General features: G+C 48.7%; 1 protein-coding gene across 1 annotated transcript; it reads left to right on the top strand.

The window, feature by feature from the left end:
* The first annotated feature begins 29,008 nt into the window (after positions 1 to 29,008).
* comtd1 (catechol-O-methyltransferase domain containing 1) lies at positions 29,009 to 107,633 on the top strand. Its single transcript, XM_070865373.1, is given in 9 exon segments — positions 29,009 to 29,066; positions 33,191 to 33,326; position 33,852; positions 34,760 to 34,865; positions 43,962 to 44,080; positions 60,735 to 60,789; positions 82,953 to 83,053; positions 83,055 to 83,087; positions 105,427 to 107,633. Coding segments are annotated over 8 exon segments (672 nt in total). The 5' UTR covers positions 29,009 to 29,066; positions 33,191 to 33,219; the 3' UTR covers positions 105,577 to 107,633.
* The last annotated feature ends 36,546 nt before the right edge of the window (positions 107,634 to 144,179 follow it).

Genomic DNA, 144,179 nt, shown 5'->3' with positions numbered 1-144,179 from the left:
AAACGCAGGGCTCATCTCCTGACGGTTTGTGGATCCAGGACGTACTCCCTGATGAAGGACCTTCTAGTGCCAGAGAAGCCGGCGGACAAGACTTTTGAAGAGCTCAGTAAGTTGATCGGGGAACACTTTAAACCGGCGAACAGCATGCACATGGTGAGACACCGGTTTTATACGCACCGGCGGTGAGAAGGGCAAAGCGTTCCAGACTTCGTGGCAATCCTCCGGCGACTGGCAAGCCTATGTAAGTTCCCAGATGCATGCAGAGACTTTTTTATTGAGGGCATCGGGCACGCTGGGGTTTTCAGGAAACTGATCGAGACCAAAGACTTGACCCTGGAAATAGTGGCTTTGATGGCCCAGACATTTATCTAAGAGGAGGAGGAGACCAGAATGATGTTTGACAAAAATCTTGGTTGAAATGCAGCAAATGGACAGGGAGTCAACATTGTTAACGCGGCACACAGTTCCCCAGGCAGACAATGGCAATCGAACATGCCCCAGCATGTAGTCGAATCCAAAGGGGGAATTCAACAGAGACAATGGCTAGCTGAACAGCGATTCACGCCATCGCAAGGGACAATGTGGCCAGTAATGGGGCCATCAACACCTGTTAATGGTGTGCTTAAAAACAGTTACACAGATAGTCAGAGACGATTGACTGGTAATGAGCCTTTTGTTTCCAACAACGGCTCATGTTGAGGTGTGGAGGCAAACACACAGCCAGAGCTTGCAGGTATCAGCAATACACCTGCAGAAATTGCAACGTCAGCGGTCACTTGGCGCATTTGTGCAGGAAGCCTGCAGCCAGGTTGATGTACGAGGAGGACAGGGACGATGTAAGCCCTACGGGGCCAAATGGACACTGGGGGAAATCGCTGGAAGCTGAAGTTCAGCGAGTTCACGTGGAGCATGTATACAGTTCATACACCAGGAGGCCACCGATAATGATGAAAGTGCTCCTCAATGGCATCCCAGTATCAATGGAGCTAGACACAGGGGCCAGCCAGTCCCTGATGAGTATCAAATAGTTCGACAAGTTGTGGGCGTCCAAGGCCAGGAGGCCAAAATTATTGCCAATTGATGCACAGCTACAGACATATACAAAGCAGATCATTCCGGTGCTAGGCAGCGCCACGGTACTCGTGACCCACAAAGATTCGGAGAACAGGTTGCCACTCTGGATTGTTCCGAGGAATGGTCCCACACTGCTGGGGAGGACTTGGCTGGCTGTCATGAACTGGAAATGGGGCGATGTCAATGCAATTTCTTCTGTGGAACGAACATCATGCTCACAGGTCCTGGACAAATTTGACTCACTATTTCAGCCCGGAATTGGAACTTTTATGGGAACCAAGGTAGTGATTCACATAAACCCAGACGCCAGGCCAGTACATCACAAGGCCAGAGCGGTGCCGTACGTGAAGCGGGAAAAGATAGAAGGCGAATTGGACCGCCTGCTGAGGGAAGGCATCATCAAAACGCCAGTCGAATTCAGTGACTGGGCGAGCCCGATTGAGCCGGTGCTCAAGGCGGATGAGTTGGTCAGGATATGTGGTGATTACAAGGCCACCATCAATCGGGTGTCTCTCCAAGACCAGTACCCGCTACCGAGAGCGGAGGACGTCTTCGCGACGCTATCCGGTGGCAAACCTTTTTCAAAATTGGACCTAACCTCAGTTTACATGACCCAGGAACTGACGAGTGAGTCGAAGAAGCTGACCACCATCACGACACACAAAGGGTTGTTTGAGTACAACAGATGTCCGTTCGGGATTCGCTCGGCCACCGCGGATCTTTCAACGCAATATGGAAAGCCTCCTCAAGTCGATTCCAGGGACGGTGGTTTTTCAAGACGACATCCTCGTCATGGGTTGTGATACTGAAGAACACCTCCACAACCTGGAGGAGGCGCTACGCAGACTGGACCGGGTAGGTCTGCGACTGAAAAAGGTGAAGTGCGTCTTCCTAGCTCCAGAGGTAGAATTCCTGGGGATGAGGGTAGCAGCAGACGGGATCAGACCTACTGCGTCCAAAACAGAAGCGATCCAGAGAGCACCCAGACCCCGTAACACAACGGAGCTGCGTCGTTCCCGGGGCTCCTGAACTATTTTGGTAACTTTCTTCCCAAATTGAGCACGCTGTTAGAGCCGCTACATGTGCTCCTACACAAAGGTCACGAATGGATCTGGGGCGACAGCCAGGAAAGGGCTTTTGATAGAGCATGAAATTTGTTATGCTCCAACAATCTGTTAATGCTATATGACCCATTTAAGAAACTTGTTTTAACGTGCGACGCGTCGTCCTATGGGGTCAGGTGTGTGTTGCAGCATGTTAATGCCAAGGGTCAGTTACAGCCGGTAGCTTATGCCTCCAGAAGACTGTCCCAGGCAGAACAGGACTATGGGATGGCAGAAAAGGAAGCGCTTGCATGTATATATGCTGCAAAAAAAATGCACCAGTACCTGTTTGGCAGGAAATTTGAGCTGGAGACAGATCACAAACCCCTAACGTCCCATTTGGCTGACAACAAGGTCATAAATGCAAATGCATCAGCCCGCATACAGAGGTGGGCACTCATGTTAGCCGCCTATGACTATACAATTCGGCACAGACCGGGCACGGAAAACTGCGCCGATGCACTCAGCAGGCTCCCACTAGCCACCACCGAGGGGGCAACCGAGCATGATGCTGAGATGGTCATGGCTGTAGAAGCTTTCGAAAGCGAAGGCTCACCTGTGACAGCCCGTCAGATCAAAGTCTGGACAAATAGAGACCCGCTATTGTCTCTAGTCAAGAAATGTGTCCTTAATGGGGACTGGGCAGCCACATACGGGGCATGCCCTGAGGAATTCAAACCATTTCACAGGCGCAAGGATAAACTTTCGATTCAGGCCGATTGCCTACTATGGGGAAACCGAGTAGTCATACCCCAGATGGGCAGAGAGATGTTCATCAGAGAACTCCACAATGAGCACCCGGGCATTGTCATGATGAAGGCAATTGCCAGGTCACACGTTTGGTGGCCAGGGATAGATGCAGACCTGGAACTTTGTGTTCACAGGTGCAACACGTGCGCCCAGCTGGGCAATGCACCCAGGGAAGCGCCCCTTAGCCCCTGGTCCTGGCCCGCCAAACCATGGTCACGCATCCATGTGGACTACGCAGGTCCTTTCATGGGAAGAATGTTTTTGGTTGTAGTAGACGCCTACTCCAAATGGATCGAGTGTGACATTCTCAATTCAGGCACATCCTATGCCACGGTAGAAAGTCTACGGGCAATGTTCGCCGCTCATGGTCTACCTGACGTCTTTTGTCAGTGACAATGGCCCGTGCTTTACAAGCATTGAATTCCAGGACTTCATGACAGGAAATGGTATCAACCATGTCAGAACGGCACCGTTCAGGCCGCCCTCAAACGGCCAGGCGGAACGAGCAGTGCAGATAATCAAACAGGGAATGCTCAGAATCCAAGGGGGTTCCCTACAAAGCCGCTAATCACGCCTCCTGTTGGCCAATAGATCCCGACCACACTCGCTCACAGGGGTCCCACCCGCAGAGCTGCTAATGAAAAGGACGCTCAAAACCAGGATATCCCTTATACACTCCACCATGAATTTAAAATTCTGACGGGTTTGGACAGGTTGGATGCAGGAAGAATGTTCCCAATGTTGGGGAAGTCCAGAACCAGGGGTCACAGTCTAAGGATAAGGGGTAAGCCATTTAGGACCGAGATAAGGAGAAACTTCTTCACCCAGAGAGTGGTGAACCTGTGGAATTCTCTACCACAGGAAGTAGTTGAGGCCAATTCACTAAATATATTCAAAAGGGAGTTAGATGAAGTCCTTACTACTCGGGGGATCAAGGGGTATGGCGTGAAAGCAGGAAGTGGGTACTGAAGTTTCATGTTCAGCCATGAACTCATTGAATGGCGGTGCAGGCTAGAAGGGCTGAATGGCCTGCTCCTGCACCTATTTTCTATGTTTCTATGTTTCTATGAAAGAAATTGTTGAGAGCAGGCGCCAGTCACAATGTGACTACTACGGCGGGAATGCGAGAGCGCGATGTATTGATGTCAATGACCCTGTCTTTGTTCTCAGCTATGCTGCAGGGCCTAAATGGCTCGCAGGCACTGTGATTGCCAAAGAGAGGAATAGGATTCTGATAGTTAAACTTACCAATGGACAAATCTGCCGCAAACGCGTGGATCAAACGAAAAGGAGGTTCAGCAACCCTATAGAAGAAGCAGAGGAAGAACACGATGTAGTTTACTCCACCACAGGTGACCGAACACCAGAACCAAGTCGAGGAGCGCCCAGTCACTGTGAGCAGTCCGGACAGGCCTGAGGCACTGCAAACAGCAGACACTCAGGCCAGCGCCCAACAACCGGAGCCCCAACTCAGGCTCTCTACAAGGGAGCATAAACCACCAGAGAGACTTAATCTGTGATCCCAATAAGACTTTGTGGGGGGAGGTGATGTCATGTATTTAACTGTCATTGAACCTGTGTATAAACTGACTAGTTGTACACTGTGAGAACATTGACTACTAGGTTGTGAACTTGTGGGAGACACTCCTAACCTGGTCTTTCAGGTATAAAAGGGGAAGCTCCACCCACCTTCATCACTTCAGTGCTGGAATAAAAGTTACTGGTCACAGAGTGACCTTCTCTCAAGCATGGGTCTCGTGTGCATTTATACTGTATAGTAAGGACCTATCATCTTCGGCGCTAGCTCAAAATCCTGGAACTCCCTCCCTAACTGCCCTGTGGGTGTACCTCCACCACGAGGACTGTAGCAGTTCAAGAAGGTGGCTCACCACCACCATCTCATGGACAATTCGGGATGGGCAATAAATGCTGGGCTTGCCAGTGACACCCACATCCCATGAATGAATTTAAAAAAAAATTTGTAAAGCAACAATCTTCGGTAATGAGGTCTTATGAAATGAGTGCATGAAGCAATTGGGACAATATTTGCATTGATACAGTTTTTAATTACTTTATATTTCTTCAAGGTATGGCTTATTTGCTCACTGTATCTCGTACCATGCCGGGTGCTGCTCCCAGTTATTATGGGATGCCCAAAGCACTGCTGCCACTCCATGGAACAGTGTCTTGCAAATTCAAAACTCTGCTACAAAGCAGGGTTCTGTAGGATTTTATTTTTTGGATATCTGACATCTGACAAAAAATAGACACGCACATTTAGTGAAGTCGCTCTCAAACTTTGTCCTCCAGCACATCATAAGATAATGGATTGGTACACGGGCTTATCAACACATCAGGCAGCTCGGGCAGTGTAATGTTTCTACTCCCCGCATCCTTGATCAATATCTGAGTGCCTACGAATGAATGGCTTCAAGAATGCTGTTCCAACTTGGGTCTCCCTGTCATAGAATCGTTGTATTATAGAACCATAGAAATTTACAGCCTTCTGGACTCAACATCGAGTTCAACATCGAGTAAACGCTGCCAATCCTTGGCTCTTCCCCCCTCACCACCCTCCCCCCCCGCCCCAGAGCCTATTTCTTTCTTTCTTTCTTTCTTCTTTTTTTCTCCTTGTCTCGAATGGCAGTTGGTCATTATCCCGCTATTCACACCCTATCCTGACTAATGTTTTTCTAACTCCTGGCATTACCATTTAAATTTGGCCCATCATCCCTTTTGTCTCTCTAATCTCTCCTGTCTTCCACCCTATCACAGATCTTCCTTTTGTTCTTTGTCCCCATCCCTTTCAGTGCTTGTGAGGAATCTGTTCTTTCTGAACACTCTCCAGTTCTGACAAAGAGCCAGCTCCTCTCCATAGATGCTGCCTGACCCGCTGAGATTTCCAACACTTTGTTTTTATTTGTAAAATCACACAGATGGGAACAGATTTTGCTGCCCTGTTAGTTAGACTTTTCCCCTCATTTTTCAGTTTGAATTTTTTTAAAGCCGCAAGTTGCTGGAAGTGCGATCTGAAAACAGGGATAACTGATAGCAAGGACATCGAGCTATCCGGGACCTTGGTGAATGATGCGACCAACAGAGTATCTCCTTAACCAATGAGATTTAAGGGTAGAGAAAGAAACAGAGGAACAACTGAGAAGGAAATAGGGTGAATTGGCGTCATATCAGGTGTTTACGGAGAGCTCCAACGAGTCCAACCTTCCAAGTTACGGGAAAGAGAGATTTGCAATTATATAGCGCCTTTCACAACCTCAGGATGTCCCAAAGCAGTTTATAGCCAATAGAAACATAGAAACATAGAAAATAGGTGCAGGAGTAGGCCATTCGGCCCTTCTAGCCTGCACCGCCATTCAATGAGTTCATGGCTGAACATGCAAATTCAGTACCCCATTCCTGCTTTCTCGCCATACCCCTTGATCCCCCTAGTAGTAAGGACTTCATCTAACTCCCTTTTAAATATATTTAGTGAATTGGCCTCAACTACATTCTGTGGTAGAGAATTCCACAGGTTCACCACTCTCTGGGTGAAGAAGTTTCTCCTCATCTCGGTCCTAAATGGCTTACCCCTTATCCTTAGACTGTGACCCCTGGTTCTGGACTTCCCCAACATTGGGAACATTCTACCTGCATCCAACCTGGCTAAACCCATCAGAATTTTAAACGTTTCTATGAGGTCCCCTCTCATTCTTCTGAACTCCAGTGAATACAAGCCCAGTCGATCCAGTCTTTCTTGATAGGTCAGTCCCACCATCCCGGGAATCAGTCTGGTGAACCTTCGTTGCACTCCCTCAATAGCAAGAATGTCCTTCCTCAAGTTAGGAGACCAAAACTGTACACAATACTCCAGGTGTGGCCTCACCAAGGCCCTGTACAACTGTAGCAACACCTCCCTGCCCCTGTACTCAAATCCCCTCGCTATGAAGGCCAACATGCCATTTGCTTTCTTAACCGCCTGCTGTACCTGCATGCCAACCTTCAATGACTGATGTACCATGACACCCAGGTCTCGTTGCACCTCTCCTTTTCCTAATCTGTCACCATTCAGATAATAGTCTGTCTCTCTGTTTTTACCACCAAAGTGGATAACCTCACATTTATCCACATTATACTTCATCTGCCATGTATTTGCCCACTCACCTAACCTATCCAAGTCACTCTGCAGCCTCATAGCATCCTCCTCGCAGCTCACACTGCCACCCAACTTAGTGTCATCCGCAAATTTGGAGATACTACATTTAATCCCCTCGTCTAAATCATTAATGTACAGTGTAAACAGCTGAGGCCCCAGCACAGAACCTTGCGGTACCCCACTAGTCACTGCCTGCCATTCTGAAAAGTACCCATTTACTCCTACTCTTTGCTTCCTGTCTGACAACCAGTTCTCAATCCATGTCAGCACACTACCCCCAATCCCATGTGCTTTAACTTTGCACATTAATCTCTTGTGTGGGACCTTGTCGAAAGCCTTCTGAAAGTCCAAATATACCACATCAACTGGTTCTCCCTTGTCCACTCTACTGGAAACATCCTCAAAAAATTCCAGAAGATTTGTCAAGCATGATTTCCCTTTCACAAATCCATGCTGACTTGGATCTATCATGTCACCTCTTTCCAAATGCGCTGCTATAACATCCTTAATAATTGATTCCATCATTTTACCCACTACTGAGGTCAGGCTGACCGGTCTATAATTCCCTGTTTTCTCTCTCCCTCCTTTTTTAAAAAGTGGGGTTACATTGGCTACCCTCCACTTGATAGGAACTGATCCAGAGTCAATGGAATGTTGGAAAATGATTGTCAATGCATCCGCTATTTCCAAGACCACCTCCTTAAGTACTCTGGGATGCAGTGCATCAGGCCCTGGGGATTTATCGGCCTTCAATCTCATCAATTTCCCCAACACAATTTCCCGACTAATAAGGATTTCCTTCAGTTCCTCCTCCTTACTAGGCCCTCTGACCCCTTTTATATCCGGAAGGTTGTTTGTGTCCTCCTTAGTGAATACCGAACCAAAGTACTTGTTCAATTGGTCTGCCATTTCTTTGTTCCCCGTTATGACTTCCCCTGATTCTGACTGCAGGGGACCTACGTTTGTCATTCTGACTGCAGGGGACCTACGTTTGTCAATGAAGTACTTTCCTGAAGAGTAGTCACTGTTGTAATATAGGAAACATGGCAACTAATTTGCACACAGTGAGCGCCCACAAACAGCAATGTGATAATGACCAGATAATCTGTTTTTGTTATGTTGATTGAGGGATAAATATCGGCCAGGACACTGGGGATAACTCCCCTGCTCTTCTTCGAAACAGTGCCATGGGATCTTTTACATCCACCTGTCTCATCCAAAGGACAGCACCTCTGACAGTGCAGCACTCCTTCAGTACTGCACTGGAGTGTCAGCCTAGATTTTTGTTCTCAAGTCTCTGGAGTGGGACTTGAACCCACAACCTTTTGACTCAGAGGTGAGGATGCTATCAACTGAGCCACAGCTGACAGAGGGAGTGAAAGACTGGATTAAGAGAGAGAGAGAGACAGAAAGGAAAAGTATGAAATAAATTAAAAATGTTAAAAATCTCTAATTTACCTGCAGGAATAAGTTTCTGGGCTAGAGCGGTCGGGTGGCATTGCAAGAACATAAATCTTATCATTAAAGGCTCCATATGCTGTTCCGTACCAGTCCTAACTTTCTTCAGTGACTTTAATTGGTAATTAATGCGCAAATGCTGTAATTTCCTGAAACTCATGGGGAGGTTGACGCCAACTAATTTTCTCAAAACTGTGAAGGGGAGCTAATTGGCCAGCAATTTGTGATGATTTACAACTCACGGGGTATCTCTTCCTCATCACAAATTGCTGCACGATTTACACCCTAATGCGCATTTAACTCGCCATTATTTTCCAGCAAATTTTGGCCCATTGTCTTTTTATTCCATTCTGCTTTAACTTTTCTTCCACTAACGATGAAGCTGTGATGCCCTTTGTCCTTTACCACGACGGGAGAGGCTAGAAGGGAGAACATGTCCAATCAAGAAGTAGTGATCAAGCTCGGATGTTAAAAGCCTGCAGATTGTCAGAGGAAGCCCAATCATTCTAAATGAACATTTGCACATCTCTGAAAATGAAGATGCAGCAGAATGAAAACAGGACGAGAAAGCTGCCCCTTCCCTTTCAATACCACTCCTCCCTGCTCTCCCCAGCTTCCCGCAGCTCTCCCCCACTCCCCCATTCCCGCACCCCCTTTCCCCAGCTCCCCACCCCACGCCCCCCCTGCTCCCCCACCTCTCTCTCACCGCCAGCTCCCCAATCCCCCACCCCACTCCACCCCTGCTCTCCCCAGCTCTCTCCCCCCAGTCTCTCTCACCGCCAGCTCCTCACTCCCCCACCCCACTCCACCCCTGCTCTCCCCAGCTCTCTCCCCCCAGTCTCTCTCACCGCCAGCTCCTCACTCCCCCACCCCACTCCACCCCTGCTCTCCCCAGCTCTCTCCCCCCAGTCTCTCTCACCGCCAGCTCCTCACTCCCCCACCCCACTCCACCCCTGCTCTCCCCAGCTCTCTCCCCCCAGTCTCTCTCACCGCCAGCTCCCCACTCCCCCACCCCACTCCACCCCTGCTCTCCCCAGCTCTCTCCCCCCAGTCTCTCTCACCGCCAGCTCCTCACTCCCCCACCCCACTCCACCCCTGCTCTCCCCAGCTCTCTCCCCCAGTCTCTCTTACCGCCAGCTCCGCACTCCCCCCCACCTCCAGCGCCCATTACTCTGAGCTCCCTGCCCCCCACATTGCCAGCTGCCATATTCCCAGTTTCTCATTCCCCCCCCCAACAGTCCCATCCCCAGCTCTCCTCTCAGTTTCCCTCCACCAGCCCCCCACCCTCCCCCCAGCTTCGATGGAAAAATCCTCCCCCCAGCATCACTGATTGAGCATTGGTAAAGTTCACCCAGTAAGGACAGGGAGGTTCAAACAGTAATCGTGACTGATCGCCCAACACATTTACAGCCGAGGTAAAAGACTAAACTGGTAACTGTTATCTCAATGAGTAATCAATTAACCAATCCCAATGCAACAGGATGAGGGGAGTTAGTTCCTTATTACCGTCCCATTAGTACATCAGAGCCTGTTGAGTTTTGTAGGCAAGGCACTTCAGATGCATCTGTTGGTGGAATGTGATGACTCAGAACTTGACTCAAGGCCCTCCAGACCAAAGCTGCTTAACCCTTGCTGCTATTTTTCAGCAGTTAATAAGTGCTTGTAAAACAGGAAATGCAAACAACTGGAACCCATCTCTGGTTTATTTTTACATAGCGGAGATCTGCCAGAAATGTCAATGAGCGCATACAGCGGGGCCACAGATTGTGGGAAAGGTGGCCGAGGTCAGCAAAGATGGTAGTTAGATGATAAATTCACACTGGGGAGCAGACGGGGGGAATATTCTCGCCCGCCAGACTGTCGCTTCTCAGTGAGAATTGTAAGGGAAGGGGAGCAGTTTATTTAAACGTTTTATACAGAATAATAGACACATGACAAGGTCGGAAAACTGGAACCTGATCATGTCATCAGTCGTGAGAGAAAAGCTTACATGGAATGTGAATGTCATCTGAATCCCATGGTTGTTGTGATGTATTTGCTTTGTGGGTTCTTTGCTTAAGAATTCATAGCAACACATTGCTATTAAGAACTAGTTGGTTTATTAGCAGAGGTTTAACAATCACACTACACATTAGCAGTTCCTCCATTAGGCTCACCTCTGCATACCTCATCGTGGATCCCCCGAACTCAACTGGCTGGGGTTTTATTGAGTCTTGTGAATATCGCGTGACTGGCTAGGCCACTCCCAATGCAACAGCTCGACAAACCTGTGAGCATATTCACAGGTGCATACATTACAGTTGTCTCATAGGCTTCGATATTAACTCCCTCCTCCCCACCCGGGACAGGCAGGAAAGGGTCATGGGGGGGGAGGGGTTAAGATGTGAAATCCATGTAACCTGACCCCAACATACCGCACACGCACCGACTGTTATTTTTACACCAGCGGAAATCGGAGAGTCCGAGCATCCCACCCTGGAGCGGTAGGACGCTTATTAACATATTTAAATCGGGCTCCTACAGTGCAATTTGAAATTAACGGGCGTAGCGTGGGTTTCCCGGAGTGAGGACTCTCGACAGTGAGACGGAGGCGGGAGCTACCAACTCGCCCAGGTAAGTGGGTCTTTCAGCACTCCTTGTGGGCCAGGAGGAGCAGGAGTGCTCTCCCCCGTTCCCCCCACCCCACCCACAAGCCCCTCGAGGAAGCCTTCAGCCTCCTCCCCAGCCCCGATCTCCAGCCTCCCCTCGCAGCGCCCCCCCCCCGCTCACTCTGTCGACTGGGCCGGTTGTTGGTCGGGGGGACGGATCTACAAGATGCAAATGAGGTCCTGCCATTCAGATCGACAACACCGCCACCTCCCCGGTCTTGGCCATTCTTTGGCCGTTTCTGGCCCCGTCCTCCCGTAAATATTAGGACCATAGCCCTCCATCTTTAAATCACAGAATTACACAGGATATATGGTACAGAAACAGGCCATTCGGCCCAACCAGTCCATGCCATCGTTATGCTCCACTCGAGTCTCCTTCCGTCTTTCCTCATCTAAATCTATCAGCATAACCCTCTATTCCTTTCTCCCTCATATGCTTGTCCAGCCTCCCCTTAAATACATCGAAACTATTCAATTCAACCACTCCATATGGTAGCGAGTTCCACATTCTCACCACTCTCTGGGTAAAAAAGTTCCTTCTGAATTCCTATTGCTTTACCCCACAAGTGGAAACACTCTCTCTGTATCTACTCTGCCAAAACCTTTCATAATTTTAAAGACCTCTATTAAGTCAGCCCTCAGCCTTCTTTTTTCAAGAAAAAAGAGACCCAGCCTGTTCATCTTTTCCTTGCATTTCTGGTATCATCCTTGGTGTCTGTTATTGTGGATTATTTACACTGGTTTTCCTCCATTTTGAAAGAACATGAAATCAAAGAGCTGTCAACGACTGGCTGACTTCAAACTTCCTGGTGTCCGTGGGATCGTGTGATTTACAGAAGCCCATTACAGGCTTGTTGGCAGTGGACTATATAGGGATTCACTCTGTGACAGAACGGACTATATGTAGAACATCAACAATCTTAGAGTGCATTTCAAGGCTGCAGCACAATCAAGACATTCAAATGAAATCACAATTAGCAACCGCGAAGCTTGCGCAGTTTATAAAGCTCCTTGACTATCGCAAAACTACCGAGTGGATCTTTCATCAGCAGGCTCGAGGCATGGCCTACTCCTGCTCCTATTTCTTATGTTCTGATGTTCTGTCATGCTATGCTGCCTCTTGAGATTTGATCTCCAGTAACTCTTAAAATTAAAAATTCAGACTGTCATGTCGGGTCGGCAACTCTGGTTACACATATTCCTGGAAGATTCGTCACATGACCTGCTGCCTCCGACCCCTCACCCCTCCACTCCGCTCCCCCCCTCCCCCCCTGCACTCCCACCATTGGTCGTTGTAATGTATTTGCTTCATGGGTTCTTTGCTTGAGAATTCATAGCAACACATTGCTATTGAGAACTAGTTGGTTTATTAGCAAAGGTTTGACAATCGCACTACACATTATGCAGTTCATCCACTAGGCTCACAACTGCATACCTCATTGTGGATCGCCCGAACCCAATTGACTGGGGTTTTATTGAGTCTTGTGAACATCACATGATTGGCTTAGCCACTCACAATGCAACAGCTCTACAATTATTTTAATTAAACAATAAAGACAAGTGGCCCCTTATTAAAGGGACACTAGAAGCGACAAATTAACAAATAAAACTTAGTGAACCTTAAACTGTCAAATTAAAATTTGGTTGCCGTGAGTGATGATGCACTCCAGTCCCTCCAGCGCCCACCTCTCGCGGAAGGCCGCGAGCGTACCGGTGGACACTGCGTGCTCCATCTCCAGGGAAACCCTGGTGTGAATGTAGCCGTGAAATTGAGGCAGGCAGCAACAGCTCTACAAACCTGCGAGCATCCTCACAGGGGCATACATTGCAGTCAGCGACCTGCCCAGCCTCATGATGCCCCACCTTCTCACGCCAATCAAAAGATCTGGAGACTCTCCATTGCATGAGTACAGCCTTTTCCCCCTCATGTCCGACATTTTTATAACTAATAGGCAAAAGTAGTTGAAGATCATTAAAATAAAAATAATGTTAAACGCCGCTGTGATTTTTCTCCCAGCGTCCTGAAGATCAGTCTTGAATTCCGGGAGGGGCCAGGACAATCCTGGAAGGTTGGCTATAGTTTTATACAGAACCACATGAAAAGGATGGAAAGCTGGAATCTCATCATGTCATCAGTTGTGAGAGAAAGGCTCACATGGAATGTGGATATCACTTGAATTCCACAGTTGACCCATAGGCCTCGATGTTAACCCCCCACGGCAGGCAGGGTGGGGGGGGGGGGAGGAGGGGGTCGGAGGTTAAAATATGAAATCCGTGTAACCCGACCCCAACCCACTGTGAAGAGGCAGGACGCTTATTAACATATTTAAATTGGGCTCCGGAGGTCGGGACACTCGGCAGTGAAACATAATAAATAGGAGCAGGAGTAGACCATTTGGCCCCTCGAGCCTGCTCCGCCATTCAATAAGACCATGGCTGATCTGAATTTGGCCGCAACTACATTTTCCTGTGCTCCCCATAACCCTTGACGAACCTAAACAAACTGCATTTGTGAATGGCCTCCTCCTCTTCCTAATGTCAAAACCCAAGAGGCTGAATGGCCTCCTTTGCAACAGGCTCGATGGGATGAAAGGATTCCTCCTGTTCCTAATGTAGTGTGCTCGAGGGGCTGAACGGCCTCCTCTTGTACCTTTGTAAAGAACGCGAGAGGCTGAATGGATTCCTCCTGTTCCTAATGAAACGGAGAGGCGGGAGCTGGCCACCCCCCCGAGGTAAATGGCTCTTTTTGCACTCCTTTGAGCCAGCGGGAGCAGGAGCACCTCACCTCCCAGGCCCGGCAAGAAAGCCTTCGGCCTGCCCCTCCCCACCCTCCCAATCGCCAGCTTCCCGCCCCCCCCCACCCGCCCCAACCCCCCCAGCTGTCATGTGACGAAAGGTGAGCTCCATTTGGATTGTTTTCCTGGCGTGGTCCTCGGCACCAGGCACCGGCTGTGCAATCATCACATCATCGGCAAGCAGGAAGCGACGCGACTCACCGGGAATCCATTGCTAGTGAATCTGTAGGGATTCAGCTGCGGCTGGTTGATGGCCGCGATCACAATCACTCCGCCACTGCTTTCTGAGCTGGAGACCACCATGATGGGCTACTGTAATACATGCACCTGTGAGTATGCTCACTGGTTTTGTAGAGCTGTTGATCGGTTAAGGTGCCTTTAAAGTTTTATTGTTAATTTGTGGGTGCTAGTGTCCCTTTAATAAGGAGGCACTCGGCTTTATCTGTTAATTAAAATAATTGTAGAGCTGTTGCATTGTGAATGGCTTAGCCAGTCATGTGATGTTCACAAGACTCAATAAAACCCCAGCCAGTTGTGTAATGTCCTTACTCAATGGCATAAAACCCACACGAGGCACATTCTATGGACAAGGTCACTCTATGACCTGAACCTTTATTCACAGGACCAAGAAGTGATGACCCTGCATGGGACCTCCCTTTATATACCTGGATGACCAGGTAAGGAGTGTCTCCCACAAATTCACCCCCTGTGGTCAAGGTGTGCATTGCTTAAGTATATACAGTATTGCAGTGTTGTTACATAAAGGTTACATACATGACATCACCTCCCCTCCTCCCCTAAAGTCTTATTGGGATCATAGGTTAAGTCTTTCAGGTGGTCTACGCTCCCTCGTGGAGCGCAGCAGTTGGGGCTCTGGTTGTTGAGTCTTGGCGTGAGTGTCTGTCACCTGTGGTGATTCCGGCCTGTCCGGGCTGACCGCAGGGAATGTGCATGCTGCTGAATGTTCTTGTTCTCGTTCACTGGCGGTGGTGTGAATACCATCTCATGATCTTCCTCGGGTTCCTCAGTGTCCATGCTGAACCTTTTTTTTTAACTTGGTCCTGATGCTTACGGCATATCTGCCCATTGTTAAGTTTAACCACGATGAACATGTTCCCCTCTTTGTCTATTACAGTACCCTCAAGCAATTTGGGCCCCACAGCGTGATTGAGGACAAATACTGGGTCATTTATTTCTACACATCTCCCCCTTGAATTTCGGTCATGGTACTCGTTTTGGGACTGGCGCTTGCCCTCAACTATGTCGGTCAGGTGAATGAGGGACAACCGAGGTTTGAGTGTTTGTTTCATAAGTAGCTCAGCAGACGGGACCCCTGTGAGCGAGTGCGGTCGGGACCTATAGGCTAGCAGGAGGCGTGATAGGCGGCATTGAAGGGAGGGTCCTTAATCCTGAGTATGCCTTGTTTAATGATTTGGACCGCACGTTCCGCCTGGCCATTGGAGGCTGGCTTGAACAGTGCTGTCCTGACAAGGTTGATGTCATTGCCCGACTTGAACTCCCGGAATTCGTAGCTCGTGAAACATGGGCCATTATCGCTAACAAGGATGTCCGGCAAGCCATGGGTTGCAAAGACCACACGTAGATTCTCCACAGTGGTGGATGTTGTGCATGAATTCAAAATGATGCACTCGATCCATTTCAAGTAAGCATCTACCACAATGAAAAACATTTTTCCCATGAATGGGCCCGCGTAGTCTACATGAATATGTGACCATGGTCTGGTGGGCCAGGGCCAAGGGCTGAGCGGGGCCTCCCTGGGGGCATTACCCAGCTGGGCACATGTTGTGCACCTGCGAACACAGTGTTCCAGGTCTGAATCAATTCCCGGCCACCAAACATGTGACCGGGCAATGGCCTTCATCAGCATGATGCCTGGCTGCTCGCTGTGGAGTTCCCTGATGAATGCCTCCCTGCTCCTCTGGGGCATGACTACCCGGCTGCCCCATAGTAGGCAGTCAGCTTGGATAGAGAGCTCATCCATCCGCCTGTGGAACGGTCTGACCTCCTCAGGGCATGCTCCGTGTGCAGGCGCCCAATCCCCAGTCAGGACACATTTCTTAATCAGAGATAGGAGGGGATCTCTGTTTGTCCAGATTTTGATCTGGCGGGCTGTGATGGGGGAGCCTGCGCTGTCAAAGGCATCAAAGGCCATGACCATCTCAGCGCTTTGTTCCGCTGCCCCCTCAGTGGTGACCAGTGGAAGCCTGCTGAGCGCGTCAGCGCAATTTTCGGTGCCAGGCCGGTGCCGGATGGAGTAGTCATAAGCAACCAGCGTGAGAGCCCATCGCTGTATGCGAGCTGATGCATTGGCATTGACAGCCTTGCTGTCGGACAACAGGGATGTTAACGGCTTGTGGTCCATTTCTAATTCGAACCTCCTGCCAAAAAGGAACTGATGCATTTTTTTTATACCATAGACACATGCGAGTGCCTCCTTCTCAACCATCCCATATCCCCGTTCTGCTTGAGAGAACGACCTGGAAGCATAAGCCACAGGTTGTAGTTGGCCCTCAACATTACTCTGCTGCAACACGCACCCAACCCCATAGGACGATGCATCACATGTTAGAACCAATCTCTTACAGGGGTCGTACAGGGTCAATAACTTATTTGAACAAAGTAGGTTCCGCGCCCGATTGAAAGCCCGTTCTTGACAGTCCCCCCAAAACCAATCATAACCCTTATGCAGGAGCACGTGAAGCGGTTCCAACAACATGCTTAAGTTCGGCAGAAAGTTCCCGAAATAGTTCAAGAGTCCCAGAAATGAACGCAACTCCGATGTGTTGCTGGGCCTGGGCGCTCGTTGAATCGCCTCTGTTTTGGATTCGGTGGGCTGAATCCCATCTGCAGCAACCCTCCTGACCAGGAACTCAACCTCAGGAGCCAAAAACTCACATTTAGACTTCTTGAGTCACAGGCCTACCCAGTCCAGTCGGCGTAGCACCTCCTCCAGGTTGTGGAGATGTTCCTCGGTGTCACGACCTGTGATGAAGATGTCGTCCTGAAATACAATTGTTCCAGGAATGGATTTGAGCAGGCTCTCCATGTTTCTTTGAAAAATCGCGGCCGCTGATCGAATACCAAATGTAAACGAATAGTCCCTTGTGCGTAGATATGGTGGTCAGTAATTTAGATTCGTTGGCCAGTTCTTGGGTCATGTAGGCTGAAGTGAGATCCAACTTGGTAAACAGCTTGCCGCCTGCCAGCATGGCGAAAAGATCCTCCGCTCTCGGGAGCGGGTATTGGTCTTGTAGGGACGCCTGATTGATAGTGGCCTTGTAGTCACCACAGATCCTGACAGAACCATCCACTTTTAGGACAGAAACGATGGGGCTCGCCCAGTTGCTGAATTCAACGGGCGAGATGATGCCCTCTCTCAGCAAATTCGGTCCAATTCGCTCTCAATTTTCTCCCGCATCACATACGATACCGCTCTGGCTTTGTGGTGCACTGGTCTGGCGTCCGGGGTGATATGTATCACTGCTTTGGTACCTTTGAACGTCCCGACGCCAGATTGGAATAGTGACTCAAATTGTTGTAGGACTTGTGAGCACAATGACATTGCGTGCACATCCCCCCATTTCCAGTTCATCTCAGCTAACCAGCTCCTTCCCAACAGTGCGGGACCATTGCCCGGGACAATCCAGAGCGGCAGCCGGTTCACTGATCCATTGTATGTGACAGCTAACATTGCACTGCCTGGTACTGGAATGATTTCTTTGGTATACGTCCATAGTTGTGTCTCAATGCGTTCTAGTTTGGGTCTACTGGCTTTGAGTGGCCATAGCTTTTTGAATTGTTGAATCTCATGAGTGACTGGTTGGCCCCCATGTCCAGCTCCATGTGTACGGCGATGCAGTTTAATAAAATCTTCATCATCATTGGTGGCATTTTGGTATATGAGCTGTGAATGTTTGTCACATGAACCCGCTGAACTTCAGCGTCCATTGATTTGACCCAAGGGTCATCCTGTCTCACAGACTCCTCTTCTGGTCCATCTGCCTCGAAATTAGCCTGGTTACAGGCTTCCTGCACATTCGAGCTAAATGGCCACTCAGGTTGCAATTTCTGCAGACAAACTGTTGAAACCTGCAAGTCCTGGCAGAGTGTTTGCCCCCACACCTCCAGCATGAGCTGAAATTCCCATTGTTGTGAACAAAGGAGCTATGACCCGGCATTCCTCGCTGATTGACCCTTTGACTGCCCTTGAGTACCCTGTTAGTGGGTGTCAATGGCCCCATCCCGGGCCGCATTGTCCACTGTGATGGCGTAAATGTCCTTTCAGCCTGCCATTGTCTCTGTTGAAAACCTACTCTGGGGTCTATTGCTGCCTGGGGTATGTCGAACTGCCCTTGCCTGTCTGCGGGGCCATGAAAGTCTGAGCCATCAACGCCGCCGCTTCCAAAGTCAAGTCCTTGGTCTCAATTAACTTTCGGAAAATCCCTGCATGACCGATGCTCTCAATAAAGAAGTTCCTTAACATCTCCCCCCTGCAGGCGTCTGTGAACTTACAGAGGCTTGTCAAATGCCGGAGCTTCGCCACGAAGTCCGGTATGCTCTGTCCTTCACGACGTCGGTGGGTATAGAATTTGTGCCGGGCCATGTGTATGTTGCTCGCCAGTTTGAGGTGCTCACCGATTAGTTTGCTGAGCTCTTCAAAGGTTTTGTCCGTCGGCTTTTCAGGTGCTAGTCGGTCCTTCATGAGCGCGTAAGTCTTAGGTCCGCAGCTGGTCAGCAGATGAGCCCTTCGCTTGTCGGCCACTGCATCTCCCAGCCATTCTTTCGTGACAAAGCTTTGCTGGAGCCTCCCAATGAAATCGTCCCAGTCCTCACCAACACAGTACCGTTCCTCTGTGCTACCGGTGGCCATTCTCATGGGTCGTTGATTCCCGTTTCTCGTCGCCAATGTAATGTCCTTACTCAATGGCACAAAACCCACATGAGGCACATTCTATAGACAAGGTCACTCTATGACCTGAACCTTTATTCACAGGACCAAGAAGTAATGACTCTGCGTGGGACCTCCCTTTATATACTTGGATGACCAGGTAAGGAGTGTCTCCCACAAGTTCACCCCCTGTGGTCAAGGTGTGCATTGCTTAAGTATATACAATATTGCAGTGGTATTACATAGAGGTTACATACATGACAAGTTGGGTCCAGGTCATCCATGATGAGGCAGGTCGTTGTCAGTCTGGTGGATGAACTGGTAATATTTCATTTCATAGGCAGTCCCTCGAACGAGGATGACTTGCTTCCATGAGAGTTCACAGATGTTTCAATGAAGGACCAGATGTTCCAGTCCTGAACTCCAGTTGAGGGGGTGGAAGATGCCTGTGCGTGGATTTTTTTAACGTGTGGTGACCGTTGCACACCAGCCACCACACTGGCTTGACAGAGCTAGGCCTTTATCCAGTGGCAAGGATTAACCAGAACGAATGGAGACCTGCTCTGCTGCATGGTCCTAGTGCGCACACATATTGCAGTGTGGGCTGGCTCGTGCTGCCTCTGGGCCCTCGGCTCTTCTGGGCCTCATACCCTCATTCACCGCACCTTCACCCACGATGTTCCAGGGCCCGGACCTCCAGCTGAATTTATAGCCCCGACCTACGGTGGTGTTCTCACACAGGTCGGTGTGACCCACGATGTAATGTGTAGTGTCATTGTTAAACCTTTGCTAATAAACCAACTAGTTCTTAATAGCAATGTGTTGCTATGAGTTCTGAAGCAAAGAACCCATGAAGCAAATACATTATAGCTATGAAAAAATAGGAAAAATATATAGCGTTTAGATTTAAAGGAGCATTTATGGAGCTGAAGGGGTCCACATTGTCTCCCCATGTTTTAAAGGTGGGAAATTGTGGCGGGATCGGGGTGACTAAAAAGTCTTTAGCTTTCAATTGGTTTCCTAGTGACACGGCTGTATGAGGGGTAGTAGTTGAGGGATGTAAGATAATTCCAAAGTTCACTGCCACTTGGCAGTTTATCTATGAGTGGGTGAGTCCACAATGGTCCAATTGTATACAATCTATGTTATGTATGCAACACCTTGTAACCAGCATTCTACCACCACCAGAGGGCGCATCTGTTGGAGTTCCAAGGCATCCCAGCATCCCTTGGGAGCACTGCATATAAGCAGACCTCCCATGCTGTGCCAGCACGCTGAAGTCAGAATAAAGAGACTAAATTCACACTTACTCAAGTCTACAGTACTCAGTCACATTGCTTTATTTGAACAATAACAACTGGCGACGAGTAATAGATAATGGACCATCACGCAAAAATGCAAAGAACCGTTGGTATCCTGGACAAATTCTCAGAAGGTGACGATTGGAAAGCCTTCATGGAGCGAATCGACCAATACTTCATGGCCAATGAGCTGGAAGGGAATGAGAACGCTGCCAAACGACGGGCGATCCTCCTCACCGTCTGCGGGACAACAACCTATGGCCTCATGAAGAGTCTTCTTGCTCCAGTGAAACCAACAACCAAATCATATGAAGAACTGTGTACGCTGGTCCGGGAGCACCTAAATCTGAAGGAGAATGTTCTGATGGCAAGGTATCGATTTTATACATGTTAACGGTCTGAAGGCCAGGAAGTGGCGAGCTACATCGCCGAACTAAGGCGCCTTGCAGGACATTGCGAATTCGATGGATTTCTGGAGCAAATGCTAAGAGACTTTTTTGTGCTTGGCATTGGCCATGAGGTTATCCTTCGCAAACTATTGACTGTTGAAACACCGAACCTGAGCAAAGCCATAATGACAGCCCAGGCATTTATGTCCACCAGCGATAACACCAAACAAATTTCACAGCATAAAGATGCATCAGCAAATACTGTACACAAAGTAATGTCATTTTCAGGCAGGAATGGATATGGCAGAACGTACACGCCTGCAACTGCACGCTCTCAGATAACTCAGAGTCTGCCATCAAGTGTGAATGCGAGGCAGTTAACACCTTGTTGCCGCTGCGGAGGTGATCATCGAGCCCAAAAATGCCGCTTCAAACGCTATGTGTGCAAAGGCTATGGAACAATGGGACACATCCAGCAAATGTGCAGATGAACTGCAAACCCTGCAAACCACCACGTTGCAGAGGAAGACTGATCCATGGTGGATCAAATTGAACTAGAGACTCGAACCGAGGGGCAGAAGTATATGGAATACACACCTTCACCACGAAATGTCCACCGATCATGTTAAAAGTTGAACTGAACGGAATTCCAGTATCCATGGAATTGGACACGGGTGCGAGTCAGCCTATCATGAGAAAAATGGCCTTCGAGAGGCTGTGGTGCAACAAGGCACAAAGGCCCAAGCTGAGCCCTATTCATTCCAAGCTGTGAACTTAAACTAAAGAGCTGATCCCTGTAATTGGCAGTGCAGCAGTAAAAGTCTCCTATGATGGAGCGGTGCATGAACTACCACTACGGATTGTACCAGGAGATGGCCCCACACTGTTCAGCAGAAGCTGGCTGGGGATAATCCGCTGGAACTGGAACGACATCCGAGCGCTTTTGTCCGTCGACGACGTCTCATGTACCCAGGTTTTGAGCAAGTTTGCGTCGTTGTTTGAGCCAGGCATCGGAAATTTCTCTGGGGCGAAGGTGCAGATCCTGATACACGACCCATCCACCACAAGGCACGTGCGGTGCCATACATGATGCGAGAGAAAGTGGAAATCGAGCTGGACAGGCTGCAACAAGAGGGCATCATCACACCGGTTGAGTTCAACAACTGGGCCAGTCCGATTGTTCCGGTTCTCAAGGGCGATGGCACGGTCAGAATTTGTGGGCACTATAAAGTAATGTTTAACTTTTTTCTGCAGAACCAGTATCCGCTAACCAAGGCAGATGACCTATTTGCGACGCTGACAGGAGGGAAGACATTCACCAAGTTAGACCTGACCTCGGCCTACATGACGCAGGAGCTGGCGGAATCTTCGAAATGCCTCACCTGCATCAACACACACTGTTCATCTACAATAGATGCCCGTTTGGGATTTGATTGGCTGCGGCTATCTTTCAAAGGAACATGGAGAGTCTGCTAAAGTCGGTTCCGCGCACCGTGGTTTTCCAGGACGACATACTGATCACAGGTCGGGATACCATCGAACACTTGCAGAACCTGGAAAAGGTTCTAAGTCGGCTAGATCGTGTGGGACTCAGGTTGAAACGCTCGAAGTGTGTTTTCCTAGCGCCAGAGGTTGAGTTCTTAGGGAGAAGAATTGCGGCAGACGGCAGCGGACCCACCGACGCCAAGACGGAGGCCATCAAGAACGCGCCGAGACCACAGAATGTGACGGAGCTGCGGTCGTTCCTGGGACTCCTCAATTATTTTGGTAATTTCCTACCCGGGTTAAGCACCTTGCTGGAACCCCTACATGTGTTGCCACGCAAGGGAGATGACTGGGTATGGGGGAAATCAGAAGAGACTGCTTTTGAGAAAGCCAGAAATCTGTTATGTTCCAACAAGCTGCTTGTTCTGTATGACCCATGTAAACGTTTAGTGCTAGCTTATGATGCGTCTTTGTACAGGTCGGGTGTGTGTTACAACAAGCAAATGAATCGGGAACATTGCAACCGGTCGCTTATGCATCCAGGAGTTTGTCCAAGGCTAAAAGGGCCTACAGCATGATTGAAAAAGAAGCCCTGTTTACGGGGTGAAAAAATGTACTAGTATCTGATTGGGCTTAAGTTCGAGTTAGAAACTGACCATAAGCCGCTCCTATTCCTATTCTCAGAGAGCAAAGGTATTAATACCAATGCCTCTGCTCGCATCCAAAGATGGGCACTCACGCTGTCTGCATATAATTATGTAATTCACCACAGGCCAGGCACAGAGGACTGCACTGATGCTCTCAGTCGGCTACCATTGCCCACCACCGGGGTGGAAATGGCACAGCCTGCAGACTTGCTCTTGGTGATGGATGCATTTGAAAACGAAAAGTCACTCGTTAAGGCCCGCCAGATCAGGACCTGGACCAGCCAGGATCCTTTACTGTCCCTTGTAAAAAACTGTGTCCTCCATGGGAGCTGGTCCAGCATCCCAGCGGAGATGCATGAAGAGATCAAGGCGTTCGAGCGGCACAAAGACGAAATGTCCATACAGGCGGACTGTCTTTTGTGGGGTAATCATATGATTTTGCCTAAGAAAGGTAGGGAAACGTTAATACTCGACCTACACAGTACCCACCCCGGCATAGTAATGATGAAAGTTATAGCCAGATCCCATGTGTGGTGTCCCGGCATCGACTCAGATTTGGAGTCTTGCGTGTACCAATGCAACACTTGCTCTCAACTGAGCAATGCACCCAGGGAGGCACCGCTGTTTGTGGTCATGGCCCTCCAAACCGTGGTCTAGGATCCACGTTGACTTCGCTGGCCCATTTCTAGGCAAAATGTTTTTGGTTGTTGTGGATGCTTATTCAAAATGGTTTGAGTACGTAACAATGTCTGTAAGCACGTCCATTGCCACCATGGAAAGTCTACGAGCCATGTTTGCCGTGCACGGCCTGCCTGATGTCCTTGTCAGCGACAATGGGCCGTGCTTCACCAGCGCTGAATTCAAGGAATTCATGACCCGCAATGGGATCAAGCACATCACATCTGCCCCGTTCAAGCCCGCATCTAACGGCCAGGCAGAACGGGCAGTCCAAATCATCAAGCAAAACTTGAAACGCGTGTCGGAAGGCTCCCTGCAGATCCGCCCGTCCCGAGTCCTGCTCAGCTACCGCACAAGACCCCACTCGCTCACCAGGGTTCCCCCTGCCAAACTGCTCATGAAAAAGTCACTCAAAACAAGGCTCTCTCTAGTCCACCCTGATCTCCATGATCATGTCAAGGGCAGGCGGCATCAACAAAGCATGTACCATGATCGTGCAAATTTGTCATGCGATATTGAAGTCAGTAACCCTGTATTTGTACTCAACTATGGACATGATCCAAAATGGCTTGCTGGCATTATCGTAGCCAAAAAGGGAGTAGGGTGTTTGAAGTCAAACTTGCAAATGGACTAATTTGCAGAAAGCATTTGAACCAAACCAAACTGTGATTCACAGACAGCCACAAGCAACCTGAAAGGACACCACCAACTTCGACCCTCCGATATACACACAAGTGGCAACCGACATCACGGTTGACCACAAAGCTGAACTCATCATCCCCAGCAGCCCAGCAAGGCCAGTGGCACAGCAGCCCAGCGAAGGCCCAACTAACTCACCTGCACTTGTGTTTGTTCCAAGACGATCGACTAGGGAGCGGAAAGCCCCAGTTCGTCTCACCTTGTAAATAAGAGTACTATTGACTTTGGGGGCGGGGAGGGGGAGGGGGAGGGGGGGAGTGATGTTATGTATGCAACACCTTGTAACCAGCATTCTACCGCCACCAGAGGGCACATCTGTTGGAGTCCCAAGGGATCCCAGCATCCCTTGGGAGCACTGTATATAAGCAGGTGCCAGCACTCTGGAGTCAGAATAAAGAGAATAAGGTCACAGTTACTCAAGTCTACAGTACTCAGTCACATTGTTTTATTTGCGACATAACAGTCTATAGTCTGGGAAGGGATAGGTTTGATGGGACAAATGGCCTTTTCTTGTTGTGTGGCACTTGAACAGAAAGGCTATGTTTGGTCAAGAACTAAAACCCACTGTGGTTTCAGGAAGAAAAAGTTTAGCACAGAAAGGTTACTGTCGCTTCACAAAACAGAGAGTCAAAGTCTGTAACACTTCAAACAACCTGTATTCGAACAGAACTTCCTACTGCAGTTCACAGCGCTCTCTGAGAACATGGACTGTGGATAGTCCGCCACCCAGTGGATAGATGAAGAATACTTCAAATTAAATGTTGGTTGAAGATCTCTCTCACTCTGTATCACAGTTGTAGATTTGTGAATGAAGAAAATGGTTATAGTTTTGTTACAATAAGACGCATTCTGCCTCATTGTCCGATGTGGATGTTAGCACGAAGTGTGCTCTGTGCACAACTCGGAGGGAACTGTCCTGTGTGTGTCAGACTGGGAATTCCAGCTTCCACAATCTGTTGAATCACATGGTAGTGGCTCAGTGTTGCCGATTTAAAGGTAGGCACTAATGTTGCACTGGGGGTTATAGTACCGGAGGACCAGTGGCGGGTGGGTTCCCTGTGATTATTCGACATGCCCTGGTTGCTTACTCGCCAGCTGTAGCCCCTCTGCTTTGCACTTTAGAGGATTCTGGAAAGCAAATCTCTCCAGCCCAAAATAGGACAGCTGACAACCCCGTCCACAGCTCACAGTACTGGGTTTTATTCCAGCGCTCTGAGGCAGTCTGCGTTCAATTAATACAGAACTTCAAAGTGCTGCGACCCAGCTTAGATGGACGGACAATGAGTCTGAGCAAAGGAATCGCGGGGTTCGGCAGCAGGGATACCAGGAATGTATTTCACTTATCCCTCAGGATCAGACCTATCCTCCAGATCTTTGAAAACTGTCCTGACCCAGTTAATAGCTTGACTCCATATTTATGCAGATAAACCGCACCTGGTTAGAATTGCTCAATAATGTGTATGTAATTCGAAACTCCTTTGATCCTTAAGCACCATGGGAGAGGGAAGCTGCACTGGGAAACCATTTGACTTGTTCCACACACTGGGGTCATCATCATCATAGGCAGTCCCTTGAAATCGAGGAAGACTTGCTTCCACTCTATAAAAGTAAATTCTTAGGTGACTGAACAGTCCAATACGGGAATTACAGTCTCTGTCACAGATGGGACAGACAGTGGTTGAAGGAAAGGGAGGGTGGGACTGGTTTGCCTCACGCTCCTTCCGCTGCCTGCGCTTGTTTTCCGCATGCTCTCGCCGATGAGATTCGAGGTGCTCAGCGCCCTCCCGGATGCTCTTCCTCCATTTAGGGCGATCTTTGGCCAGGGACACCCAGGTGCCGGTGGAGATGTTGCATTTTATCAAGGAGGCTTTGAGGGTGTCCTTGTAACGTTTCCTCTGCCCACCTGGGGCTCACTTACCGTGTAGCAGTTCCAAGTAGAGTGCTTGCTTTGGGAGTCTCGTGTCAGGCATACGAACAATGTGGCCTGCCTAACAGAGCTGGTCAAGTGTGGTCAGTGCTTCGATACTGGGCCAACACTGGGGTCCAAGGCCTGGGGCTGCGGCCTATCGGAGGAAGAATTTTGCCGAGAAGACACTTAACAGAACTGCATGGACCTGCCACAATCTCAGAGTAAAACTAAAAACTGGGCCATGGGTTCCGGTCTTATCCAAAGGTCATGGAGTCTGGAGTGACATTACACGGCAATTATTGATAAGGTGGGCAGGGGGGGAGAATTCTACAGAGAGTCAAATATAAGTCTCTAATTGCTACAAAATGGCTGATCGTTCCAGCCATTTAAAATGGAAGTCACTTATGACACATGGCTTAATAATCCAGATGTGTCCAGTATGGAAAGGGTTAAGCCACAAAGAAGTTCTGGTAACATAACTTGATTTGAATTTGACAGCTGTGCCATGAGCTACCAAGCCCTAAGCTCTGGAATTCTATCCTTAAACCTCCCGCCTCTCTCGCTCCTCCTTTCACGACGCTCCTTAATTCGACCTCATGGTGGCATGGTGTCAAACTTTGTCTGATAATGCTCCTGTGAAGCACCTCGGGGCATTTTACAATGCTAAAGCCGCTATATAAATGCAAGTTATTGTTGTTGAAATCCTCGTCTAAGTTCCTTGCCTCAACAAATCATAGGCATCATAGGCAGTCCCTCGGAATCGAAGAAGACTTGCTTCCACTCTTAATGAGTCCTTAGGTGGCTGAACAGTCCAATACGAGAACCACAGTCCCTGTCACAGGTGGGACAGATATTTGTTGAGGGAAAGGGTGGATGGGACTGGTTTGCCGCACCCTCTCTCCGCTGCCAGAGCTTGTTTTCTGCATGCTCTCGGCGATGAGACTCGAGGTGCTCAGCGCCCTCCCGGATGCACTTTCTCCACTTAGGGCGGTCTTTGGCCAGGGACTCCCAGGTGTCGGTGGGGATGTTGCACTTTATCGGGGGGGCTTTGAGGGTGCCCTTGTAACGTTTCCTCTGCCCACCTTTGGCTCATTTGCCATGAAGGGGTTCTGAGTAGAGCGCTTGCTTTGGGAGTCTCGTGTCTGGCATGCGAACTATGTGGCCTGCCCAGCGGAGCTGATCAAGTGTGGTCAGTGCTTCAATGCTGGAGATGTTGGCCTGGACGAGGACGCTAATGTTTATGTGCCTGTCCTCCCAGGGGATTTGTAGGGTCTTGCCGTGACATCGTTGGTGATATTTCTCCAACGACTTGAGGTGTTTACTGTACATGGTCCATGTCTCTGAGCCATACAGGAGGGCAGGTATTACTACAGCCCTGTAGACCATGAGCTTGGTGGCAGATTTGAGGGCCTGGTCTTCGAACACTCTTTTCCTCAGACGGCTGAAGGCTGCACTGGGGGCAGTGTTGAATTTCGTTGTCAATGTCTGCTCTTGTTGATGAGCAACTAAAGGCTGCCTGTGCTCTGTGTATCTCTTACCCCTTTAATAGGGCATATTCACTTGTTTCATGGAGGCTGCGTAGTCTTGCCTCCTCATCGAACTCCATCAGATTCTCGCATTAGCTTGAATGGCCACGGCCAGAGGGCTCTGCAAAACCACGTAAGCACCTCTTGCATTTAAATCAAAGCTCCTTGCTCGAGCCCAAGTGTCTGCCTTCAGGCAGAGAGTGGGAATGGGGCAAAACTGCAGCAAATGTTGAAGGAGGAACAATAAAAGATGAGTGACTGCAACTGTCTTTAATACTTGATTTTACGTTGCCTCTGCCACTCATCCTTCCACTGAGCAGTAACGTTTTAATCCGCAGTCAGGAAGCCATTGCTTGTAAAGCTCGCCTTGCTTTGTGGGAAGATTTTAGTCGGAAAAGAGAGACTTGCATTTATATAGCACCTTTCACAACCACCAGATGTCCCAAAATGCTTTACAGCCAATGAAGTACTTTTGGAGTGTAGTCACTGTTGCAATGTGGGAAACGCGGCAGCCAATTTGCGCACAGAAAGAATTCCACAAACAGCAATGTGATCATGACTAGATGATCAGTTTTTTTTGTTTTGCTGATTGAGGGACAAATATTGGCCACGACACCAGAACTCCCCTGCTCTTCTTCAGAATAATACCATGGGATCTTTTACATCCACCTGAGTGGGCAGACGGGACCTCAGTTTAACGTTTCAACTGAAAGACGGCACCTCAGACAGTGCAGTACTCCATCAGCTGGAATGTCAGCCTAGATTTTTGTGCTCAAGTCTCTGGAGTGGGTCTTGAACCCACGAACTTCTGGCTCGGAGGCAAGGGTGTTATCCACTGAGCCACGGCTGTTCTCAGGATGTGTGCAATATTGCCACGGTTGCATTAGTTGGCCCTGAGGGCATTAAACGCTATGCAATGGGCTTGTTCACACCATGTCGAGATGCTCCATCTATATCCTGGGCCAATATCCCTCAATCAACATAACAAAAAAACAGATTGTCTGGTCATCATCACATTGCTATTTGTGGGAGCTTGCTGTGCGCAAATTGGCTGCTGCGTTTCCTACATTACAACAGTGACTACACTCCAAAAGTACTCCATTGGCTGTTAAAGCGCTTTGAGACATCCGGTGGTCGTGAAAGGTGCTATATAAATGCAAGTCTTTCTTTATGTATGTGACAGAGAAGGGGTTTCCTGGGTGCTGGTGGGACGGTGGCCCTTTCTCAGTGAGTCAGTGAATCCTGACAATAGATGATGGGGAAGTTTTAAAGCTGGGAGGTCTCCCATTGGAAGAGGTGAGCGAGATTGGAGATGGTGTTTATTCAGTTGGAAATCCCGAGTGGGGTGTCTCCGCCCTGCAGATGTCGCTGGTGAGCAATTGGAGCTTTGAAGTTGCGCCGATCTTTCTTCTAACTTCAACCATCACCTTTTGCAGCGCGCTGTCACTTCTCGCTGGCAGAGGCTCATTATCTCCGAGCACCAACATGTCCTGGGTCAGTCAGGACGGGCTCCTGGGCGTGACATTCACCACGGGCTGTGGCAAGGTAAGTGACTCAGGCAGTCTGGAGACATGTTACACAGCAAAATCTCCACACGTGCCTCTCTGATCCTGCTAATCGAATCTGGGTTAGTGGGGAGAATGTTGCAATTGACTCCCGTGTTACTGGGTTAGGGTGGGGAAAATGCTGTCTAACTGTTCCTGCGGTGTTTGAAAGAAAGGTTTTCATTTATATAGCGCCTTTCACGACCACCGGACGTCTCAAAGCGTTTTACAGCCAATGAAGTCATTGTTGATTGAGGGATAATTCCCATGCTCTTCTTTGAAATAGCGCCATGGGATCTTTTACATCCACTTTTGAGAGCAGACAGGACCTCGGTTTAACATCTCAGCTGAGCGAAGGCACCTCTGACAGTGCAGTACTCCTGCAGCACTGCACTGGAGGGTCAGGCTAGATTTTTTTTGTGCTTCAGTTCCTGGGGTGGGACTTGAACCCACAACCTTCTGGCTCAAAGGCGAGGGTGCTACCCACTGAGCCAGGGTTGACTCTCAGTGTCTGATGGTGCTTGTTGGTGACTGGGTGTGCAATGGTTCCTTCAGAATGTGATTGTGGGGACTGATGGTGGGATCTGGATTAGCTGTGATGCCCCCTGCAGTCCCATAGCTCGGTGACTATCTGCCATGGATAAGTGTTCACTTGGGTGAGGTATCATTGCACGGAGGGGAGGAAACGGGTGTTGGGAGGAGGGAAATAAAGTTAAATGATTTGATGAGCTTTTGCATTCATTCAAGTCCAGGTGTGCGGTTAATTAGAATCGGGGGCTTTTACTCAACCTGACACCACCTGTGACATTATGCTAATATTGTGCAACCACTGCAATAAGTAACTAATTATGCTGCTGAGCCCTGGTGCTGTGCAAGCTGTTTGTTTATCATCATAGGGGGTCCCTCGAATGAGGATGACTTGCTTCCACATGAGTTCACAGATGTTTCAATGAAAGTCCCGATGTTCCAGTCCTGAACTCCAGGGGTGGAAGATGCCTGTGCGTGGATTTTTTTAACGTGTGGTGACCGTTGCACACCAGCCACCACACGGGCTGGACAGAGCTAGGCCTTTATCCAGTGGCAAGGGTTAACCAGGACGACTGGAGACCTGCTCTGCTGCACGGACCCAGTGCGCACACATATCGCAATGTGGGCTTGTCCGTGCTGCCCCTGGGCCCTCGGCTCTTCTGGGCCCCATACCCTCATTTGCCGCACCTCCGCCACGATGTTTGTTTATAGGAGAGGACCAGATACCATGGCTGAGCTTTCACCGTCACTGTAGTTTCCCTTTCCCAGTAGTTGGAAGAGTAAGTGAACACAAAACCCTCTGATTGGTTCATTCTAATTTGGCAGCACCTCCCAAACCCGTGGCCCCTACCACCTAGAAGGACAAGGGCAGCAGGCGCATGGGAGCACCATCACCTGCAAGTTCCGCTCCAAGCCACACACCATCCTGACTTGGAATTATATCGCCGCCGGGTCAAAATCCTGGAACTCCCTCCCTTACAGCACTGTGGGAGCACCTTCACCACATGGACTGCAGCAGTTCAAGGCGGTGGCTCACCACCACCTTCTCCAAGGGCACTTAAGGATGGGCAATAAATGCTGACCTTGCCAGCGATGCCCCCATCCTGTGAATGAATTTAAACAAAATGTGACCTGAGTTGCTGTTTGTATAATGGGCGAGGCCTTGGCAACTTTCACAATCACACGGCCACCCATGTTGTACGGAACCTTGGCGGCTTTCATCTCTCTGCATTCAAATCTTGTGATAAGAGGCAAATCGCAAAGTCTAAAGCACAGTCCGCAGGACCACGATAAAGTTAATGTTCAGGAAAAATCACTGGAGTAATAAACAGTTTTCCTCCTTCTCTCCATGTTGGCTTTCCCTGGTGTACTCCCATCTGGCTGCACCGACACCATGACCATTTATTACTGAGATATTATTTGCACTTCGATGTACTTCCTTATTTCTAGGCGTCGTTTCCAAACCTATTTTTCTTTGTTTCACAATTAAAATGTATCTATATTATCTCTCCTAGTATCCCACATATCTAGGTTGAAATTCAATCGGGAATTCAGAAGGAACTTCTTTACCTAGAGAGTGGTGAGAATGTGGAACTTGATACCACAGGGAGTGGTTGAAGTGAATAGTATCGGTGCATTTAAGGGGAGGCTAGACAAGCATATGAGGGAGAAGGGAATAGAGGGTTAGGCTGATAGATTTAGATGAGGAAAGGCGGGAGAAGGCGAGAGTGGAGCATAAACGGCGCATGGACTGGTTGGGCTGAACGGCCTGTTTCTGTGCTGTATATCCGATGTAATGTAATCCTGTGTAAAATCCTGGTGTGCATGCTCTGTTTTACTTCAAGTTTTCAATTCTTTTTCCTATACATTTTCCAATCTATTCTCACAGGGAATAATAAAAAACTAAACGTGGTTACTGCCCTGATTGAGAGGTTCAGATAACTTGCTGCATGGTTGAAGGAAGACTTGAACGGTTCACGACCATTGCCCCGACCTGAGTTTACATTCACTTCATAAAATAGTACTTAATATTTTTACTTCATCTTTTACTCAATTAAATCTGATGGTTAAAGGTGCAGATGCCTGAGAGCTGGCACAGTAATGCGTGCAAACATTCATACAGCAGAATTAACCCTGTGATTGCAGCATGTGTGTGTGTGTAAATCTATTATATAATATGTATCTAGGTGTGTATAGTTCAAATACTGCAGTGAATTTTTTGAGCGTTTTTGATATCCGTGTTATACAAACTAGGGTTGAATTCCCTAGAATTTAGATGGTTAAGGGATGATCTGATCAAAGTGTTCAAGATATTAAGCGGAACAGATAGGGTGGAGATAGAGAAACTATTTCTGCTGGTTGGGGATTCTAGCACTAGGGGACATAGTCTCAAAATTAGAGCAAGACCTTTCAGGAGTGTAATTGGGCAACACTTCTACACACAAAGGGTGGTAGAAGTTTGGAAATCTCGTCCGCAAACGGCAATTGTTAATTTTAAATCTGAGATTGATAGCTTTTTTGTTAACCAAAGATATTCAGGCAAATGGGCCAAAGGCGGGTATATGGAGTTAGGGCACAGATCAGCCATGATCACATTGAATGGCGGAACAGGCTCGAGGGGTTGAATGGCCTCCTCCTGATTCTATGTTCCTAGGAGTGTCGGTAACCAGAGGGCACAGATTGAAGGTAATTGGTAAAAGAGCCAGACAGGAGATAAGTAGAATTATTTTTACGCAGCGAGGTATGATCTGGAACGCACTGCCTGAAATGGGGGGTAGAAACAGATTCAATATTAATTTTCCAAAAGGAATTAAATAAATACTTGAAAATGGTTGTGGGCCGAGGGGTGGGGAGGGAGGAACTACAGGTCTATGGGGAGTAGCAGGGGAGTGGGACTAATTGGATAGCTCTTTACAAAAGAGCCAGTAAACGCAGGATGGGCTGAATGGTCTATGCTGCAGGATCCGGTAAAGTAGTGAGAATTTCCTGTATCTGTGGCACTGTTTTTCACTCATTGTCCACTACCATTATTATTACAGTCATATTACTGTATAACTCTATATACCTTAAATGCACACAAAGCATATGTGCCTGTGCGAGATAAAGAAAGACTTGCATTTATATAGCGCCTTTCATGACCACCGGACGTCTTAAAGCACTTTAAAGTACTTTTGGAGTGCAGTCACTGTTGTAATGTGGAAAACGCGGCAGCCAACTTGCGCACAGCAAGCTCCCACAAACAGCAATGTGATAATGACCAGATCTTCTGTTTTTGTTACATTGATTGAGGGATAAATATTGGCCAGGACACCGGGGATAACTCCCCTGTTCCTCTTCAAAATAGTGCCATGGGATCTTTTACATCCACCTGAGAGAGCAGACGGGACCTCGGTTTAACGTCTCATCCAAAAGACGGCATCTCCGACAGTGCAGCTCTCCCACTGCACTGGAGTGTCAGCCTGGATTTATGTGTTCATAGAGAGAAAGTATTTCCACTGGTTGGGGATATCATTTAATATTTAGATAGATTTTTGGATAGATTTATTTAAGAACTCTGTGCAATATGATTAGTCACCGTCTGACTTTTTTTCTCTGTAGGGGACAAGTTGTTTTCAATTCGTTGCTCAATGACGCGCACCTTTAAGAGCCATGATGGCGCGAAAGGAGATCCTTTAATGGAGTACGTGTCACAGAATTCTCTGCGAGAGCATGCAGTCCTGAAGAAGCTGGGGAAGTTCAGTGAGTGGCAGTGGCTTTGCTGTTAACTACTCCATGGGACTTATTGCGATGTGCAAAACAAAGATTAGCCGCAATGAAATGAGGATTGCTGGATGAAGATTCCAACAAATCATTTCATGGACGCCATCCCTGGCCACCCTGGGCTTGAGCAATTTGAGGAGTGTGCGCGTGATTGGTTGGAACATAACATAAGAATTAGGAGCAGGAGTAGGCCGCTCATCCTCTCGAGCCTGCTCCGCCATTCAATAAGATCCCCATATCCCTTGATTCCCCTGTAGTCCAAAAATCTATCGACCTCAGCCTTGGATAGACCTAACAACCGAGCATCCACAGCTCTCTGGGACAGAGAATTCCAAAGATTCACAACACTCTGACTGAAAAGGCTGACCCCTTATCCTGAGAATATTCCCCCGAGTTCTAGACTCTCCAGCTAGGGGAAATAATCTCCGTGTCTATTCTGTCAATCCCCCTCAGAATCTCAGATGTTTCAGAGATCACCTCATTCTTCTAAACTGCAGAGAGTATCGGCCAAATCTACACAATCTCTCCTCATAGGACAACCCTCCCATCCCAGGGATCAATCTAGTGAACCTGCGTTGCACCACTTCAAAGGCAAGTGTATTCTTCCTTGGATAAGGAGACCAAAACTGTGCACAGGACTCCAGGTGTGGTCTCACCAATGCCCTGTACAATTGTAGCACAAGTTCCTTACTCTTGTACTTCAACCCCCTTGCCATAAAGGCCAACATGACATTTGCCTTCCTAATTGCTTGCTGTACCTGCATGCTAAGTCTCTGTGTTTCTTGTACTATGGTACCGAAATCTCTCTGAATACCAAACATTTAATCATTTCTCACCATTTAAAAAAAAAAAAATTCTGTTTTTTCTAATAAGAACATAAGAACATGCCATACGGCCCCTCGAGCCTGCTCCATCATTTAATACGATCATGGCTGATACTCTTCCCATCTCACATTTCCCACTTTAACTCCATCTGCCGCCTTATTGCTCACTCACTTAACCTGTCTATATCCCTTTGCAGACTCTGTGTGTTGACGCTCCCAGACGGTGCTGCTCAGCGTCCCCGCAAAACAGGCAACCGATTTGCCGGCGGGGTGCTGGAAGCTGACGGCCCGTCCAGAAACCATTCCCGCCGCTATGCCCGCCCCTCCGGGGCGCAGACAGAGGTGGCACCATACTGAAAATTCAGCGCGATTCAAGCCATGATTTTATCCCCATCCAGTTTTAGAATCAGTAGCGGGTGGCACTGCCATGGCAACAGTCAAAGCATGAGGAAAGAAGAGCCTTGTCCGTTCCCACCGACCATGGTCCCTGGGAGCACGACACAGCAGCAGGTCTTCGAAGAGGAAGGGATGTGTTTGCAAACCTTTTTTTCTCACTTTATTTTCTTTCAAAATTCATTTCCAGCGGACCCTCGAGAATCGACTGAGTGCGATGATGGTGGCTTGTGAACAGGCACAGCTGATGGCCAACTTGGTAAAGCTTATCAAAGCAAAGAATATGATTGAAGTGGGTGAGTAGAGCGAGTAAGCCTGCAACAGAGCCTGCACTCTGCACATCACCAGACATCGTTTGGTAAAGCTGTGCTTGTGTATAAGCCTACGCAGATGGGCAAAGAGCCATGGCAGTACAGAATAATCTACAGCAGAAGGTGACGAATGCTTCACTGCAGGAGGCACATTGTGAGAGGGCACCTTGAACTGCCAATGGACATCCGTCGACTCCTAATGGTCAATAATGTATTTTGTAATACTCAGGAAATGATCAATTGTTGTATTCAATCCAAAATGGCTCATGCGATAATTGGGTTTGGGCCATCGGTTGTCGGGATCATTCTAAAGAGGCCATTGTGATTCTCATAGAAACATAGAAAGTAGGTACAGGAGTAGGCCATTCGGCCCTTCGAGCCTGCACCACCATTCAATATGATCATGGCTGATCATTCCTTCAGTACCCCATTCCTGCTTTCGCTCCATACCCCTTGATCCCTTTAGCCGTAAGGGTCACATCTAACTCCCTTTTGAATATATCTAACGAACTGGCTTCAACAACTTTTTGTGGTAGAGAATTCCACAGGTTCACAATTCTCTGAGTGAAGAAGTTTCTCCTCATCTCACTCCTAAATGGTTTACCCCTTATCCTTAGACTGTGACCCCTGGTTCTGGACTTCCCCAACATGGGAACATTCTTCCTGCATCTAACCTGTCCAGTCCCGTCAGAATTTCTATGAGATCCCCTCTCATTCTTCTAAATTCCATTGAATATAAGCCTAGTCGATCCAGTCTTTCTTCATATGTCAGTCCTGTCATCCCGGGAATCAGTCTGGTGAACCTTCGCTGCACTCCCTCAATAGGAAGAATGTCCTTCTTCAGATTAGGAGACCAAAACTGTGCACAATATTCAAGGTGTGGCCTCACCAAGGCCCTGTACAACTGTAGTAAGACCTCCCTGCTCCTACACTCAAATCCTCTCGCTATGAAGACCAACATGCCATTTGCCTTCTTCACCGCCTGCTGTACATGTATGCCAACTTTCAATAACTGATGTACCATTACCCCCAGGTCTCATTGCAACTCCCCTTTTATTAATCTGTCACCATTCAGATAATAATCTGCCTTCCTGTTTTTACCACCAAAGTGGATAACCTCACATTTATCTACATTATAGCGCATCTGCCATGTAGTTGCCCACTCACCTAACCTGTCCAAGTCACCCTGCAGCCTCTTAGCATCCTCCTCACAGCTCACACTGCCACCCAGCTTAGTGTCATCTGCAAACTTGGAGATATTACATTCAATTCTTTTGTCTAAATCGTTAATGTATATTGTAAATAGCTGTGGTCCCAGCACTGAACCTTACGGTACCCCACTAGTCACTGTCTGCCATTCTGAAAAGGACCCGTTTATTCCTACTCTTTGCTTCCTATCTGCCAACCAGTTCTCTATCCACGTCAGTACATTACCCCCAATACCATGTGCTTTAATTTTGCACACTAATCTCTTGTGTGGGACCTTGTCAATAGCTTATGAAAGTCTAAATACACCACATCCACTGGTTCTCCCTTGTCCACTCTACTAGTTACATCCTCAAATAATTCTAGAAGATTTGTCAAGCATGATTTCCCTTTCATAAATCCATGCTGACTTAGATTCTATTCCATTTCTTGTAGTGTTGTGTGTTTTCTTAGAAATGTGATGGTCCATTTTGAGATGGTTCCTACACTCAGCAGCCATTGCAGGGTAGCAATTCGAATAAATTACTAGAAATCTCTCAATGATTCATGGAGAAGAAAAGGGGACCAATGCTGAACATTTTGTGGGAGGGTTTTCGAAAGGTGAGTGGAAGCTTGGTCAAACATGGGTTTTGAGAAGGTCCTTCAAAGGGTAGGAGGGAGTTAGAAAGAAAGACTTGCATTTATATAGCGCCTTTCACACCCTCCAGAACGCCCCAGTGCGCTTTACAGCCGATTAATTACTTTTGGAGTGTAGTCACTGTTGTAAAGTAGGAAACGCGGCAGCCAATTTGTGCACAGCAAGCTCCCACAAACAGCAATTTGCTAATGTCTAGATAATCTGTTTTAGGGATGTTGGTTGAGGTATAAATATTGGCCAGGACAAACTCCCCTGCTCTTCCACAAAATAGCGGCATGGGATCTTTTACGTCCATCTGAGAGAGCAGACGGGGCCTCGGTTTAACGTCTCATCCGAAAAACAGAAAGAAAGAAAGTGCAGCACTCTCTCAGCACTGTACTAGCGTGTCGGCCTAGATTTTGTGCTCGGGACTTGAACCCACAACCTTCTGCTTCCGGCGAGGGTGCTACCCACGGCTGACATCATCGTTCGGGAGATTGAAGGGAGAGATTTTCAGAGAGTACTGATCAAGCAGCACAAGGTTTTACCATCTAAAGTGGGGGAGGGGATGAGAGTGTACAGGAGGCTAGAGTCAGAAAGCAGGAGGGAATGGGAAGGGACATGAAGATGAGGAAGACTGCAGAGGTGGGTAGGCCTTGTAGACAACGACTATAACTCTGACCTATTGGGGGGAATGGGTTATTTATATGCTGCAGGTTAAATGGGTCAACATAGTGCATGAAGGATTTTTACATGGATGTACTAATCAGAGGGCAGGCAGAAGAAGCTAAATCCCTTGGAGGCCAGGGAGGAGTTTGTGGAAAGCAAAATGATCCACAAATCCCACAATCTTTGGAACAAGGAACTCTTGTCATCAGAGCACAGCTGCAGCTCCCAGCCCCCTGGTGCAGAATGCAGAATCTGCACGTTGCAATTGGAAACCGCGCTGAAATAACATCGGCACAAGCCATCGAGTCAGATGACTAGATTGCATAACATGTCAGTCATTTAGTTCATGTACAGCTGTATTGGCAAATGCTCTTTTCAGTCCCGTGAATGTTACCATGTTGGCCATTTGAAACGGAAATGGGCCAAGCAGCCTGACCTCTGATTGGCTTGGTCGCATGTCTATTATTTGTAGTTTACAGGAGGATATCTGCAGTTGTGGGCTGGTTCAGTGATGTCTCTCGGGTAAACTATTTAGACAGCATTTAATTGTATTTTTAAAAAAAACTTGCTGAAGGATTTATTGTTGCTGGTGAGAAGCGATTTTTAGCTTTTTATTGAGGCTAAACGTGATTAGTCGGGTGTGAAGTGAGATTTGCTTTGCTTCATTCCAATGTCGGGTCGGCTTCCAACTCTGGATTCAGGCTGAATTTAACACTAACTCCCAACAACACCACTTTGTACTGGTGCAGGATTGGCCCACACGGAAAACAGGTCAATGGACTTACACACACACATGCAGACGCACACGCGCACCCCCCACACACGCGCGCACCCCCACACACACGCGCCCAATGTCATGTATGTAACCTCGATGTAACACCACTGCAATATTGTATATACTTAAGCAATGCATACCTTGACCACAGGGGGTGAACTTGTGGGAGACACTCCTTACCTGGTCATCTAGGTATATAAAGGGAGGTCCCACGCAGGGTCATCACTTCTTGGTCCTGTGAATAAAGGTTCAGGTCATAGAGTGACCTTGTCCATAGAATGTGCCTCGTGTGGGTTTTGTGCTATTGAGTAAGGATATTACATTGGCGACGAGAAACGGGAATCAACGACCCACGAGAATGGCCACTGGAAGCACAGAGGAACGGCACTGTGTTGGTGAGGACTGGGACGATTTCATTGAGAGGCTCCAGCAAAGCTTTGTCACAAAAGAATGGCTGGGAGATGCAGTGGCCGACAAGCAAAGGGCCCATCTGCTGACCAGCTGCGGACCTAAGACTTACGCGCTCATGAAGGACCTACTAGCACTTGAAAAGCCGGTGGACAAAAGCTTTGAAGAGCTCAGCAAACTAATCGGTGAGCACCTCAAACCGACGAGCAGCATACATATGGCCCGACACAGATTCTATACCCACCGACGTCGTGAAGGACCTCCGGTGTTTGGCCAGCTTCTGTAAGTTCACAGACGCCTACAGAGGGGAGATGTTAAGGAACTTCTTTATTGAGAGCATCGGTCATACGGGGATTTTCCGAAAGTTAATTGAGACCAAGGACTTGACTCTGGATGCGACGGCATTGATGGCTCAGATTTTCATGGCGGGGGAGGAGGAAACCAAAATAATATACGTGCGCAATTCTGCCTCCAACGCGGTGGGGGATCAGGGAGTCAATATCGTAAACACGACTTAGAGCCCCGCAGGCAGGCAAGGGCAGTTCGACACACCCCAGGCAGCAGTAGACCCCAGAGTAGATTTTCAACAGAGACAATGGCAGGCTGAACGAACTTTTATGCCATCACAGTGGACAATGCGGTCCGGGATGGCGCCATCGACACCACTAACAGGGTACTCAAGGGCAGTCAAAGAGACAATCAGCGAGGACTGCAGGGTCATAGCTCCTTTGTTCACAACAATGGGAATCTCAGCTCATGTTGGAGGTGTGGGGACCAACACTCTGCCAGGACTTGCAGGTTTCAACAATTTGTCTGCAGAAATTGCAACCTCAGTGGTCATTTAGCTCGAATGTGCAGGAAGCCTGTAACCAGGCTAATTTACGAGGTGGATGGACCAGAAGAGGGGTCTGTGAGGCATGATGACTCTTGGGACAAATCAATGGACGCTGAAGTTCAGCAGGTTCATATGGCAAACATTCACAGCTCATATACCAAAACGCCACCAATGATGATGAAGGTTTTATTAAACGGCATCCCTGTACGCATGGAGCTGGACACGGGGGCCAGCCAGTCACTCATGAGTGTTCAACAATTCGAAAAGCTATGGCCACTCAAAGCCAGTAGACCCAAACTAGAATGCATTGAGACACAACTACGAACGTATACCAAATAAATCATTCCAGTACTAGGCAGTGCAATGTTGGCTGTCACACACAATGGATCAGTGAATCGGCTGTTGCTCTGGATTGTCGCGGGCAATGGTCCCGCACTGTTGGGGAGGAGCTGGTTAGCTGAGATGAACTGGAAATGGGGGGATGTGCACGTAATGTCATCTATGGAGCAAAGTTCGTGCTCACAAGTCCTACAACAATTTGAGTCACTATTCCAACCTGGCGTCGGGGCGTTCAAAGGTACCAAAGTAGTGATACGCATCACCCTAGACACCAGACCAGCGCACCACAAAGCCAGAGCGGTGCTGTATGTGATGCGGGAGAAAATTGAGAACGAATTGGACTGTTTGCTGAGAGAGGGCATCATCTCACCCATTGAATTCAGCACGTTGTTGGAGCCGCTTCAGGTGCTCCTGCATAAGGGTTGTGATTGGTTTTGGGGGACTGTCAAGAACGGGCTTTCAATCGGATGCGGAACCTACTTTGTTCAAATAAGTTATTGACCCTGTACGACCCCTGTAAGAAATTGGTTCTGACATGTGATGCATCGTCCTATGGGGTTGGGTGCGTGTTGCAGCAGAGTAACGCTGAGGGCCAACTCCAACCTGTGGCTTATGCCTCCAGGTCACTCTCTCAAGCTGAACGGGGATATGGGATGGTTGAGAAGGAAGCACTCACATGTGTCTATGGTGTAAAAAAAATGCATCAGTTCCTTTTTGGCAGGAGGTTCGAATTAGAAACGGACCACAAGCCGTTAACATCCCTGTTGTCAGACAGCAAGGCTGTCAATGCCAATGCATCAGCTCGCATAGTGATGGGCTCTCACGCTGGCTGCTTATGACTACTCCGTCCGGCACCGGCCTGGCACCGAAAATTGCGCTGACGCGCTCAGCACGCCTCCACTGGCCACCACTGAGGGGGCAGTGGAACAAAGCGCTGAGATGGTCATGGCTATTGATGCCTTTGACAGCGCAGGCTCCCCCACCACAGCCCGCCAGATCAAAATCTGGACAAACGGAGATCCCCTCCTATCTCTGATTAAGAAATGTGTCCTGACTGGGGATTGGGCGCCCGCGCACGGAGCATATCCTGAGGAGGTCAGACCGTTTCACAGGCGGATGAATGAGCTCTCCATCCAAGCTGACTGCCTACTATGGGGCAACCAGGTAGTCATGCCCCAGAAGAGCAGGGAGGCATTCATCATGGAACTCCACAGCGAGCATCCAGGCATCGTGTTGATGAAGGCCATTGCCCGGTCACATGTTTGGTGGCCGGGATTTGATTCAGACCTGGAACACTGTGTTCGCATGTGTGCCCAACTGTGTAATGCCCCCAGGGAGGCCCCGCTCAGCCTGTGGCCCTGGCCCACCAGGCCGTGGTCATGTATTCATGTAGATTACGCCGGCCTGTTCATGGGAAAAATGTTTCTCGTTGTGGTAGATGCGTACTCGAAATGGATTGAGTGCATAATTTTGAATTCGTGCATGACATCCACCACTGTGGAGAGTCTACGTGCGGTATTTGCAACCCATGGCTTGCCGGACATCCTTGTTAGTGATAATGGCTCATGTTTCACGAGCTACGAATTCCGGGAGTTCATGTCGGACAATGTCAGGATAGCACCGTTCAAGCCGGCCTCCAATGGCCAGGCGGAACGTGCGGTCCAAATCATTAAACAAGGCATGCTCAGGATTCAAGGACTCTCCCTTCAATGCCGCCTATCACGCCTCCTGCTGGCCTATAGGTCCCGACCGCACTCGCTCACGGGGGTCCCGCCCGCTGAGCTACTTATGAAACGAACATTCAAAACTCGGTTGTCCCTCATTCACCCAGTCCTGACCGACGTACTTGAGGGCAAGCGCCAGTCCCAAAATGAGTACCATGACCGAAATTCAAGGGGGAGATGTGTAGAAATAAATGACCCCGTATTTGTCCTCAATCACGCCGTCGTGCCCAAATGGCTTGAGGGTACTGTAATAGACAAAGAGGGGAACATATTCATCGTGGTTAAACTTAACAATGGGCAGATGTGCCGTAAGCATCTGGACCAAGTTTTAAAAAAAAGGTTCAGCATGGACACTGAGGAACCTGAGAAAGATCATGAGATGGTGCTCACACCACCGCCAGTGAATGAGCAACAGGAACATTCAGCAGCATGCACAGTCCCTGTGGTCAGCCCGGACAGGCCGGAATCACCACAGGTGACAGACACTCACGCCAAGGCTCAACAACCAGAGCCCCAACTGTGGCGTTCCACGAGGGAGCGTAGACCACCTGAAAGATTTAACCAATGATCCCAATAAGACTTTGGGGGGTGGGGGAGGTGATGTCATGTAAGGAACCTCTATGTAACACCACTGCAATACTGTATATACTTAAGCAATGCACACCTTGACCACAGGGGGTGAACTTGTGGGAGACATTCCTTATCTGATCATCCAGGTACATAAAGGGAGGTCCCACGCAGGGTCATCACTTCTTGGTCCTGTGAATAAAGGTTCAGGTCATCGAGTGACCTTGTCCATAGAATGTGCCTCATGTGGGTTTTGTGCCATTGAGTAAGGACATTACACCCCACACACACACGCACTCACACACACACACATCCCACACGCACACACACGCACCTCACATGTACACACATGCACCCCACACACACGTAAAGCACTTCGGGATGTTGGTCTGTCTCTCCTTCCATCCCACTTTAGCCACAATGCTCTTGCACTCTGGAATCACTTTGCTAAACCCCTCTCCCACACTCTCCAACTTTCATCAAACCCCATATCTGTCCCTTCAGTCATCTCCTCATACTTTTCTCCAGTTCTCTGTAAGGTGCCTTGGGATCGTTCGTTACGTGAAAAGTGTTTATAAGATTCATCATCATCCTTTACACAGTGTCAACCGAGGTACCTGTACCAGAAGTCAGGTAGGGCGCTCAGTGGATAACACTCTCACCTCTCGTTGAGAAAGTTCATGTCCCACTTCAGAGACTTGAGTGCAAAATCTAGGCTGACACTCCCGGTGCAGTGCTGAGGGAGTGCTGCCATGTCCTAGTTGATGTCTTTTAGATGACATGTTAAACCAAGGCCCCGTCTACCCTCTCGGGTGCACATAAAAGATCCCATGGCACTATTTTGAAGAAGAATCTCCCTTGCTGTGCGGCTGTGCTTGTGCAGTATCTTCCAGTGGCAACAGCTTGTGAGCAGCCCGAGCAGGATCTCCCGCGTGCCCGCGCACCTCGAAGGGAACATTGGTCCTGGCTAATATTTATTTCTAAAACCAACATCACTAAAACCAGAGTATCTGGTCATTATCACATTGCTGTTTGTGGGAGCCTGCTGTGCGCAAATTGGTTGCTGGGTTTCCCATTTTTCAATAGTGACTGCACTTAATTTTTTTTTAAGTACTTCATTGGGAGGTTGGGAGGTCGTGAAAGGTGCTATATAAATGCAAGTTTTTCTTTCAGTATAGTACAGAGGTGTGGCTGAGTGACAGTCAATGATAATACCTGACTCAATAGCTCACTGGTTTCAATCTGGACATTGGCTCAAACAACATGTGGAGCCTTTTGTCTCATCATGTGATTTGATACCAAACTCTACAGGGCCGTAAGGTTCACCACTAGTCTGCACTGGGCCATCTAACATCATGGGAGCAGTTTGCCCCATAGGCTGGGGCAGGGGACAATGAGCCGAGCTCTCTCTCCCTACACTCTGTTGGACACGAGCCATCTGTGCTCGGATGTCATAGAAACATAGAAAGTAGGTACAGGAGTAGGCCATTCGGCCCTTCGAGCCTGCACCACCATTCAATATGATCATGGCTGATCATGCAACCTCAGTACCCCATTCCTGCTTTCTCTCCATACTCCTTGATCCCTTTAGCCATAAGGGCCACATCTAACTCCCTTTTGAATATATCTAACGAACTGGCCTCAACGACTTTTTGTGGTAGAGAATTCTCTGAGTGAAGAAGTTTCTCCTCATGTCCCCCATGATTTGAGCTGGAGTCGGGCACCTTTAGGTGAGGAGGGGAAAACACGGAGAGGGGAATGGGAGCATGACTAGCCCACGTGGAGCAGCACTGTGAGCTGTCTGCAAATCTCTCTCTGCAACTTTGCTTTGATTTTTGTGGATCGGATTTTACCAATACACCTTCGTGAACTGTTCTCGGCTGAACTATTTTCACCTCTTTTGTTTCGTCATCTCAATAGTCGGCTTGACTCGCTTCTGCAGGGGTCTACACCGGATACAACACCTTGAACATGGTGCTTGCAGTGCCAGACGATGGAAAAGTCCTCGCCTACGATATCAATTTGGAGGTTGTCAACATTGGAAAACCATTTTGGAAGGAGGTGAGAAAAAATTCCCATTCAAGCATGGTTAAATATAATTTGTTGGGTTAACTTTAATGCTTGAAGCCTTTTAGATCGATGACCACTTTTCAAGCCAACACGAATTCTGATGAATATTTTTGTAAGGCATAAAAATGAAACTATTCCCTGACAATGTTCCCTCTCAGCTGCACGGCCGGTAATTGGAAAGTTCCCACCAGCTTCTCCGTTGTAAATACCGCGCATGCGCGGAAATTTAAAGGGACCACGCACTAAAATAAACGTGCCGTGCAGACAGAGCACAGCTTCCAGGGAACATTGCTCGATGTGCTGTCAGAGGAGACAAGATGTTGCATATAGGAGTAGGCCATTCAGCCCCTTGAGCCTGTTCCGCCATTCCATGACTTTTATGGGTTTAGCATTACTTATTTTGCTTTTCCCCCCCGCCTCGCCATACCCCTATTTATAAAACCTCGGAGCCCAAATGCAAACAGCTGTATCAACTTGCCCTCTCGCTGTTGAAGATTTGTATATCCATCTCTCTGCTTATTTCAAAGTATTACCATTCTCTTAACTTAAATACTTTTCTCTGAGATTTGAGGTGTGCTGTGAATTTTAAAAACAGTACTGGCTCTTTAAACAACTGCAGCCACACTGACTGGGGGTTTACCTCTCCGCCCCTCTCTCCTCCTTTAAGACGCTCCCGAAAACCTACCTTTTTGACCAAGCTTTTGGTCACCTGCCCTAATTTCTCCTTGTGTGGTTCGGTGCCAAATTTTTAAATCTCATAACATGCCTTTGACGTGCCTTGAGATGTTTTACTACGTTAAAGGTGCTATATAAATAAAAGTTGTTGTTATTTTAGGATGACTTTGGCAGAGAAGTTGTCGTAGCTTGCTCTTTTAAGAGGAGTGTTGCATGACTGGGGATTATTAACGGCGTTGTTTCGTATGGTGAGCGACTCGCAGAGTATAATCTATTCTGTGAGCCCTGCCTGAAAACTGGTCTTTCTGTGCTGAGAATTGAACTCTACAAAGCTGGTGCTTGACAGATCGTCCGTATCCCCACAGCCAGGACATTCGCATGGGCAAGATTGTGGTATTTACCCATCTCTTGCCTTGCAAATGTCCTGACAACTCTTGCGCCTGGTAAAAGCCTACTTTTACCAGCTTAAGAGTTTTAAAACATGCAAAAACAGATAAAAATAAAATTTAAAAAACACATTTTAACGTTAAAAACCCTGCCCACTAAGGTAAGTTTATTTTAAACCATAATTTTTTAAATTAAAAATTTTTAAAACCACCATTCAATATGATCATGGCTGATCCTGCAACTTCAGTACCCTATTCCTGCTTTCTCTCCATACCCTTTTTTGATAGGAAACACTTTGACACGCAAAAGGTGGTAGAAAGTCTGGATCTCTCTTCCGCAAACAGATGATGCTGGGTCAATTGTTACTTTAAAATCGGTAATTGATAGTTTTTTTGTTAACCATTTTTAAAAATCGGAAAAATATTTATTAACTTTAATTTAAATTAATCTTAAATATGTGATGTATTTTTCCAATTTCTTTTATGTTTGGGTGTTGGGTAATGAGAAGTCCTACTTACGGAGTTGCCATTATTATGAATGAGAAAATACCGTACCTAGATTGACTGCCCAGTGCCATGTGACTGCAGCTCCGTCCGGCATATGTCTGCCCTGACGTGCGCACGCTCCGACACGCAGCGAGAGGTGGCCTCAGGATCGGGATCGCTGATGGGCGCAGCAGGAACAGGTAGGTGCGCATCTTTTTTACCTTTTTCTGTCGACCGCCCGCGGGAAGCAGTGGAGCAGGATTCCTGGACCAATAATCCACTCGCCTCAGAATCCATTACATTTCAAACAACACCATTAAAAGCTTCTCGCACAGTTGGGGTGGCTTAACTCACAGATTTGTTTTCTATTTCAGCTGGTTGGGAATTCTAGGACGAGGGGACATAGCCTAAAAATTAGAGCCAGGCCTTTCAGGAGTGAAGTTAGAAACATAGAAAATAGGTGCAGGAGTAGGCCATTCGGCCCTTCGAGCCTGCACCACCATTCAATATGATCATGGCTGATCCTGCAACTTCAGTACCCTATTCCTGCTTTCTCTCCATACCCTTTTTTGATAGGAAACACTTTGACACGCAAAAGGTGGTAGAAAGTCTGGATCTCTCTTCCGCAAACAGATGATGCTGGGTCAATTGTTACTTTAAAATCGGTAATTGATAGTTTTTTTGTTAACCAAAGGTATTAAAAGGATATGGAGTTAGGTCACAGATCAGCCATGATCTCACTGAATGGTGGAACAGGCTCAAAGGGCTGAATGGCCTCCTCCCATTTCTATGTCCCTATGTCCTGCAATGTGATTGGAGGACACTGAATTGAGGAAGCAGGCTTTTGCGCTGTGATTGGTTATGGACCAAAGCAGAACACAACAAAACGGAGCGGAGGAAAAGACACTGAAACCAATGGGCAAACGATGAGAGGCGAGATTCGATGCGCACAACTAACATATACAAGGCAAAATAGATAGGAAATTCTTTGGTCAGCATTTTTATAAAGAGCTGGCACAGGCACAATGGGCCGAATGGCCTCCTTCTATCCTTTATCATTCTACGTCCAGCCACAGCCAATATTTTAATAAACAGGCTGTGATTTGAATGACTGAATCCCCAATTGCAGCCTCACACTTCTGTATCACAAAGACCCTCCTGCCACAGACTAATAGATTGGTTCCCTGTAAATCTATATTGACGGCTTTTTAAAAAAAAAAATTTAATTAAGCAACCCCACCCCCGCCCTCGAGCACCACTCCCCTCCAACTCAATGTTGCCAGGAGACGTCGAACAGAAGCCTGGTCCTACAGACGGACAGCATCCATTCAGCATCCACCGGCAGTCAGGTGGCCCAGACAGCAGCACGGCAATTAGAATCTCCTCCACGCAATGAGCTGGTGCGGCGCACAAGTATTCAAGATCAATTCTGCCGTGGGTGAGACAGTCCTGTTTAAGCCTGCTCCCACAGCAAGGCAGTGGCAGTAAGAACAAAGTAACAAGATGTCATGGATCTGGGTTACAATACTTCCCGATGACATGGAGTACCAGCCTGAAGGGGTGCCTGGTAGTCTCGGTTTCAGTGTCAAGCATGCCCCCCCCGGCCCCCATGCCCTCTGTATTTACACCGCTCCAATCTCAGGGGTAAATCGGTGACTCCCCACAGCTGACTGCCTCCCGAGTGCACAGGCTGGCAGCCCTTCCAGTTCGATTGGCTCCCGGGCATTGTCCGCATCAGACATACTCTAGCTCCCTCAGAGCTCCCTCAGAGTCACTTTAAAACAAAGTAACCTGTCCGATTGCTGACCGAGCTCGTCGCCGGCCTTGCAGGGGCCTCAGCTACACAGCAGGTACCAGCTAGCTTCGTCTTCAGAAAACGGCACCGTCCAGTGTCAGCCGTGGCTCAGTGGCTAGCACTCTGGCCTCTGAGACAGAAGGTCGTGAGTTCAAGTCCCACTCCAGTGACTTGAGCATATAAATCTCGGCTGACACTCCAGTGCAGTGCTGAGGGAGTGCTGCACTGTCTGAGATGCCGTCTTTCGGATGAGACGTTAAACCGCGGCCCCGTCTGCTCTCTCAAATGGACATGAAAGATCCCATGGCACTATTTTTTGAAGAAGAGCAGGGGAGTTATCCCCGGTGTCCTGGCCAATATTTATCCCTCAATCAACAACACAAAAAAAAGATTGGCCATTATCACATTGCTGTTTGTGGGAGCTTGCTGTGCTTAAATTGGCTGCCGCGTTTCCTACATTACAACAGTAACAACACTTTAAAAGTACTTCCTTGGCTGTAAAGCGCTTTGGGACACCCAGAGGTTGTGAAAGGCGCTATATAAATGCAAGTCTTTCTTCTCCATTAAAAAGAAGCTCACCATCTGCCAGTTTACAGATTACTCGACACTGAACATTAGCCTGTCCTTTTCTCGTTCAGTTGCTGGCCCACTGTGTGTTTTTCCTCAAGCCTTTCCTGTCTCTATTTCAGGATTTTTCTCTACATTAACAGCCCAGCAGGATTTCGCAGATATTTCCAGAGCTGCAGGATTGGCCCTTGCAGGCACCTCACGCCAGCGCTTCCATATGTTTCGTTCAGTCGGGGAGAGAGCTTGCTCCTGCCCATTCTCGCAGTGCAAGCCTGCCTCACATACACTCAGTAACAGGATCATAGAACCAGAGAAACTTATTGCACAGAAGGAGGCCAATTTGCCCATTGTGTCCTCGCCAGCTGACAAAGAGCTATCCAGCCTAATCCCACTTTCCAGCTCTTGATCTATAGCCCTGTCGGTTACAGCACTTCAAGTGCACATCCAAGTACTTTTTAAATGCGGTGAGGGTTTCTGCCTCTACCACTCTTTCAGGCAGTGAGTTCCAGACCCCCACCACCCCTTGGGTGAATAAAGTTCTCCTCAAATCCCCTCTAATCCTTAATTACTTTTGTTGTATATGCAGACTATGGATGTACTTTCTGTGTAGTCACTATGTGGTTGTTTTTTTTTTCCAAGGGCACAAACGCGCAATGCCATGATTTAACGTGTGTAGAGAAACACAGGGACCTTGGAGCACAGGTCCACAGATCCCTGAAGGTAGCAGGCCAGGTGGATAAGGTGGCAAAGAAGGCATATGGAATGCTTGCCGTTATTGGCCTAGAAGGAGGAGCGGCGGTGGCCCGGGCCGGAAATCGGCACGGTCCCGGCCTGCAAGACCATCAGCAGGCCGGAGCCATTGGAGGGAGCAGCTTGCGGTAACATACCACTGCAGGGAGCAGCGCGTGCTGCTGCAGGAGGGCGACGGCTGACTGCAGTGCGGGCAGGTGCAGCAGGAGCGGTGAGGTCGGGGCGAAGGAGCGGTAAGAGTTCGTAGAGGGATGTGATCGGTGATCGGGACTCGGGTGAGGCGTGAGTTCGGGGCCAGGGGCCGAGGGGCAGCACGGGCCAGCACACACTGCGTGCGATATGTGTGCACACTAGGTCCGTGCAGCAGAGCTAGTCTCCAGTCGTCCTGGTTAATCCTTGCCACTGGACCAAGACCTAGCTCTGTCAAGCCCGTGTGGTGGCTGGGTTGCAACGGCCTTCACCCTTCCACCCTTCAACATGTAGTTCGGGATCCAGAATATTAGGTTCTTCATTGAAACACCTGTGAACTCATCCGTTTTCGGCATGGAAGTAAGTCATCCTTGTTTCGAGGGACTGCCTATGATGATGATGTATAAGATGGAGGCTTGTTTACCTGATGTACTGTCAATAAGGTTTACACTGTGTATATACATGCTGACACCACTAGAGGGTGTAACTGGTGGAGACCGGGGGTTTCCTGCCCTGGTGACAGGACCCAGTATAAAAGGCTGCGCACTATGCTTGTGCCTCACTCTGGAGTTTGGAATAAAGGACCAAGGTCACTACAGTTTGAGTACAACACATTGCCTCATGGTGTCATTCATAAGTACATCACAGATATAACAACTTTAAATCTATGCCCCTCTGATTACTGACCTCTCTGCTAGGGAAATAGGTCCGTATTATCAACTCTATCTAGGCCCCTCAATATTATACACTGTTACCAAGTCTCCCTTCAGCCAAGTGTTGTGTACATAAATAAACAGACTAACTGAAACAGGACAAATGTAACTATATGTGTCCTTTATAGCAACAACCAAAAATGGTATTTCAAAACCAGCATGAACCAGCATGTTTACAGCAATGTGTGAATAGCTCCCGCAGGGTCCTAATTCCTGTCGGGTGTCCTGTAACAAACACATAGGCCTGGAAATCCCGGCCTCCCCAGGTCCGAACGAAGTTTCTACGGACCCGGGAAGACAGCGGAAAAGCCGGTTTTCAGCGCACAGTGCGCATGCGCTGAAAACCGCCTTTTCTGATCTGCCAAGCTGGAGCAGATCCTCCATATCTCGGGAGCGAGGACATTTGCAAGGGCAAGATTGCGGGATTCACCCATATCTTGCCCAGAAAATGTCCTCAAAATTCTTGTGCCTGAAAAAGCAGGTGCATAACCTACTGTTACAGACGTAAGTGTTTAACATACACAAATATAATTAAATTACATTTTATTGTTAAAAACTGCCCTCGAAGGTAAGTTTATTTTTAACCCGAATTACAAAACTTTTTTAAAAATCTGGAAAATATTGGTTTTTTCTAAGGCATTTATTAACTTTAATTTCAATTAGTTTTAATTATGTGACATCTGTTTTTTATTTTTTATTAGTGTGTTTGTTTTTTCCCCATTAATAGCAATGAGAACTGGTAGATACGGAGTTCCCATTGCTATTAATGGGAACCCGTGGAATACTGTACCAGGTTGGCTGAGCAGTCACACGTGACTGCAGCGTCTCCGTGGGAACCTGGAGGATGGGAGCGCGCTTCGCAGCTCGGGAAGAGAAGGCCTCCTCACCGGAATCCCACGCTCCTCCGGGACCATCAGGTAAATTCGTAGAAATGTTTCAGGTCGGAGGCAATTGCCCGCGGGAAGCCTCCCACCGCGATTTCAGCCCCATAAAGTATGAACACAACACCTAGCCTATCCAACCTTTCCTCATAGCTAAAATTCGGGCTCCCTCTCACATCCGGTTACGTCCGGGGGCCTCTCGTGGATGCTGTGAAAAACTCCGTATTTCAACAAGCGATGCCCTGTTGACTCTGCTCCCTCTCAGTTAACTTGGCGCGCACCATGTTGGATATGAACCACTCAATGCTGCATATAGAAGTGTAGCTGCCCTCACCAGGCTCGAAGTAAAAGAAATCCAGCGGCCTCAATCTCAGTCCTAGTCGGGACAGGCCCATTTGTAGCACCAGCTCCTCCCCCATCCCGGACCACAAGGGTCACATTAGTGCATGGACCCTCTGCACCTCCCCCGCATTCTCCTCCACCCAGGATCAATAAGTGGATTTTATTGTACCCAGGAGCAGCTTTGAAGAATTATGGTTTAAAATAAACTTACCTTAGTGGGCAGGGTTGGAAAAGCAAGTTTTCAGCGCATTGTGCGTTGGAAACGAGCTTTTGCGATGCCCTCCCGGGTCCGTACACACTCCGACCGACCCAAGGAGGCCGGGATTTCAGGGCCAGTTATGGGATCCTAGGAATGAAATGACAACGTTTTCAAAAGACTCCCCCTGTATTCGAACCCATTCCATTCCTCTCCCAATGTCCATCTGTGCTTCCACTCCTAGGCCTCTGTCTCCTTCCTCCTAAAGTTCCCTTTGTATTCATTCTTTTGTAAATCAACCCACCATCCGGCCCCACTGCTCGCACAAAGCGCAGTTCTACCTGGCCCCACTCTCGGCTGGAGGCTTGTGCTGCCCTTCACCTCCCTCACAACTGGGCCCCGGACACAACAGCCAGGACTCCTTGGCCTGCACGGATCAGTGTGGGAACTCCTCGAGAGCACGGAGAACCTATCTCTCCCCGGATCACCTCTGTCGCCAGCCAGAAATGCTGCTGTATCGCTGGCTCCTGTGCACGTTGACCCTGAGAGGAGGAGATGGCTTTCAGTCGAGGATCATCTCCCACCACCCGTATCAGCTGGCATTGCAACTGCTGGCTTTGAAGCTGAGCTGGTGACGTTTATGGATTACAGCGAGGTCAGGTCGGGTTGTGTGAGGGTGGAGGGGGTGGGGGGTCAGTGTGTGTGGGTGGGGGGGAGGGTCATTGTGTGCGGGGGGGTTCAGTGTGTGAGGGGGGGTCCAGTGTGTGAGGGGGGGGGGTTCAGTGTGCAAGGGTTCAGTGTGTGAGGGGGGGGTTCAGTGTGTGAGGGGGGGTTCAGTGTGTGTGTGTGTGGGGGGGGGGGTTCAGTGTGCGAGGGGGGGTTTCAGTGTGTATGGGGGGGGTTCAGTGTGTGTGTGTGGGGGGTTCAGTGTGCAAGGTGGGTTCAGTGTGCGAGGGGGGGTTCAGTGTGCGAGGGGGGGTTCAGTGTGCGAGGGGGGGTTCAGTGTGTACGGGGGTGTTCAGTGTGTGGAGGGGGTGTTCAGTGTGTGAGGGGGTGTTCAGTGTGTGAGGTGGGGTTCAGTGTGTGAGGGGGGGTTCAGTGTGCGAGGGGGGGGTTCAGTGTGTGGGGGGGGCGTTCAGTGTGTGAGTGGGGATTCAGTGTGTGAGGGGGGGGTTCAGTGTGCGAGGGGGGGTTCAGTGTGTGGGGGGGGGCGTTCAGTGTGTGAGTGGGGATTCAGTGTGTGAGTGGGGATTCAGTGTGTGAGGGGGGGTTCAGTGTGTGAGGGGGGGTTCAGTGTGTGGAGGGGGGTTCAGTGTGTGGAGGGGGGTTCAGTGTGTGTGGGGGGTTCAGTGTGTGGAGGGGGGTTCTGTGTGTGGAGGGGGGTTCTGTGTGTGGAGGGGGGTTCAGTGTGTGGAGGGGGGTTCAGTGTGTGTGGGGGGTTCAGTGTGCGAGGGGGGGTTCAGTGTGCGAGGGGGGGTTCAGTGTGCGAGGGGGGGTTCAGTGTGCGAGGGGGGGTTCAGTGTGCGAGGGGGGGTTCAGTGTGCGAGGGGGGGGTTCAGTGTGCTGGGGGGGTTCAGTGTGCTGGGGGGGTTCAGTGTGCGAGGGGAGGTTCAGTGTGCGAGGGGAGGTTCAGTGTGCGAGGGGAGGTTCAGTGTATGAGGGGGGTTCAGTGAGGGGGGGTTCAGTGTGCGAGGGGGGTTCAGTGTGCGAGGGGGTTCAGTGTGCGAGGGAGGTTCAGTGTGTGAGGGGGGTTCAGTGTGTGAAGGGGGTTCAGTGTGTGTGAAGGGGGTTCAGTGTGTGCGAGGGGGGGTTCAGTGTGTGTGTGGGGGGGTTCAGTGTGTGTGTGGGGGGGTTCAGTGTGCGGGGGAGGGTGCAGTGTGCGGGGGAGGGTGCAGTGTGCGGGGGAGGGTGCAGTGTGCGGGGGAGGGTGCAGTGTGCCGGGGAGGGTTCAGTGTGAGAGGGGGAGGTTCAGTGTGCGAGGGGGTGTTCAGTGTGTGTGTGGGGGGTTCAGTGTGTAAGGGGGGGGGGTTCCGCTCGGGTTGGGTGTGGGAGTTGCTGCTTTCATTGAACTCTGGAAGTGGGCCTGTTTGTGTATGTTGGAGGGGCTGAATGGATTTCCATGTCCCACAGTGCATGCGTTCTGAGTTATTAATAAACTTATCTACGAGCCTGTTTGTCATGTATGTAACCATTATGCAACGGTAATCTTCATGTAACTGTAACCTTCATGCAACTCCTGTACACTGTACTTATACCCTACAAATGCACACCCTGACCACAGGGGGTGAACTTGTGGGAGACACTCCTCACCTGGGTTTCCAGGTAGAAAAGGAGAGGTCCCACCCAGGGTCAGCACTCCTTGATCCTGGGAATAAAGGTTAAGGTCATGTTGTGACTGTGTCTGCAGTACATGCCTCGTGTGAGTTTGCAGTACAGTGCAGGGACCCCACATTTGGCGACGAGAAACGGGAATCACCGAACCATGAGGATGGCCACCGGTAGCACAGGGGAACGTTACTGTGTGGGTGAGAACTGGGACGACTTAGTGGAAAGACTGCAGCAGAGCTTTGTCACGAAGGACTGGCTGGGAGCGACAGCGGCTGACAAGCGGAGGGCGCATCTACTGACCAGCTGCGGACCACAGACGTATGCGCTGATGAAAGACCTGCTCGCACCCCAAAAACCAGCGGACAAGCCCTTTGAAGAGCTCAGCCAGCTGATCAGTGAGCATCTCAAGCCGGCGAGTAGCGTACACATGGCCCGGCACCGGTTCTACACACACTGGTGCCAGGAGGGACAATACATTTTGGACTTCGTTGCGGACCTGCGGTGCTTGGCCAATCTCTAAGTTCACAGACGCCTGCAGGGGGGAGATGTTAAGGGACTTTTTCATTGAGGGCATTAATCATGCTGGGATTTTCAGGAAGCTCATAAAGACTAAGGACTTGACTTTAGAAGGGGCGGCGTTGATAGCTCAGACCTTCATGGCAGGAGAAGAGTAGACCAAGCTAATTTACGTGCGCAGCCCTGGTCCCAACGTGGCGATGGACCAGGGAGTTAACATTGTGAACATGGCTAGGGACCCCGCAGGCAGGCAAGGGCATTTCGAAACCGCCCAGGCAGCAACAGACTCTAAGGTGGGCCCGCAACAGGGACAATGGAAAGGGGATCGGCAATTCACGCCTTCACGAGGAACAATGCGCCCCGCGATGGGACCATTAACACCCACCATCAGAGTGCTTAGAAACAATCAAATGGGCAATCAGAGAGGAATGCCTGGTAACAGTCCTTTTGTTAACAACAATCTCAGCTCATGCTGGAGATGCGGGGGTAGACATACTGTGAGAAGCTGCAGGTTCCAGCAATATACCTGTAGAATTTGTAACGTCAGTGGACACTTGGCCAGGATGTGCAAAAAGACTGTGGCGAGGCTAATCTGCGAGACAGAGGAACCAGACGAGGGGTCTGTGGCTGACGTCCACAGCTCATACACTAAAACGCCACCCATGATAATGAAAGTTTTTTTGAATGGCATTCCGGTGTGCATGGAGCTGGATACGGGAGATAGCCAGTCACCTATGAGCACCCAACAATTTGAGAGACTATGGCCACACAGAGCTAGCAGGCCCAAACTGGAACGCATTGACACGCAGCTACGGACGTACACCAAAGAGACCATCCCAGTGCTGGGCAGTGCAAACTTGGTGGTAACACATAATAGATCACAGAACCGGCTGCCACTCTGGATCGTCCCGGGAAATGGCCCTGTGCTCTTGGGGAGGAGTTGGCTAGCTGAGATGAATTGGGAATGGGGGGATGTGCACGCCATTTCATCTGTGGAGCGAAGTTCATGCTCACAGGTCCTACAAAAATTCAGGTCACTGTTTCAACCTGGTGCCGGAACGTTCAAGGGTACTAAAGTAGTGAAACACATCACTCCGGACGCCAGACCAGTGCAACACAAAGCCAGAGTGGTGCCGTATGTGATGCGTGAGAAAATTGAATGTGAATTGGAAGGCTGCTCAGAGAGGGCATAATTTCGGCCATTGAATTCAGCGACTGGGCAAGTCCCATCGTTCCTGTCCTTAAAGCAGATGGCTCGGTTAGGATTTGTGGCGACTACAAAGCCACCATCAACCGAGTATCGCTGCAAGACCAATACCCGCTCCCGAGAGCGGAGGACCTTTTTGCCACGCTGGCAGGTGGCAAGCTGTTCACGAAGCTGGACCTCACGTCGGCCGACATGACTCAGGAACTGGCTGAAGAATCCAAGCTTCTGACCACCATCACCACGCACAAGGGATTATTTGTCTACAACAGGTGTCCGTTTGGCAGTCGTTCGGCGGCAGCCATCTTTCAGCGGAACATGGAAAGCTTGCTCAGATCCATTCCTGGAACAATCGTATTTCAGGACGACATCCTTATCACGGGTCGAGACACCGAGGAACTCCTCCACAACCTGGAGGAGGTGCTATGCCGACTGGACCGGGTAGGCTTGCGGCTGAAAAAGGCTAAGTGTGTGTTTTTGGCCCCAGAGGTCGAGTTTTTGGCAGGAGGGTTGCCGCAGACGGGATCCGGCCCACTGAATCAAAAATGGAGGCGATCCGCCGGGCGCCCAGGCCCGGCAACATGTCGGGGACTTTTGAACTATTTTGGTAACTTTCTGTCGAACTTAAGCACATTGTTGGAGCCGTTACACATGCTCCTGCGTAAAGGTTGTGAATGGTTTTGGGGGGGACTGTCAAGAACGGACTTTCAATAAGACGAGGAACCTGCTATGTTCTAACAAACTGTTGACTTTGTATGACCCCTGTAAAAAAACTGGTTTTAACATGCGATGCATCGTCCTACGGGATTGGGTGTGTGTTGCAGCAGGCTAATGACGACGGCCGACTCCAACTGGTGGCTTATGCCTCCAGGTCACTCTCTCAGGCAGAGCATGGATATGACATGGTTGAAAAGGAAGCACTCGCTTGTGTTTATGGTGTGAAAAAGATGCACCAGTACCTTTTCAGTAGACGGTTCGAGCTAGAGACGGACCACAAGCCGTTAACATCCCTGTTGTCCGACAGCAAGGCTGTCAATGCTAATGCGTCAGCTCGCATACCGTGATGGGCTCTCATGCTGGCTGCGTGTGACTGCACCATACGGCACCGGCCAGGCACCGAAAACTGCGCTGACACGCTCAGCAGGCTCCCACTGGCCACCACCGAGGGGGCGGCAGAGCAAAGCGCTGAGATGGTCATGGCTGTTGAGGCTTTTGACACCACAGGTTCCCCCATCACAGCCCGACAGATCAAACTCTGGACCAGCAGAGATCCCCTCCTATCCATGATAAAGAAATGTGTCCTGACTGGGGATTGGGCGCCCACGCAAGGGGCGTGCCCCGAGGAGGTCAGACCGTTTCAGAGATGGATGGATGAGCTCTCCATCCAAGCCGACTACCTGCTATGGGGCAGCCGGGTAGTCATGCCCCAGAAAGGAAGGGAAGCGTTCATCAGGGAACTCCACAGCGAGCACCCAGGCATCGTGGTAATGAAGGCCATTGCCCGGTCACATGTGTGGTGACTGGGGATTGACTCAGACCTGAAACACTGGGTTCGCAGGTGCACGACGTGTGCCCAGCTGGGCAATGCCCCCAGGGAGGCCCCGCTCAGCCCGTGGCCGTGGCCCACCAGGCCATGGTCACGTATTCACGTAGACTATGCGGGCCCGTTCATGGGGAAAATGTTCCTGATCGTTGTCGATGAATACTCGAAATGGATCGAGTGCATCATATTAAACTCGTGCACGACATCCATCACCGTGGAGAGTCTGCATACAGTTTTCGCGACCCACAGCTTGTCGAACATCCTGGTCAGTGACAATGGCCCATGTTTCACCAGCCATGAATTCCAGGAGTTTATGTCGGGCAATGGTATCAAACACGTCCGGACAGCGCCGTTCAAGCCGGCTTCCAATGGCCAGGCGGAACGTGTGGTCCAAGTCATAAAACAGGGCATGCTACACATCCAAGGACCTTCCCTTCAGTACCGCCTATCGCACCTCCTGCTGGCCTACAGGTCCCGCCCGCACTCACTCACGGGAGTGCTGCCAGTGGAACTCCTCATGAAACGCAAGCTTAAAACGCGGCTGTCCCTCATTCACCCAGCCCTGGCAGACATTGTTGAGGGCAAGCGCCAGTCCCAAACTGAGTTCCATGATCGAAACTCAAGGGGGAGGTGTATAGAAATGGATGACCCGGTATTTGTTCTTAACCATGCTTTGGGACCCAAGTGGCTTGAGGGCACAGTAATTGGCAAAGATGGGAATAGGGTCATAGTGGTCAGACTAAACAATGGGCAGATATGCTGCAAACACTTGGACCAAGTGAAGAAAAGGTTCAGCAAAGACACAGAGGAACCTGAAGAAGAGCATGAGATGTCAGCCACACCACTGCCAGCGGGTGAGCAACAAGGACAATCCACAGCATGCACAGTCCCTGCGGCCAGCCCGGACAGGCCGGAATCACCTCAGGTGACAGAGACGCGTGCCGAGGCTCAGCCACCAGAGCCACAACTGCGGCACTCCACGAGAGAGCGTCGACCACCTGAAGGACTTAACCTTTGACACAAAAAGATGTGAGGGGGAGGTGATGTCATGTATGTAACCATCATGCAACGGTAATCTTCATATAACTGTAACCTTCATGCAACTCCTGTACACTGTACTTAGACCCTAGAAATGCACACCCTGACCACAGGGGGTGAACTTGTGGGAGACACTCCTCACCTGGGTTTCCAGGTAGAAAAGAGGAGGTCCCACCCAGGGTCGGCACTCCTTCGTCCTGGGAATAAAGGTTAAGGTCACGTAGTGACTGTGTCTGCAGTACATGCCTCGTGTGAGTTTGTAGTATGGTGCAGGAACATCACACTGTTGGTGTGAATGAATTTGCTGTTTAGATTTACTCGTGTTGTTTGATGTTGCCTTAATTCTTTGACTTTAGATTAGAGACTTGTATTTTGTGCTGGATTAATGTTAATCTCTCTCTGACCCGATGAATGTTAATGAAAAGCCAGCCCTGTAATGCTCACTAAAGCTTTCGGTTCATTTTCACGTTGTGTTGAATTTGAAATTCTTCCTGGATCAGTTTTTACAGAATTACTTTCACTTGATAGATTTGATGACCTGTGCAGTAAGAGATCGTGACAAGAATATGCAGCAACATTGCTGTCTCATTTTTGAATTTCTACCGATTCAATTTTGGAGTTCATTTATTAAAAAAATTAAAGCTTGAAACTCTCGGGTAATAAAATTAATTGAAAATATAAATAATCTGTCCAAATAACCTGTTTCCTCTCTCCCTCTCCCTTATTCTCCTCCCTCTCTTCCTGCTCATGTCATTCTATTTGCCAAAGTTTATGGCCTAGAAATTTGGGAGTGCTGGTGCGGCTAGGGCCTGGAGTTCACGATCCGGGGGTGGGGGTCAGGGGTTGGTTACATCGGATATACGGCACAGAAACAAGCCATTCGGCCCATCCAGTCTATGCCAGCGTTTATGCTCCACTCGAGCCTCCTCCCGTCTTTTCTCATCTAAATCTATCAGCATAACTCTCTATTCCCTTCTCTCTCAAATGCTTATCTAGTCTCCCCTGAAATGCATCGATACTATTCGCTTCAACCACTCCCTGTGGCAGCGAGTTCCACATTCTCACCACTCTCTGAGTAAAGGGGTTTCTTGTGAATTCCTTATTGGATTTCTTGGTGGCTATCTTATATTGATGGCCTCTAGTTATGCTCTTCCCCACAAGTGGAAACATTCTTTCTGTATCCACTCTATCAAAACCTTTCATTATTTTCATGATCTTTATTAGGTCACCTCTCAGCCGCCTTTTTTCAAGAGAAAAGAGACCCAGCCAGTTCATCCTTTCCTGATATGTATATCCTCGCATTCCTGGTATCATCATAAATCTTCTCTACACCCTCTCCAGTGCCTCTCTATCCTTTTTATAATATGGCGACCAGAACTGTGCAGTGTGGTCTAAACAAGGTTCGATATAGGTTTAGCATAACTTCACTACTTTTCAATTCTATACCTCTAGAATAAATCCTATTAAGCCTGGTGTTGGGAGCGGTAATCGGATACATCAGTGTGAGGTCGGGGGTAGCACTAAGTTACTTGCCTTTGCTGCAGGCGATCCCTCGAGCTGGTTTCCCGCTGTGGCCCTGGCTGCCTCGGGGCAAACCATTGTTGGAACGGGGGAGTTCGAGCAGACATTGGGCCCTTTGCACATGCAAGTAAGGGACCTCACAACTGCTGCAGGCATAGGTAAAGGATGCCTTTTATAGGTCCTCCCCCCAATATGGCGTCCGGCGCTCGTGCGGCCGGAGTGTGTGCTGGTTTCCTGCCCGCCACGTAAGCCGCGTAAAATGGGCACCGCACGGCCCAATCTCTCAGCTCATGACGTCACTCTGGAGAAATTGGAGCTGCTCAGTCTGCTAGAGAAAAAATTGCCCTGTTTGTTATTGTAATGTATTTGCTGCCTGGGTTCTTTGCTTAAGCGTTCTTAGCAACACATTGCTACTAAGAACTAGTTGGTTCATCAACAAAGGTTTAACATTCACGTTTACACATTATCAGTTCATCCACTAGGCCCACAACTGCATACCTCATCGTGGATGACCTAGACCCAACTGGCTGGGGTTTTATTGAGCCTTGTGAACATCGCGTGACTGGCTAAGCCACTCACAATGCAACAGCTCTACAACTATTTTTGGCAGAACAATAATCAAGTGCCCCCACTAAACTGACACATTAAACAAATTAAATTTTTGACTGTAAACTTAAATCAAATTAAAATTTGGGTGCCGGTGTTGATGATGCACTCCAGTCCCTCTGGTGCCCACCTCTCGCGGAAAGTCCCGAGCGTACCAGTGGACACCGTGCAACAGCTCTACAAACCGGTGAGCTTACTCACAAGTGCACACATTACAGTTATGATGCCAGTTCTCATTTGGGGCAATGTGTTTAATCACTGCTCTCCCTGTCGTTTCATTTTGAAAAGATTCCCGTGCGGAATATTGTAGCTGATGAGACATTTTTTAAAGGGCCTGCTTCAGGTGTCGAAGCAGCTGTTTTACTCTGTACTTAACAATCCGGTTGCCATGGCCTAGAGCAGCTGAGGTAATCCTGCTCACGATCCTCATGTGGATAAAGGTGTCGAGGTCCTAATGTACTTTGTGGCTAACAATAATAAATCTCCTTTCCCTTCCCTTTCCTCCCCGGAGCAAGGGGAGAGGGAGGGAGGGAGGTGTAGGGAGAGGGGAGGGGGTTAGTTACTTCTGGTGAATCGTTCGTTATGTCGATAGCTGCAAGCTAGTGCTCTTCTGCTCAGCTATTTGGCCCTCGTTCTGTCATCCTGACAAACGATCGCTGCGGTGGTGGGGTGTGTGATGGATGGAGGCTCGGGCTGTTGTCTTGAGCCGGATGGCTTACCCAGCTCCCAGCGGGAGACACCTCTGCGCAGCTCGCTCCTTCTCCTTGTCTGTTAAAACCACTTGCCGATAACTCCGCGCTTCGCTGAGAACAAACCAAAAATAAAGTTGTCAAGTTAATTTATTCATTCATGCTGGGTTCCTGTTTTTTTTTTTGGAAAAATGAGATCTCTCTGTTGTTTTAATTGAAGGCGGGAGTGGAGCATAAAATTGACCTACGGATTAAACCAGCAACTGAAACACTTGGTAAGTGGCGCACATGAGAAATTGAATCAAAAAATGATTAATACGTTAACTCATGCAAGACTGGCATTGATTTTGTTCCACAATTATAATCTAGTCCCATTTGCATTTTCCCCATTGATTTAATAGGGTAAATGGAGGGGGATTGACCTCCACCTGTTCCTTTAGTGTATCCAGCTGTACAATATTATTTACTTTTTTTATTATTCGTTCCTGGGCTGTGGGCGTCGCTGGCAAGGCCAGCATTTATTGCCCATCTCTAATTGCCCCTGAGAAACTGGTGTTTTTTTTTAAATTCGTAGCCAATCGTTCCAATTCTTTGTCAAATCACAGACGCCAGAGGTCACCTTGGGCCCATTCAAGGATCACTCTGCGCCAATGCTCTTAGCAAAAAGGCCTAGAGCCACTGCACCGTTCCTGGAAGTACTGCAATACCAGGTTCGTGCCATGGAGGTGGATGGGTCAGGCCCCCCACACACCTCCGTGGAGGTGGATGGGTCAAGCCACCCCACCCACCTCCTATTTCCAAAAAAGCAAGCATATACCTTCCTGATCCAGGGAGAACCACCTTAGGGTTATGGTGGTCACTCCCCTGCCAGGTCAGCCACGCACGAACTGGTGTTTGTGTGGTGAAGGTACTCCCACGGTGCTGTTAGGGAGGGAGTTCCAGGATTTTGACCCAGTGACGATGAAGGGACAGCGATATATTTCCAAGTCAGGGTGGCGTGTAACTTGGAGGGGAACTTGCAGGTGATGGTGTTCCCATGCGCCTGCTGCCCTTGTCCTTCTAGATGGTAGAGCTCATGGGTTTGGGAGGTGCTGCTGAAGAAGCCTTGGTGAGTTGCTGCAGTGCATCTTGTAGATGGTACACACTGCAGCCACGGTGCGCCGGTGGTGGAGGGAGTGAATGTTGAAGGTGGTGGATGGGGTGCCAATCAAGCGGGCTGCTTTGTCCTGGATGGTGTCGAGCTTCTTGAGTATTGTTGGAGCTGCACTCAAATGGTGAGTATTCCATCGCACTCCTGACTTGTGTCTTGTAGATGATGGAAAGGCTTTGGGGAGTGAGGAGGTGAGACACTCGCCACAGAATACCCAGCCTCTGACCTGCTCTTGTAGCCACAGTATTTATGTGGCTGGTCCAGTCAGGTTTCTGGTCAATGGTGACCCCCCCAGGATGTAGCAGCAAATGTATATTTTTAGGACGCTTGAGGCCCATCACCAGCATTTTAACGCAAATTATTTTTTTAATGTCTGCTGTGGCTCAGTGGGTAGCATTCTGGTCTCTGAGTCACAAGGTCATGGGTTCAAGTCCCACTTTTGAGTACATAATCCAAGTTGACAGTCCTGTGCTGAGGGAGTGCTGCACTGTCAGATATGCCGTTAACCAAAGCCCATCTGCTCTCTCAGGTGGACGTGATAGGTCCCATGTCACTATTTCGAGGAAGAGCAGGAGAGTTCTCCCTGGTGTTCTGGCCAATATTTATTCCTCAATCAATAAACACTAGATCAGTTTATCTAGTCCTTATCTCATTGCTGTCTGTGGGAATTTGCTGTGTGCAATTTGGCTGCCGCGTTTTCCACATTACAACAGTGACTGCACTCAAAGTGCTTCATTGGCTTTGGAATGACCTGAGGATGTTGTTGTGGTGAATCTGATTCGGAACCAAAGGCTGAATGCCTAGAAACCTTTAAACATTAAAAAAAATAGAAATAAACACACACAACGGCAAACTGACCCAAATCTGTTTAGAATATTCTCCTCTTAATTGAATTAACTATTTGATGGTTTAAAAATGTTCAACTACAATATGAAAAGAGTGCTTGAGATGTTCCGTCACCAGCACTGTACAAATGGGTTGTATCTCACAGGTCTGAATGGTCCTTCTACATGTTGATCTGGCCTAGCATGTTTACGATGGAGAGATCAGCCAGCGCATGTCTGGGATTACCTGGATGTCATTCTCGCCCACAATGCTGTGCAGCATCTGCCAGGCACCATTTCCCACAATGCTGTGCAGCACGTGAGTCACCATTCCCCACAATGCTGTGCGGCACCATGAAGCACCATTTCCCACAATGCTGTGCAGCACATGCCAGGTGCCATTTCCCACAATGCTGTGCGGCAAGCATGAAGCAGCTGCAGGTGCAAAGCATCATTTCCCATAATGCTGTGCGAGGCGCCATGTCCCACAATGCTGTGCGGCACACGCGAAGCACCATTTCCCATAATTCTGTGCAGCACCATGTCCCACAGTGCTGTGCAGTGTGTACAAGGCACCATCTTCTCTACCGTTGATGCGCAATGGGGAAATGACGAGCTCCAGCGATACTGGAAATTGTTAAATTACCACAGGTGCTATTCTAAAATGGTGGAAAGCTGACCGTATCAGACATCCCCATCCACACACATCTAGGCTTCTCAGATTGTGAGTGTCTCTGAGTCGATCCATGCAGTCAGAGTTGGTTTTTAAAAGATTTGCAAGTTACAATCGGTTGCTCATGCTGTTCAGTAGCACACAGAGTGTCAGCTTTCCATTGTTGGCCATAACTTCTAGTCTCCATGCAACTTCATTTGTTAAAATGTCAGATTAAATGAGGCAGTTGTGGTTTTGCCTGGTTGGGATGTGCCCTGTCTTCCTCTAGGTGGCGACGATGTCCTTTAGAAGTGCTCGCTGCTGATTGGCTTTAAGCACCATCTGCACCATTTCCTTAAATTTGGTTTTAACATTAACGCAGAAACATTAAAAATTGCTTCAATGTTGTTTTAATGTGTGTGGGACTATGGTGAGGATTTGGCTTGTAGGGTGGTTACAAAAGATGAACATCAGTAAGAGTTGAGATACATAAAGAAAGAGTTACATTTATATAGCGCCAGACATCTCAAAGCGCTTTACAGCCAATGAAGTACTTTTGGAGTGTCGTCACTATAGCATGTAGGAAACACGGCAACTAATTTGTGCACAGCAAACTCCCACAAACAGCAATGTGATAATGACCAGATAATCTGTTTTTGTTATGTTGATTGCGGGATAAATATTAGCCCCAGGACACCGGGGATAACTCCCCTGCTGCTCTTCGTAAAAGTGCCATGGGATCTTTTAGGTCCACCTGAGAGGGCAGATGGGGCCTCGGTTTAACATCTCATCTGAAAGACGGCACCTCCGACAGTGCAGCACTCCCTCAGCACTGCACTGGAGTATCAGCCTAGATTTTTGAGTGGGACTTGAACCCATAACCTTCTGATTAGTAGGCAAGTTTGCTACCCACGGAGCCTCAGCTGACACTGAACAATTACATCACATTAGTGATACATCCTTCCATCTAATTCCTTAGGTGGATAGAATAATGAGATTGCAGTGCATGTGAACAAAGTTAATGTGTTTGTAATTAACTTCCAAATAATAAAGTCTATTTTTGCTCGTGTGGGAACCTAATTAATCTAAACTGGTTCTTGGAAATTCAAATCGAGTTTTCGATCTGGAATTTTGAGCTGATGATTAATTTCTCGGAATTTCGAATCGACTCCCTGATTAAATCCCAAATCTGTCTCGTTCTATTCCGGGACATCCTGGATTGAGAATATCTGACCAGGAACCATCACCCTGTATACAGACTGAGCCAATCTCACAACCATTGTTGAAGTTTTCATTATTCGTTGCTCCAGCCTGTAACTAATGAAACTGGCAATGTTGTGTAGAAATAGGTTTGGTGTGAGAATCTGATCTAGAATCTGCTTAAACAAAGAGTAAATCAAAATTAGACACAAAGCCTTTTCAAATCCCTCCATGGCCTCACCCCTCCCTTTCTCTGTAATCTCCTCCAGCTCCACAACCCCTCGAGTTGTCTGCGCTCCTCTAATTCTGCCCTCTTGAACATCCCTGATTATAATCGCTCAATTATTGGTGGCCGTGCCTTCAGTTGCCTAGGCTCTAAGCTCTGGAAGTCGCTGACTAAACCTCTCCGCCTCTCTATCCTCCTTCAAGAAGCTCCTTAAGATCTACCTCTTTGACCAAGCTTTTGGTCACGTTTGCTAATTTTACCCTTGTGCGGCTCGGTGTCAAATTTTTTCAATCTCATAATACTCCCGTGAAGCGCCTTGGGACGTTTCATGATGTTAAAGGCGCTATATAAATACATGTTGTTGTTTATTTTTCTCCGTTACCTCCCACTCCCTCCCCCTAGATTGCGGCCGTGGTGCCTGTGAACACCGAAACAGCAATAATTCCTGACTGATAGTGGCCGAGAAATTAGTCTCCATTTTTTGGGCGCTTCTCGGGACGACTAAGACCCAAAATGGCGGGCAGCAACCACGCACCTGTATCCGGCTGGAAGTGCGCCGCCTGCCATATTGGGTGAGGACAAACCGCAGGCGTCCTTTACCCCGGCCTGAAGCAGGCGTTGGGCACTTATTTGCACGTGCAACGAGCCTGTTTGAGGCCCCCATCTCCGAGATTTTGTTTTTCCCTGAAGCAGCCGGCTCCATCGCGGGAAACCAGCCCCGGGGAAGACCTGCGCCAAGGAAGGCGAGTAACTGACCTGAATGTGGAGCCGTGAGGAGCTGGAGTGCTCCTCAGGACCCCACTTTAACGGAACAGCTCACCGCTGCTTCCCCGTCCCCGACTATTGTTCCGACCCCTCCCGGATTGGCCGGGACTCTCCAGGAGCTGAGGAGTTTTCTCCCGAGCACTTCTGCGAGCAACCCCGGGAGAAAAATCGGAGGGAAGTAGAGTCAGCCCTCCAGGATTTGGATGTTCCTTTCCAGGCTGATTTGTCGCTCGGTATTCCGCGGGGTCCTTCTCCGGCCTGCTTTATTTGGATTGAGCGAGCGGGTCTCGAGGTGCAGGTGACTCACTCGCGATCGCGTGTGTGCACGGGATGCCCAGCCCTGGTCTTACTGAAACATTCCGAGGGGGCTTGACAGGGTAGACGCAGAGAGGATGTTTCCCCTCGTGGCAGAATCTAGAACTAGGGGGCATAGTTTCAGAATAAGGGGCCGCCCATTTAAAGCGGAAATGAGGAGGAATTTCTTCTCTCGGTGGGCCGTGAATCTTTGGAATTCTCTGCCCCAGAGAGCTGTGGAGTCTGCGTCATTGAATATATTTAAGGTGCAGATGGACAGATTCTTGAACGATAGGGGAGTCGAGGGTTATAGGGAACAGGCAGGAAAGTGAAGTTGAGGGTAAGATCGGGTCAGCCATGGGGGCTGAAGTTCAGGTGGGCCAAAAAGCTGGCGGACCGATGAGTTATTAACTGGTAATCACCGCTGGAACTCCATTGAGTAAATCCATTTTCAGGACTTTGAATTTTTTACAAATTCCTACAGGAAATGCATCATAATGTGGCGGGTTTTAGACTCAAAGCCAGGCTGACTGGCTGAAAGTGGGGCCGTCCGCCACTGTCAGTCAATGTGGTGACATCACAGCGCATGTGCGTCGCCACGCTCTCTCCACTCCGTAAAAGAGGAAAGATTCGATCATTTATTAACTTTGCCCACTGGGAGTGTTTCAGCCGGGCCAGCGGCCCGGTATCCAAGAGGGGGTGCCAGGCTGCCCATTGGTGGCCCGGCCGAACCTTGGGGGCATTCTCTTTGAGAGCCTGAATTTCGGCCCCATGATCTTATTGAATGGCGGAGCAGGCTCGAGGGGCCGTATGGCCTACTCCTGCTCCTATTTCTTATGTTCTTATGTTCAAAGGGAAATGCTGACTCTGTGAACGACCTGGGCGGCAGGTGGGCACTCGAGCTCGGCAGCTTGTTGCTGCTCCTGTTCCCCGCACCGCAAGGTGACCAGCAGAGCAGGGGAAAGAATGGGTAAGGGGGGAAATACATTGCGTTCGCTGGTCCGTACTGAATGGTGCAGAATAGCACCACAGAGCGCATTTCACAACACGATCCAATCGACAGAAATGATGAGTTTCAGAAGTAAATCTATGCATCGGATGAATTCTGTTGCTACCACCACATGTAACGCATTCCCAATCCAATGCATGAGGAATTTCAGTCGGTTTATGGATGCGGCCTAATGCATCTTATAGGATTATCCGGTTTGCAGCATTACTTTCATTAAAGCCAGAACAACCTTTCTAAAAGGTTAATGTGGAAATAATTACTTTTGATAATTGCTTCTCTCTACATCGTTCTAACTTTGTATTGATGATATTGTTGACTTTCAGTACAAATGATTAACGCATAGGCCAGGGATCCTGTCTGATGGGGCCACCAATGTACAGTTTGCAATCATTCAGCTATTTCATTATGTTCATGACTACAGCACCTGAGGGTAACACCTGCTTTTCTTTTCCCCTATTCTCTTCTTTCTCCTCTTGAGGACACTAACTGGGTCAGATTCTGTGGGTGTAACAACACGTGACTACAGGGGACCTAACTTTTACTGACCAATGGTCACCTGACACCAGTTATGTGATTTGATCATGTGATCAATCGTCATGTGATGATCAAACCTCCAGGAATCTGTCCAACCACAATTGGCAACCCTGGAAGGAAGTGGGGGAGGGGGGGATTCCCCAAGGGAAGGGGGGATTCCCCTCGCTGATTCCTGTTGCTGACTGTTGCCCCCTGCAGGCAAACTCTGACAGAATCTTAAAGAATTAGGGTCGCCAACCCTCCAGCATTGCCCTGCATTCTCCTATAATTGAAGATTCATCTCCAGGACACTTCTGCAATAAAAAAATGTTTGTTATAAAAATATTGGACATGGGGGGGGGCTCAGTGGGCAGCACTCTTGCCTCTGAATCAGAAGGTTGTGGGTTCAAGTCCCACTCCAGCAACTTTGAGCACAAAAAAATCTAGACTAACACTCCAGTGCAGTGCTGAGGGAGTGCTGCAGTGCTGAGGGAGTGCTGCACTGTCAGCGGTGCCGTATTTCAGATGAGACATTGAATCGAGGCCCCGACTGCTCTCTCAAGTGGACGTAAAAGATCCCGTGGCAAGATCTCGTGGCGTTATTCCCGGTGTCTTGGCCAATATTTATTCTTCAAATCAACATAACAAAAAAACAGATTATCTGGTGATTATCACATTGTTGTTTGTGGGAGCTTGCTGTGCGCAAATTGGTTGCCGCATTTCCTACATTACAACAGTGACTACACTCCAAAAGTACTTCATTGGCTGTAAAGTGCTTTGAGACGTCCGGTGGTCGTGAAAGGCTAAGCCAAGTCTGTCTTTCTTTAATGAAGAGTCTATTTATTTTTCGATTGGCCATGGGAAGGCGGTGCCCCCTGAGGATGGACATGTCAGGCGACCAATGGCGTGAGTGTGGGGGCAGGGCAGCTGAAGGCAGGAGGTCATGTGATGAAACCTCCAGGGATATATCCAACCAGAGTTGGCGACCCTCTCCCCGACCCTTGACCTCCGAATCCGATCCTTGGCCCTCCGGCCCTGCTTTCCCTGACACCCCTGATCCCCTGAGCTGATTGGGAATACCAAGCGCCCGAAGGGTGAGCCGGAGTTTCTGGGTCCAGCCACAAGCCCCAGGCCGTGTCGGAACTGAATCCACCAGCTGTTGGGAGTGGGGCTTTTCGTTTTCGAAAGACATCACTCTAAATTCGTCTCGCCCTGATGGTGCTAACCACTGTAGAGCACTACTAGATCTCTGCTCTAAGAGTCAGAATGTCATGTGTTCCCACTCCAGGGACTTGAGCACAAAATCCAGGCGGACACTACTGAGTGAGTGCTGCATTGTCAGAGGTGGCGACTTTCAGATGAGGTGTTAAATGGTCTGCCATCTTAACCCTACGTAAAAGATCTATTTTGAAGAAGAGCAGGGGAGTCTCCTGGCCAATATTTATCCCTCAACTAACATCTTTTTAAAAAAAAACAGATTATCTGATTATCATTATCACATTGCTGTGGTGGGATCTTCCTGTGCCCAAATTGGCTGTCGTGTTCCCTCCATTACAACAGTGACTCCACTTCATTAGCTGTAAAGCACTTTGGGACATCCTTAAATTGTGAAAGGTGCTATATAAATGCAAGTCTTTCTTTTTCTTTTATGTGGCACCTTGTACTGTTTGGGTCTCCCGACCTAAGGCAGGATGTACTTGCCATAGAGGGAGCGCAACGGAGGTTCACCAGACTGATTCCTGGGATGCGGAGATATTGAGCAGACGAGGCCTATATTCTCTAGAGTTTAGGTGATCTCATTGAAACATACAACATTCTCACAGGGCTTGACAGGGTCGATGCAGGGAGAATGTTTTCTCTGGCTGGGGAGTCTAGAACCAGGGGTCACAGTCTTAGAATAAGGGGTCGGCCATTTTGGACTGAGATGAGGAGAAATCTCTTCACTCAGAGGGTGGTGAATCTTTGGAATTCTCTACCCTCTGAGGGCTGTGGAGGCTCAGTCTTTGAGTATATTCAAAACAGTGATTGATAGATTTTTGGATATTAAGGGAATTAAGGGATATGGGGTCAGTGCAGGAATGTGGAATTGAGGTAGAAGATCAGTCATGATCTCATTGAATGGCAGAGCAGGCTCAAGGGACCCAATGGCCGACTCCTGCTCCTAGTTCTTATGTCCTTATCTTATTACTCTTTGGTCGGGTCTAGAATTGGCAAACAGTCTAATGCCACTGGGCTTCTTTAACATTTCCTCTATGCAATGCTGTTAGCAAATCATTTAGCTTCCAATGATCTGCTCAGAAACGTGTGGCAGTGACCATGGACTTTGAGATGGCCAGGTCCGCAGCTCTGTAACTGTAGGTTCCCCCACACAGTGCAGTGCGGGACATGCAGATGGGTGCACTGGTCTGGCAGTCCCTGCCTTTACATGGTGCACAAGCTGCTTTGAAAAGCATGGTTTGTCCACGAACCGATGGCGAGAACCCAGTCGCAATTTGCTGGCTTCCTGTTTCCGTGTGGAGATAAACGTGAACCGATAGAGTGACCTGACCACCTCTCCCCATTTTATTCTCCATCCGCTGGAGCCACTACTTTAAAGAAACCGAAATCGCAAGATGTCAATCACACCGAACATTTTAAGTTGAATGAAATGGCGTTCGACAAGGTCCCACACGAGATTGATGTGCAAAGTTAGAGCACATGGGATTGGGGGTAGTGTACTGACATGGATTGAGAACTGGTTGTCAGACAGGAAGCAAAGAGTAGGAGTAAATGGGTACTTTTCAGAATGGCAGGCAGTGACTAGTGGGGTACCGCAAGGTTCTGTGCTGGGGCCCCAGCTGTTTACACTGTACATTAATGATTTAGATGAGGGGATTAAATGTAGTATCTCGAAATTTGCGGATGACACTAAGTTGGGTGGCAGTGTGAGCTGCGAGGAGGATGCTGTGAGGCTGCAGAGCGACTTGGATAGGTTAGGTGAGTGGGCAAATGCATGGCAGATGAAGTATAATGTGGATAAATGTGAGGTTATCCACTTTGGTGGTAAAAACAGAGAGACAGACTATTATCTGAATGGTGACAGATTAGGAAAAGGGGAGGTGCAAAGAGACCTGGGTGTCATGGTACATCAGTCATTGAAGGTTGGCATGCAGGTGCAGCAGGCGGTTAAGAAAGCAAATGGCATGTTGGCCTTCATAGCAAGGGGATTTGAGTACAGGGGCAGGGAGGTGTTGCTACAGTTGTACAGGGCATTGGTGAGGCCACACCTGGAGTATTGTGTACAGTTTTGGTCTCCTAACCTGAGGAAGGACATTCTTGCTATTGAGGGAGTACAGCGAAGGTTCACCAGACTGATTCCCGGGATGGCGGGACTGACCTATCAAGAAAGACTGGATCAACTGGGCTTGTATTCACTGGAGTTCAGAAGAATGAGAGGGGACCTCATAGAAACATTTAAAATTCTGACGGGGTCAGACAGGTTAGATGCAGGAAGAATGTTCCCAATGTTGGGGAAGTCCAGAACCAGAGGTCACAGTCTAAGGATAAGGGGTAAGCCATTTAGGACCGAGATGCGGAGGAACTTCTTCACCCAGAGAGTGGTGAACCTGTGGAATTCTCTACCACAGAAAGTTGTTGAGGCCAATTCACTAAATATATTCAAAAAGGAGTTAGATGAGGTCCTTACTACTAGGGGGAATCAAGGGGTATGGCGAGAAAGCAGGAATGGGGTACTGAAGTTGAATGTTCAGCCATGAACTCATTGAATGGCGGTGCAGGCTAGAAGGGCCGAATGGCCTACTCCTGCACCTATTTTCTATGTTTCTATGTTTCTATGGCTCGACCCACAGGACTGGCCCATTTGGTTCAACCTGTGACGACCGGAAACTACTGCTTGTGTGAGCTGCTGTCCGGGATGACTAATCTTTCCTTACTTCTGCGAGAGAGCAAGAAAAAGAGAGGGAGCAGAATTAAATCCCAGCTCACTCAATCCCACAGGATACGCGGTAAGATGCCTGGCACAGTGAGTCTGATCGCAGTAAGATTACAAGCTGCTGAGTGATATTTTTAATAGTTTTATTGGAAATTGCTGAGGCAATGCTAGCAACATTGATAAAGGTTGACACATAATTACTGGTCTAAATGTTAATATATATAATCAAAATCTGTCTTGGATATCATCCTTCCACACATTTAGAAAGCGGGGGTTTTTCATTTTCAGATTGAGTGATTTAGTTATTCATTGTTCAAACCTCTGCATTGTAATGAATCACAGTGATAAATCAGTACATCCTCCCCCTCCTCCTCACCAGCACACAGCCAACAACCAGGTTTACTCCACATACACACACCCACGCTGCTTAACCCTTTTGTGTACTGAATGGCCTTGGGTCCGGGAAACCTATGTGTTATGTATGCAACACCTTGTAACCAGCATCCTACCGCCACCAGAGGGCACATCTGTTGGAGTCCCAAGGGATCCCAGCATCCCTTGGGAGCACTGCATATAAGAGGGCCTCCCATGCTGTGCCAGCACTCTGGAGTCAGTATAAAGAGACTAAGGTCACACGTACTCAAGTCTACAGTACTCAGTCACATTGCTTTATTTGAGACATAACACGATTGATACAGGAACATATGAAAATGAGGGGCAGGAACATAAGATCACAAGAAATAGGAGCTGGAGTCTGCTCCGCCATTCAATAAAATTATAGCTGATCTTCTACTTCAACTCCACTTTCCTGCTCCGTACCCATAATCCCTTGATTCCTTTACTATTCAAAAATCTATCGATCTCAGTCCTGAATATACTCAAATGACTGAGCCTCCGCAACCTTCTGGGGTAGAGAATTCCAAAGATTCACCACCCTCTCTGAGTGAAGAATTTCTCCTCATCTCAGTCCTAAATGGCCGACCCCTTATTCTGAGACTGTGACCCCTGGTTCTAGACTCCCCAGCCAGGGGGAAACATCCTCCCTGCATCTACCCTGTCAAGCCCTGTAAGAATTTTGTACGTTTCAATGGAAAAGACCAACTGGTCCGTCGAGCCTGCCCACACAACACCCACCAGCAGCCATGTCATCTCCTGGGAGAGGCAAAAAAAACAGATTTTAAAAAGCCAGAGTCAATTTAGGAGGACAAAATCTGGAAAATTCCTCTCTGATCCTTCATATGCGATCAAAGCTAGTCCAGAAGATCGTATTGACCATGATGTATATTACTTGGGATTCCACCTACCTTTTGTATGCTGTGATATCTGCCACAGCTAGGAACTGCTCCCGCTCTCTTTTGAAGTTATGCAGCAAATTAGCACACACCGCACAAGGCGATAACTTATTCCCTCAGTCAACTATCCTCTGGGAAAAGAAGGACCTCCAGTCACATCTAACTTAGTTCTGCCCTTTTGTATCTTATATGCATGACCCCGGTCCTCCCTGGCCTATTTAATTAATTTGATCTGTCAATGTGAACACCGTCTTGTCCCTTCATTACATTAAATACCTCTATCAGATTGCCACAGAGTCTATGCATCGCTACTACAACAACAACTTGTATTTATATAGCGCCTTTAACGTAGTGAAATGTCCCATGGCGCTTCACAGGAGTATTATGAGATAAAACAATTTGACACCAAGCCGCATGAGTAGATAGTAGCGTAGGTGACCAAAAGCTTGGTCAAAGAGGTAGGTTTTAAGGAACGTCTTGAAGGAGGAAAGAGAAGCGGAGAGGTTTAGAGAGGCAGGGAGTTCCAGAGCTTGGGGCCTAGGCAACAGAAGGCACGGTCAGCAATTGGTTGAGTGATTATAATCAGGGATGCTCAAGAAGGCAGAACTAGAGGAGCACAGACATCTCGGGGGGGATTGTGGGGCTGGAGGAGATTACAGAGATAGGGAGGGGCGAGGCCACAGAGGGATTTGCAAACCAGGATGAGAATTTTGAAATCGAGGTATTGCTTAACTGGAAGCCAATGTAGATCAGCGAGCGACAGTAAAAAGTCACAGCCTATCTGAGTAAGTAAGATCTTTTAAAATTACTATTGTTTTTGTCTGTAGCCCCCTTTTCCAAAGCCTATATATCAGCCACCATGTGAGGGGAAACATTTTATAATCGGCAGCATCTATAACTTTCAAAGAGGCACTTCCTTCAACAGGATTTTAGGCAAACTATTTTTCATTGGTTGTCAAACTCTGACTCGTGACTGTCAATGTGTCCTTGAAACACGAGCACGTAACACTGATGTAAATCCCCCAATCGGAATTACTGGGCCAATGTATAATTACCGAATTGCAAAATCTATACCTTTCCACTGGTTGGACGTAAACCCATAAAGCATATAATCAAGGGCTTCTTGTATTTTGAAATTGATACTGGTAGTCACTCAATCCAGATAAATCACTGAGCAAGGGCAGCTTGTGTACTTGTAGTCATCATAGGCTGGTCCAAATTAGTGCTTCGTTTCCAAGGGTACAAGATGTTCCAGGATTTCCATGAGGAGCTGTCAACATGGTGCTGGCCAAGGTTGTTTTAAGAACATAAGAACATAAGAAATAGGAGCAGGAGTAGGCCATTTGGCCCCTCAAGACTGCGCCGCCTATTAATAAGATCATGGCTGATCTGATCATGGGCTCAGCTCCACTTCCCCGCCCGCTCCCTATAACCCTTTACTCTGTTATCGCTCAAAAGTCTGTCTATCTCCGGCTTAAATATATTCAATGACCCAGCCTCCACAGCTCACTGGGGCAGAGAATTCCACAGATTTACAACCTTTTAAGAGAAGAAATCGCTCCTCATCACAGTTTTAAATGGGCGGCCCCTTATTTTAAGATCATGTCCCCTAGTTTTAGTGTCCCCTATGAGTGGAAATATCTTCTCTACATCCACCTTGTTGAGCCCCCTCATTATCTTATATGTTTCAATAAGATCACCTCTCATTCTTCTGAACTCCAATGTGTGTAAGCCCAACCTACTCAACCTATCCTCATAAGTCAACCCCCTTATCTCCGGCATCAACCTAATGAACCTTCTCTGAACAACCTCCAATGCAAGTGTATCCTTCCTGAAATACGGAGACCAAAACTGTACGCAGTCCAGTTGTAGTAGGACATCTCTGCTTTTATACTCTATCCCCCTTGCAATAAAGGCCAACGTTTCATTTGCCTTCCTGATTACTTGCTTACCTGCATGCCAACATGTTTTTGTTTCATGCACAAGGACCCCCACGTTTTGGCAACAGCCTATCAGCTTATATGAGCCGCCACTGGGGTAGGATGGGCAGTGAAGCACAAGTGAGAGGACGGAGGGTTTGGAGAACTTAGCGTGACCCGGAGATCACCAGAACATCGTGAGGCAGATCCACCCTCTCGGGCTGCCTATAATTTCTAGGTTTAGTGTCAGCTGTGGCTCAGTGGGTAGCACACGCGCCTCTCAGTTTAGGAAGGTCGTGGGTTCAAATCCCACTCTAGGGACTTGAGCACTTAAATCTCGGCTGACATTGAAGTGCAGTGCCGAGGGATTGCCGCAGCGTCAGAGGTGCCGTCTTTCGGATGAGACGTTAAACTGGGGCCCCGTCTGCTCTCTCCCATGACACTATTTTGAAGAAGAGCAGTGGAGTTATCCCTGGTGTCCTGGCCAATATTTATCCTTCAATCAACATAACAAAAACAGATTATCTGGTAATTATCACATTGCTGTTTGTGGGAGCTTGCTGTGCGCAAGTTGGCTGCCGCGTTTCCCAAATTACAACAGTGACTGCACTCCAAAAGTACATCATTGGCTGTAAATCACTTTGAGAATCTCTGGTGGTCATGAAAGACACTATATAAATGCAAGTCTTTCTTTTTCCTGTTTGGTTGACCAGTCTAAAACCAGTATTTATTTTAATTGCAGTGTACATTAAACTATACTTCTGAGAAGCACGAGTTGATATGGGAGAAATCTTTAAATAGGTTTCATAACCATATTATCCATTGTTGGGACAGAATGGGGCCAGCTTGAGAGATGGTTATCGGCGAGCCTACTGAGCGGTGGCAGTTCCTGACCAGGGAGCCGCAGTATTGAAGACTAAGTCTGATAATGTTGCTGAGTAAATCTCTGCCTGTGTCTGGGAGTGATCTGAATAAAATGGTAATTGATACTGAGCTTCGAATGGGCCAAGATTTTACTAATCAATGATGGGTGGCAAGTAAATGAATGTCTCCATTAGCAATGCAGAACTTATTAATCAGGCTTCAGATCACGTCGCGAGGGAAATAGCAGCCTGGGCCTGGACAGATTTTAACTTTAATTTGCCAATAAGCACATAACTGGAATGAGAGAACGTATGAGATAGGAGCAGGAGTAGGCCATTCGGCCCCTCGAACCTGCTCCACCATTCAATAAGATCATGGCTGATCTGATCTTGGCACTTCCCTGCCCGCTCCCCATAACCCTTGACCCCCATTATCGTTCAAAAATCTGTCCATCTCCACCTTAAATATATTCAATGACCCACCTCCACAGCTCTCTGGGGCAGAAAATTCCACAGATTCTGAGAGTTCCTTCAAATGTACGTCCACTGGTGCAGAGATAGTCCCCTCCCCCCGCCCGCGCTCCTCAGCGTGACAACTGTCACGGTTGACTTTTTAAAGCACCACCGGCTCTACAGGGTGACTGTGAAACGGAGTATTTCAGTAAGTGGGCCCTGCACAGTTTTGCCGGCGATGTATTTTTGCATGTGGGGGTTGACGACCTCGAGAGCAAGACTATGTTGGTAAGGAAGTCGCTGCCTGGTTCCCGCCACCTTGCAGCGGTCTCACTCTGCTGCACACAGCGCTGCGATCACAGAATAGAATCACAGAATAGTTACAGCACGGAAGGAGGCCATTCGGCCACTCGAGCCTGTGCTGGCTCTCTGCAAGAGCACCTCAGCCAGTCCCACTCCCCCGCCCTTTCCCCCGTAGCTCTGCAATTTTTTCCTTCAGCTACTTATCCAACTCCCTTTTGAAAGCCACGATTGAGTCTGCCTCCACTACCCTTTCTGGCCGTGCATTCCAGATCCTAACCACTCGCTGCGTAAAAAACAGTTTTACCTCGTGTCGCCTTTGGTTCTTCTGCCAATCACCTTAAACCTGTGTCCTCTGGTTCTCGACCCTTCCGCCAATGGGAACAGTTTCTCTCCATCTGTTCTGTCCAGACCCCTCATGATTTTGAACACCTCGATCAAATCTCCTCTCAACCTTCTCTGCTCCAAGGAGAACAACCCCAGCTTCTCCAGTCTATCCACGTAACTGAAGTCCCTCATCCCTGGAACCATTCTTGTTAATATTTTCAGCTTTGCGTAATGATACCCTTGGATGGCGCAGCACAGTCGTGAGCCAATTCACGATGCCATTATCTGAGCAGGGATTTCTCCACATATTTGGCAAGGTTTTGAGCAACGTGATTTATTTATATATGTGAGCGGGTGGAGTTGGCCTCTGTCACCCCACCTCGTTGCGAAGTCCAGAGGCCCATTGAGAGAGGTAAGAGACAGGCTCTGAATAAGGTGTGTGGGCTATTTTACAGCCCAATGGGCGTGTCACTGGGTTGCCCCAGTGTCACTCGTTATCATCATAGGCAGTCCCTCGGGATCGAGGAAGACTTGCTTCCACTCTTAGCATGAGTTCTTAGGTGGCTGAACAGTCCAATACGAGAACCATAGTTTCTGTCACAGGTGGGATAGACGGTCGTTGAGGGAAGGGGTGGGTGGGACTGGTTTGCCGCACTCTCTTTCCGCTGCCTGCGCTTGATTTCTGCACGCTCTCGGCGATGAGACTCGAGGTGCTCAGCGCTCTCCCGGATGCACTTCCTCCACTTAGGGCGGTCTTTGGCCAGGGACTCCCAGGTGTCAGTGGGAATGTTGCACTTTATCAGGGAGGCTTTGAGGTTGTCCTTGTCACGTTTCTGCTGCCCACCTTTGGCTCGTTTGCCGTGAAGGAGTTCCGAGTAGAGCGCTTGCTTCTTGTGTCACTAACAGAGAAGCATCTGCTCACGTGCCCCCTCAGACTTAGGAGGAACCACTAATATAATTAAACATGCACTAATTAAATTGAAATAAACCTATCATGTGGATCTTCTGTGTTGTGAGGTGCCCGCTGGTTGGGGAAGGCCTTGAGGATACCGGTGGGCACCGCATGTCTCTCCACTGCCACCCGGGCACTGACTAATCCGCAAAGTAGAGACAGGCAGCCAGAGACCCTCCCCACCTGGCTGTGCTCATCCGGGACCTGTGAATGGCGATCCTCACCAGGCTCCAGGAACAGACCCACGAGGAGGGCCTGTTGAGAGCTGGAAGAACCAGTTACATGCCTTTTCCCTGCTGATCCACTGACTAGTCTTGAATCGTGGTTTCTTCTAAAATGGTTAAATAAAAGTTTCTGCATGTCGACCATCACCCTCTGACCTATTCCAGTGAGCTCCCCCCTTCCCTTGTAAATATGCATCAGGCAGGAGTACTGGACTTAGGTGTCAGCCAGTGACTCAGTGGGTAGCACTCTTGCCTCTGAGTTGTGGGTTCAAGTCTCACTCCAGCGATTTGAGCACAAAAATCTAGGCTGATACTCCAGTGCAGTGCTGAGGGAGTGCTGCACTGTTGGAGGTGCCGTCTTTTGGATGTTAAACCGAAGCCCTGTCTGCTCCCTCAGGTGGATGTAAAAGATCTTAAGGCACTATTTTGAAGAAGAGCAGGGGAATTATCCCCGGTGTCCTGGCCAATGTTTATCCTTCAATCAACATAATAAAAACAGATGATCTGGTCATTATCACATTGCTGTTTGTGGGAGCTTGCTGTACGCAAATTGGCTGCCGTGTTTCCCACATTACAGCAGTGACTACATTTCAAAAGTACTTCATTGGCTGTAAAGCGCTTTTGGGAATTCCTGACATTGTGAAAGGTGCTATATAAATGCAAGTCTTGTACAGCATTGCGACCATTTTATAGCTTTTTAAAATAACTTGGCTCTGATGTTTTGAATGATATTGTACTATTTTAACCAAACGGAGTAGTTCTCCTTAATCAGCTTACTGTGGGGAGACACGTTTGCCCTCTAGATACAGGGCATTCACCCAGATGGATGATGGGTGAGCTCATTTCGCTTCCATGTGGAACGAGACAGGGCTGCTTTAGATTCTTCAGCAGTGCAAATATATCTTTGCTTTCACCCTCAGTGGGTTCTGTTGGCACCAATGCCCACAAGTGTAAACTGGTATTTATTTCTTGGCCAACCTTGAAAGATTTCTCCAACAGCCTAACATTAGCAGTTCAATCTGGGAAACATTTCAGAATATGGAATAAGCTGGGCAGGCTGAACCCATGCCTTGCCTTGTAGTTTTTCAGCTGCAGTTACCTCCAATTGTATTGGTCTGTGGAGGGCCTCAAATATTTGTTTGTCCATGTTGCCGGGTCTTGGGGAAGTGACGGAACAGATCCCGTGTCATTTGCAGCAAGAGCTAGGGAATAGATTTGTGTATTAAGGGAAGAGCAGCATAGTGGTTATGTTAGTGGACTAGAAATCCACTAGGGGCCTGGACTAATGATCCAGAGACATGAGTTCAAATCCCACCACGGCAGCTGGGGGAATTTAAATTCAAATAAATAAATTTGGAATTAAAAAGCTGGTATCAGCAATGGTGACCATGAAATTACCAGTTTGTCATAAAAAACATCTTTTTAGCTAATGTCCTTTAGGGAAGGAAATTTGCCGTCCTTACCCGGTCTGGCCTATATGTGACTCCAGACCCACAGCAATGTGGTTGACGCTTTAACTGCCCTCTGAAATGGCCCAGCAAGCCCCTCGGCTGTATTCAAAAGGCGGCTCACCACCACCTTCTCGAGGGCAATCAGGGATGGGCAATAAATGTCGGCCTTGCCAGCGATGCCCACATCCCGTGTATGAATAAAAAGCAAACAATATTGCATTCTCTTCCCTTTTTCTCCCTCTGGGTAAAACAAATGCCATAACGATGCTTAAAGCACAGGTACCACGATGTTCTTTTGACTGACTCTGCTGTTTGCTGGGATATCGATTTTGGGCCTTCACCCGAGTGTGGAAGCAAACAATCAACAAATGAGCAAGAGTGTGGACTTCCTGACTCCCGGCGTCACCGACAGACTTCCCAGCTTTTGCTGCTTGCTGTTGATGTTTGATTAAACAGACAATGTTCGTGGCATCCTCGGAGACTATTGGCCCAGGCAATGCCCTCCAGTATGGAGGGAGCCTATTAATGTTAGCAAAGCCCTGCCCATTGAGAGTGTCACATCACAGTGTCAGCTGTGGCTCAGTGGGCAGCACACTTGCTCCTGAGTCAGGCGGTTGTGGGTTCGGGTCCTACTCCAGGGACTGGAGCACAAAAATCTCAGCTGACGCTTCAGTGCAGTGCTGAGGGAGTGCTGCACTGTCGGAGGAGCTAACTTTCAGTTGAGACGTTAAACCGAGGCCCCGTCTGCTCTCTCAGGTGAATGTAAAAGATCCCATGGCACTATTTTGAAGAAGAGCAGGGGAGTTATCCCCAGGCTTCCCTTTCCTCCCTTCCCTTCCCTTTTTAAGGATAGTTTGGGTCGCCAGTGGGAATATCCATTAGTTATATAAAGCAAATGACTAGCTTCTATTGAGCAGTCCTGACTCTAGTCAACAGAGAATGGTGATGAACAGCAGAGGACAGCTCAGGGTTTAAATGAACAGTACAGAGCCACTTTTGGCATGCTACAGATATATAATCTTGATTTGTCTTTGAATCATTGTTTTTTTGTCAGTTACTGCGACTCTATCTTGTTGCAGTATTGCTGAATTCTCAATGGGTTTTAACTTGGTGAAGTCAACTTTCAACACTGCCCATCAAGGTCTGATAAATTTAATTAAAATGATTGTTTTAAAGTAGAGCAAATGTAATCTCGTTATGGTCAAATGTTCTCCACAGTTGTATCACTGCCTTGAAATGTGCAATTCCATCCTCCGGGGAACAAGTGTTGAGTTATTAGGCTGTGTGCGCACTTTCAGTCTAACACAGTAACACGCTGACATGCTAAAGGAGTGGTGACTCTGAATATCAGATCCATCTCTTCAATAATTGCTGAAATCTTCAGTTGCACCAAAAGAGCTGTCTCGTTTCTAATTAACCTCCGCCCACCCTCCAATAAAATCAAATGAAGCCTTAAAAACTCTGAAATACAGTTGAGAAAAATGAAGGTTTTTTTTTCATATATAGTCACAAACTAGCCTAGGAATAGACATCTTCAGAATTCTGTATCTTCAACAGGAATCAAACTATTTGCCGTACAGCCTTGGTGCTTCCAGTACAGCTCGTTTAAAAATGGCATTTGAGGTCAAATAGTCTTCAAACTGACGAAAGGTATTTATCCTTCCGAGAGCTTCATCAATAATTTTGTAGGTTAATGTGCCAACTGGAGCGGTACTGAGCCACACAGACTGCGGAACTTGCTGATTGAAACCCTGCTGTCTGCCGAGGCAACCCTTGACGGTTCGAGGAAGCCTTGCCGTGTGAAGGATGCGCGGGGACGGGATCGGGCTTGGCAGACGTGGGCCCTTCTCCTTTCGGGCGAATCGCCCGCGGTCAGTCAGTGGCTAGAGTCGCAGCTAAAGAATGGCCACCCGGGTGGGTTAGCGGGGAGCTGCAAGGCACTCGTGGAGCTGGTGGATCAGCAGGAGTTTAGGAACACCGGGAGAGAAGAGGGAAAAGTACTTCCGAGCATTCCGCTATCGCTACCTGACCTGCATCACCGTGCAAGTAATTCAGTTCTTTTCAAGGTTGAGCACACTTTTACTACGGGGTAAAAACTTTTCACAGGTCGCATCATATCTGTCTATATACCCACCACCTGATATTCCGTCAATGTGCAGCAAACAATTAAGAAAGCAAATGGTATGTTTGCCGTTATTACAAGAGGATTTGAGTATAAGAGTAAAGACGTCTTACTGCAATTATATAGGGCCCTGGTGAGACCACACCTGGAGTATTGTGTACACTTTTGGTCTCCTTACGTAAGGAAGGATATACTTGCTGTAGAGGGAGTGCAACGAAGGTTCACCAGACTGATTCCTGGGATGGGAGGATTGTCCTATGAGGAGAGATTGAGTCGACTAGGCCTAAATTCACGAGAGTTTAGAAGAATGAGAGATGATCGCATTGAAACATACAAAATTCTTACAGGGCTTGACAGGGTAGATGCAGGGAGGATGTTTCCCCGGGCTGGGGAGTCTAGAACCAGGGGTCACAGTCTCAGAATAAGGGGTCGGCCATTTAGGACTGAGATAAGGAGAAACCTCTTCACTCAGAGGGTGGTGAATCTTTGGAATTCTGTGCCCCAGAGGGATGTGGAGGCTCAGTCGTCGAGGATATTGAAGGTTGAGATTGATAGATTTTTGGATATTAAGGGAATCGAGGGATATGGGAATAGTGCAGGAAAGTGGAGTTGAGGTAGAAGATCAGCCATGATCTCATTGGACGGTGGAGCAGGCTCGAGGCACCGTGTGGCCTGCACCTGTTTCTTATGTTCTTGTGATCTAAATGCACCGCTCTGAATTTATCCACATTGAAGGAAATCTGCCGCCAATGAGCCCATGCCCCCAATGTATGAAGATCAACCATTGAAGGATCTGGGCGTCAGTTTCTGCAGCAAAAGCAGCGGCCAACAAAAACTCCTCATCGGAAAAGCATTAGCGGTCCAGAAAATGAGTCTCTCACTGATGTGCATCTCTCCTCTTTTAAGAAGCTATCATTTTGATTGATTCTGAACCAAAGGTTACTAGGGCTCTGAGAAGCGGCATCGCCTCCTAGCAACCATTACTGCCTCCCATGGCGATGGCTAAACTGCATCTCGAAGCACCGCGGGGATAAAAACTTCGGGTACAGATAGAAAGTGCAATTGCTGGAAGTCTGAAAGGAAAGCAGAAAATGCAGTAAATACACAGCAGGTCAGTCAGCATCGGCAGAGAAAAGACAAGTTAGCAGTTCAGCTGTAATTGATTCGGACAAGGGTTACATTTGAAACCTTAACTTGTCTCGTTTTAAAAAAAAAACAGATACCGACTGATCTGTGTATTTCCAGCATGTTCTGATTTTGTTTTGTAAAAACCATAATTTCTATTTTCAACACATCCCCACTGTCTCCTTCAGCGACCAGACTGCACAGCACACAACCTGGGTTGATGCTAGGAATTCTAGTTCTTAACGGCATATTCAGAATGTATTCGGAAGTGACGCATTATAAGGAAGTAAAAGGGTAACATGTAGAGGTGAACAAAAGATTTTATATTCAGTTGTCCCTAGGCCTGGGATTCAACATGACACGATCATCTGTTTTAGTGATGTTGTTTCAGGGATAAATATTGGCCCAGGACACCTGAGATAACTGCCCCTGCCCTTCGAAATAGCTGTAGTGCCATGGGATCTTTTATGTCCACCTGAGAGGGGAGGCGGAGCCTCGGTTTAACGTCCCATCCAAAAGACGGCACCTCCAACAGTGCAGCACTCCCTCGGCACTGCACCAAAAGTGTTGGCCTAAATAATGTGCTCATCCTGAAGTGGGGCTTGAACCCATGATCTCCTGACTCAACGGCAAGAGTGCTCCCCACTGAACCACGGATGACTTGCAACGCAAGGTCTTCAGGTGATATTTGTCATGTAAGCACGAAGCTCCAGTCCTTCAGACACGCGCACACTACCATTCAGTAATGCTGGTGACTTCTACCTGCCCCTGCTATCTCAGCAGCTTTGAAAATGATTTGGTCCTTTTTACTAACCACGTTCTTTTGCTCTCCTGATTTTTCAACAGATGAGCTTCTAGAAGCTGGCGAAGCTGGATCCTTTGACTTTGCCTTCATAGATGCTGACAAGGTGAATTACGGTCTATATTATGAGAAGTGCCTGCAACTTTCTCCGGAAAGGAGGAATAATAGTAATTGACAATGTGAGTATGCAGGGTGTCCTTAAATAACGGGTCATTCTCAATCGGCTGACGATTGTGCTTGTGATTGGTAAGAAAACACTGAAGTGATATTCCTAAACATGGCATAGGAAAAGAAAGACTTGCATTTATATTGCGCTTTTCACGGCCACCAGATGTCTCAAAGCGCTTTACAGCCAATGAAGTACTTTTGGAGTGTAGTCACTGTTGTAATGTGGGAAACGCGGCAGCCAATTTGCGCAGAGAAAGTCATCACATGATACGTATGGATAATTACCTGAAAGAAAAAAATGGCGGGGCTACGGGGATAGGGCGGGGGGAGTGGGACTAGCTGAGGTGCTCTTGCAGAGAGCCGGCACGGGCTCGACGGGCCAAATGACCTCCTTTGTGCTGTAACCATTCTGTGATTCATGATAAATTTAGAGGAAGTATCTTATTTTGCCAGGGGGCTTATCTTATTGAGGTTGGAGCTGTTTTACTGAACTTACTCCACCTGACGGTGGAGGGGGGGGGGGGGGGGGAAGTGTGATGTATGTAGCACTCAAATCACTGACTCCACACGGTCTGGTGTTGTACTAACTGCTGTGACCTTAGTCCTTTATTGTCTGACTCCAGAGTGCCTCTCCGGTGTGGTGGGTAGGCTTTTATACTCTGTCTTGCAGGTACTTTCAGGTCTCCTACCACAGCGCTCTCTGTGGTGCACCATTGTACTTATACATTTAATGTACCTGGACAATACATAACATCTCACTCCCCCCCTAGTTCCAAAAGCCATTGCCGGTGACCTCGGCCTTGTTGGTCCTGGTTGATTTGTGGATCCATGACCATCCACTTCCCTCTTCTCCCCCATGTGAAGGACTCGGTGCAAACATGTGGGATAAAATACACGAGCATAACCTCCAACAGAAAGCAGGTATACATAGACGGTACATTTGTCTGGTACATATAATATGTGGTACAGATGTTATGTCAAAAAGTTGCAGGTACACTGAACAGTTATTTAATCCCAGCTCCTCTGGGTGAGGTACGGTGGTGATACACTGCCCCATTTTGCCCGAGGTAATGGGCTGCGCTGAGACAGGGTATCGCAACTGGTGCGTTGCCGCTGTTCTCATGAAGTAGTCGCCTTAGCAGCCGCTGAACCATTGCATGAATCACCTAAATCGAAAATCGCATTAGCCCATTGGTCATGTTAGTCACGGGTCCATATCCCTTTTACTTGAACCTCGTGGTATTAACTCTTTTCGTAATTCATATCCATAATTTTAAACACAATAACCATTCAGCATTAAAATATTACCTTAACTCTTATCATAAATCGTAATTCATATCCATTATTTTAAATACAGTAACCATTCAGCATTAAAATATTAACTCTTATCATAAATCCGTCATCCTACATTCACATTGCTCATTTAGACTCGCTCTTGCCTTACAAAAGTCTCTTTGTGGGGACCGCCAACGGTCTAAGGCCCTTTTAAGACTCCCGGGTGCATTTCCCTTTTAAGACGCCATCTTGTGGTTCCCACGAGGCTTGGGCGCCGCCATTTTAGTTGTACTGTTTGCCTTTGTTCTTTGCAGAACTCTGCAGCCGCCATCTTGAGCTCGCTGGCCTGCCGTTTTGCTCTCTGGAAAAGAAGAAATAACGAAGAAAGAAGGAAAGAAAACAGCCAAAACATGATCTTGAATCTGGCCGTATCCTCTGTTCTGGCTCCCGCATCTGTCCGAGAAATCGCGTTCTCCCGAGTCGTACCTGCCGCCTCTGTAGCCTCCGCCGCAGCCTCCGTTCCTGCCGCTGGTGCCGCCTCTCCTGTGGCCTCCGCTCCTGCTCCAGCACCAGCCACTGCTCCTGCTCCAGCACCTGCCGCCTCTCCTGCTCCAGCACCTGCCACTGCTCCTGCTCCAGCACCTGCCACTGCTCCTGCTCCAGCACCTGCCGCCTCTCCTGCTCCAGCACCAGCCGCCTCTCCTGCTCCAGCACCTGCCACTGCTCCTGCTCCAGCACCTGCCACCTCTCCTGCTCCAGCACCAGCCGCCTCTCCTGCTCCAGCACCTGCCACCTCTCCTGCTCCAGCACCAGCTGCCTCTCCTGCTCCAGCACCAGCCGCCTCTCCTGCTCCAGCACCTGCCACTGCTCCTGCTCCAGCACCTGCCACCTCTCCTGCTCCAGCACCAGCCGCCTCTCCTGCTCCAGCACCTGCCACCTCTCCTGCTCCAGCACCTGCCGCCTCTCCTGTTCCAGCACCAGCCGCCTCTCCTGTTCCAGCACCTGCCACTGCTCCTGCTCCAGCACCTGCCACTGCTCCTGCTCCAGCACCTGCCACCTCTCCTGCTCCAGCACCAGCCGCCTCTCCTGCTCCAGCACCTGCCACTGCTCCTGCTCCAGCACCTGCCACCTCTCCTGCTCCAGCACCTGCCGCCTCTCCTGCTCCAGCACCTGCCACTGCTCCTGCTCCAGCACCTGCCACTGCTCCTGCTCCAGCACCTGCCGCCTCTCCTGCTCCAGCACCTGCCGCCTCTCCTGCTCCAGCACCTGCCACTGCTCCTGCTCCAGCACCTGCCACTGCTCCTGCTCCAGCACCTGCCACTGCTCCAGCACCTGCCGCCTCTCCTGCTCCAGCACCTGCCACTGCTCCTGCTCCAACACCTGCCACCTCTCCTGCTCCAGCACCTGCCACCTCTCCTGCTCCAGCACCTGCCACCTCTCCTGCTCCAGCACCTGCCGCCTCTCCTGCTCCAGCACCTGCCGCCTCTCCTGTTCCAGCACCAGCCGCCTCTCCTGCTCCATCACCTGCCACCTCTCCTGCTCCAGCACCAGCCGCCTCTCCTGCTCCAGCACCTGCCACTGCTCCTGCTCCAGCACCTGCCACCTCTCCTGCTCCAGCACCTGCCACTGCTCCTGCTCCAGCACCTGCCACCTCTCCTGCTCCAGCACCTGCCACTGCTCCTGCTCCAGCACCTGCCGCCTCTCCTGCTCCAGCACCTGCCGCCTCTCCTGCTCCAGCACCTGCCACTGCTCCTGCTCCAGCACCTGCCACCTCTCCTGCTCCAGCACCTGCCACCTCTCCTGCTCCAGCACCTGCCACTGCTCCTGCTCCAGCACCTGCCACTGCTCCTGCTCCAGCACCTGCCGCCTCTCCTGCTCCAACACCTGCCACTGCTCCTGCTCCAGCACCAGCCGCCTCTCCTGCTCCAGCACCAGCCGCCTCTCCTGCTCCAGCACCTGCCGCCTCTCCTGCTCCAGCACCAGCCACTGCTCCTGCTCCAGCACCTGCCACTGCTCCTGCTCCAGCACCTGCCACTGCTCCTGCTCCAGCACCTGCCACTGCTCCTGCTCCAGCATCTGCCGCCTCTCCTGCTCCAGCATCTGCCGCCTCTCCTGCTCCAGCACCTGCCACTGCTCCTGCTCCAGCACCTGCCACTGCTCCTGCTCCAGCACCAGCCGCCTCTCCTGCTCCAGCACCTGCCACTGCTCCTGCTCCAGCACCTGCCACTGCTCCTGCTCCAGCACCTGCCGCCTCTCCTGCTCCAGCACCTGCCGCCTCTCCTGCTCCAGCACCAGCCGCCTCTCCTGCTCCAGCACCTGCCACCTCTCCTGCTCCAGCACCTGCCACTGCTCCTGCTCCAGCACCTGCCGCCTCTCCTGCTCCAGCACCTGCCACTGCTCCTGCTCCAGCACCTGCCACTGCTCCTGCTCCAGCACCTGCCACTGCTCCTGCTCCAGCACCAGCCGCCTCTCCTGCTCCAGCACCTGCCACTGCTCCTGCTCCAGCACCTGCCGCCTCTCCTGCTCCAGCACCTGCCACTGCTCCTGCTCCAGCACCTGCCACTGCTCCTGCTCCAGCACCAGCCGCCTCTCCTGCTCCAGCACCAGCCGCCTCTCCTACTCCAGCACCTGCCGCCTCTCCTGCTCCAGCACCTGCCGCCTCTCCTGCTCCAGCACCTGCCGCCTCTCCTGCTCCAGCACCTGCCACCTCTCCTGCTCCAGCACCTGCCACCTCTCCTGCTCCAGCACCTGCCGCCTCTCCTGCTCCAGCACCTGCCGCCTTTCCTGCTCCAGCACCTGCCACTGCTCCTGCTCCAGCACCTGCCGCCTCTCCTGCTCCAGCACCTGCCGCCTTTCCTGCTCCAGCACCTGCCACTGCTCCTGCTCCAGCACCAGCCGCCTTTCCTGCTCCAGCACCTGCCACTGCTCCTGCTCCAGCACCAGCTACCTCTCCTGCTCCAGCACCTGCCACTGCTCCTGCTCCAGCACCTGCCACTGCTCCTGCTCCAGCACCTGCCACTGCTCCTGCTCCAGCACCAGCTGCCTCTCCTGCTCCAGCACCAGCCGCCTCTCCTGCTCCAGCACCTGCCACTGCTCCTGCTCCAGCACCAGCTGCCTCTCCTGCTCCAGCACCTGCCACTTCTCCTGCTCCAGCACCTGCCACTGCTCCTGGTCCAGCACCAGCTGCCTCTCCTGCTCCAGCACCTGCCACTGCTCCTGGTCCAGCACCAGCTGCCTCTCCTGCTCCAGCACCTGCCACTTCTCCTGCTCCAGCACCTGCCACCTCTCCTGCTCCAGCACCAGCTGCCTCTCCTGCTCCAGCACCTGCCACTGCTCCTGCTCCAGCACCTGCCACTTCTCCTGCTCCAGCACCTGCCACCTCTCCTGCTCCAGCACCTGCCACCGCTCCTGCTCCAGCACCTGCCACTGCTCCTGCTCCAGCACCTGCCGCCTCTCCTGCTCCAGCACCTGCCACTGCTCCTGCTCCAGCACCAGCCACTGCTCCTGCTCCAGCACCTGCCGCCTCTCCTGCTCCAGCACCTGCCGCCTCTCCTGCTCCAGCACCTGCCACTGCTCCTGCTCCAGCACCTGCCACTGCTCCTGCTCCAGCACCTGCCGCCTCTCCTGCTCCAGCACCTGCCACTGCTCCTGCTCCAGCACCTGCCACCTCTCCTGCTCCAGCACCTGCCACTGCTCCTGCTCCAGCACCAGCCACTGCTCCTGCTCCAGCACCTGCCGCCTCTCCTGCTCCAGCACCTGCCACTGCTCCTGCTCCAGCACCTGCCACTGCTCCTGCTCCAGCACCTGCCACCTCTCCTGCTCCAGCACCTGCCACTTCTCCTGCTCCAGCACCTGCCACTGCTCCTGCTCCAGCACCTGCCACTGCTCCTGCTCCAGCACCTGCCTCCTCTCCTGCTCCAGCACCTGCCACTGCTCCTGCTCCAGCACCTGCCACTGCTCCTGCTCCAGCACCTGCCACCTCTCCTGCTCCAGCACCTGCCGCCTCTCCTGCTCCAGCACCTGCCACTTCTCCTGCTCCAGCACCTGCCACTTCTCCTGCTCCAGCACCTGCCACTGCTCCTGCTCCAGCACCTGCCACTGCTCCTGCTCCAGCACCTGCCACTGCTCCTGCTCCAGCACCTGCCACTGCTCCTGCTCCAGCACCTGCCACTGCTCCTGCTCCAGCACCAGCCACTGCTCCTGCTCCAGCACCTGCCACTGCTCCTGCTCCAGCACCTGCCACTGCTCCTGCTCCAGCACCTGCCACTGCTCCTGCTCCAGCACCTGCCACTGCTCCTGCTCCAGCACCTGCCGCCTCTCCTGCTCCAGCACCTGCCACCTCTCCTGCTCCAGCACCTGCCGCCTCTCCTGCTCCAGCACCAGCCGCCTTTCCTGCTCCAGCACCTGCCACTGCTCCTGCTCCAGCACCTGCCACTGCTCCTGCTCCAGCACCAGCTGCCTCTCCTGCTCCAGCACCTGCCACTGCTCCTGCTCCAGCACCAGCTGCCTCTCCTGCTCCAGCACCAGCCGCCTCTCCTGCTCCAGCACCTGCCACTGCTCCTGCTCCAGCACCTGCCACTGCTCCTGCTCCAGCACCTGCCACTGCTCCTGCTCCAGCACCTGCCACTGCTCCTGGTCCAGCACCAGCTGCCTCTCCTGTTCCAGCACCTGCCACTGCTCCTGCTCCAGCACCAGCTGCCTCTCCTGCTCCAGCACCTGCCACTGCTCCTGCTCCAGCACCAGCCGCCTCTCCTGCTCCAGCACCAGCCGCCTCTCCTGCTCCAGCACCAGCCGCCTCTCCTGCTCCAGCACCTGCCACCTCTCCTGCTCCAGCACCAGCCGCCTCTCCTGCTCCAGCACCTGCCACTGCTCCTGCTCCAGCACCTGCCACTTCTCCTGCTCCAGCACCTGCCACCTCTCCTGCTCCAGCACCTGCCACCTCTCCTGCTCCAGCACCTGCCACTGCTCCTGCTCCAGCACCTGCCACCTCTCCTGCTCCAGCACCTGCCACCTCTCCTGCTCCAGCACCTGCCACTGCTCCTGCTCCAGCACCAGCCGCCTCTCCTGCTCCAGCACCTGCCACTTCTCCTGCTCCAGCACCAGCCGCCTCTCCTGCTCCAGCACCTGCCACCTCTCCTGCTCCAGCACCTGCCACTGCTCCTGCTCCAGCACCTGCCACTGCTCCTGCTCCAGCACCTGCCGCCTCTCCTGCTCCAGCACCTGCCACTGCTCCTGCTCCAGCACCTGCCACCTCTCCTGCTCCAGCACCTGCCACTGCTCCTGCTCCAGCACCTGCCGCCTCTCCTGCTCCAGCACCTGCCACCGCTCCTGCTCCAGCACCTGCCGCCTCTCCTGCTCCAGCACCTGCCGCCTCTCCTGCTCCAGCACCTGCCACTGCTCCTGCTCCAGCACCTGCCACTGCTCCTGCTCCAGCACCTGCCGCCTCTCCTGCTCCAGCACCTGCCACTGCTCCTGCTCCAGCACCTGCCACCTCTCCTGCTCCAGCACCTGCCACTGCTCCTGCTCCAGCACCTGCCGCCTCTCCTGCTCCAGCACCTGCCACTGCTCCTGCTCCAGCACCTGCCGCCTCTCCTGCTCCAGCACCTGCCACTGCTCCTGCTCCAGCACCTGCCGCCTCTCCTGCTCCAGCACCTGCCGCCTCTCCTGCTCCAGCACCTGCCACTGCTCCTGCTCCAGCACCAGCCACTGCTCCTGCTCCAGCACCTGCCACTGCTCCTGCTCCAGCACCTGCCACTGCTCCTGCTCCAGCACCTGCCGCCTCTCCTGCTCCAGCACCAGCCACTGCTCCTGCTCCAGCACCTGCCACTGCTCCTGCTCCAGCACCTGCCGCCTCTCCTGCTCCAGCACCTGCCACTTCTCCTGCTCCAGCACCTGCCACCTCTCCTGCTCCAGCACCTGCCACTGCTCCTGCTCCAGCACCTGCCACTGCTCCTGCTCCAGCACCTGCCGCCTCTCCTGCTCCAGCACCTGCCACTGCTCCTGCTCCAGCACCTGCCGCCTCTCCTGCTCCAGCACCAGCCGCCTCTCCTGCTCCAGCACCTGCCGCCTCTCCTGTTCCAGCACCTGCCGCCTCTCCTGCTCCAGCAGCCAGGTTGCAAAGCTGCTCTTCCAGGGTTGGGGCTGCAGGGTTGCTGTGGCCTGTGGAATTGAGACTGCTGATGAACTACTTATTTCTTCTCCAGCTCGGTCGGCATTGTTCTTTGGGGACCTGGGGGACAGCGGTCTGTGGAGTAGTGATGTCTTCCCAGCTCCAACGGACTTTCCCCATCCACCTTCTGCCGAGAAGCATCGGCCCATTGCCTGCAATGACCCACAAAGGTAAACCGAGCGTCTCACCCCCGTGAGATACCTGCACCTCCGCCCTGCCAAGAACAGGCATCAGTCCCTTGGTGTAGGTACGCAGCTTCGCCATGACCGGGACCAGCTTGGGTCGTGCAGCTGGGTTAATCCACAATTTTTCAAAAGTTTCCTGACTCATCAACGACGGACCCGATCCAGTATCTACTTCCATACTCACAGGGACTCCATTAATCTTGACCTCCATAATCAGCGGGGCCGAACTGTCGGTACACGTATACAGTCCAAACAATGCCTCATCTTCTTCTGACTGCTCCTCGCTGGAAAATGGACCCTCTGGACCCTCTGCCATCTCCTCAGCCACACGATGAGTCCGGTGTCTTTCACACATACGCTGAAGGTGGCCTTTCGTGTGGCAGATATTGCACGTGTACTCCGCAAACCTGCACCGGTGAGCCCCATGGTTTCCTCCGCAGCGCCAGCATGGTCCTGCTCGATTAGCCCCCCTCGGCTGACTCTGAATTCCAGGACCCCGAGGTCCGTGCTCTCTGCCCTGGGCAGAGCCACATTCTGCAGTTTTGTCCGTGGTGGGTGTCATGTATTCAACCAGCATTGTAACCCATGTATAAACTGACCTAAGTTGTACACCGTGAGAACACTGACCACTAGGTGGGAGACACTCCTAACCTGGACCTTCAGGTATAAAAGGGGAAGCTCCACCCACTTCCATCACTTGAGTGCTAAGGAATAAAGGACAGGTCACAGACTGACCTTCTCTCAAGCATGGGCCTCTTGTGCATTTATACTGTGTAGCAAGGACGTATCAATGGCGACAAGAAACTGGGATTTAAACCACGCGAGCATGGCCACTAGCAGAACAGACGAGAGGTACTGTGTTAAGGAATGGTTGGGACAGAGATTCAACATTGTTAAAGCAGCACACAGTTCTCCAGGCAGACAAGGGCAGTCAGGCATGCCCCAACATGTAGTCGAACCCAGAGGGGGAGTTCGACAGAGACAATGGCAAGCTGAACAGCGATTCACGCCATTGCAAGGGACAATGTGGCCAGTAATGGGGCCATCAACACCTGTTAATGGTGCACTCAAGGACAATAACAGGGGCAGTCAGGGACGATGGACTGGCAAGGGACCTTTTGTTTCAAACCGCAACTCATGCTGGAGGTGTGGAGGCATACATTCAGCCAAAGTTTACAGAGATGAGCAAAATACCTGCAGAAATTGCAGAAATGGACACTGGGGGAAATCGCTGGAAGCTAAAGTTCAGCGAGTTCATGTGAAGCACGTATACAGTTCATACACCAGGACGCCACCGATAATGATGAAAGTGCTCCTCAATGGCATCCCAGTATCAATGGAGTTAGACACGGGTGCCAGCCAGTCCCTGATGGGTATCAAACAGTTCGAAAAGTTGTGGGCATCCAAGGCCAGGAGGCCAAAATTATCGCCAATTGACGCACAGCTACAGACTTACACAAAGCAGATCATTCCGGTGCTAGGCAGCGTCACGGTAGTCGTGACCCACAAAGATTCGGAGAACAGGTTGCCACTCTGGATTGTCCCAGGGGACGGTCCTGCACTACTGGGGAGGAGTTGGCTTGCTGTCATGAACTGGAAATGGGGCGATGTCAATGCAATTTCCTCTGTGGAGCGAGTATCATGCTCACAGGTCCTGGACAAATTTGACTCATTATTTCAACCCGGCATTGGCACTTTCATGGGGGCCAAGGTAGTGATTTACATAAACTCAGACGCCAGACCAGTACACCACAAGGCCAGAGCGGTGCCGTACGTGATGCGGGAAAAGAAAGGCGGCGAATTGGACCGCCTGTTGAGGGAAGGCATCATCTCGCCAGTCGAATTCAGTGACTGGGCGAGCCCGATTGTGCCGGTGTTCAAGGCGGATGGGTCGGTCAGGATATGTGGCGATTACAAGGCCACCATCAATCGGGTGTCACTCCAAGACCAGTACCCGCTACCGAGAGCGGAGGACCTCTTTGCGACGCTATCCGGTGGCAAACCTTTTTCAAAATTGGACCTGACCTCAGCTTACATGACCCAGGAGCTGGCGAGTGAGTCGAAGAAGCTGACCACCATCACGACACACAAGGGGTTGTTTGAGTACAACAGATGTCCGTTCGGGATTCGCTCGGCCGCCGCGATCTTCCAATGAAATATGGAAAGCCTCCTCAAGTCGATTCCAGGGACGGTGGTTTTTCAGGACGACATCCTCATTACGGGTTATGATACTGAAGAACACCTCCACAACCTGGAGGAGGTGCTACGTAGACTGAACCTGGTAGGTCTGCAACTGAAAAAGGCGAAGTGCGTCTTCCTAGCTCCAGAGGTAGAATTCCTGGGGATGAGGGTAGCAGCAGACGGGATCAGCCCTACTGCGTCTAAGACGGAAGCGATCCAGAGAGCACCCAGACCCCGTAACACGACGGAGCTGCGTTCGTTCCTGGGGCTCCTGAACTATTTTGGTAACTTTCTTCCCAAATTGAGCACGCTGCTAGAGCCGCTACACGTGCTCCTACGCAAAGGTCGCGAATGGGTCTGGGGGGACAGCCAGGAAAGGGCTTTTAATAGAGCACGCAATTTGTTATGTTCCAACAATCTGTTAACGCTATATGACTCATGTAAGAAACTTGTGTTAACGTGCGATGCGTCGTCCTATGGTGTCGGGTGTGTGTTGCAGCATGCCAATGCCAAGGGTCAGTTATAGCCGGTAGCTTATGCCTCCAAGAGTCTGTCCCAGGCAGAAAGGGGCTACGGGATGGTAGAAAAGGAGGCGCTCGCATGTGTATATGCGGTAAAGAAAATGCACCAGTACCTATTTGGCAGGAAATTTGAGCTGGAGACAGATCACAAACCCCTAACGTCCCTTTTGGCCGACAACAAGGCCATAAATGCAAACGCATCGGCCCGCATACAGAGGGGGGCACTCACGTTAGCTGCCTATGACTACACAATTCGGCACAGACCGGGCACCGAAAACTGCGCCGATGCACTCAGCAGGCTCCCACTAGCCACCACTGAGGGGGCTACCGAGCATGCTGCTGAGATGAAGCGAAGGCTCACCCGTGACAGCCCGTCAGATTAAAGTCTGGACAAATAGAGACCCGCTATTCTCTCTAGTCAAGAAATGTGTCCTTAATGGGGACTGGGCAGCCACGTACAGGGCATGCCCTGAGAAATTTAAACCATTTCACAGGCGCAAGGATGAACTCTCGATTCAGGCCGATTGCCTACTGTGGGGAAACCTCGTAGTCATGCCCCAGATGGGCAGAGAGGTGTTCATCAGAGAACTCCACAATGGGCACCCGGGCATTGTCACGATGAAGGCAATTGCCAGGTCACACGTTTGGTGGCCAGGGATAGATGCAGATCTGGAACTTTGTGTTTGCAAGTGCAACACGTGTGCCCAGCTGGGCCATGCGCCCAGGGAAGCCCCCCTTAGCCCCTGGCCATGGCCCGCCAAGCCTTGGTCACGCATCCATGTGGACTACGCAGGTCCTTTCATGGGGAAAATGTTTTTGGTTGTAGTAGACGCCTACTCCAAATGGATCGAGTGTGACATTTTAAATTCAAGCTCGTCCTCTGCCACGGTAGAAAGTCTACGGGCAATGTCGCCGCCCACGGTCTACCAGACATCTTGGTCAGCGACAATGGCCCGTGCTTCACAAGCACTGAATTCCAGGACTTCATGGCAGGCAATGGAATTAACCATGTTAGAACGGCACCGTTCAAGCCGGCCTCAAACGGCCAGGCAGAACGAGAAGTGCAGATAATCAAACAGGGGATGCTCAAGATTCCAAGGGGGTTCCTTACAAACCCGCTCATCACGCCTCCTGTTGGCCTATAGATCCCGACCACAATCGCTCACAGGGGTTCCACCCACAGAGCTACTAATGAAAAGGACGCTCAAAACCCGATTTCCCTTATACACCCCACCATGAAAGAAATTGTCGAGAGCAGGCGCCAGTCACAATATCACTACCATGACAGGAATGCGAGAGCGCGATGTATTGATGTAAATGATCCTGTTTTTGTCCTCAACTACGCTGCAGGGCCCAAATGGCTCGCAGGCACTGTGGTTGCCAAAGAGGGAAATAGGATTCTGGTAGTTAAACTTACCAATGGACAAATCTGCCGCAAACATGTGGATCAAACAAAAAGGAGGTTCAGCAACCCCATAGAAGAAGCAGAGGAAGAACACGATATAGAGTTCACTCCACCACAGGTGACCGAACACCGGAACCAAAGGGAGGAGAGCCCAGTCACTGTGGGCAGTCCGGACAGGCCTGAGGCACTGCAAACAGCAGACACTCAGGCCAGCGCCCAACAACCGGAGCCCCAACTCCGGCGCTCTACAAGGGAGCGTAAACCACCAGAGAGACTCAACCTGTGATCCCAATAAGACTTTGGGGGGGGAGGTGATGTCATGTATTCAACCAGCATTGTAACCCATGTATAAACTGACCTAAGTTGTACACCGTGAGAACACGGACCACTAGGTGGGAGACACTCCTAACTTAGACCTTCAGGTATAAAAGGGGAAGCTCCACCCACCTTCATCACTTGAGTGCTAAGGAATAAAGGACAGGTCACAGACTGACCTTCTCTCAAGCATGGGCCTCTTGTGCATTTATACTGTGTAGTTAGGACGTATCAGTGGGTGCTATCCTGTGGACCGTGCCTGCCGGGTTCGAGACTGTGTGGATCATCTGCCTGGTGCTGCAAGTCGAGGTCATAAACGCCCTGCTGGTGGTGATGGCTTGCTTCAGGGTGACTGCAGGTTCCGTGGATAACAGCTTGTGAAGGAGACCCTCATGGACAATCCCCTTAACAAAAATGTCTCGCAACGCGTCTTCAAGGTGTGTGCCAAAATCACATGGCGCCGCGAGTCTCCTGAGGTCCTTAGTATATTTGGTGACATCCTGGCCCTCAGGTCTGCAGTGGTGGTAGAATTTGTACCTTGCCGTGAGGATGCTCTCCTTCGGTTTAAGTTGGTCACGAATGAGTACGACCAGCTCCTCATATAACTTGTCCCTGGCGCTCCCGGGTGCCAGCAAATTCCTGACGAGACAGTAAACCTCATCACCACAGCTGGAAAGTAATATCGCCTTCCGCTTCTCTCTCAGTGCGTCCGTATTCCCTGTCAGGTTGTTTGCCGTAAAGTAATACTCGAGCCTTTCCGTAAAGGCCTCCCAATCATTTCCCACCGTAAAATCCTTTAACGAACCCAGAGTAGCCATAGTTGCGTGATGCGTGAAGTTCGTCCACGTCCTTGTCGCCAATGTGATGTATGTAGCACTCAAATCACTGACTCCACACGGTCTGGTGTTGTAGTAACTGCTGTGACCTTAGTCCTTTATTGTCTGACTCCAGAGTGCCTCCCAGGTGTGGTGGGCAGCCTTTTATACTCTGTCTTGCAGGTACTTTCAGGTCTCCCACCACAGCGCTCTCTGTGGCGCACCATTGTACTTATACATTTAATGTACCTGGACAATACATAACAGGAAGAAACATGTTTTTTCTTTCTCTTCTCCAGCCCCTCCCCTTAACCTTCCCAATAGAGCTTTTTCATCAACATTCCCCTCATTGAGTGCCCGTGTGATCCGGAGACCTGATCCTTCTCCACAACTGTAGCTGGTGCCAGGAAATCACTTGTAGTGCAATCTGCCAACGATAATGGATCCACTTGTAATAAAACAATCTTTGTCAGCCATGCCCCAGCGGGTAGCTCTCTCACCTCTCGGGTCAGAAGGTCGTGGGTTCAAGTCCCACCCCCAGGGACTTGACCACAATATCTAGGCTGAAACTCCAGTGAGTACTTAGTGAGTGTTGCACTGTCGGAGGTGCCGTCTTTTGGATGAGACGTTAAACCGAGGCCCTGTCTGCCCTCTCAGGCGGACGTAAAAGATCCCATGACACTATTTTGAAGAAGATCAGAGAAGTTCTCCACGGTGTCATGGCCAATATTTATCCTTAAACTAACCTCACTTTAAAAAAAACAGATTATCTGGCCATTATCTCATTGCTGTTTATGGGAGCTTGCTGTGTGCAAATTGGCTGTCATGTTTCCTACATTACAACAGCAACCACACTTCAAAAGTACTTCATTGGCTGTAATATGCTGTGGGATGTCCTGAGATTGTGAATGACACTTTCTCATCCCTCACTAGATCTGGTAAGTATATTTCTTGCTTTCGCTCTCTCTCTCTCTCTCTCTCTTTGATTCGCGGAGATTGAACATCCCATCACCTTGCTCTGGGACACTCTATTCTGTATCTAGCTGGGAGGCAGGCAGTTTACAATCTGTACAGTGCCTGAAGTTGTAGGCAGGTGATGCCTGGATGAAGGTTAATGGGGGAACGTGAACCTGCCTGTTCCTCTGCCCCAAGAATTGCTTTGAATTTTTATATTTCTCACAGCACTACAAATACAGCGAACATTTCTTTAGAACTGAAATAACAAGCCAGTAACTCATGTATTCATATTACATGCATAATAAAACAGAAATACAGGCAACTCTCGATTATCCGGGTCCCTCGGGGATTGGGCTATGCCGGGTAAATGATTTATCGGTTAGAGTGAGTTGACATTACAGTTAATGCTTACAGTACTGCAGGTGTGCTCTAACCAATAGCTATAGCGTATCTTCTAATTCTTGAATTCCAGTCCTCTAGATCTAAAGACCATTAGGCTTGTTGATTACTTCCTGTAACTGTTCATGGCATTTTAATGAATTATGAGAGGCAGTGGACCTGCGTGCGAGCAGCAGCGGGAGCTGAGGCAAGGCAGAGCGCTTAAAAGCAAGGCTGAACAGGCAACATTCGAAAGGAACACCAGAGTTTCAAAGTGACGTCACACACACGGAATTTTAAATGCCGTTATAACAGTTTCCTGTTGCATCCGTGTGCGGATAATCGAGAGTTGCCCGTATAACTCTTCTGCAGTACTAGAGTAATCTAATGTAACATTTCTCAATGTACTGTATAATAAAAAGATAGAGGAAAATAATTGTGAATTCTGGCAATCCAATAAAAGCTTAAAAATTGGATATGAAGACTCAGCCTCAGAAAAGAGAAAATACAGACTGGAAGTCGTACATCTCTGTTTTCACCCCACTTGCGTCTTTTATGATTTTCACTTCTTCTCTTACTGCCCTCCTGCTGTTGTGAAACTGAAAGAATATCTTGCTATTTTATTTAGCCTCACTACTCTGTCTTTCTCTGTCTCTCTTTGCCCCTCTGATCACATTTTTTTTAATGTGTTCTGCATTTTCTTGTTTTCATCCCAATGAGCTTTTTCTCCTTTCTCCCTGCAGGATCTGTTCAGGCCATTTTCCCAAACACATTTTAGTTTGTTTGCCAATCCACTTAGGGTCATGTTTGCTGAGTGGAAGCTCATTGATTTGGGGAACGTATTTATTTTGCATGCACAGCATTATACCTTTAAAGGTGCTCCACCTGTCTTCTCCAGAAGTGATGTTCAACAATCTTTCCCAATTTATTTGTTTTATTTCTTATCTTATTTCATTGAACTTAACCCTTTTTAAAATTTATGTACCAGGCTAACTAGTTTTAGTTATTTTCAGGCCCAGATCATATTAAACTTTATTGTTCTGAGGTTGCTGTGCACCAGGAGTGCAGTCACTTCCATTTTTATAATGTTCTGGATCATTATTGAATACCCAATCAAGCTGAGCATTGCCTCTCATGGCTTCTGTGACGGGCTGGGTCAAGAAGCAATTGTATCCTCCAGCTGGCAACTTGGACTCGAAACCACTGGGTTTCCAGTTTATATCGGGCAATCTCTCGTTAAAATAACGGTCCTGTCCTCTCGTACCCTTCCAATCTCGTCATCGAGCTAAATGTTACATTGGATCTTTATGTCATTTGATGCCCAACTAGAGTGGTGGATTGTAACCTCTCACAAGATCAACTTTTCTTACCTCCTGGGTGTCCCTGACAGCTATGATTTCATGATTCTATGGGCTCAAATTTCCCCAGGAGTTGCCCCGTTTTTTTTTGGAGTAAGTAGCTTTTATTGGAGTAACTTAAAAATTGCAAATTTCCCCCTTTACCTTGCTCCAGTGTAAGTCAGTTAGTTAGGTTTTTTTCTAGTTTAGTTTGTTCTCTCCAAAAGGGGGCGTGACAAGCCACTTACGCCTCTTCTGGCCATAGAAGCAAATTTGGCCAGCTGAAAGTTACTCCAAACTAACTTAGGTCAGTGTATGTGGCCACTTTTGTAGGCACAGAAAAACCTTACCTACATTTAAGAAATCAGCGTAGGTAGCCAGAGATGGGGGGAAAGGGGGGCGGGGGGGTGGGGAAGGTGAGTTAGAGGATTCTAAAGCACTAAAGACCTTCACAACATCAGCACAACATCACAACATCAGCACAACATAAATGAAAATAGAATAGTCCTACCTTGCTGACTGCAGAATGCAGCGGCTAGCCCTCCTGCCAGCGCTAGGGGCGGCAGGCACGCATGACTGTAGGGGTGAGGGATTTTTACTTTTTACAGTTGTCCCTAAATGTTGCGTGGTCCTAATGGAACATGATTCAGTTTTAATGCAAAATATTTTTTATTGGATATTTTACAGTGCACTTCGACGACAACAACAACAAAAACAGCAACAATAGCAAAGAAAGGCAGCACCCATCCCTCACCCACATCTCAGGGAAAGTGCACTTCCTCATAGGGTTGGGTCTCACCGATGGCTGGTGCGTGGATTGAAGTGGGAGTGGCATTTGAGTATCTGGCCTTTGTGCCCTTATTGCAGCAGCTAGCTCCCTCATGGCATCTGTCATCGTTTGCACTCCCTCTGAAATGCCTGACCTCAATTCCCGTCTCAGTGCTGAGATTTCACCCGACAGTGTCGCTACCTCATCATGCACCCCACTGACGGCCGCCACGAGTGTTCTTGTGAGAGCATTGGCCTCCTCACCCAATGACAGAACCTGATTAACCTCTGCTGAAGGCGGCATCTCAGGAGAGACTGGTCGGCTTCTCCTTCCCCTCGCCGTGGGTCTGCCTAGTGGCACCCCTCCAGTGTGAGGCGCAGGCTGGGACGGTGGGGGACTGGGTGTCCCAACATGCATTTGACAACCGCCACTGGGACCCGCGACCTCGGAAGGTGTGAAACCATGGAATGTCGCTGAGGAGCTCATGGAGGTTTCTGGCAGTGTGATGCCCTGTACTGTGGACTGATCCATATCGCAGTCAGCATTCTCCCGTGAACACATTTCCATTGACCCCCTCCTCCCCCCACCCGTCTTGGTCTGGAGCACACACATCTGGATCTTCTGGTGGATCTTCAGGATGTTGAGGAGTGTCTTCTTCTTCTGCAAAATATAACAGAACAGTCAAATGGTTAGTAGCACAGGAGGGGGCAGGATGGGTGGCATGAGTAGTCTGACATGTAGCAGGCCAGTTAGCAGGTTGATTTGAAGGACGACTGTGCATTTTAATGACTCACCCTTACCCTCGCGTGTGGGTCCAGCTTGTGTAGAGCTGATTCTTTTTCTGCCGGTGTGACTCAGCAAGGCAGCGACCCTCTGTTCCAGGGGTGACAGTTGGTGCAGATTTGGCGGTCCTCCTTCTGTTCTAAGTCTTTCCCTTTTGTTGTGGGCCAATTTCTTCTGCAAGGATGAAAATATTAATTTTCAGACATGGTGCACTTCTGATGGGTGGGCCACATACAGATGGTCACATTTTCAATTGCAATTCAATTTAAAGATGAAGATATTACTTACACTCACTACTTGACTGATGTTCTGCCATTTCTTCTTGCACTGGCTTTCAGATCTTGCGGTATTGACCCCTGCAGAGTATTCTTCTGCAACTAGGTTCCATCTTCTTCTCATTTCCTTGGGTGAAACCTTTGACGGACCACTCTTGCTGATATCCAGCTCCAGCCATTTCTCCTCAATGACAGTCACTAGTTTCTCCACTTCCTCATGGAAGAAATTCTTTGTTCATCTTGCACGCTCTTGCGCTATTCATGTATTGGACTTACACTCAGATAATGTTCAAAAATCAAACTTCTCACCTTTCTTCCACCTATCCAGCACTCCTTTCCACTCCCTCAGCCACACAAAAATCAATATTCAGACCTCACCTTTATACTGAGGACGCTCTCCCTTTAATTGGCTGATTGCCGAGTTTCCTGTTGCACTACGCATGCGCGAACGCTGAACAGCCAATTGCTCATGCACACACGCTCAAACAGACATGCGTCCCCCTGCCGGCCATGCTGAGCAAGCGCGGCCAAAGCTCCGCCCCCCGCAGGCTCTGCAGCGCCACGCCGATGGCCGCTCCCTCGTCATCCGGATCCAAAGTGGAAGGTAAGTTTTTGGCGCTTTTCTTGGCTTGGAAAGTTGGCGTGCCACTCCTAACTGCGCGGCTCTAGGCAGCTGGGGAAATTTGGGCCCTATGATACTACACCACATTTCTTTGTCCATTCTAATTACTGAATGTTATAAGCATTTCCCTCCTCAAGATTTAGCCGTGTTTCTGAGATTCCCACCACGTTGCAGCTCCCCACTGGCACAACAGCCTCCAATTCCAGCATACTTCTTATCCTAGCATTCTAGCATTTTTTTAAACTCATTCATGGATGTGGGCGTCGCTGCAAGGTCAGTATTTATTGCCCATCCCTAATCGCTCTTGAGAAGGTAGTGGTGAGCCGCCTTCTTTAATGTGTATATGTATATATAATGTATGCGTGTCTGTGTGTGTGTGTGTGTGTATATATATATATATATGTGTAAGTATATAAATAATGCATGTGTGTGTATATATAATGCATATATAAAGTATATATAATATATATGCATATAATATATAAATGTGTATATGATGTATATAAGTGTGTGTGTGTGTATAATGCATATATGTGTGCTTATATAAAACACATATAATATATATGTGTATATAATGTGTATATGTGTATATAGAAACATAGAAATTTACAGTGCAGAAGGAAGCCATTTCGGCCCATCGTGTCTGCGCCAGCCGACAAAGAGCCACACGGCCCTTGGTCAGAAGCCCCAAAGGTTACATATAAACCTATGAACAATGAACAATGGCAGACAGGTAAAGAGCACCCAGCCCAACCAGTCCGCCCCACATAACTGAGATACTCCACATATCGCAACATTTTACATTCCACCCCACCCGGAGCCATGCAATCTCCTGGGAGAGGCAAAAAAACAGATAAAAACCCAGATCAATTGGGGGAAAACATCAGGGGAAATTCCTCTACGACCCATCCAGGCAGTCAAAACTAGTCCAGGAGACCACTTGGCCGTATTAGATTCTCTGAAATACTTACCATCGTATCTGCACCAGCCAACAAGAGGTTATCCAGTCTAATCCCACTTACCAGCTCTAGGTCCGTAACCTGCAAGTGCCCATCCAAGCATTTTTTAAATGTGATGAGGGTTTCTGCCTCTAACACCTTTCCAGGCAGTGAGTTTCAGACCCTCACAAACCTCTGCATGAAGAATCACCCCTCAGATCCTCTCTAAACATTCCACCAACCAGCTTAAAACTATGCCCCCTCGTAATTGACCCCTCCACCAAGGGAAATAGGCCCTTGCTATCCGGTATATCCAGGCCCCTCTAAATTTTATACACCTCAATGAGGTCTTCTCTCAGCCTCCTCTGTTCCAATGAGAACAAACCCAGCCTATCCAATCTGTCCTCATAGCTAAGATTCTCCATTCCAGGCAGAATCCTAGTAAATCTCCTCTGCACCCTCTCCAGTGCAATCACCCTTCCTATAATACAGTGATCAGAACTGCATGCAGTATTCAAGCTGTGGCCTAACCAGTGTATTATACAATTTAAGTATAACCTCCCTGCTCTTGTATTCTAGGCCTCGGCCAATAAAGGCAAGCATTCCGTATGCCTTCTTAATCACCTGGCCTGCTACTTTCAGGGATCTGTGGACAAGCACTCCAAGGTTCCTTTGTTCATCTACATTTCTAAGTGGCCTACCATTTAATGTGTGTACCCTTTCCTTATTAGCCCTCCCCAAGTGCATTACCTCACACTTCTCCGAATGAAATTCTATTTGCCACTGTTCTGCCCACCTGACCAGTAGATTGATATCCTCTTGCAGTCCATGACTTTCCTCTATTTTATCAACCACACAGCCAATTTTAGTGTCATCTGCAAACTTTTAGTCATACTCCCTACTTTAAAATCTAGATCATTGATGTATACCACAAAAAGCAAGGGTCCCAGTATTGAGTCCTGTGGAACCCCACTGGAAACATCCTTCCAGTCACAAAAACATCCATCAACTATTACCCTTTGCTTCCTACCTCGAAGCCAATTTTGGATCCAACTTGTCACTTTGTCCTGGATCCCATGGGCTTTTACCTTCATGACCAGTCTGCCATGTGGGTCCTTATCAAAAGCTTTGCTAAAGTCCATAAAAACTATATCGTGTGCACTACCCCATCGACCTTCCTGATTACCTCTTAGAAAATTTCAAACACAATCTTCCCTTAATAAATCCATGCTGACTGTCCCTAATTAATCCTTGCCTTTCCAAATGTAGATTTATCCTCTCCTTCAGGATTTTTTCCAATAATTTTCCCACTACTGAGGTTAGGCTGACAGGCCGGTAATTTCTTGGCCTATCCCTTTCTCCCTTCTTAAACAAGGGTACCACATTAGCAGTCCAGTCCTGCGGCACCATTTCTGAATCCAAAGAGGACTGGATGGTTAAGGCCTCTGCTATTTCCTCTTTTGCTTCACTCAACAGCCTGGGATGCATTTCATCCGGGCCTGGGGATTTATCCACTTTCAAAGCTGCTAAACCCCTTAATAACTCCTCTCTCACTATGTTTATTTCATCCAGAATTTCACACTCCTCCTCGATAGCAGTATCTGCATTGCCCCTTTCCTTTGTGAAAACAGACGCAAAGTATTCATTAAGAACCATACCCACATCTTCCACCTCCACACACAGATTACCCTCATGATGGTCCCAACAGACCCTACTCTTTCTTTAGTTATCCTCTTGCTCTTAATATATTTATAGAACATCTTTGATTTTACTTGCTAAGAATTTTTCATGCTGTCTCTTAGCATTCCTAATATCCTTTTTAATTTCACCTCTGAATTTTCTATATTCCTCCAGAGATTTGACAGTATTTAGCCATCAGTATATGACATAAGCTTCCATTTTTTTCTTTATCCTCCCTGTAAGTCGCTAGACACCCAGGGGGCTCCAGAATTGTTATTCCCACCCTTTTTCATATATGTATACAATGTATATATGTGTGTGTATAATGTATCTGCGCGCATGTATATATATATATATATATGTGTGTGTGTGTGTGTATAATGTATATATGGGTGTGTGTATAGAATGCATGTGTATTTAGAATGTATATTTGTGTATGTACATATTTTGGGCCCAAGTTTCCCCAACCCCTTTTTCCGGCGCACTAACACGAACTACGCCGACTTTTTGTGCTCAAAACAGTGGCAAAAAACCTCACTGTGTATTCTGGCCGTTCTTCTGTTTGTCCCGGGTCCTAGCACCGCACTTCTGTTTGAGTGGGGGGGGGGGTTGGGCGGAGCTGCAGCCCTGCGCCGAAAACAGTGCCAGCAGCTGCGCACATGCGCAGTGGAGTCTGCATGCATGCGCAGTATCTCCTCGCCCTCCCAGCGCGTCCAAAGGGACGACCCGATGTTCGCCGGTCCCGGGCTGAGTGGCCTGCCGCACAGGTCAGCCGCTGCTTTCCCGCGCATCTGATTCTACTGCTCCATGTGGCTGTACGATTCACAATGTAACTCTGCCACTTTGGATCACTGTGGGAATGAGCAGGAGCAGGAGCTGGACTCGGAGATCTCTCCTGCTGCTGGCTCCCCGCCCCTAGCCCTGGCCGAAGCACTTTGCTGGTGCGTGCTCCAGTCAGCGAGGTAGGACTTTTTATTTCTTATTACTTGTTTTATTTTTAATTTATTATTTATGATGGGTTCTATGCTTCTTTATTGTTAAAAGTGAAGTGTTTAATGCTTTGGAAAATCCTCTAACTTCCCTTCTCCACCCCGCCCCCCCTTTCTCTGGCTACCTGCGCTGATCTCTTAATTCACTGCAGGGTTTTTCAGAACGTACACTTACGCTGGCCTAATTTAGTTTGGAGTAACTTTTAGCTGGTGAAACTGGCTTAAATGGCCAAAACAGGTGTAAGTGGTTAGTAACGCCCCCTTTTAAAAAAAAAACTGAATGGAAAAAAAAAACCTAACTGGAGCAACTTAAATGGGGAGAACTGCGATTTTTAAGTTACTCCAAAAAAAACTAGTTCTCAAAAAAAAACGAAGCAACTCCTGGGGAAACTTGGGCCCATATTATATATGTGTGTGTATATATATTCACAGTTCCTCACGGAGTCTCTGATCCTCTTGGTGTATTTCTACTGATTTTAATTCTTGGTGTTGACTGATTGTTGATGTTCTTGAAAGTCAAAAAAAATATTTTGCGGGATTGTACAAGAGCGAATGAGTGAGTGGAGGCACGCTGTTGACTTTAGCTAAAAAGTTGCATTTGAACAACTTTGGATGCTGTTCGACTATTGGGGATATTTAACGGGAAGAAAATGATGCTTTCTGTTCCGCACCATCCTGCCATGGAACCTAAATGATTTGGGCAGACGCCGGTTTCTGTTTGCCCTCAGAACTAATCTGCATGTGGTTTTCCCACAGGTACTGTGGGGTGGGAAAGTGCTGAACTCAGGAAATGACCTGGACACACTCGGCATCGCCAAACTCAATGAGAAGATTTACAGGGACAGCAGAGTCAATATAAGCATACTCACCAGTGGCGATGGAGTGACCTTGGCCTTCAAGCAGTAGAGCCATCGCCGGCCAGCACACAGTCCAACTGTGCTTGTAACATCTCCTCTCCTTCCAACATTCTCTCTCTCTACATTTTAAATTCTGCGCACTTATTCCTCCTGCCTCTTTCAACACCCAAACAACGTTCCCTGAATGATGCACGACCACATCAGTCGGGAGATCCGGCACAGGTCACTCACAAACCAGAATAGATACCATACCGTAAATTTAAAGGGGCCACGCACGGAATAAAAAATTAGAGGGAACATTGCACCCGAACTATATCTTCTACCATTTTCGTCTGCCGCTCCTTGAAAGGATCATTTACCATGCACGAGACACCGTTGAAAGCAAAGCAAGCGAGGGTACCTTTGTGAGAATTTTCGCGGCATAGAAATTGATTTTTTAATATTATTGATGGGGGTAGACAGAATGAAATCTAAATGCTTTTAACCTTGAATTCATGTAAAACCAAAACCCTGGTCAGACTGCACTCTGGTCTCTGCTCATCAGTACACGGGTCTTGTGTGCAATCACTCACTCAGCCTTTATTTGCACGTGTCCCCAGATCCTTGGCAAGCTCTCTATTGTATAGCGCTGCTGCCCAGCACAATTAACCATCTACAAATGTAACTTTCTGATGCTTTTGAGAGGTCTGTTTACGTAACTTAACCACTAACTGATCTCACATGGTATTGCTCACGAACGAAAAAGTAAAAATTTGTCCCCCATAGAATCATAGAAGTTCACAGCGCGGAAGGAGGCCATTTTGGCCCATCATATCCGCGCCAGCCAACAAGAGGCTATCCAGCATAATCCCACTTTCCAGCTCTAGGTCCATAACCCTACAGGCTACAGCACTTCAAGTGCACATCCAAGTACTTTTTAAACGTGGTGAGGGTTTCTGCCTCTACCACCCTTTCAGGCAGTGAGTTCCAGACCCCCACCACCCTCTGCGTGAAGAAATTTCCCCTCAAATCCCCTCTAAACCTTCTACCAATCATTTCCTGCTTGTGTCCCTGTCGGTAATTCATGAGGTCACAAGTTAGGTATGGATGATGAAGGGCCTTTGGCCCATCATAGCTCATCCATTCAGTGAAAACTTGGTCATCCCCAGTCACAGCACCCAACTGCTTCTTAAGTGGCTGTTTGCCATCATTGGTCACTCCTTGTGTGACGAACCTCTTGAACTCAGTCCTAAATTTGCCGTTTTGAAGATGTGCCCCCTTGTCTTACTATTTTTAATGTAAAAGTGTTCTGGATCCACCTTGTCGGGACTGCTCACTGCCTTTATGTACCTCTAAAAAGATCCCCACAATGACCTAATTTCAAGGCCGGAAAGCTCGAGTTTTAGTGGAATACTTTCCTCACAATGTGATCCTCTGACACCAGCCATCAGGCTCGTGGCTCCTCTCAGCACCATTGAGAGGCAAGTCTCCCGTGTCCCATTAACCAAAATTGGATCAGGTACATGGATGGAGACTAAGCAAAACACTGCCGCTTGAGTCTGTCATGATGCCCCGTGTATTGTACTGACTTTAATGTATATTTCAATGCTCTATTTGTTATATTACTTGCTGCTCCATAACGACCGAACATAATGTTAGGCCCCAGGGCTACTACCAGTCCCTCGAGTTCTTTCAACTTCACCTGGAGCTAGTTTGACACCATTCGTAGAATGTTTATATTTGCTCATTTTTAATGTACATTACTTTATGCTTAAATGTGGACTAATGCTGCTCTGACCATTTTCACACTTTACCTAACTAATTTTGTGGGTCCATTTTCTATCTCCCTCTTTCTGTATTGTATGTGTGGCTCTGTCGGCCTTTCCCCTCTCATGCAAACACACGAGGCTCCAGTCCTCAATACCCACCAGTGCTTCTTCTCTCAAACATCGGCATAATCCTGAAGGTGCCTTGGGCAGAATCTGAGCACAGCAGAAACATTCCAGTCCAATTTATAGACCAGGTAATCATTTCCGTCACCATCCTGGGCGCTATCTCCTGACCCGACCTTGAACTCCACCGGGTTGGTCTGTGGGGAGAGGTAGTGTTAGTGTCCATCACCATACTGCTCCTCTTGCCTTCTTTCAGACTGACACTCCAGTGCAGTGCTGAGGGAGCGGTGGTGGCATCTTTTGGATGAGACGTTGAACCGAGGCCCTGTCTGCCCTCTCAGGTGGGCAGGTGGGCATAAAAGATCCTATGGCACTATTTTGAGGAAGAGCAGGGGAGTTCTCCCTGTTGCCCTGGACCATTATCTCTCCCTCAACCAACATCACAAACAGATTATCTGGTCAGTATCACATTGCTGTTTGTGGGAGCTTGCTGCGCGCAAATTGGCTGCTGCATTTCCCACATTGCAACAGTGACTACACTCCAAAAGTACTTCATTGGCTGTAAAGTGCTTTGGGACGTCCTGACGTCATGAAAGGCGCTATATAAACACAAGTCTTTCCAAGTCACTCATAACCTTTTGAGGATCTTCTCAAAACCTTTCTTTTCCAGTACTGCACCGTTTCAAAGAAGGAAATACCCATCGCTGCCTCGCCCAGGCAACAAGCATAGACGGCAGGGACTGTGGGCCTCAGGCCCGGAGGGAGCCCATGTGCAAAGAGAGAATGCGAAAGGCGACCATTGAGCTGTGAGGGAAGGTGGCGACCAACTGATACTGAATCGTGCAACTAATTGCTTGGTGTTGGGCACCTGCTTAAAGAAAGAAAGACTTGAATTTATATAGCGCCATTCACCACGACCGCGCATCTCAAGGCGCTTTACAGACTATGAAGTACTTTTGAAGTGTAGTCACTGTTGTAATGTGGGAAAATGGGATCAATCGGAGTAGGATACTGATGAACAATCCGAGTTCAGATTTAAGTGGTACCAATGGACTGATTCGGGGATAACTTTACTTTTTAACATGCAAAGATTACCTGGGACAGAGAAAGGGTAAGATAGCATGGTGGTTATGTTACTGGACCAATAATCCAGATGCCTGGACTAATGATCTGGAGATGTGGGTTCAAATTCCACCATGGGGGAATTTAAATTCAGTTAATTAAATAAATCTGGAATTAGAACGCTCCGACTGTATCATAAAACGACTGGATTGTTGTAAAAAAAGAGACCTGCTGCCCTTACCCGGTCTGGCCTATATGTGACTCCAGACCCACAGCAATGTGTTTGACTTGTAACTGCCCTCTGAAATGGCCCAACATGCCACTCAGTTGTACTAAACCACTATGACAGAGTCAGCCTTGCCAGCGACGCCCACATCCCGTGAACGAATAAATAAATGGTGGGTGAAGGTGCGGATTGCCACAGTGGCTTTGTACCTCTGGGAACCGGCTGCCAATCCAACCAGTGATTTAATTGCTTTCTTTATAGGAAGTGCTTTTAAAAAGAAGGTACCTAGAGCTCTTGTACTTGCCTGTCAGGTTAGATTGTATCACGACAGACTGAACTGAACAGACAGCTGTCAAAATTCATCTGTGATGAGCAGCTAACATGTTGCAGGAACTACCTGCCCTGGAATTAGCAAATTTTAATAAAATGGGTAATTAAAAAAAAAAGTTATATTAAAAAAAAAACGACCTTGTGCAGAACCATTGATTTCCACACAATTTCCCTTCCCCTCACGTTAAAGGGGAGTGGATATTCCAACAGCCAAATACATTCAGTGTTATAATGAAAAGCCAGAGAGGGTGAAATTGCCCCATGGCTCATCCAGGGGGCGCTAATCTTCGCGGCCCGGGTCAGCGCTACGCGGCTGCTTCACTGACCCGCTACAACGGCCCTCCCCTGCATTTAAAGGGGGGGGGGGTCCTTCAGCGCACTCTGCAGCCCCTTTGGTGGGCACCACTGGACCACCAGGGGCATTTGTGACCAGCCCAGCAGCCTGGCACATACAAGGCTGTGCTGGGCTGCATGATGGCCATTGTCGGGCTAACTAGAACGCCGGCCGACAATAAAATATGGCAGACCGGATCGCACACTTCCTCCCCTTTAAGGGGTACCCCGGGCCGATGTCAGCGCCCCGTGAAGCTGGTGCGGGTTGATAAGCTGGCGGCCCGCGGGGTGAAATGTGGATCGCGGCGCCAACTTCAAATCGCCCCCAAGCTCTTTGGGGAAATTTCAGTCCAGGTGTCGCCATCGCCCGCCTCCGGGCAAACAGGGGTTCCTCAGCAGCAGTAACGGGGTGCAAAAAAGGGGCAATTTTGACCCTTTTAATGCTGTCAAAAACGTGGATTGAAAAATCATCTGTGGAAAGTTTCAAGCAGTGCAATAAATGCGCATTAATCAGTCTGCTTGTAGTACTGGAGAAAGCATGAAAAATTCACCCAGCAACTCAGTCATTCTGAAACTGCAAAAATTAAATCCCATTGAAATGAAAATGAGACCTTTCACAATCAATTGAAATCAAACCTTGATTCAAACCACACTCGCAGTGTACAACTGCGAATGGCCACACTATGCTCGAGACTGGCCGATGATCATTTCTGTGATAAACTCTTCCTCCATGCAAATATTGCAGCTGCCTCCCTCGGGAAACAACATAGGGAATAAAGTAACAGCCGGCTCCACTAAAACATATTAAAAATACAGGCTTGTTCTCCTGAATAATTCAGCAGCTGCTGAAAATCTGGACACTTTGGAAGCCCTGGTGCCAGCCCCATAGAAGCATTTGTCTAAGTGTTTTGCCCAGAAGCTGGTCTACTTTGCAGAAAGCAGTACCAGGAAACTCACTGTGTGAAGAATCCTGATCGTCAACTCCGAGAATGCAGAAATATAATCATTTGATAAATTGATTTATGCAGCAGACATTCTTGTACCAGAGCTGCTTGTCCAGATTCTTTGGCAATTAGTCTGAATTACTGCGCCTCGTTAATGGACTTAGTTTGAAATATCTGCACAAGATGTACTTTTGCTTTTTACAAGGTCACTGGATTAACACTTTCCTTGCGGAAGCCTTGGGGGTAACTTGAACCGATCTCGCCTGGCGGTAAACCCATGGGAAGGGGTGGAACATAGGTTTTGAACCTCGCCCAATAGTGAATGACCTCAATACAATCAGGCAGACGGTGTAAAACCAGCATTGCACCCGATCCCAAAAGTTCAGGTTCAAATTGCCCCAATATTATGGGCTCGAAATTCGGTTATGGCCGTTTTTGAGGTGGTGTCACCGCCTGAGTGCTGATTTTTGCGCCGGGCGTTAGCACAGCCTCAAACTGCCAAATTGAGTTTTTACGCCCAAAGATGCGAGAGCAGCGTTAAAATTGGCATCGCACACTCATCCTCGGGGGCTCAGGGGGCCGACTCAACTTCCCGACGGCAGGCTGCTGACATGCAAACCGGGAGAAAAGAAAAAATGAAAACTTCTCCGACCCACAGCCCCCACCTCCCCACTGGTACAATTAATAAATGAAGAAAGGAAAAAAAACTCACCGTGCCCGAGATCCCTGATCTTCCCACCACTTTTTGCTGGCTGCACGAACGCAGAACGTAAGTGGGATTAGACTGGATAACCTCTTGTTGGCTGGCACAGATACAATGGTAAGTACTGCAGGGAATCAAATACGGCCAGGGTGATCTCCTGGACTAGTTTTGATCGCCTGGATGGGTCGGGCAGGAATTTTCCCGGATTTTTTTCCCCAATTGGCCTGGGTTTTTATCTGGTTTTCTTTGCCTCTCCCAGGAGATCGCATGGCTCCGGGTGGGGTGGAGTGTTGCCATACATGGGTTATCGCAGTTGTGTGGGGCGGACTGGTTGGGCTGGGTGCTCTTTGCCTTTCCGCCATTGTTCATTGTTTATATGTAATCTTCAGGGCTGCTGACCGAGGGCCGTGCGGCTCTTTGTCGGCCGGCGTGGACACGTTGGGCCGAAATGGCCTCCTTCTGCGCTGTAAATTTCTATGTTTCTAATGGTAAGGCCACCATTAAAAATGCAAAATCGCGACAGCTGGATCACATCACCACGTGGGTGGCGTTAGAGGGTCCAGCTTTACCTCTTGGCCCCTCCACCAAAAACCAACTCAATTTCCACAGAGGTGTGGACGCCATTCACTGTCAACGGTTCACCTCTGCCATCCATTAGCCGCCCATCGCCAGTGTTAACGAGCGGCCTTATCAAGGGAATTTCAGCCCCAATGTCTTCAATTTATTTTGCCTTGCTCTTGCTATATTTCTTTGGTGAATAATTGTGATTAGTTGCCCAGAACTGTTAATTAATATTGACTTACCACACGTGAAATAAAATTCAAATGCCCCTTTCAACGCAGGGCTGGTGTAAGAGTGAGGAATGCTGAAACTTGTATTGTAAGTATTTTTCTGTGAAAATGGAAGAAAAATCAAATTAAGAAGCATTTTTTTAAAAGAAAATAATGGCCTGTAATTTGCAGTCACAGAAAAGCAAAGGTGTCCGCTGCTGGCCCGAATTAAGCTTCCCGCAAAGTTCTCGCAATCTCTGTGGCGAGATGGTCGGCTTTTCCGACATGCAATTGGAATCAGCGTTGTACAATGGGAATCCCCTAGCGCGAGCTGCTGTGATGTCAACAAGCTGTCTAAGCAGCCAATCACAATGCAGAATTCTCACAGAGAACCAGGAAATAGAAAGCACTAATAATCGTTTTTTAAAAATTTACAGCAAGCAAAATAAATTTTTTTTTTACATACACCGGGTTAAGTTAGAAGATGAAATATCATGAACAAACTTTAAAAAAAAATTATAAATTTTTTAATCTAATAATTTTTAACTCAGTGGAGAAATATAAAATTAGTTTTTCAGGGCCAGAGCTGTTGTTTATCAGTAGCTATTACTAGGATCGCCATTAGAAAACCCAGTTATGCCTCATTTGAATGGGTCTAACTTTTTATGGGGTTTCTGATAGCGATATTTGTTCAGAAAAGAGGAAGCTTTCGTCCAATCAGTGATTTCACTGATTGTTGGCTCATGTGTTTAAAAACATAGAAACATAGAAAGTAGGTGCAGGAGTAGGCCATTCGGCCCTTCTAGCCTACACCACCATTCAATGAGTTCATGGCTGAACATTCAACTTCAGTACCCCATTCCTGCTTTCTCGCCATACCCCTTGATCCCCCTAGTAGTAAGGACCTCATCTAACTCCTTTTTGAATATATTTAGTGAATTGGCCTCAACAACTTTCTGTGGTAGAGAATTCCACAGGTTCACCACTCTCTGGGTGAAGAAGTTCCTCCGCATCTCGGTCCTAAATGGCTTACCCCTTATCCTTAGACTGTGACCTCTGGTTCTGGACTTCCCCAACATTGGGAACATTCTTCCTGCATCTAACCTGTCTAACCCCGTCAGAATTTTAAATGTTTCTATGGGGTCCCCTCTCATTCTTCTGAACTCCAGTGAATACAAGCCCAGTTGATCCAGTCTTTCTTGATAGGTCAGTCCCGCCATCCCGGGAATCAGTCTGGTGAACCTTCGCTGCACTCCCTCAATAGCAAGAATGTCCTTCCTCAGGTTAGGAGACCAAAACTGTACACAATACTCCAGGTGTGGCCTCACCAATGCCCTGTACAACTGTAGCAACACCTCCCTGCCCCTGTACTCAAATCCCCTTGCTATGAAGGCCAACATGCCATTTGCTTTCTTAACCGCCTGCTGCACCTGCATGCCAACCTTCAATGACTGATGTACCACGACACCCAGGTTTCTTTGCACCTTCCCTTTTCCTAATCTGTCACCATTCAGATAATAGTCTGTCTCTCTGTTTTTACCACCAAAGTGGATAACCTCACATTTATCCACATTATACTTCATCTGCCATGCATTTGCCCACTCACCTAACCTATCCAAGTCGCTCTGCAGCCTCACAGCATCCTCCTCGCAGCTCACACTGCCACCCAACTTAGTGTCATCTGCAAATTTGGAGATACTACATTTAATCCCCTCATCTAAATCATTAATGTACAGTGTAAACAGCTGGGGCCCCAGCACAGAACCTTGCGGTACCCCACTAGTCACTGCCTGCCATTCTGAAAAGTACCCATTTACTCCTACTCTTTGCTTCCTGTCTGACAACCAGTTCTCAATCCATGTCAGCACACTACCCCCAATCCCATGTGCTCTAACTTTGCACATCAATCTCTTGTGTGGGACCTTGTCGAACGCCTTCTGAAAGTCCAAATATACCACATCAACTGGTTCTCCCTTGTCCACTCTACTGGAAACATCCTCAAAAAATTCCAGAAGATTTGTCAAGCATGATTTCCCTTTCACAAATCCATGCTGACTTGGACCTATCATGTCACCTCTTTCCAAATGCACTGCTATGACATCCTTAATAATTGATTCCAATTTGGGGGGGAGGGTTTGGAGGGGGGGGGCGGAGTTTGGGGTTTGGGGGCGGAGCGGCCACAATGCAGCCCGTGTCGGAGCAGTGAATGATGGACTACATCTTCAGGATTCCCGCGTTAGGTTGCGCACGCGCTGACGTTGCAGTCAGTTTCAAAGGCGAAATGGTGGCGAGCGCAGCCAGTTCGCCATCATCGGACCGCAAGTTCCAGGCCATTAAGTTGAAAATATAACATAAGAAATAGGAGCAGGAGTCGGCCATTTGGCCCCTCGAGCCTGCTCCGCCATTCAATAAGATCATGGCTGATCTGATCTTGGCCTCAGCTCCACTTCCCTGCCCGCTCCCCATAACCCTTCACTCCCTTATCGTTCAAAAATCTGTCTATCTCCACCTTAAATATATTCAATGACCCAACCTCCACAGCTCTCTGGGGCAGAGAATTCCAAAGATTCACGACCCTCTGAGAGAAGAAATTCCCCCTCATTTCCATTTTAAATGGGCGACCCTTTATTCTGAAACTATGCCCCCTAGTTCTAGATTCCCCCACGAGGGGAAACATCCTCTCTGCATCTATCCTGTCAAGCCCCCTCAGAATCTTACACCTCTCATTCTTCTAAACTCGAATGTGCATAGGCCCAACCTGCTCAACCTTACTTCATAAGATGACCACTTATCTCAGGAATCAACCTAGTGAACCTTCTCTGAACTGCCTCCAATGCAAGTAAATTCTCTCCTTAAGGAGACCAAAACTGTACGCAGTACTCCAGGTGTGGTCTCACCAATGCCCTGTACAGTTGTAGCAGGACTTCCCGACTTTTATACTCCATCTACCTTGCAATAAAGGCTGACATTCCATTTGCCTTTCTGACACACTTGCTATAAGGAGGAACTATTTGGCCTGGTTTATATCAGATTGAAACATCTAGATATTTAATGATATAAATGTTTAATCAGGGATGCGCTTATTTTTAGTTGGCAAGACATCTTATTAACTTGGTTGAGATTATTTTGTTTGGAGTTTATTTTGGTTATTTATGGTGTTCCAGGCTGATGTGTGATAGCCGACAGAGTCAGCAGAAGGAGTTTTCTCGAAGGATCTTTAATGGTCATGTGGACACATCGTTTATTTTCTGTGACTGAAGTAATTGCGTACCTAAAATGTCCTCCAGGGAAGGTTGTTCATTTTCCGGTTTGATAGATCCACATTCGGTTAGAATATTGTGTCAGGTGAAATCATGTCACTGACAAAGGCAAAGTGAGATGTTACCCTTTTATTTTTCTCAAGGTGAGATGTTGTGTCTCTGCATATAAATATTAAGTGATGTGCGAGTGTTCAAGGGGCAGATTTTATGGGAGCCTGTGAGAGGTACAGAGTTGGGTGGTTCTCGGTTTTTGTTTTGGCAAATGTGCGCTTAATTTCGACAGAGAAGGTTAATATAATTTGTTCATGTTTTATAATCCAGCTGAATGCCCCACTGCGCCCTACCTTTCTTTGTCCCCGGTCTTTGTCAACTCGGTTCAGTAACAGCTTTTTTCCCCCTAGGTCAGAAGGCCATGGGTTCAAGCCCCACTCCAGGGATTTGAGTACAAAAGCCTCTTGAGTGAAATTCCGCTCTTTGGCTTCTTTTTTCGGCGGACCGGAAGTCGCTCATAATAGGGGCAGATATGCGGCGGAAGTTGGGGGGGAGTTTGGAATGGCTGTTGCTGTCAGTCATCAGCATAGCTGATGATGTAATCATGGCACCGCGTCACTTAAAGGAGAGAGCCCGTGCAATTTTTGAAGTTCGGTCCACTGGGCCACCAGGGAGGGTTTCGGCTATGAGGGCATAATTGTCAGCTTGACATGGCAGTCAGCCGACAAAAAAAAAACACGGCCGCAGCGGCAGTGCATCCTCCCCTTTAATGGGAGCCGCACCGCCATTTTAGAAGGCCACAGCCTCACTGGGCCACCTGAAAAAAGCAGCATTTGGCACCGCCCGGCAGGAGGAAGATTTTCTCGCCGCAATTTCGCCGTCGGTGGCGGGGAGAACATCGGTGGTGTGCACTCTGATGACGCACTTAGGACAGATTGGCAGCGGCAGAGCGTTAGGAGGGGGAGCAGATCACGGCCGGGATACTGCAGGAGTGGAATTTTGATAACGGCGGCCACTACATGAAAAATGGGCAGCCATTGCATTCCACAGTGTGGCCGCCAATTTCTGGTAGTAACAGGCCTTAAAGGGGCAGGGCAATTTCGGCTCCACCGTCTTTCGGATGATCAACCACAGTGGTGTGGGACTGGAGTCACATATAGGCCCAGACAGGGTAAGGACGGCAGGTTTCCTTCCCTAAAGGACCTCAGTGCACCAGATAGGCTTTCACAACAACCCGACAGCTTCATGCTCACTTTTACTGATCCCGGTTTTTAATACGTTTTTTTAATTCAATTCCACAAAATACCATGGTTGGATTTAACCTCACGTTTCTGGATTTTTAATCCAGGCCTCTGGATTACTGGTCCAATAACAGAACCATGAGGCTTTGTATCGAATTCACAGAGCTGCTTTTCGCCAATTGGCTGCAGTTCACAGGTTAGAGGTGTCTAAGCTTCTACAGCCGAGCGCCCTTTGAACCACCTACACTCCCTGTAACAAGTATATATCCCCAATAGCTGATACAGATCCGGGTGTTGTGATTGAGGACCTCCCACCAATGAGGCTGAAGCACCAAGAAAGTCCGGAACTTGTTGAACACGTGATATGTGCCCGGAGTTTGGGAGCTGCAGGTTGATCAGCCCTGGGCCAGGGGATGCCAATTTATAAAGAATTACATTTGAAACATTATCGTCATTGTTTTCCAAGATTTTACAGCAGAGCAGTTTGATAACCACCTCAGAGGGCATTAAAAGTCAATCACAGATGTAAGATTGTCATCATCATAGGCAGTCTTCGGAATCGAGGAAGACTTGCTTCCACTCCCAAAGTGAGTCCTCTGGTGGCTGAATAGTCCAATATGAGAGCCGCAGACCCTGTCACAGCTGGGACAGACATTAGTCGGGGGAAGGGGTGGGTGGGGCTGGTTTGCTGCGTGCTCCTTCCGCTGTCTGCGCTTGACCTCTTCACGCTCTTTGCGTTGAGATTCGAAGAACTCAACGCCCTTCCGGATGCACTTTCTCCACCTCAGGCGGTCTTCTGCCAGGGTCTCCCAGGTGTTAGTGGTGATGTCACACTTTACCAGGGTGGCTTGGTGGGTGTCCTTGTAACGCTTCCGCTGCCCACCTTTGGCTCGTTTACCATGAAGGAGTTCTGCATAAAGCATTTGCTTAGGGAGTCTCGTATCTGGCATGCGAACTAGTCACGTGTTGGCCAGACTGAGTAGGGGGCAGCAGGTTCCCTTCCCTGAAGGACAATACTGAGGGCTAGAAATCGCGTGGCACCCCGTCTGGGGTGATAACTGTTGGCAGGACGCAATAGGCCAGGCGCCACATAATTTAATCCGATGCAAACTTCCAGTTTGGCGCTCCAAGAGGGAAGTGGAGTACTGAATCAAGTGCTACCACTTCCCTTGGAGTGCAAAAGGGAGTGAGGGGGCAGTAGTGGTGCAGTGCTGCCCAATGTCCCGGGCACGCTGCCCGATTTACAGGCCCCTTCCCTCCCGTAAAGGGTAGGGCCAATGCTGGGGTCATTTCAAGGTAAGGCTGGGAATGGTCGGTGGCGGCATCTGCCATCTGCAAAGAGCAGCCCCAAGCACGCTAAGAGAGTGCAGGGCTAATCAACCGCGGCCTGGGGAACAAATAAAAATGCAGCACTATGAGGACACTATTAAAATTTGGCCTGCCTGACCACCACTGCCTTTAATTAGCGTTCCCCAAGCGGCCGGCCGAGGTGACAATGCCTCCTGCCGTTGTTGAATCCCGGCGATGCTGCAGAGGGCGGGAGCGAATATTGCATTCGGGGCGGTAATGGGATGCTGTGCATCAGATGACGTCACAATCTACGGCGCACAAGAGATCGAGGCGGTAAGTGTTAGTGCCAGTGCTATTAGGGATGGTTTTCTAGACCAATATGTCGAGGAACCAACTAGAGAGCTGGCCATCCTAGACTGGGTGATGTGTAATGAGAAGGGACTAATTTGCAATCTTGTTGTGCGAGGCCCCTGGAGGAAGAGCGACCATAATACGGTAGAATTCTTTATTAAGATGGAGAGTGACATAGTTAATTCAGAGACTAGGGTCCTGAACTTAAGGAAAGGTAACTTCGACGGTATGAGGCGTGAATTGGCTAGAATAGACTGGCAAAGGATACTTAAAGGGTTGACGGTGGATAAGCAATGGCAAACATTTAAAGATCACATGGATGAACTTCAGCAATTGTACATCCCTGTCTGGAGTAAAAATAAAATGGGGAAATTAAGGATAGTGTTAAAACCAAGGAAGAGGCATATAAATTGGCTAGAAAAAGCAACAAACCTGAGGACTGGGAGAAATTTAGAATTCAACAGAGGAGGACTAAGGATTTAATTAAGAGGGGCAAAGTAGAGTACGAGAGGAAGCTTGCAGGGAACATAAAAACTGACTGCAAAAGCTTCTATAAATATGTGAAGAGAAAAAGATTAGTGAAGACAAACATAGGTCCCTTGCAATCGGATTCAGGTGAATTTATAATGGGGAACAAAGAAATGGCAGGCCATTCAAACAAATACTTCGGTTCTGTCTTCATGAAGGAAGACACAAATAACCTTCCGAATGTACTAGGGGACAGTGGGTCTAGTAAGAAGGAGGAACTGAAGGATATCCTTATTAGGCGAGAAATTGTGTTAGGGAAATTGATGGGATTGAAGGCCGATAAATCCCCAGGGCCTGATAGTCTGCATCCCAGAGTACTTAAGGAAGTGGCCCTAGAAATAGCGGATGCATTGGTGATCATTTTCCAACAGTCTATTGACTCTGGATCAGTTCCTATGGACTGGAGGGTAGCTAATGTAACACCACATTTTAAAAAAGGAGGGAGAGAGAAAACGGGTAATTATAGATCGGTTAACCTGACATCAATAGTGGGGAAAATGTTGGAATCGATCATTAAGGATGAAATAGCAGCGCATTTAGAAAGCAATGACAGGATTGGGCCAATTCAGCATGGATTTATGAAAGGGAAATCATGCTTGACGAATCTTATGGGATTTTTTGAGGGTGTAACTAGCAGAATGGACAAGGGAGAACCAATGGATGTGTTATATTTGGACTTTCAAAAGGCTTTTGACAAGATCCCGCACAAGAGATTGGTGTGCAAAATCAACGCGCATGGTATTGGGGGTAATATACTGACGTGGATAGAGAACTGATTGGCAGACAGGAAGCAGAGAGTCGGGATAAACAGTTCCTTTTCAGAATGGCAAGCAGTGACTAGTGGAGTGCCGCAGAGCTCAGTGCTGGAACCCCAGCTATTTACAATATACATGAATGATTTAGATGAAGGAATTGAGTGTAATATCTCCAAGTTGCAGATGACACTAAATTGGTGGTGGTGTGCGCTGTGAGGAGGACGCTAAGAGGCTGCAGGGTGACTTGGACAGGTTAGGTGAGTGGGCAAATGCATGGCAGATGCAGTATATTGTGGATAAATGTGAGGTTATCCATTTTGGGGGCAAAAACACGAAGGCAGAATATTATCTGAATGGCGTCAGATTAGGAAAAGGGGAGGTGCAACGAGACCTGGGTGTCATGGTTCATCAGTCATTGAAAGTTGGCATGCAGGTACAGCAGGCGGTGAAGAAGGCAAATGGTATGTTGGCCTTCATAGCGAGGGGATTTAAGTATAGGAGCAGGGAGGTCTTACTGCAGTTGTACAGTAAGATCTCCAGGGATGGCTGGACTGTCATATGAGGAGAGACTGGCTCAACTGTGCCTTTATTCACTGGAGTTTAGAAGGATGAGAGGGGATCTCATGGAAACGTATAAGATTCTGACGGGACTGGACAGGTTAGATGCAGGAAGAATGTTCCCGATGTTGGGCAAGTCCAGAACCAGGGGACATAGTCTTAGGATAAGGGGTAGGCCATTTAGGACTGAGATGAGGAGAAACTTCTTCACTCAGAGAGTTGTTAACCTGTGGAATTCCCTGTCGCAGAGAGTTGTTGATGCCAGTTCATTGGATATATTCAAGAGGAAGTTAGATATGGCCCTTACGGCTAAGGGGATCAAGGGGTATGGAGAGAAAGCAGGAAAGGGGTACTCAGGGAATGATCAGCCATGATCTTATTGAATGGCAGTGCAGGCTCGAAGGGCCGAATGGCCTACTCTTGCACCTATTTTTTATGTTTCTATCCCGCCACGGAAGTTCGCGGGTATCGGTAATCTCACCGCGCCCAGTCGGTAAGCCGTTAGTGCCCCATTATTGCCCCCTCCCCCTTGGAGGTACGAACGGGAGGCGCAAAGGAGGCCAATTTCTCCCCCTGAATCTTTTCGGTGTTTACAACAATCCAATAGCCAGAACTATTAAATTCAATTTCGCAACTTGCTGTGATGGAATTTGAATTCATGACCCCCTGTTGAGGGGGGGCTAATCAGTATTATAATCACTAGACGACCTTATCATATTGTGTGGAATGAGCTGCCCTCTCATTCCCCCCATGGCTGGCCGGCTATACCAGGCTCAATCTCTTATTCCAGCTGGACCTGAGCAGTCTCATGCTAAGTGAATGCAAATATGTTTGAATGTGGCTCAAGGTTGGGTTTTGAATGTGCAATCCTCTGGTTTGGGAGTCAGTGTTATAAGCAGGATTTGAGATTAACTGCCAGTGAGCCGTCTCTTCTCGGTACAAGCTATTCATTTTACAACAAGATCCATAAACCCCTCATCTTGCTGGGAAGAGGAGAGTTTTTTTAGTGACAGGGTCGCTTACTTATCCCGAGGGCAGACAGATAGAGCTGGATAATTGGTTCTCGGCTTGCCTAAAAGTGCAATAAAATCCCTCTCGCTCCTGAAGAGCTGCACTGCAGCTCCCAAGGCACTTGTACTTTGTACTAAAATATTAATCACTGCAGTGTTTCCATGGAAGTTCCTGAAATCGGCCATTTGTTGTGGTTTAAACAGAATCCTAATAATAAAAAAATAAGCTGATCGTTTGCTTTCATACAGTCACAGCCTTGATTCACAAAGCAATTACCCAGCGGTGCGAAAGTGAAAACATTTCAAAACCCTGCACTGCATTCCCTTTGCAACTTTTTAAAAGGATGGGCAAGCGTGTAACCTTGTTCCATTTCTATTTTGGTGCAATGCTGCTCCTGTAGACCTCTGTGTTCAGACTAATGCACTGCAGCAACTCACCAAGGCTTCTTCGACAGCACCTCCCAAACCCACGACCTCTACCACCTAGTCATCAAAGGCAGTCCCTCGAATCGAGTATGACTTGCTTCCACGTTAAAAAGTTCACAGGTGTTTCAATGATGGACCTAAAATTCCAGGTCCGAACTAAATCTTGAAGGGTGGAAGATGCCTGTGCTTGGATTTTTTTTTTACGTGTGGTGACCATCGCCACCAGCCACCACACGGGCTTGACAGAGCTAAGCCCAGAAGAGCCGAGGGCCCAGGGGCAGCACGGACCTGCCCACACTGCGCTATGTGTGCGCACTAGGTCCGTGCAGCAGAGCTGGTCTCCAGTCATCCTGGTTGTCATGTATTTAACCACCTTGCAATGACATAGTCATGTAACTGTAACTCATGTACACTGTACCTGTACCCTAGAAATGCACACCCTGACCACAGGGGGTGAACTTGCGGGAGACACTCCTCACCTGGGTTTCCAGGTATAAAAGGGGAGGTCCCACCCAGGGTCAGCACTCCTTGGTCCTGGCAATAAAGGTGAAGGTCATAGAGTGACCGTGTCTGATATATCCATGCCTCGTGTGAGTTTGTAGTAAGGAGCAGGGACACCACATTTGGCGACGAGAAACGGGAATCACCGAAGTACGAGGATGGCCATTGGTGGCACAGAGGAACGTTACTGTGTGGGTGAGGACTGGGACAACTTCGTGGAAAGACTCCAGCAGAGCTTTGTCACAAAGGACTGGCTGGGAGCGGCAGCGGCTGACAAGCGGAGGGTGCATCTACTGACCAGCTGTGGTCCACAGACGTATGCGCTGATGAAAGACCTGCTCGCACCCCAAAAGCCAGTGGACAAGTCCTTCGAAGAGCTCAGCCAGCTGATCAGTGAGCATCTCAAGCCGGTGAGTAGCGTACACGTGACCCGGCACCGGTTCTATTCTCACCGGCATCGGGAGGGACAAAACGTCTCGGACTTCATGGCGGAACTGCGGTGCTTGGCCAGTCTCTCTAAGTTCTCCGATGCCTGCAGGGGGGAGATGTTAAGGGACTTTTTCATCGAGGGCATTAATCATGCCGGCATTTTCAGAAAGCTCATAAAGACTAAGGACTTAACTTTAGAAGGGGCGGCATTGATAGCTCAGACCTTTATGGCAGAGGAAGAGGAGACCAAACTAATTTACGCGCGCAGCCCTGGTCCCAACGTGGCAACGGACCAGGGAGCTAACATGGTGAACGCGGCTCGGGACCCCGCAGGCAGGCAAGGGCATTTCGAAACCGCCCAGGCAGCAACAGGCTCTAGGATGGGCCTGCAACAAGGACAATGGAAAGGGGATCGGCAATTCACGCCATCTTGAGGAACAATGCGTCCCACAATGGGATCATTAACACCCACCATCAGAGTGATTAGAAACAGCCAAATGGGCAATCAGAGAGGAACGCCTGGTAATAGTCCTTTTGTTAACAGCAATCTCAATCTCAGCTCATGCTGGAGATGCGGGGGTAGACAAACTGCGAGAAGCTGCAGGCTCCAGCAATATACCTGTAGGATTTGTAATGTCAGTGGACACTTGGCCAGGATGTGCAAAAAGGCAGTAGCAAGACTAATCTGCAAGACAGAGGAACCAGACGAGGGGTCTGCAATGCAGGATGAGGCCTGGGGTAAAGCCATAGATGCTGAAGTTCAGCGGGTTCATGTGGCTGACATCCACAGCTCATACACTAAAATGCCACCCATGCTGATGAAAGTCTTACTGAATGGCATCCCGGCGCACATGGAGCTGGATACGGGAGCTAGCCAGTCACTCATGAGTGCCCAACAATTTGAGAGACTATGGCCACACAGAGCTCGCAGGTCCAAACTGGAACGCATTGAGACGTACACCAAAGAGAACATCCCAGTGCTGGGCAGTGCAAACTTGGTGGTAACACATAATGGATTACAGAACCAGCTGCCACTCTGGATTGTTCCAGGAAATGGCCCCGCGCTTTTGGGGAGGAGTTGGCTAGCTGAGATGAATTGGAAATGGGGGCATGTGCACGCCATTTCATCCGTGGAGCAAAGTTCATGCTCACAGGTCCTGCAAAAATTCAGGTCACTGTTTCAACCTGGTGTCGGAACGTTCAAGGGCACTAAAGTAGTGATACGCATCACTCCGGACGCCAGACCAGTGCACCACAAAGCCAGAGCGGTGCCGTATGTGATGCGTGAAAAAATTGAATGTGAACGGGACAGGCTGCTCAGAGAGGGCATAATTTTGGCCGTTGAATTCAGCGACTGGGCAAGTCCCATTATTCCCGTCCTCCCTGTCCTCAAAGCAGATGGCTCGGTTAGGATTTGTGGTGACTACAAAGCCACCATCAACCGACTATCGCTGCAAGACCAATACCCGCTTCTGAGAGCAGAGGACCTTTTTGCTACGCTGGCAGGTGGCAAGCTGTTCACGAAGTTGGACCGCACTTTGGCCGACATGACTCAGGAACTGGCTGAAGAATCCAAGCTTCTGACTACTATCACAACACACAAGGGATTATTTGTCTACAACAGGTGTCCGTTTGGCATTCGTTCGGCAGCAGCCATCTTTCAGAGAAACATGGAAGCTTGCTCAAATCCATTCCTAGAACGATCGTATTCCAAGACGACATTCTCATAACGGGTCGAGACACCGGAGAACACCTTCACAACCTAGAGGAGGTACTACGCCGATTGGATCGGGTAGGCTTGCTGCTGAAAAAGGCCAAGTGTGTGTTTTTGGCCCCAGAGGTCGAGTTTTTGGGCAGGAGGGTTGCCGCAGACAGGATCCGGCCTACCGAATCCAAAACGGAGGCGATCCGCCGGGCGCCCAGGACTGGCTACACGTTGGTGTTGCAATCATTTCCGGGACTTTTGAACTATTTTGGGAACTTTCTGCCGAACTTAAGCACATTGCTGGAGCCGTTACACATGCTCCTGCGTAAAGGTTGTGAAGGCTTTGCGGGGGACTGTCAAGAACGGGCTTTCAATAAGGCAAGGAACCTGCTGTGTTGACTTTGTATGACCCCTGTAAAAAAACTGGTCTTAACGTGCGATGTGTCATCCTGCGGGGTTGGGTGTGTGTTGCAGCAGGGTAACGATGACGGCCGACTCCAACCGGTGGCCTCCAGGTCGCTCTCCCAGGCAGAGCGTGGATATGGCATGGTCGAAAAGGAAGCACTCGCTTGTGTGTATGGTGTGAAAAAGATGCACCAGTGCCTTTTTGGTAGACAGTTCGAGCTAGAGATGGACCACAAGCCGTTAACATCCCTGTTGTCCGACAGCAAGGCTGTCAACACCAATGCGTCAGCTCGCATACAGCGCTGAGCCCTCACGCTGGCTGCATATGACTACACCATACGGCTCCGGCCAGGCACCAAAAATTGCGCTGACGCGCTCAGCAGGCTCCCACTGGCCACCACCGAAGGGGCGTCGGAGCAGAGCGCCGAGATGGTCATGGCCGAGAGGCTTTTGACACTGCGGGCTCCCCCATCACAGCCCGCCAGATAAAACTCTGGACCAACAGGGACCCCCTCCTATCCATGATAAAAAAATGTGTCCTGACTGGGGATTGGGCGCCCGCACACACGACGTGCCCCGAGGAAGTCAGACCGTTTCAGAGACGGATGGATGAGCTCTCCATCCAAGCCGACTGCCTGCTATGGGGCAGCCGGGTAGTCATGCCCCAGAAAGGAAGGAAAGCGTTCATCAGGGAACTCCACAGCGAGCACCCAGGCATCGTGTTAATGAAGGGCATTGCCTGGTCACATGTAAGGTGGCCGGGGATTGAATCAGACCTGGAACACTGGGTACGCAGGTGCACGATGTGTACCCAGCTGGGCAATGTCCCCAGGGAGGCCCCACTCAGCCCGTGGCCCTGGCCCACCAGACCATGGTCATGTATTTACGTAGACTATGCGGGCCCGTTCATGGGGAAAATGTTCCTGATCATTGTCGATGCATACTCGAAGTGGATCGAGTGCATCATATTGAACTCGTGCACGACATCCATCACCATGGAGAGTCTGCGTACGGTTTGCACGACCCATGGATTGCCGGACATCTTGGTCAGCAACAATGGCCCGTGTTTCACCAGCCATGAATTCCAGGAGTTTATGTCGGGCAATGGTATCAAACACGTCCGGACAGCGCCGTTCAAGCCGGCTTCCAATGGCCAGGCGGAACGGGCGGTCCAAGTCATAAAACAGGGCATGCTACGCATCCAAGGACTCTCCCTTCAGTACCACCTATCGCACCTCCTGCTGGCCTACAGGCTCATGGGAGTCCCGCCAGCAGAACTCCTCATGAAACGCACGCTCAAGACATAGCTGTCCCTCATTCACCCAGCCCTGGCAGACATTGTTGAGGGCAAGCGCTAGTCCCAAACCGAGCTCCATGACCGAAACTCAAGGGGGAGGTGTTTAGAAATAGATGACCCGGTATTTGTTCTTAACCATGCTTTGGGACCCAAGTGGCTTGAGGGCACCGTAATTGGCAAAGAAGGAAATAGAATCATAGTGGTCAGACTAAACAATGGGCCGATATGCCGCAAACACTTGGACCAAGTAAAGAAAAGATTCAGCATAGACACGGAGGAACCTGAAGAAGAGCATGAGATGTCACCCACACCACTGCCAGCGGATGAGCAACAAAGACAGCCCTCAGCATGCACAGTCCCTCCGGCCAGCCCGGACAGGCCGGAATCACCTCCAGTAACAGATACGCGTGCTGAGGCTCAGCCACCAGAGTCACAACTGCGGCGCTCCACGAGAGAGCGTCGACCACCTGACAGACTTAGCCTCTTAAACAAAAAGACTTTCGGGGGGAGATGATGTCATGTATTTAACCATCTTGCAATGACATAGTCATGTAACTGTAACTCATGTACACTGTACCTGTACCCTAGAAATGCACACCCTGACCACAGGGGGTGAACTTGCGGGAGACACTCCTCACCTGGGTTTCCAGGTATAAAAGGGGAGGTCCTACCTAGGGTCAGCACTCCTTGGTCCTGGCATAAACGTGAAGGTCACAGAGTGACCGTGTCCGATATATCCATGCCTCGTGTGAGTTTGTAGTAAGGTGCAGGGACACCACACTGGTTAATCCTTGCGACTGGACCACCAAGAAGGACAAGGGCAGCAGGTGCATGGGAACCCCACCACCTCTAAGTTCCCCTCCAAGCCACACACCATCCTGACTCGGAAATATATCGGCCGTTCCTTCATCATCGCTGGGTCCAAATCCTGGAACTCCCTCCCTAACAGCACTGTGGGAGTGCCTTCACCACACGGACTGCAGTGATTCAAGAAGGCGGCTCACCACCACCTTCTCAAGGGCAATTAGGGTTGGGCAATAATTGCTGGCCTTCCCAGCGAGCTCACATCCCATCAATGAATTAAAAAGGACAGACTAAAGGTTACTTTCAGCCAGGATTAGATTCCAGGCAGTAGATTTATATATTTAAAAAAAATAAATATGGTTTCATTCATTGCCTCCAACTCTGTTGGAGTTGTGCAATAATATGAAATATATCTTAATATTATTTCAATAAAAGTAACATCTCGTCAACAGATTTTCCTAATGGAAACTGGAAGGCCAGAGCTCGGACAGCTGGTGTTCCACAAGCTCGTGTGCCCCAGCTGTGCCTGAAACCAGTGGCTGGTTACTCTGCCGGGAAGTCTATTTCTCCAGCGTTTGTCTCTATTTGGAAAGATGGTGAATGAGCGGGCAGTAGATACGACACGATACAGTACGGAATAAAGTTATGTCACTATAAAACAGCCGGTCACCTTCACCACACGGAATGCAGCGGTTCAAGAAGGTGTCTCCCCACCTTCTCAGGATAAGGGGGTCGGTTGTTGAGGACTGAGATGAGGAGAAATTTCTTCGCTCAGCGAGTTGTGAATCTTTAGAATTCTCTATCCTAAAGGGCTGCTGCTGCTCATTCATTGAGTATATACAAGACAGAGATCGATAGATTTTTTGGATACTAAGGGAATCAAGGGACAGTGCAGGGAGGTGGAGTTGAGGTAGAAGATCAGCCATTATCTTATTGAATGGTGGAACAGGCTCGAAGGGCCGAATGGCCTACTCATGCTCCTAATTTTTATGTTCTCATGGTGCAGGGCAAGTAAGAATGGGTAATAAATACCTACATTCTGAGAATGAATACATTAAAAAAATTACTGCTTTAAATAATCCTCAGTGCTGAAGTCTATTTTGCAATATTCCTATGATTATAGTGTTATGCTGCTCAACAAACATCTGCTTCACATAATGAGGCCAAGTGTATGATAATAGAACCTTTCCCTAAACATGATACTTCATGCTTGCATTTGCAGTGAGTGGCACAGGATGAAATGACCCAGTGTCCAGCATGATTTGTCAGTCTCGCTCCAAAATGTCTGAGGACAACTGGTAGTGGCAACGGGAGGCTTCTCAGTGATGCTGAGGTGGCAACTAAGGCAAATTACTGCGCGATTGGTTGACTTGTCGTGAGAATGTTTGGTGCTAAGACTGGTAGGTATAAGTTAAAGGGCCGGAAATTCGGCTGTTTAGTGCCACCATTAGCACCAGAGAGGGGCGCTAAGGGGCCGCTGAACAACTGCCTCCTGAGCGCCGCGCTGTCAGCTTCTGCCGTGACTTTTGGTGAAGGTTTAGCGGGGCGCTGACAGTTTGGGCTGCGCTCACTAGCGCCACCCACTGGGTGACATCACCGAGTGTGCAACGCCCCCGTCGCCCCGCGTTTGCAAAATTCATTCTCCCGCCTGGCGCTGAGATCGGCAGGGGAAGGCAGTCGGTCCAGCGACGGTCACGGGGCGATATCGTCCGCAGTGCAAGGTAAGGGCTGAAATATCAGTTTTTAAAGTTCTGTTTATTTGTTGCCGCAGTGGGGAAGTGTGGGTGAGGTTTACTGGAATTTTCACCAGGATTTTTTTTTTCATCTCCAGGCGTTAGGATGCCGGCATCCTTGCGTCAATAATTGAGTCGGCCTCCTGCGCTATCGTTCCATTAGTGCCCGAAGAGGAGTGTGGAACCGTTCGCTGAGCGCTCCACTCTCCTCTATGCGCGATACAACCGAATATCCCGCTTTCAGGTGGTAGACATTGCCCGGCGCTAAAAATACCACCCTGGAGCCGTTACCACCTCAAAGCGGGCCGTAACCAATTTCCAGACCACTGTGTTCCAATCCCCAGCACTCTCTAAGCACAAACAAATTCATCCCCTCCAACAAACATCAATTAAACAGTAGCAGCTTCTACCACATTTGTCTAGTAACTTTTATGCTTCATTTCATCCAACCATTTCACTTAATATTAGAACATAAGAAAAGTCACACATGAGAAAAGCCATTCAATCCAGCGAAGTTCATGCCTCCAGTAAATTAACTCTTGTACTTAAGTGTATTTTGAATAACCCTGATGTTTTGCTTCTGTTACATTTTCTGGTCGATTCATTTATCATCGTTTGAGTAAACAAGTGTTTCCTGCGATGTATAAAACTCACTTACCACTTTTCCATCTGTGTCCTCTGGTTCTGCATGCTTAGTTTCTATTTAGTTAATCTGTCAATTTATTATAATAAAGTTTTATGTCTAGCGCATCTGTCACACTGCAAGAGCTATGTCACACTTGCACATGACCAGCTTAAATATGGCAAAGAATTGTCTTAAATAACACAAAGAATAAAGAAGTCACATTTACTGAACACCTTATCATGTTGCAAAATTCTCCAAGTACAATGAAGTGCTTTGAAGTGTTGGGATACGGCAGCATAGTGGTTATGTTACTGGACCAGTAATCCAGAGGGTGGCACTGATGATGTGTGACACATGAGTTCAAATCCCACCACGGCAACTCAGGAATTTAAATTTAGTTAATTAAATAAATCTGGAATTAAAAAGCTAGTATCAGTAATGGTGACCATGGCACAAGCTATGTGTACTATAGATAAATACATTGATGGTCAAAATATAGAATGTTAAGCAGCTGCCCATTTACAGCGTTGATCCAAACATAACATCTAAAGACAAAACCCTGAATGGAATATAAACTGCTCGCCTGAGTTTTGGGTTTTATTTCACTCTCCGACTGAAGGCAATAGCTCACAATGAATTGCTGTTCTATGAGCACCAGCCCAGACACTCACCTAATTTTGGAGAATGGTTTCGCCCAAGTAGCCATTCTTCATGTGTGAGCTTACATGGCGGAGCCGGGCTATTCAGCCAGGGGGGGAAATGAGAGCCAATCCTGTTCTCACCCAGCATCCATCTGGAATCACGAGTGATCAGGAGCAGGAACTATAGCCAGTTTCTCTCCTCCTGATACAGGAGTGTTGAAGCCAATTGCAGTATCTCCTTGGCTAAGATTAACTGACTCAACACTTACTGAGAACCATGATTTGAGAGCGTTCTGCTCTGTCCTGTCCAGTTCCACACTGGGCAGCAATTTGACCAACTGAGCTGCCCACGGAGCTTTAGAAATAACTATAATGACCCAGCCAGGGACAGATGGGGCCTTACTGTCAATATAGTTATGTCGGAGTACAATATGACACAAATTAATTCTATTACTTGCTAAGAAATCTTACTGCATTCCAAATCAACAAGAACTTGTGTGCCACAGTCGCAGAAAATGTACCATAGTCATTAATTCCATTGCATTTTGCAACCACTATGATTTCTTTCACATCCATAAATGTTCTCATCAAATATTTCCCATTCCTGTGGGTAGGATTCTGTCAGCTTTGCTAACATTCTAGTTAAATATTTGCTTCATAAATATTTATGAAATGAAATCAAACAGTTTCTAATCACAGGCCCTCAGGGAATCTGAAGCCTAGTTACCTTAAGAAGAAGCTTTTGACACTGGTGTAAAAATCGGAATAAAATATATAATATACTTATCCGACATAACAAGGAAATAATTGTATTCTATTAGCACGAGCCGTTGAATGATCAGTACTCCGTTGCTGAATTCCAGTGGCTGGTTGACTGAGAGCACAGTGACTGACTACGAACCTGGATTGACTCTTCCTGGCTTGGCTGGCAGGAGGGACCTGTCACACTGACCGGGCTTTTAGTCAAATGGAAATGATTGCACCTTCAGTTCGCAGAACACTTTGGGCCGAAATTGCTCCTTTCTAAAAGGCCTCTGGCTGCCTGAAAGCAGCGGCCACAGGTCGGTGTGGTCTGGCCGCCGAATCTCCGCGAAGGGGCCGCCATTTTATAAACTGCCCTTCCTCAGGTTGGGGGCGGTGTCCGGGACCGCTCCACCTGTTTTCCCACCGCGGCGTACACGCGCTGACCCCTTACCTACCAGCGGCGGCCCCTTCCCGAAATTGCCCCGCGGGAGCAGTCCCGCTGCTGGTCGCTGCCCCCGACAGCTTTTGCCGTCGGTACACTCTCTATGGTTTGGCATCGCGGCCGGCTTCAAAGGGGAGGTGTCGCTGCCGGCGACGCCATGTTAATTTTTTTTTTGTTGGCCGACTGCCGGGTCGGGCCGCCAATTATGGGCCCACCAGGGAGGGTTTCGGCCGGGCCGCCGACAGGCAGCCTGGCACCCCCTCTATGGCCCGGCCGAAACCCTCCCCGGTGGCCCAGTGTTTGCCACTAAAGTGGCTGCAGAGTTCGCAGTGGCCCTCCCCTTTAACTGATGGGGAGCCATGCTGTGACGTGCCAGCGTGATGACGTCATCAGCACGGCGCTGATGCCTTGCAACATCGGTCACTCCGCCCCGCTCCAAAAAAATGCACAAAGCGTTGAATTTCTCCGGTTTGGACGCGCCCATGCATTGGGACGGCCGGTACACATCAAAATCGGTAGGTGCGCCCCCCGTTTCGGGCAGTGGGCAATTTCGGCCCCAATAGGCCGCCACAACAAATGGCCTAAGTTTATTTCATAAAGTGTAAACCGCCAAGTCTCACTGAGGCTGAAGTGGGGCCTAATTAAAAGGCAATTGTCTGAAGCAATATTCTGGCTGTAATGACAGCTAATCATTAAAAGCTGAAGGGGCCCCATGAATGGTAATAGATCACACCACACGAGGTAATTGCTGCTAAATGGTTGCATTGTGTTTATATGTCATCTCCAGCCTGGGCTATCAGTGCCAGCAAGGACTCATTGGACAGGTGGGCACTGCAGTAGATGTTTTTGGTCAGTTAACAATCTGGGCAGCATGATATTTGTGGAGTTTGTTACAGGGTAAGTTTTGGATGGACTGGAGCTTGGGTTTGTTACAAAGAACTTTGCGTCTGGGACTACAATCAACATTCTATGCTCAACATGCAAAGAAGGATTAGCAGAGCTTCACGTTATCTCCCTGACGTTTACATTAGTACAAGCGAGATTTCCTCAGGGCTGATGTTGAAGATTTACAAATTGATGCTGGGCTTCTCAAACTGGCTCTTTACATCAATAATGTGTCTCTCTCCTTACTATTTCTCACTTAGATTTCACCCTTTATTCCCCTCTTCTCCGCCCCCTGCCTTAGCTCATCTGCTGTTGAAACCCTCACCCATGCCTTTGTTACCTCTTCTCGACATGACTATTCCATTTAAAATTCTCATCGTTGTTTTCAAATCCCTCCATGGCCTCACCCCTCCCTATCTCTCTAACCTCCTCTACCCCCCACAACCCCCTCGAGATATCTGCGCTCCTCCAATTCTGGCTTCCCCTATTTTAATGGCTCCACCATCGGCGCTCGTGCATTCAGGCCCCAAGCTCTGGAATTCTCTCCCTAAACCGCTCCACCTCTCTACTTCTCTTTCCTCCTTTACGATGCTACTTAAAGCCTGCCTCTTTGACTAAACTTTTGGTGCATCTGCCCCAATAGCACTTTATGTGGCTCAGTGTCAAATGTTTTGGATAACGCTCCCGTGACGCCCCTTGAGATGTTTTACTACGTTAAAGGTGCTATATAAATGCAAGTTGTAGTTGTTGTTATGCTAATAAGGTTAGACGACGAGAGATGGGCGGTGGCTCGAATAGAGACTAAACACCGCATGGACCAGTCAGGCCAAATGTCTTGTTTCTGTGCTGTACGTTCTATATTTTCCTGACTAAGAGAACGGATAAGTGAGCCTTCCCTGAGGTTCTGCCAATGCTGTTTCGCTGCATGAGTGCAGTGCAGGGCCACGCTCCATTGGACTTCCCCTCCTTCTCTCCAGTGAAATGCTTTCTTACTCTGATGGCCCCTCTGAGATTGAGAGCTCACGATGCAGAGAAATCACAAGCAGGATTCCATATCGGAACAATCTGTGACTCAAAGAAATTTTCGAATATCGCAGTCACAGGACTGAGAAATCAAGAAATATAACTGACTTGGTAAATATCTACCTGATTCAAGCATAAAATACGGATCGTAGAATCCTCCAGTGCCAAAGGAGGCCATTCGGCCCATCGTTCCTGTGCCGGCTCTATGAAAGAGCAATCCAATTAGTCCCACTCCCTGCTCTTTCCCCACAGCTCTATAAATGTTCCCTTTTCCTCATGCAATGAATCAAGGCCTGATTGTTCCCATCATAAAGATTTATTGTTCTAGTTAAGGGCATATAAAGGTATAATCTTGTTGAAACTACAAAGCATTCCCTAATTATTTCTGTTTTCATTGTTTGGCACATTGTGTCCAACTCACTTTTTCACATTAAACAGGATTTGTAAAGTAACATATTTGCTGCAGTGTGATGAAGCCTTTTCATTTATATTCATGAAAAATTAGCATGAATAATTAAAGAGCCTACGGTACAAGGTTCGCTAATATTTTAAATAAAAATCCCAATGCAAATCAAACATTCTTGGCACAGTAATTATGTGTTGATCGGATTACAGCCATCTTAATTTAATCATATTGCATTCGTGAGAAATTCAGAAATTACTTAATTTCCCTGTAGTGATCTGAGGGGGAGTCAGTGACGAGGAAACCAGAATACCTCACAAAAAATGTAAATATGTGCCCTCTGTATCACCTTGTGGGGGTCATAACATGTTCCCAGCATTGCTGCGGAGTTAAAAAAAAGGAGCCAAATTGGGGCCTATAATTGTAGGCCCTTCCAACGCACTCCCAATGTAATTCCGACAGGATATCCCAGGAACCAGCCTTCCTCTGGGGGTTTTGTTTTTTACAGCCTTTGTTTGAGTTGGAGTTTCCACTCACTTCATACAAGGTCATTCACACGTGGGTTGGGCAGGGGAGTTGGGAGGCAGATCCAGAGGGACAGGGTCCAGAGGGATAGGGACTGCCTCCATTGGGAGTTCCCACTTCCCCACTTTCGAACCCGGACAAGGTAGATCGGGGGCTGGTTCACCAAGTGAGAAGAGGTCTACCGAAGGGCGTTTGTAGAACACTCTTCGGCAGGGGGAGGAGAAGGGGAGGTGGTCCAGGCCACAACCCAGGCCCGAACCACTGGGGATAATCAAGGGGCTATAGGGAGGAAAGGACTTAAAAACAATCACTACCACTAAAGTAGCAGTACTCGGTAAAATGATGGGACTAAAGGTGGACAAGTTCCCTGGACCTGATAGCTAACATCCTAGGGTCTTAAAAGAAGTGTCTGCAGAGATAGTGGATGCATTGGTTGTAATCTATCAAAATTCCCTGGATTCTGGGGAGATCTGAGCGGATTGGAAAACCGCAAATGTAACGCCCCTATTTAAAAAAGGAGGCAGACAGAAAGCAGGAAACTATAGACCAGTTAGCCTAACATCTGTCATTGGGAAAATGCTGAAGTCCATTATTAAGGAAGCAGTAGCAGGACATTTGGAAAAGCATAATTCAAACAGAGTCAGCATGGGTTTACGAAAGGGAAATCATGTTTGACAAATTGGCTGGAGTTCTTTGAGCATGTAACGAGCAGGGTGGATAAAGGGGAACCAGTGGATGTGGCGTATTTAGATTTCCAGAAGGCATTCGATGAGGTGCCACATAAAAGTTTACTGCACAAGATAAAAGTTCACAGGGTTAGGGGCAATATATTAGCATGGATAGAGGATTGGCTAACTAACAGAAAACAGAGAGTCGGGATAAATGGGTTGGCAAACAATAACTAGTGGGGTGCCACAGGGATCAGTGCTGGGGCCTCAACTATTTACAATTTATATTAATGACTTGGATGAAGGGACCGAGTATAATGTAGCCAAGTTTGTTGATGATACAAAGATGGGTGGGAAAGCAAATTGTGAGGAGGACACAAAAAATCTGCAAAGGGATATAGACAGGCTAATTGAGTGGGCAAACATTTGGGAAAATGTGAGGTTATCCACTTTGGCAGAAAAAAGAGAAAAGCAAATTATAATTTAAATAGTGAAAAATTCTAAAGTGCTGCAGTACAGAGGGACCTGGGGGTCCTTGTGCATGAAACACAAAAAGTTAGTATGCAAGTACATCAAGTAATCAGGAAGGCAAATGGAATGTTGGCCTTTATTGCAAGGGGGATAGAGTATAAAAGCAGAGAAGTCCTGCTACAACTGTACAGGGTATTGGTGAGGCCACACCTAGGGTACTGAGTTCAGTTTTGGTCTCCGTATTTGAGGAAGGATATACTTGCATCGGAGGCTGTTCAGAGCAGGTTCACGAGGTTGATTCCAGAGATGAGGGGATTGACTTATAAAGATACATTGAATAGGTTGGGCCTATACACATTGGAGTTCAGAAGAATGAGAGGTGATCTTATTGAAACTTATAAGATAATGAGGGGGCTCGACAAGGTGGATGCAGAGAGGATATTTCCACTCAGAGGGGAAATGAAAACTAGGGGACATAGTCTCAGAATAAGGGGCTGCCCATTTAAAACTGAGATGAGGAGAAATTTCTTCTCAGAAGGTTGTAAATCTGTGGAATTCTCTGCCCCAGAGAGCTGTGGAGGCTGGGTCATTGAATATATTTAAGGCGGAGATTTTTGAGTGATAAGGGAATAAAGGGTTATGGGGATAGGTCATTTGACCCCCTCGAGCCTGCTCCGCCATTCAATAAGACCATGACTGATCTGATCATGGACTCAGCTCCACTTCCCTGTCCGCTCCCCATAACCCTTTACTCTCTTATCACTCAAAACAAATTTAGGACTAATATCAGGAGATTTTGCTTCACGCTGTGATAAATCACCAAATCGAGCAGTGAAGATTAAAAACCTGGATTTCTTCGAGAAATAATTTGAATACTGCAGTGGCGGGGGCAAATGGGTTCTTTATGATAGATGGGCTGAATGGCCTACCTCACCTGCTGTTGGCCCAGTTATGCGGACACCAAAGTTGCAGTGTGTTGATGGAGCTCTCCACATGCTGGCTCCACCTACATTTATTGTTCTCCTACTCTTGCACTTTTGGCTTCTATAGATATTCCTTAAAAGAAAGATTTACATTTATATAGCGCCTTTCACGGACATCTCAAAGCGCTTTACAGCCAACAAAGTACTTTTGGAGTGTAGTCTTTGTTGTAATGTAGGAATCACAGCAGCCAACTTGTGCACAGCAAGCACCCACATACAACAATGTGATAATGACCAGATAACCTGTGTTTGTTATGTTGATTGAGGGATAAATATTGGCCAGGACACTGGGGATAACTCCCCTGCTCTTCTTCGAAAGAGTGCTGCGGGATCTTTTACATCCATCTGAGAGAGCAGACGGGGCCTCGGTTTAACATCTCATCCAAAAGACGGCACCTCCGACAGTGCGGCACTCCCTCAGCACTGCACTGGAGTGTCAGCATAGATTTTTTTATTTACTCAGGTCCCTGGAGTGGGACTTGAACCCACAACCTTCTGTCCCAGAGATGGGTGTTCTATGCACTGAGCCACAGCTGGCCAAATTATTCTCTGAAACTTGTACACTTTATTTGTTCAATCTTGAGCTACAACCTAATCAAATGTTAGGTTATGATCTTCACTGAGTGTCATTTCTTTGATTTAAAACATGCAGCACAAATATGTAGAATCCCTGCAGAACGCAATTGCAACTGAACAAATAAATGTGCTTGACACGAAGAATTAAAACCAACCATTTCTACTCCTTCCTCAGAGCAATGCAGTCTGAAATTATTAGCTATAGTTCCCCAGATGACAAGCCCTTGTTCTTTCTCCAAGACTGCTCATTTGTAATAAGCCCTGCCACTTCGGGCCAGCACTGGGAATTCAACTGCAAATTGGGGAGTGGTTTCATAGAAAGATAGACAATAGGTGCAGGAGCAGGCCATTCGGCCCTTCGAGCCTGCACCACCATTCAATATGATCATGGCTGATCATGCAACTTCAGTAGTACCCCATTCCTGCTTTCTCTCCATACCTCCTGATCCCTTTAGCCACAATGACTACATCTAACTCCCTTTTGAATATATCTAAAGAACTAGCCTCAACAACTTTCTGTGGTAGAGAATTCCACAGGTTCACAATTCTCAGTGAAGAAGTTTCTCCTCATCTCAGTCCTAAATGGTTTACCCCTTATCCTTAGACTGTGACCCCTGGTTCTGGACTTCCGCAACATCGGGAACATTCTTTCTGCATCTAACCCGTCAGAATTTTATTTGCTTCTCTGAGATCCCCTCTCATTCTTCTAAATTCCAGTGAATATAAGCCTAGTCGATCCAGCCTTTCTTCATATGTCAGTCCTGCCATCCCGGGAATCAGTCTGGTGAACCTTCGCTGCACTCCCTCAATAGCAAGAATGTCCTTCCTCAGATTAGGAGACCAAAACTGCACACAATACTCAATATGTGGTCTCACCAAGGCCCTGTACAACTGCAGCAAGACCTCCCTGCTCCTATACATTACACAATACATTACATAGATTGGCATAGAGTCTCAAGTATATTCAAGGCAGAGACCGATAGATTTTATAGATAAGGGGTCAGCCATTTCGGACTGAGATGAGGAGAAACTACTTCACTCAGAGAGTGGTGAATTTTTGGAATTCTCTACCCCAGAGGGCTGTGGAGGCTCAGTCTTTGAGTATATTCAAGACAGAGATCGATAGATTTTTGGATATTAAGGGAATCAAGGTATAGGGGGACAGTGCGTGAAGATGGAGTCGAGGTAGAAGATCAGCTACTATTTTATACTGAATAGTGGAGCAGGCTCGAAGGGCCGAATGGCCTGTTTCTGTGCTATAGATTAGAACATAAGAACATTAGAAATAGGAGGCCCAATTGGTCTATGCTGATGTTTGTGCTCCACACGAGCCTCCTCCCACCCCTCGTCATCTAACCCTCTCAGAATATCCCTCTATTCCTGTCTCCCTCATGTGCTTATCGAGCGTACCCTTAAATGCTAGTTGTCTCAAAGAGTCCCTGTGGTACCTTCCCGGGAGGGTAATGCCACAGGATCCCGGCTACGCCCTGTCACAGCCTGAAAGGTGCTCCAGCTTGCACTGGAAATGGACATGGTGAAGGTTATTTCGAAGCAATCTGGTTCTCTGCTATCAACAATCTGACAAGTCACAACTCACTTTTAGTAGCAGCATGGGCGCTTCATTGCTTTTGTGAGCTCTCGGAGTTCTGTGGCCTCTGTTGTCTGAGGCAGACAGCGCTTTTGTTGCTGTTAAGAGACACGTTGGCTGGACGATTCAGTGAAAAGCTGCATTGCAGCATATTGGGAATGAGTATGAAGGGGGACAGGATGTGACAAACGATTTGAAACAGAGGGGCTGCTTTTCAGCCACCTTTAGTTGAAAGCAGCTGTTGCCAAATTGGTGGAAAATGAAACAGCTGCAGAGCATGAAACATACTGTTCTCCAGGTCGGCCAGTATATAAATAGGGTGACACTGAACACACACTAAGCAGTCTACCTGTGGGTCAAATTATCGGCGTAATATTGCGACAAATTTTAATGTGTTAGAAGAGAATTGGCCAACAGATTGGAAGTGTCATATGCAGTGCTGGTTTGCAGTTGTTAGGCACTGTGACAAGCAGACACGACGATACTTACAGAAATCTGCTCCGTCAGGAGACTTAAATGATTGCAAATATCAGCGATGTCACCAATGTCCGCAGATCGAATGCTACATTTCGTGGTCATTCCTAATAGTTGCCCTTTTAAAATGTATGATTTTGTGCATATATTTTGGATGTATTTGTAATACATGGGGTACATATAATACGCAGGTGCTGCTGTAAGAGAATGTAACTGAAATAAATATTTCAGTGATTTAATTTTATATTTATGAAATTAACTTCAAAGTACTAGTGACCTAGTTTGGAACAAAGTTTAACCCCATGCAGAAAATCTCTTTTTGTTGTTAAAGTTCTGAAGTGTAAGAAGCCTGCAAACAATGTGAAGCAAGCTGTCAAACAATACAAACATATATTATGAAAGGAATAAAATTTGAAAATAATACAATGTGGGACCCTCAACTAGTGTTTATATTACTGGCCTAGTGATCCAGCGGCCTGGAGTAATAATCTGGGGTCACGAATTCAAATCCCACCACGGCAGCTGAGGGATTTAAATACAGTTAATTTTTTTTTAAATCTGGAATTAAAAAAGCTAATATCAGTAATGGTGACCATGAAACTACAGTATTGTCATAAAAACCGACCTGGTTCATTACAACAACAACAACAACAAGTTGGACTGATAGTGTCTTTACTGTAGTGAAACGTCCCAAGATGCTTCACAGGAGTATTATTAAATAAAACATTTGCCACTGAACTGCATAAGTAGAAATTAGCACAAGTGACCAAAAGTTTGGTCACAGAGGTATGTTATAAGGAGCGTCTTGAAGGAGGAAAGAGAGATAGAGAGGTGGAGAGTTTTAGGGAGAGAGTTCCAGAGCTTGGTGCCTTAGCAACAGAAGGTTGAATGGTTGAACGATTATAATCAGGGACGCACAAGAGGGCAGAATTAGAGGAGCACAGATATCTTGGGGGTTGTGGGGCTGGAGGAGGTTGTAGAGATAGGGAGGGGCGAGACCATGGAGGGATTTGAAAATAAGGATGAGAATTTTGAAATCGAGGCGTTGCTTAACTAGAAGCCAATTCTCCTGGTGTCCCCGAGCAACCGCAGGGCCCAACTTCGTGAGACATCTGTCCTTTGTTACAGTGGCTTCCAGCTGCATCTCGTTGTCCTGCCACCAAGCACGATCCCAATTACCACTCTCTGACTGTTTCATAGAAAAACACATCGGAAAGGGCATTCGGGTGACTGGCAGCTTGGCTTTGCAGAAATGCAGTGTCTTGGTCATAGATTATTTCTCCAACCAATAAGGCAATTTACCTCTTTAGTATTTTTTTATCTTTTTATCTCAATTTGAGTCTTACTCCGCCAAACATATATGGGTTGAGAAAATAGGCTGATAACATGATATCAGTTTGTTGCTAATGCTGGTCTATAAAGTGACTAGTAGAGGGTCCATGAAAGTAACCTACTGCCCCCCCATCTATATTTTAGTTAATTCTAGGGGTGTGGGCGTCACTGGCAAGGCCAGTATCTATTGCCCATCCTTAATTGCCCTTGAGAAGGTGGTGGTGAGCCGCCTTATACAACTGAGTGGCTTGCTTGGCCACTTCAGAGGGAAGTTAAGAGATAACCACATGCTGTGGGTCTGGAGTCATTGGAGTTCCAGCAGTGCATCTTCTGGATAGCACACACTGCATCCACGGTGCTCCGATGGTGGAGGGAGTGGGTGTTTAAGGTGGTGGATGTGCTGCCGATCAAGTGGACTGCTTCGCTTATCTTAACAAGTAAATAATTATATCCCTGCCTATGATAAGTGTTTGACCTAATGCTCAATACCTCGTGCTCCCGCTCTGCCCCTCCCCACAACAGCACAGCTGAACCCAGATAATGAACTGCATGAGGGAATTATTGGCATGGAAATGCAGTAGAGCATGCCCACAGATGCCCCAATCGGCCATGCCAGCCCAGTGTGGAGCCGGCCTTTCCCCAGTGTGGAGCCGGCCTTGCCCCAGTGTGGAGCCAACCTTGCCCCAGCTTTTTCTTGAATATGATTAATTTGTGAAATTATTCAAAATAATGAATTCCAAAAGATGTGCAAGTAAAGCTTAATTGCAGCTGACCTCAGGACACTGCATTAATCATACGAGACACCGCCTCACTGCACTGGGCTGTTTCCAGGGGATTTGGCAGGGATACTTCACAATAGAAGCCCTTTATCTGGAGGGTCACATTGTGCTATGTACTAATTATATCTTAGTTCAATAATAACTTTCAACTCATAAACTCGTAGGTGCCAATATGGGAAAGGACAAACCAGAAAAATAAATCTATACACAATTCAGGATTGATGCCCAAAAAATTAAGCGCGACACAGAGAGTTTGTGTAATTCTTCAAACTCAAAATGGTGAAGTCATCCAAGAGCTAGAAGACCACATTATTGCCATTGTTATGAACTGTCAACGGCAGAAATATTTCACTGTGTGTTCAGGGTCAGTGAGATACACATACACATAAGAACATAAGAACATAAGAAATAGAAGCAGGAGTCGGCCATTTGGCCCCTCGAGGCAGCTCCGCCATTCATTAAGATCATGGCTGATCTGATCATGGACTCAGCTTCACGTCCCTGCCCGCTCCCTATAACCTTTATTCCCTTCTCGCTCAAAAATCTGTCTATCTCCGCCTTAAATATATTCAATGACCCAGCCTCCACAGCTCTCTGGGGCAGAGAATTCCACAGATTTACAACCCTCAGAAAATAAATTTCTCCTCATCTCAGTTTTAAATGGTCGGCCCCTTATTCTGAAACCCTCGTTTTGGTTTCCCCTATGAGTGGAAATATCCTCTTTGCATCCACCTTGTCAAGCCCCATCATTATCTTATAAGTTTCACTAAGATCACCTCTCATTCTTTTGAACTCCAATGTGTATAGGCCCAACCTACTCAACCTATCTTCATAAGTCAACCCCCTCATCTCCGGAATCAACCGAGTGAACCTTCTCTGAACAGCCTCCAATGCAAGTATATCCTTCCTTAAATACGGAGACCAAAACTGTACGCAGTGCTCCAGGTGTGGCCTCACCAATACCGTGTACAGTTGTAGCAGGACTTCTCTGCTTTTATACTCTATCCCCTTGCAATAAACATGAAAGGAGATGCCGTGTACTGAGTGCCTGACATCTCATGCACAGGATTCCATGGGGTAGCAATTTGTCCTGGGCCGAATATTCGACGCTCCGTCAGATATTCAGCTCTCTTCAAGTCCAGGAACCCAATATCGTGCCAGGTTTGCAACACGTGACAGATCCGATACCGGCCAAGACCAATTTTGACCCCCACATTGCTTCAGTTTGTGTTCTTCTGGGAGTTTTGAGCTGCATCATTCTCTGAGGAAGTTTACAGTGCGAGAAGCACTCACATCACAAAACAAACACGGGCATCACTGCAGTCCCCACAGAAAGGGGATAAGGGGTTATGGGGAGCGGGCGGGGAAGTGGAGCTGAGTCCATGATCAGATCAGCCATGGTCTTATTGAATGGCAGAGCAGGCTCGAGGGTCTGTATGGCCTACTCCTATTCCTATTTCTTATGTTCTTATATTAATAAACAAAGCAAGCACTACCGCGCTTCACATCGGGTGCTACTTTGATTTTCCCAAAATCTTTCTCTGCTGCAACATCCAAACCATTAATGTAGGCAACTGGACAGTTTAGTAACTACACTTCCCAATCACTCGGCTCCAGACCTCATTACAGCTTTGCTCCAAACATGGACAAAAGAACTGAATTCCAGAGGTGAGGTGAGAGTGACTGCCCTTGAGACCATTTGACCGATTGTGGCACCTAGGAGCCCTAGTAAAACTGAAGTCAATGGGAATCAGGGGGAAAACTGGCTGGAGTCATACCAGCACAAAGGAAGATGGTTGTGGTTGTTGCAGGCCAATCATCTCAGCCCCCGGAAATCGCTGCAGGAGTTCCTCAGGGCAGTGTCCTAGGCCTAACCATCTTCAGTTGCTTCATCAATGACCTTCCCTCCATCATAAGGTGAGAAGCAGGGATGTTCGTTGATGATTATACAGTGTTCCGTTCCATTCAGATTACGAAGCCATCCATGCCCGCATGCAGCAAGACCTGGACAAGATTCAGGCTTGGGGGAATAAATGGCAAGTAACATTTACGTCTCACAAATGCCAGTCAATGACCATCTCCAACAAGCGAGATTTTAACCACCTCTGCCACCATCAACATCCTGGGGGGTCACCAATGACCAGAAACATAAATACTGTGGCTACAAGAGCAGGTCAGAGGCTGGGTATTTTGCAGCGCGTATCTCACGTCCTGACTCCCCAAAGCCTTTCCACCATCTACAAGGGACAAATCAGGAGTGTGATGGAATCCACTTGCCTGAATGAGTGCAGCTCCAACAACACTCAAGAAGCTCGACATTGGCACAGTAAAAAAACAAATAGCAAAAACAGTCTTACTTATTTTTTTCCCTTCCCCTCCCTTTGTGTCCCTTTCTCCACCTCGCTCCAAGGCATTCATTGGGCCAAAAATCCACTGGGCCAATATCCTGGGACCTCAGGTGCTGATTCCATCAAAGTGTGCAAGTTCAGGGGAAGGTCTCTTAACTTAAATAACCTGGGCAGGCCCCTGCATCGAGAGGGGAGCATCTCAGGCTCCGGCCTGCCGAGGAAGGACAAGAGTCCTGATGGAATGAGCCACTCTTCCCATGGAAGAAAGGACAAGTGCTCTCTCAACCCCTTTTTGTAAGGGGGCAGAAATGGTTCATCCAAAAAGTATTACAAAGTTACAAAGTATTACAAAGTATTAAAAAGTTACAAAGTATTGACAGCACAGAAACAGGCCATTCGGCCCAACAAGTCTGTGCCGTTGTTTATGCTCCATTCGCGCCTCCTCCCACCCTTACTCACCTCACCCCATCAACATATCCTTCTATTCCTTTCTCCCATGTGATTATTGAGCTTCCCCTTGAATGCATCTGTGCTATTCGCTTCAACTTTTCCACAATCTAACCACTTTTTGGGCAAAGAGTTTCTCCTGAACTCCCTATTGGAGTCTTCTTTCTTCAGTGATGTGAGCCATGATCCAGGCTGGAGAGCTTACATATGTGCTCAAGTCCTGGACTGGGGCTTGAATAAGAGGGTTACCAGTCGAGCCAAGCTGGCAATTGGTTCATAACACTCTTGATGATGGGTATGTATCTGTGAGTGCCTGACACCTATCTGACCAAAATAACAATAGAAAATGCTGGAACTACTCAGCAGGTCAGGCAGAAAATGTGGAGAGAGAAATCTGGAAAATAAATCTGGAATTAAAAAGCTACTGTCAGTCATGGTGACTATGATTGTCGTAAAGCCCATCTGGTTCACTAATGTCCTTCAGAGAAGGAAATCTGCCGCCCTTACCCGGTCTGGCCTATACGTGACTCCAGGCTCACAGCAATGTGGTTGATTCTTAACTGCCCTCAGTTGTGCCAAATCGTTGCAACAAAGTCAGCACTGTGGGCGTACCTTCACTGCACAGACTGCAGTGGTTTCAAAAAGGCAGATCACCACCACCTTCTTGAGGGCAATTAGGGATGGGCAATAAATACCGGCCTTGCCAGCGATGCCCACATCCCGTGAACGAATACAATTTTGAAAAAGTTACCGTTTCAGGTACATAACCTTTCGTCAGAACTGGAAAAAGTTAGAGATGTAACAGGTCTTAACCAAGTACAGAGGCAGGGATGGGGGGAATGGAGAGGAAAAAACAAAAGGGAAGGTCTGTGATAGGGTGGAAGGCAGGAAAGATTAAGGGGACAAAATTGCCCCTTTTCTAGAGGCCCTATAGCGCGTCCGAGGGGAAATTGCCCGGGAGTTTGCGGAGGTGTTGCCATGGCAGTGCCGCGCCCCATAATTAGCGCCCCGGGACCGCTGCGCAACGGGCGATGACATCATTGCCGTGCGTGGCAACCCCTCACTGCCCTGCGCCAACTCGCAAAACTGGCTGACATCCGCTCTCAGGCGCTACTTAAAGGGGAGGGCGCTAACCGCGCCGCCATCTTTTCTGGATTGCCGACTCTCGGGTCGGC

The sequence above is a fragment of the Pristiophorus japonicus genome, chromosome 22 (genome assembly GCF_044704955.1).
Source record: "Pristiophorus japonicus isolate sPriJap1 chromosome 22, sPriJap1.hap1, whole genome shotgun sequence".
NCBI classification, from domain to species: domain Eukaryota; kingdom Metazoa; phylum Chordata; class Chondrichthyes; family Pristiophoridae; genus Pristiophorus; species Pristiophorus japonicus.
Note: the sequence above shows the minus strand (reverse complement) of the source record. Positions and strands in the feature narration are given on the sequence as shown.